Source organism: Gymnogyps californianus, chromosome 3 (genome assembly GCF_018139145.2).
Source record: "Gymnogyps californianus isolate 813 chromosome 3, ASM1813914v2, whole genome shotgun sequence".
NCBI lineage: Eukaryota > Metazoa > Chordata > Aves > Accipitriformes > Cathartidae > Gymnogyps > Gymnogyps californianus.
In genome coordinates, this window is record NC_059473.1 from 72841678 (window position 1) to 72985856 (window position 144179).

Sequence of the window (144179 nt, forward strand, 5' to 3'; positions counted from 1 at the left end):
CATTAAGTGTAAGTTTTTAAAGGCAGTATTTGCTATAGATATGTTACGTAGTAACTATGGGAAACTTCCTTCTCAAGATAAGCAGATACTGTTCAAATGCATGATATAGATATATTAGCAGAAAATTCTAATGTTTGGCTGATAGATTACTGTTCCATTTAAAAAAAAGGCAAAGAATGTAACATAATTCTATAGGTACTTCTCCAAGTGTGGTATCTACCAGAATCAAAGCCAAAGCTAACATAAAAACCAATAGTCCTGAAACAATCAATTTTATTGTGTGGCTGAACTATTTTAAACAATAATAATAGTTTCACTTTTGATACAGCAAATACTTTGATTTTCTGTCAGACCCTGTTGTGTAAAAAAGACAGGCTGTGGAGAATGAACATTAGAATGAAGGTCAAGCAAATGCTCTGTTAAACTGGGCTCACTCAGAAGCACTTGGGCGACTTTAGACACTTAAGCCCTTTGCTCAGCTACTATTCTGAATACACCAATTTACTGAGCCAGATTTTTTTCTGTAGGTATATATAAAGGTGTTTGTAGATTTTGTTTCCATCATGGATGGGCTTAACAGTAAGACAACCCCTGTTAGGTGCTCGGTTTGTTACTACCTACCTTCAACTGCAGTGCAGACAATTTGAACAGTAAAGGGCAAATGAGCAGGTTTGTAATAAAAATCTGTAGGTTTCTTGTCAAGCCTACAATAGCAGATCCCAGAGGAAATGTGATATCTGCTGGTAGTGGTGAAGTTTGCTTTTATCCAGCTCTTCTGAAAGCACAGATTGATGGAAGTACAGTTCTTTCCTGCTTTGACATATCTCTTCGCATTCCAGATGAGTGGTCTAACCATTGAGCTGTAAAATGGTATCTTTCTGTCTCTCTGTGTCCCAATCAATTATTTATGCAAAGTGGAGCAAGGAAGGAAACTCACCCCAGGATGCCCTGCAGCCCAAGGGCAGGGCATGCAGGGGTCCTGGTGCCATTATAATTTTCTTGGTATCCACTCCTCTGCTGACTGGAGGGGCCCTGTGCTTCCCCTCTGTTGTGCCGGCAGGGTAGTTTGTGGGGCCACGCTGTAGGCAGGACTGGGGTCCCGATCTGGGTTAAAATGATCCTTTTTCTCTTTGGAGGTGGAATTACAACTTTGATGCAATAAAGCCAAGCGGCATGAGATCTCTACAAGACCTGCTAATAAAGCTCCCACTGAAATCAACATCAGAATCGATCACAGTATTTCAAAGGAGACGAGCTGTAACCAAGGTGAGCGCCTTGGAGAAAGCACCCATGTAGAGATAGCTTATTCCCTGAAATTTATTTCATTTTCAGAACCAGGATGAGCTAAAAAAATGCAAATACCTTTTATATGGGCGTAACTGCATTCATCAGTGCTTCTAGAGAGGCAAAGGTGCCCGGGGCAGTCCTTTTTATACAATACTTGCAAGTTTGCATCTTTGGTGAGCATGAGCAATGAATGTATAACGCCCATCGCATTTGTGAAGACAGTAGCGAAGACTTCTCTTTCCTCTCCCACTTCCACAGGAGCGAGGAAGTTGTGTACATTTTAGTAATTTTGTTGGTATTCCAGCTATTGATACTCCAGTCTCCTGAACCTGAAAAAAAGTGGAACTTTTCTGGAAGATACAAACGACACCGGGGAAGGGCCTGTGAGGGGTGTGCTGTAAGGTGAATCACCGGGCCGAGGTGACCCGTCCGGGCCTGCGTCCCGCCGCCACCTCAGGCTTGTTCCCAGGTGGGGACCCCACAGAAACGAGTAGCCAGCTTCCCCAGGAGCAGGCGACACGCCCCGACACGAAGATTAAAGTTGAGAAATGCTAAATGCAACGTAAAAATAACATCTCTCGTAGTGAAAAATCTTTGGTTAGGTCGCGCCAGACGCCACGGGCATTTTTGAGCGGCTTTTGTGGAGAGGGCAGGGCGGGAGGAGCCGTTACTCCCAGCCAAGCGGGAGACGCGGGTTGAACGCCTCCCGTCTGCCTGCGGAGGCCGAGCAGCGGCCTCACCGGCCGGTGAGCACGCGGCTGGCAAACGGGGCGCCCGGCACGGGGCCGGGGAGACGGCGCCGAGCCCCCCCGGCGGGCGAGGCCTCTCCGCCCCGCCCCCCCCGGACCTGCCCGGGCCGCCCCACAGCGCCCCCTGGCGGCGCAGGCTGGGGGAGCGCGGCGGCCGCGATCGGGGGTTTGGGGCTCGGCCGTTGCTGCCTGCCGCCGCTTGGAGTTGTGGCAGGCAGCACGAGCCGCGCGCTGCTGGCCGCCGGGCGACGGCGCACCGCCTCCGAAGCCGCCTGTCAGCGCCCCCGCGCATGCGCGCAGGGCACATTCCTCTCGCTTCCCTGCGTGGCTGCCCCGGTGGAGCCGAGCCGGGCCGGGCCCGCTCCGCCGCCGCTGCTGCTGCTGCTGCTGCCGCCGCCGCCGCCTTGTCCTGTGGGGCGGGAGGTGGCGCGCGCAGGGAGCGGGCCGCGGAGGGCGGCTGAGGCGGGGCGCGGGCTGAGGTGGGGGGCGCGGGCCCTGCCCTGCCCGGGGGGCCGAGGCGTGCGAGGGAAGGGGGCGGCAGCGGCAGCGGCAGCGGCAGCAGCATGTCGGCGGTGGGCGGCGGTTCCTGCGGGCCGGGCGCCGCGGCTTGCGGCGGGGGCGCGGCCGGCTCGGCCTCGGCGGCGGGCGGCGGGGTGTCCATGTTCCGCTGGCTGGAGGTGCTGGAGAAGGAGTTCGACAAGGCCTTCGTGGACGTGGACCTGCTGCTGGGCGAGATCGACCCCGACCAGGCCGACATCACCTACGAGGGGCGGCAGAAGATGACCAGCCTCAGCTCCTGCTTCGCCCAGCTCTGCCACAAGGCGCAGACCGTGTCCCAGATCAACCACAAGCTGGAGGTGAGGGGGGGGCGCTGAGGAGGCTCCCGGGGGCCGCTGGTCGGAGGTGGGGGCGGTGGGCTTCTGCCGTCCGGGTCATGCTGGTCTGGTGGCGCATCCGCGGCCGCGCCCCGTGGGGAGGTGTCGGGATGGCTGGCGAGGACCGTGCCCCCTGCCCATGGTGGCAGCGAGAGCCCCTCCTGTGCCCTGCGGCTGCTGGGCGCCGTGCTGGAAGCAGCTGGGGAGAGTTAACCTGGCCCCGCGTTTTGGGAGGCTATGTCCAGCCCCGCGGGATTCGGGCCTGGCTGTGCCGATCCTCTGGTTTTGGTTATTATAGCGTGGGCATGAAGTGGTGCGTGCCAAAAAAAGTTCTCTTTGATGTTGAAAGCAGCAGTCTTGAGCAACGGATGCTGCTGACTGGTCTTCTATTTGCATTAAGTCCCTAGTGAATTTGGAAAGCCTTTAAAAATGGGATAAAGACATATGATCAAGATGCTTAAAGCTTATAGTCAGTAGTCAAAATGAGGGCATTATTCCTACTTACGAGTAAATGAAACAGAAAAGTGGATTGGGGATGGACTTTGACAGGTCCTCTTGTCCCTTCATACTCCAAGGCAGATCAAATAGCTCTCTGCCAAACTTAGTGTCAGAAAATTAATGGCAGATTGCACATTCTGTGAGAATAGTAACTGTCCTTACTGTTGGAAAGTTTTCTTCATGCCTAATCCAGATTTTCAGTCAGAGTGGGAAGAAAGAAGCATCAGCTGGAGCCAAGCTGGCTGGTGCTGATGCTGCTCAAGAGGTAGGGCTGCAGGTCCTGTAACTTGTGCAACAACTGGAGCGCTCTGGAAGGAGATGCTGGGGGGACTTTGCGGTCATTTTGTAACTGTCCAACCTGAGTCGTCTTTGGTTTAGTAGGTGATGTCATTTGTCTTATCCTTAACAGATGTGGATGTTAACTGCGCTCTTGTCTTTCTGTTACGTATTAGAAGACTGTTGATGTGTCTTCCCTCAGTTAGCTTTTCCCTGGGCTAAAACCCTGCAATTTCTTCAGTATCTTTTGTAGGCCATGCTTTTTAGTGTTGTATTGCTTGTTCTACTAACTTTTAAATATACAGGAATAAGGGGAAAAAATTCTTCAAAACCATGAAGATATGTGCTTTGTAAGAGTTTTAATAGACAAGTAAACCACAAAATTCAGTTCTTTCAGTCCTCTGTGTTATACTTATTATAATAAAGGAATTTAAGAGTCTTCAAACAGTAACCTGCTCTTCTGGAGGTGTGCCTTGCAGTAGGAAGTAAAGTAAGTAAATTGGGTTTGGTTTTAATCAGGTTTCTTCCTGGTATGAAGACATTGTTATGCAAAATAATCCATAGAGTTTAACTGAGGAACAGGATATTTCAAAGCAGAACGAAGACCTCATTAAACTAGGAGCTTTTTTCATTGCAGTCTTTATTTCACCAGAATACTTACTGTAATGATGTTTATGGTATTCTTCGTGTTTATATTGCTATGCTGTCATATACATTTTAGTATTGGGTATGTATATATACTGTCAACCTATACAGTAGGCTTAATTGTATAGGCGTAGTAAAAGAAGATTTATGAGTTTATAGTAGACAATCAGTATTTATTGCATGTTACACAGGGATGGTGGGTGTTGTATACAGACTTGTAAAACAGATGAGTTTTCAGGTTATTTTAAGAGAATGAGTTGATTCTTGGTAAATATTTCTTTGAAAAGTTGTTTCAAGCTTAAATATTTTGAAAGGAAATGATAAAACTCAGATCCTGAGAGGTATTTTGGTATCTAATTAAAATCATCAGGGGCACCAAAATAACTGAAGATCTGTGCCTCAATGTCAAATGAGTTGAAGATCAAAGGAGCACAGTTAGTAGTTGTAGTAGTATAATCATTGTGTGTGTCTAAGTGCATGAAGTAATTGTTTGATAAAAACAATACTGAGAATCCCGAGTGAGTGCTTTAGAAGTGAATAAAAAGTCTTTTGTGAAATATTTTTATTACTGATATTAATATTAGGCCTCATACCTATAAAGGAGTTTTTATCTTTCAAATAGACCTTTAGAAGGTGGTAGTATTGTCTTGAAGGTTGTTAATTTTAGGACCTCATGATTATTAGAGTCATAAACTTGAAATGAAAACTGCCGTTTAAAATCTCCAAAAGATGGGGCTGCTCTGTTGAGAATGAGTGTCTTGTCTTTTTACGTGCACTGATGTTTAGTCAAAAGCCTCAGTGTCCAAAATGAAGGATACAGGTGCATATTTGAAAGAAGTCACTAACATTATCACTGGAGTTCACAATGTGATCAGTGGATTTACTTTTTTTTTATAATGCAAGTTACTGTATTTCATACAACTTTTAAAATTGCAGTCATTTCTTAATAGCTCACAATTGTAACTTTATAGTGCTTGTACATTTTAATACAAAGCTTTATCGCATTCATAAAAGTGTCATTAGTCGTAGTTTACTTAGGTACAAACACTTACTCAAGCCAATAAGTTAAATCCATCTTCAGAAATACGTCTTTATTTGGATTAAAATAATGCTTTGACTGAATGTGTCAGTGACTGTTAAAAGCTAAGGCTTTACTCCTGCAGCTGCGTTTGCCTGCTGTTGTCTTACTGAATGAGTGATATTATTTCCTAAAGAAAAATCAGATTAATAATAAAAGATGACGAATATCATTCTGTTGTTTGTGGGTTCCATTTCCTTGACCAGAATTGTCGGGTCTTATTATAATATAACAGACAAGAATAAAGAAATGCAGTTCAGACTGTGATTTATCAACTTTATCAGCTTAATATGCATTCTCTGATTGATACAATTACTTTTAAGAGGCACAGCTTAGTTGGTTTGGTGGATGGAAGCTCCTGCTGTAGGACTTTGGTGCAAAAAATGTTTTGGCATTATTGGTGTATACCTACTGCTATAGAGATGAGTCTAGGTAAAATATTGTATGAGGGATGTTTCTGCATAGTGAAAGTATTATTCCAGGAAGATGGTAGTTTCCAAAGAGGGAGTTATATGTTGCCAGTTCAGGGGTAAGTTGTTTTTAGAAGGAACCTGAAGGTATGCAGATGCACAGTGGATGTATGCAGATAAATTTACTTGTGCTTTAGGGTGGTGAAAGGTTATACGCATACTGCTGTGGTAATAACATTTGCAGTCCTAAATTAAACAAAAGGGGAGGAGGATTTGTTTTCGTATTTTTCCTGCTGGTCACAGTAGGACAGAGTTGAATTAAGTAGCTTATCAAAGAGGAAAAAAAATTGTTAGGTGATGGAAGCCACCGTCTTTTCTGAGATCAGCTTCACTTTGGTATGAACAAATGAAGAAATATATGTTCACGGAGGACAGTAAGGGCCTCAGGCTGTTAGAACAGAAGGAGACGACAGCCATTTTAAAGGAGTTTTTTGTGATGCTGTGTTTCTTGGAAGACATTATAAATCAGCAGATGAAGGCTGGCAGTCAGTGTGTGAGATTTCAGTAGATTTTTAATTGAGAGGAAGTTCATAGGATTTATTTTTCCTGTTTGACTGTCACTTGAGGTGAAAAAATTACATTATGCTGACTGTGACATTGTCTAAATGTCCATTTGAAAAAATAAAAGTTCTGTATAGTGCAGTTTTGTAGAAGTAAAAGAAGTAGGTCAATGTGCCAGTGAAAACTGAGCTTGACTTTAACTCTGGCACTTTGACTGCCAATCTGATTCTGTAATTTTAAATGAACAAGCTAGAAAGGAATGTCTGGTAGAGCACACCCTGTGTCTTGGCAGTTGTGTTAAGCCAATGTACATGCTAAAGTTAAGGAAAACATTTAAGTATACGTCTAAGAAGTTAATCACCTATGTAGTTTTATGTCCTTGATGAACTTGGAATCAGTTAGCAGGTTTAGAGGAACATGTTCCTATAAGCTGAATTCTTCTGTAAGTAACTTGTTACTGTATCAGCTACGGCATATTTAGTATTATGTAGGTAATCTGAAGATCCCTATTAAAAAAAAAACCCACCCTGAAAACCAAAAAACCTAAACGTAGGTGGCATTATGTGCATGGTGAGTTTTCATATAGTGTGCGAGTGTAATGGACCACACTGCGAGTGTAATGGACCACACTGCAGAATTGTAGTCCTGCTTTGTTGTTTAGCAGTACTTTTTAAACCAAGGTAGGACCATACACCTTCTTATGAGAGTCTGTCTGGATTTTTTTCCCCTCTGTCTTTTGCCTTGTAGTGAGAAATGCACCTGTTGAAGACCAAGGTATTTCTTTGCCCCATGACAGATGTGTCTATAAAACTGGGAGCATAGTTGCAGTAACTTCATAAGAAAAGTAAATTGTTTAATTTTTTCAAATGTCATAAAAATTTCCAGTATTTACTGAGATGTTATTTTATTAATTACACTTTCAACGCTGAATACTTTCTCTCTTCTGGAATAGAAGTCTGTTGGTACTAGATAGAATGTGGTCTTTTGGAAAATAAATTGAATGAGATTTGATCCAGCTAATTTTATATCCTAAAAGGTGAGCAGTTTTCAAATATTCGGGAAGTGGAAGTACAGTTTGCATAAATTTTCCAATTGGCTTATATACTAAATTGTCATTAGTTTGATACATATAACTTCCCTCACAATAATTATGCCCTTTTTAAAGGGATCACCTATACGTAATTGATATTTTCCTGTTTCAGAAGCTCTGGAATTCAATACAAGTTTAACTAGCTTACTTTAGTTTCAGTCAGCATGTAGTAAAGTGTTTTCCTTTTCTCTCTCTCATTTTTTGGGAGTTGCCAAAGAGTAAGTGATAGGGAACCAGTATTTTAGTTTATATTTCTTAGTTTTGTTTACTGAATTATGTTGCATAGCTAGTATGACTTTCAAAATAATGGCAATAATAAAACTACCAATACGACTTCTAAAACCAGATTTATGTCATCTTAATAAACAAATAGAAGCATCTTTGAGGCAGACAGAAATTTGGCACTGGCAGCAAAGTGTACAAGCAGTGATTTAAAAAAAAAATTTGTGCTTCTGTAAGTAGGTGCAAACAGAATGACTCAGTCAAATACAAAGTAAAACAGTGGCAAGAAACAGTGTGTAAAGCAAAGTGAAAACAATAATAGGTGGCTGCAATAACAGGTATTTTAATGACAGAGATTAAAAAGATCAGTGACAGGCGTATAAATGTTGGTTGATATATCCATTTATGTAAATGGAACCAAATTTTTAAGATGCTTTACATGGATTATTATTACATTATCTTTTAATTGTTGGGAGGAAAAGTGTGCAAATAATTATATGTCCAGAATGGTCTTCAGCAGAGAAGATAAAAAAGTATGAATGTTATTTTGCATCCTTTTAATTTGCTGACCAGTGTTCTGAATGTTTTATCAGGACTAGAATGGAATCTGAGAAATGGAGCAATTCATTTGTAGATGTCTCATGTACTTTGTATTCTGTATGGGACATATTAAAGGTGGACTAAATTAATTTATGATTCATTCATGTGTTCAGTTTCATACTCTGCATTTTTACCAAGACTGCCTACATAGGTGTACTACTGTAGTGTTTATTTAGGGAGTCAGTAGTCATAAATTTTGTCATTCATGTTCTTATTAGCCACATGATGAAGACCATTTTGTTAAATTTAAAGCTTTAACTAAAAACTTAAGTCACACATGTCCTTTTTGAGGTCACAATAATAATGAAATAAAGGCTTTTAATTTCATTTAAGAATTTGTAAGTACAGTCTTCTAAAATAATTTCTTGAAACAGGCTAGTCATTTTCATCATTGACACGTTGTAAGCATTCTTTGGTTGTGTTGAAATTGTGTTTTTTTAATAAAAAAAATTATGGTTCCCAAGTGTATCATTTATTCAGAAACTCACATTTTGTACAGTGCTGTCACATTGTTTAGTTTTGCAAGGAGCACAGTGAGATTAGTAGGGCTCTGATCTGTTTCATGGTTTCTCATTCAAACCAGTCCATTAAACTTAATAGGGTTGTGTGAGAAATTGCAGCAAATGCTGCTTAATAGGCAAGAATAAGTAGTCAAGACTAAGGAAGGGTAGAGTGTTCTTGTCTTTTGGAGAGCTGTAGTCAAAGTGGTAAAGTGACACTGGTGAGATAATGGAGACAATCCTTTCTTCCAGCAATTAGAGAAACATAATACTTAAGAGTTTCGGATACTTCACATCTAGGGGCTGATGCCAAAGTTAGGGGTCCCCATGAAAACTTATTAGTATGTGGGCTGTGTGGTTCATACCTGTGCATGGCAGGCTCTTTTGTTGTTGAACCAACACCACTTGTGTGTCTGGTGTCTGTGAGTATGTTTAGGCCTCAGGCTGTAGGAGCTACAGCTGTCACGTCCTGAAAAACTGTTTTCTATCCTGCAGTTGTGTAACGTTATGGGAACATTTAGGAATAATGATTTCATTGTTTATAAAGCATAATTAGGGTGTTTTTTAACCTGCTTTTGCCTTTAAGCAACATTTCTGTCTTTAGAAAAATGCCTCCAAAATGTAATTTTAAGCAAATATGCTAGTGTCGTATCTTGATATTTATATTGCTTTTTGGTGCATATACGGGGCAGAAGCCACAGAGTAATTGCAGCATTGTAGTGTCCTGTGTTGTGTTTCATGATCCTAGATCCTTCAGCCTTTAAATCAGAAGGTTAATAGTCCCGATCAGGAGTGAATATTTAAATACAGGAACACATATGTCAGTAAACTGTCTGGAGTCTAGCATAAATTACGTGAGGACATGCTGCTGAATAAGTAAAAACACCTCATATACTTTTATTTGTCTATGAATTTTGGTTTAATCCCATGGCAAGATTCATAGGGCCCTCTCTTGTAAGATTAGCTATTAAAAATATATATACCAGAGGTGTTTTATGGGTAACAGAATCAACGGAGCTTGGAAATCTCAATTCCTACTGATTTGTGGGGAATGATTTGTCATAATGCAAACATCGAGCACTTTCTCGAGTCACTAAGACCTTCCGATTCAGGCACCCGCGGTTCTCTCCCATCATCTGTGAGTTTCCACGCCACAGCATCCTTTGCCTTTTCATCTACCAACGGTTTTGGTTAGTTGGCTGGACAAGAGGCAGCAGCGCAGTCGCTAGCTCAGAACTGCACCTATGGTGCCAAGCCACTGCGCTGTTTGCTCTTGTCTCTGGGTGGATTAAACAAACTAGCTAAGGTCTGACTCTTCCCACTTTTCTCTCCGGGAGGGCACTAATCTGTCACTCTTTCCTCCTGAGCGACTGTTTTGTGCAAAACTTGTCTGTTGTAGGAACTTTAATCATACATGAATTTACCCCTCTAATGGATTTGTTTGAATCTTGAAAATGGATTCAATTCAAATCAGCAGGGAGGGAAGACGAAATAGGGAGAAATGTACACATACAGATAAAGTGATGGCACTAGACTGCCTTGTTTAGGAAACTAAGATAGAAATGATGAAATGTTACCAGTTTTTGTGGTTTTTTTTTTATTGCTAGTCTGCTTGTGTTTGATGTTTCTTGAAGTCCTAGCTGCTGGCATCTAGATATGATATGGGGGAAAAAAATCATCTTTCATTTAAAAAAGACAGTTTTCAGACCTTTATGAGTTTAGAAGGCTTGGTATGAGAATGCATTAGGTGTACCCTAAAGGCCTGAAATGAAAGGAAAATGAAAAAAGTCTTTAAAGAATATTTGCTACTTTAAAGGCATTTGATGTGTGCTTGGCTTATGACTTTTAGTCACTGGAGGCTGGTAATAGGATGGATATTTTTGTACGTATCTAGCTTTCCTTTGCTGAAAAAGCTATGTGTTTTCTAATATGTCCATTATGCTTAGTCTTTTTTTGAGCTAGAAATTGATATACTGAAAAGTGCATCATTACAAGCCTCAAAAAGCATTCATTACGCTTTGATGTTGAGGGAATTCAGGTCTTCCTCTCATTTTCATTTGGTGTGGTGAATAATGCCACTGCCTTGTCCTAGGATTATTCAGGCCTGTGACCTAGCTTTCCAATTCAGCTCGGCTCTATTTTGAGTCCTCATGTCTGGGCAACAGATAAGTCTTAGATAATTTTTCAGATCTATTAGCTTAAATAAAACTCTTGTCTGTACTGCAGAAATTATTGGAATGATAGCTCAGAAAATGAAAAAGCTTTTCCCAAAGCTGAACACATTATTTTATCTGATGATGCCATCTCTCTGTTTGCACCTACCCCCCTGCAATTGGTTTCCCTTTCAGTAGTGAGAGGTAGATTGTTTCCTGTCAACATGGTATGTTAGTCACCATGATGCCACTTTCTGAAGTTTTCTCAATCTCTGTGTGCTCCCTCTGATGCTTTAGATCTCAGAGGTTGCGATACTGCCATCTTCTAATGCCTCATTCAAGAAGCAGTGATGGTTATGAGAAATGGTAACTTGTGGTTTTAGCATGCCATCTGTCTACTTCCTGTTGTGCATTCTATACCCAAATACTCTGTATTTGTACTTCTCTTTTGTGTTATGTTTATTCATTTTTTCCTTCCTGTATTTACATTGTAAGTTGTTCAGGGCAAGGTCCACGTTTTATTCTTTACTATGTACAAACTTAGTGTAGGATCTTTGAGTATGGCTCTGAGATCTTATAGAAATAATTGATTTTTGGTTAGTTATTCTAATGCTCACTTTTCTATGAAAAATGTACAGGTGGATGAATGAATTTTTTTTCTGAGAGTTCAGACCTTCATATAAAAAAAATATATGACATGAGATAAAATAATTGGAAGAGACCTTAGTGATATTATTTTGTTCTAAGGCTCCTAATGAAAAACACTAGTTAAGACTTTAAGAACTCCATGACTGTAAATGCAATCAGTTGCAGCATTTAAGCTGACATTTATTATATTGCCAGCTGAAAATACATATTTAGCATAAAATCATTTATAACAAACACAGCTTTTTAATAACTCATAACTGCTTGAACAGGAAGTAAGAACTGTTGATGAAAAATAGAAGGACATCATGTCTGGACTGTTTTGCCTAGAGATTTTTTTTTTGTTAATTTTTGCAATAGTATTTTTGAATGCTCTGCAGAATAACTATTTGTCTGTTGCTTAATGCCATGATTTATTTCTTTTATCTCCTATGAAAAAAAAAAGAGTAATTTATAAATTCTTGAGTTATTTCAATTGAAATTTGGTTTTGATTTTCATAGGTGTAAGATCTCTGTGAAATACAAAATACCTGATAAATGGCAAAATATGCCCAAAAATTGAGTAAATATTTAGTTAGCCTTTCGAAACTGTTCTTCTGGTATCATCTGTGTGTTAGATTGTTTGGAAGATAAATATTGAGTTTTACTATTTGATTACTTTGACCAAGATCTGCAATTTACTTGAATTGTAGACTTTTATTTAGAGTTTAGAGGTAGCTTGATTATAGACCAGTGTGGTGATAATCAGAAGCAGTAGCTCTTTCTGAAATAGCATGTGTTTACTGGTACTTTGTGGAAAAAAAACAAACCAAAACCAACAGACTTAGGGAATTACCTTTTGACCCCCCACCCGAGACAGATCAGATCAGTCTTAAAGGTTGGTTTGTTTTTTTATTCAGAACAGCGAGGAGAAAAAAGGTAAGAAACCAAGGAGTATGTCTTGTATAGTTGACAGTGTATGGATTGTAACTGGGGCAGTAAATACAAAGAAATTAACGGTAATGTGTCAAATAATTATTGATAAATTAGAGAACAAACTTGAATGAGGTACTTTAGAAAAAGGAGTGATTCTGTTCAGTAGTGCTGTTCTTTTTTTTTCCTTAGTCTTTTCCATGCTGACTCATTTACATAACTTCTCAGAGTTCTCAGTTAGCAGCCAGTGTTGAACTGAAGCATTTTTCAGAACACTTCAGGAAAAGTTAGTGATCATTGTCCATGACAAGAGAGGTGGGAAAAGTGGAGCATTGAAACAAGAGATCTGACTTCCTTTAATAAAGAAGAAACTTGGTTATTTTCTGGTTGACTTCAGTAAGCTTTGGCTTCCATTGCAAGGCCCAGACCAGGCACTTCCCATTGCCATTGGCACCAAATTCCAGTTACGGATCTTGGTCTGAGAAAAGCATCCAAGACTTCAGCGAGTCAGGGACAAATGAGCATATCTCAAAAAAGCGTTGACCTTGCCAACGCATGTCAGAATAAAAGGAAAAAAGAGCAGTGCAAGTTCTGTCTCTCTCATGTCCTGTCTGCTTGATTCATCTAGGGCTAGATGTAGGTTTTGATGATTAAATCATACTTCCATGAGCCACAGTCTGGTCCTGCTACTAACCGTGTGTTGCCTGGGACATAGACTCACAAGTGAGTTAGCAGAGAAGGTAAAGTGTAACCTTGCAGTGTGATGCTTGCTGATGTGTAATAATTGCTAATCTGCACAGTTGTATACTGCCCTAAATACAGAAGAGTTCCTCTTTTGGCTGAATCAGCAAGTTACTGTTAAAGGATGTTATGAAAGTAAACATACTACGTTCTCTTCAACCTCTGCCCCTTACTGTTCCCCAATGAAAGTTTCTGTTCTCTATTTGTTGTTTGGTGGCTCTTCCTAAGCTCTCCTAACCATGAAGCTCAATGGTCTCCTGTGGTTGTGTGTTCATTACTTCTGCCCCAACTGGCTTCTCCACAAATTCTAGAACAGTTGCAGGTGACCTTCAAAATACATGACATCTCTCGTTCAACAATCTTTTTTGGAAAGTACATCCAAAAAGCTACCAATTAAAGGATTGGTACAATTGCTTGTGCAACATTAATTTATCCTCGTTGTGCTTATGCAAATTGAAACATTACAATTATATGATCTGGCACCATCTTTTTCTGTAGAACCCCTGCCTTATGCAGTGAACGGTGCTCTTGGAAGGAATGGCCTTACCGATAGTTCTTGTTTGTGCTCATCATTTCCTCTGCTGTCTCTGCCCCCTCTCTGTTTTTTACTGAGTAGCTTCCAAAATTGAATGTAGAGCTGTTGAATTTCCAGTGGTCTTTCCATATGATTCCTTTATAACAAAGTGAGGGAATGTGGATAAAAACCAGTGCTAGTAGGAGTAATATAAAGGAGAATTAAGTGAGCTGGCCAAGCTGAGAATGACAGAACTTCTGTGAAATAATGTAAAGATTTGTCAGCCTTCATAGAAGTAGATCACAAGATTTGAAACCAGCTTACTGTGTTTGCTTTTTGGTGTGATTCTTGTATCTGCATCTGTTCCTCGGGATAGATTTAGGACTTTTCATAATGTGTAAACAGATTACTTCCATGATGTGCGCTCATACCATTTCTCATTTTGCTCTTTTTATTAAAACGGCAGGATATGAATTTAAATCCTAGGTCATATGCAGAGTACTATTTTTTTTATTTAATTATGAGTTTGACAGTCTCTTTGTGACCCCCTTGGAGCATCATTCATGTTGCAAAACTGGTAGCGATCATTCTTGCTGCTTTGTAATTTGCACAGGGAAATGTCACCCCCCCCCGAACTCTGTTCTGTTCCTTATATGCCATTCTGTACTAGATGAGGCTGGACAGTATTAAACTGGTGTAATTTATCTGTTCTACCACTTTCTGCTTCTCCAGGCATTTTGAATTAGCATGGATGAGTGTTTGTGTGTGTATACAAAAAAGCAATAAAAGTCAGTATGTTAGCTGTTAGTACGTGTTTGAAAGGAGGAAGATATTAGTGGTCTTTTTTTAAAGTAGAAGTAATATCATGATACATTATGTAATAATAATAATAACAAATAATAATAAAGTAGAAGTAATATTGTTATACATTATGTGAAATTGTGACTGGGTCAAACTGTGCCTTCATTATTAAGGTCTTAGTTATCTGCTCTGTACTATATCATCACTTCTTACACTGGGGATATTTTCATTTGCTACTTTAGTTCAGATGTGTGTCTACTTATGTTTGAGGGTACATAATCCATAGCAGAGAGACTTTAGCAGTGGCTAGTCATTGGGGAGAACACTGCGGTTTTGTAACCAACCCATTTCTCTAAAATTATATGGCTTTGTAGTATTTTAAATATCATCTTACTGTAGAAGGCAGTAGTCTACTGCTTTAGAGTTCTGTGAGGGTTTACAAATTATTCAAGTTTTTTGTCATTCTGGCAGTTGGAAGGTGGAAATGCATGCAGCCCCATTCCTCGACAAAAAGTAAATGCTAACCTGATCTGTTGAGGCTCCATCTAAGCGGACAGGGAGAGGTGATTCTGCTCTGTTCTGGGGAGTCTGGTCTGAAATCAGCAGAGCTCATGGGCAGGGCATCTCCCACCCTCCAGTCCCGGAGATGTGGGGCGAGGGGGCATAGCCAAGGGGCAGAGAGGGAGATCATTCTTGGCAGCACCAAGCTGGAGATTGGCTTGACCTGTCTCATCAAATTGCGCTCTAATTTAGGTGCTCTGAATCGCCTCTGGAAGAGCCTACTTATATCTGAATTATGCTGGAAGCTTAAGGAGGCTGTCCATCTAAATTATGTACCTAAAGTTAGACCCAGTAAGTACTCCCTACAGATAGTCAAATCCTTCCTGCCTTTTTTTTTTTTTAACTCATACAGGCATTTTAAAGCAGTGGTTTACTTAGTTGAATGAGGTGAGCGTTGGCTTGCAACTTGATATTCATTGTGAATTTGAACGTTAGTATAATGTTGTTAAGATATCTAAAATACCCTGCTTTAATGAGAGGGATTTTTTTTTAAGAATTAGTGGCTTTTCCATTTTGCTCTTTAATTCCAAATTTTTGGAAGCAAAAATATACTCTGGGAATTTACCTAAAAATCCCCTGAGATCATCTTCTGTGTTTTTTTGGGCAAATAGTAGCTTTAAAGCTTATATAAATGTAGTTTATCTTATAAAATGCTACTTGAACTTAAGGATAACAAGTAACTTGGTAAACATGTTAGAACTTGTTCTTTTATTCCAGGTATAAACACTACGTGTAAACTGTATTTAAAATGTTTCAAAACCACTTTTTTAAGAGTTAATAACTATTCATGGTTTTCTACAAATGCATTTTCGGGGCATGTTAATTATGGCTTCTGGTTTGCCCACCTCATTTACTATTTTAGTTAAGCTGTTGATAATAGACCAATTGTAAATTGGGTTATTTGATTTCAGCATTGCGTTAATAATTGTCATTTTACTTGGGTCAATATTTATTTTTCAATAAGATTTAATGATTTTAAAGTTTTAAATTGTGTTTACATTGCTACGGTTGGAAATCCTACATAGGTTTAATGCCATTGCCCTGTTTTGGAGTGGACATCAGCATCACATGCCATTGTCTGCATGAGGAAAAACTCAGCTATTGGGTTTTTTTGGCAGTATGATTATTTGATGCTGGGTCTGTGGATGAATGAATTTTGTGGCAATTGGGGAGAAAAGTCTGCAAATGATCCAGTGCTTAAGTTGGGCTACAGAGGAACTTGTGGCAGCATGTACTCCTATCTGTATTACACCGTGTGTAGCATACATGTACAACAAATGATGTATCTATGTACCACAGTTCTGATGACCCCATTTAATCATTGCTCTAATTACTATGATGGATTATATTTTCACAGGCACAGTTAGTTGATTTGAAGTCTGAACTGACAGAAACGCAGGCAGAGAAAGCGGTATTGGAAAAGGAAGTGCATGATCAGCTTTTGCAACTCCATGCTGTCCAACTTCAGCTACATGCCAAAACTGGTCAGAGTGTTGATTCTGGGGCTATTAAGGCAAAACTGGTGAGTATGGTGGCTTGAATGGAGGATTATATTATACTTTTCCCTTTCCTGGCTGAAGTTCTTCCTTGGAAGGTGCGAATAAGCTGATTACAAATTTTCACAGTAAAAATGTTAGAGTTAACTTTTTCCTTTTTAAGTAACATTTACGGTTGGTTCTTAGCAACCATTAAAAATAACATAAATAATATCAGAATAATGAGTAAGAATTTAAGAAGTTGTTTTTACATAAACCATTTTTTAGGGGTTTCTTAAAGTAAAATAAGAAAATATTTTGGTGGTTTATAAAGCTTTTCTGGAGACAGAACTTGCAAAAGATAGTAGCTTCCAATATACAAATACAACCAAATCTTCACATATCTTAAAAAAGCCTAAAGTGAGGTAAGTCTATTGTTTTTATTGTAGTTACACTCTGATAAGAGTAAGAATGGGATTGTTTTGCCATACAGAGAGAGGGTAGATGGCATCACAATCCTCTCTCTATTGTCATTCTTTCTCTTTAAGAATGCTGCAGATGCATCTATGGTGCTATCCATTGCTACATGCAGCAGACTGTTGTAAAAGAACTCAATAATCCACTGATGATTTTGTATGATATGTTTTTTAGAAACTTAGACCTTCACAAAGCCCACCAGAAGTTAACAATAATTAATCTGTGCAATTAGTTGGCATTGACTGATAAGCAGAGTGTAGTCTGCCTCTTTACTAGCCACAGCACAGATTCAGGCTCTAATACTGAGACTTTGTAAATTAGAGAAGTAAAGTAATGTTGTATAGATTATGGTTTCTAACTGTTGGCATAAATCAAAGTCTAGCTCTCTGGCTGTTTTTAAAATTGCTTCACAGGTTGGTTGCGAGTACCTAGTCTCAACATATGTGGAACATTAGATTAGTCTTCTCTGCTATTTTGTCCTGTTAATTAATGTATAATAAAACACAGTAATAGACTATAAGGCTTAAAGACTATCTAGGCTAATCACTGAACAGCAAGAGTAACCCAAATTCTTCCTGTTTCAGATCCAAAAGCTGTAATTGAATTAGAGCTATGTTCCTAGGTCTATGTACTTGCATATTCAGTCTAAGAGTAACATTTTCTGGATTGTCTGCACATAATTTATTCTGTATTGAATTATAGCTTAAGCATGATGAAGTTTCTTTAGAGCTGTTAATAATTTTTATGGCTCTGTAAATAAGCATTAGTTAAATATCACCAGCATTTTATAAGTGTTAGGCTGCAGGTTTACACATAGCAAATTTTTTAAGCCAACACATCACTGTGAGTGATTTCGGTCCCTAAGTTTTATTAGTGAGGCTTAACTTCTGAGTGACATAGAGAGCAATACCTTTAACCTTTTTGTTTCTCCTTACCTTGTTATAAACAATTTCTAAAGTTATATTAAATCTCCATGCTATTGACAGCAGTCTTTTTCCCACGGGTGAGAATAAATACATTTTACTTGCATTGTTTCAGATTTTATCTGTGTTGAAATTGAGTTTTATTAACAGCCTAGACTGGTATTCTCTCCTTAATTCCATTTAGTTCCTCCTTTTTTATAAACATCAGGGCTAATCTTTTGAGTTTGCTTTACTTTGCCTTTAAGGATTTCATAGTTTTAATGGAGGGAAGTTCAGCTTTAAACTGTTCTAGATACAGAAAGTTATAAAGGTCTGGGAAGCTTGAACAAGCAAAACTGAGGCTGCTTAAATGACAATAAAATGGGAAGTCTGAGTTTTAGGTAAATAAAAACTGTCGTGCTGACCTTCTGGCAGTCAGCCTCCGAGGGCAAAGAAGGACTGTATCAACAGAATATGCGATGGGGAAATAAAGTTCTGTACTAGTTAACTTCCTGCTTTCTTTGTTAATGACAACCACTCTTTTGTATGTAGACTCTTAGCATAAATGTATACTCTACAAACTGTAAAAATGTACATAGTGGTGAACTAAGACATTTTTACATGTTTCAGATTGCTAAGCAATTGATAACATCGTGTAGTTTAGGCCAAATACCTTTTTAGGAGTGGTGTGTCTGCTTAGTCCAAGCACAATAACTCTTTCTTTGTAAGAGTATGAAGTTGCCTAGTTGAATTTTTTTTCTTGAGTTTTGCAGTTGATATATCTTTTTTTGCTACTTCCCCCTGTCCTTTATGTCCTTCTTTTAATACATATTTTGTTACTCTTTCTGAAAGGAAAAAATCTATTATCTGTATAACAGATGTTATATTACAGAATGTATTTTCTATGATACTTTCAAAACTGCTTTCATGCATTTCACATTATCTTGCTATTCTTTATAAAGATTCTTGGTATTTTAGGAGAAAGTATTATTTTGAATACTACAATAAGTTTAAAATTTTTAATAAGATTTTTAATAACTTTCACTGCAAAATACCAAAATTGCTGCTAAGTACAATTATAGCAATGTGCTTGTTCTTTATGCCTTCTAATAAACAATCTGCTGGTAAATTTCTTTTGGAGTAAGTCATTTATGTTGTTGCATTTTCTTGAAGTTCCTATTGCCTGTTTCTCTAATTATGAAACTCTTTTCTTCTGTCTTAAGTCTGTCCTTTCTGTGGATGAAATGGTAAGTATGCCGATTGCCTTTTTTTGGTATGTTTAAGCAGTGCTTTTGTTTTGTGCAACAACTTATATATATGTTGGCCTCAGAAACTGGCGAAACAGATTTGGCTTGTTCCTTCTTCATGTCAGTTGGCAAGATGCTGTGTAAAGAATTTTCTTTGCATTTTAGTTTTTCTTTTCTAGTTTTGGTTCCCTCTTTCCTAAGTCTGTATGTGTTTTATTTATTATTTTTACAGCTAGTTTGGGGTGATATCTGGCAACTTGACACTCTGAAAGATTGTTCTGGCAGTATCTCAAAAAATGTTAAGGTGTTATACAATTTCTAAAGCATAAACACTGTACACATCTATCAATGTAGTATGAAGTATTATATGTGTTGTGTTGAAAAAAAAAAATTCTGTCAACTTTTCCTTGTTTTCCCTTTTCTCAGTTCTTTTTATGGGCATGATTTAATATGATTTACTAGCTTGTGTAACAGCCCGAAGCATATAAACAGAAAAATACATAGATAAGAAGAAAAAGTGAAGCAAAGTTAACTTTTATCTTTTGGTTTTTCACGGTGATAGACTTGAAAGGTTTTTAAACAGCTTTTCCTCTTTTATTGTATTATATACCTCATTATCATTAGTATTTGCTGTTTGAAAAGCCACAGGATAGCTGGTAACTGTAAGCTTTGATCTTCAACATTGCAGTTGCATTTTTGGTTTAGGTGGTTTTTTTTTATATTACCAACAGAAAATACACTTTTTTCTGTTTTGCAGAACCCATGCAATACTATGAACACTAGAAAGCATGAAACTATTCTGTAACTTTCTCAATTTTTTTAAACATTTTTGAGACTTTTGTCACCTCTCTCGACAGTTGTTCAAAACAAGACATGTTCTTTCAGTACATTTTCAGAGATTCTGCATTGCAAACCTTTTGATTTTTTTAATTCGTGTGGTGATCAATTGGAGACAGTCCAGAGAAGAATAGCTTCTGGGTGTAATTTTCCACCTCAGTCACAGAACAATAGTGATAGTAATGGAGAAAATAGGAAGAAAACAATTCTGTGGGATTAACATTGTTCCTTGTATTTTAGGTATAACATTTAGAATGCATGACTAAAAGTGATTCCACTTAGAAATGTAACATTTGACTTTCTGTTTAAATTTAATTTAAATGACAAATTCAGAGAAAATCAATGGCAAATTTCAGTCTTGAGAGTTTTTAAGCTGGCTAATTTGTATAAATACAGTAAAGTGTGCTAGATGAAATTTGCTAGTGTAATCAAATATCTTGGATCACTTCAGCAATTCACTTTTCTGGGGGAGGCTGGAACTCTTCTCCCAGGTTATATTTCAGGTACATCAGGGAACTCATGCATCTCTAAAGCTTTTTTCTGAATAGAAAACAGGACTGGTACATTCTAACAAATTATTGGCAAAGATATTATGAATTTGTAGTTTATGACTTTTTATTCAGTAAGTAAAGCATAAAAATATCCAATGAGGAAGAAAATGGAGGTTTGGGTGTGAGTAATGTACCTTCATATGTTGGTCTTAAATTCTAGTCTTTGTCTTTTTATATTTGTCAAATAAAAGATCTTCTAAAAGTGAGTATGTACACAAACAGGGGGCCTATACTATTTAGAGCACCTTGATGCAATATTGGCAATACGTACATAGCTAACATAAGTGTTACAGGAACACTGTACCTGTATACAGACTCTCCAGCTACTGTAAAATGTCTGTTATGCCTGAACTGTGACCGTTCTTACAGCTAAAGTGTGTGGCAGAGGCAACGCAGCGTGTTGCCACTCTTGAATTCTTGTAATTGCCCTTTGGCTACTGGCAGTAGATGTGAATTAAAATAGCCCAAGACCATCGTAGTAACAGAGAGAATTGGTACAATTTTAGAAACTCCTGTTCCTGAAATGTAGATCAATTAAAATTCTTGGCTTAGGAGTGATCCTGCGGTTCAGAAAGATATTTGTTGAAGAGTCATCTCACAAGACAACCCCTAACCCAAAGGCCAGCGACCAGAAGTGGCTTTATGTGACACACTTTCTAACGTGCATATGGAGTCAAACCTGGGTTTGAAACTGGGTCAATATGGGAGTTACAGGAAGTGGAATGCCAGCGATGTCAAGCAATCTTTGTGCTGCTCCTCTTGGGCAGTATGCTAGGCAATTCTTGGCCAACACATACATTTGTGTAATGTACTCTATTCATCTAACCTGATACAAGTATTTAACAGATGAGGGAGATAGTAGAGTCCATCAAATTCAGAGTTGACTTTCTGGCAAATAGCTATAAATGCTTGCAAATACCTATTGTGAAAATACCTCTCTTTGGAAGGACCAACCTTGCTTAATTTCTCAAATGTGGTAATATCGACCATATTCATGGTTTTATATTCAGGCTTGGAAAAGTGAATAAGCATATTCACAATTTGATAACAGATTTGTCTTGCCAGTTCTGTAAAATTTTATTTCTGTCCTATCGCTTCTTTAGTAGCATTTCCTGGTTCTATTTGTTTAACAATGTAATAGGTACAAGTACAAAGAACAGGTTTTTTAGGTACTCTAAATGTCTTCAAAAATGCATTATGGTGAACCTAGTTTTTATAGCTATTTCAGTTGACAGCCATTTTTAAAAGGAAACAGTAGTAGATCCTGTGTCTCTACTATTTTCCTGGTTTGCAGTGGGGTTTTTTCCCCACTTTGTAAAAGGGATATAAAACATACAAGTAATCAAACATGCTCTTCTTAAAGTAGATTTTGTAGAATACCAATCTGAGCATACTAATTCCTTTCAATCCAGTCCTCTGGGTATTAGAAAAGGTAATGACTATGCATTTTCTGTACATTTGGGATGGAGCGCTGTGGGAGTAATTTACATTTCCATAATTCCTTTTGGGGGGGGGAGGGGGGGTGGGGCCAGGGAAGAGGGAAGATAGCTTACTTAAAGTGTGGTTTTAGTGTGGGGTTTTTTTTGTTGTGGGTTTTTTTTTTAACAGAGCTATTCTGCAAAAATTTCTCTTTTAAGTTTGTCAGAGTTGACATTTTCATGTGTAGAAACTCTGGCTTTATTTTTGTGGTCTTCAGACTCTAATTTGGAAGTGTCCCTGGCTGGACATTTCTTGGTTGTTTGCATGAAAATAATTGTCGTTTTAAGGACATATGGACTTACAGAACATTTCCTTGACATCATATTAAAAATCATATTAAAATAGTTAATATTGTCAAATTGAAATATTTAGTGGTTTTGTAGTTACTTTTTTGTTTTTAAAATAGTCTTCTCTCTCTTTGTATGAATCTCCCGTTTGAGCACAGGAAAAAGTAAGGATGTTATGCAGACTACGTAAGTTTTGCCACCTGTGCGTGACAGGGAGAAGCACTGTTGCTAATTTTCATCCATGGACCTTGAACCAGTATATGCATTTTGTGCTAAGGAGTTGTAAGCTGGATAAAAATCATGTCAGGAGCACAAAGTTGAATGCAAGGCCTCCTCTCCCCAGAGGGGAGTATGCAAACCACTAGCTGCAGTGCCAGAGTCCCTGCTTTCATTTTTTTCCTGCATGCATGTCTTCTATGCAGGAGAGTAACCTCAGATTGTGTGTGCAGAAACAGTAAGTGCTCTTTCATTATTAACTTTGATAAAAGCTTTTCAACTTTTTTTTTTCCTCTTTTTTTTTTGTAAAGGAGAGAGAACTTGAAGCTAACAAGAAAGAAAAAGTGAAAGAAGCTCAGCTGGAAGCTGAGGTGAAGTTGCTGAGGAAGGAAAATGAAGCACTTCGTAGACACATAGCTGTGCTTCAGGCTGAGGTTTATGGAGCAAGATTGGCAGCCAAGTATTTAGATAAGGAACTAGCTGGAAGGTATGTGAAGACAATCCATGTCCCTTAGCATGAGATGGTTTTTTTTGTTGTTTTCTTCCTTTGCATCCCCAGAGGCAGGTCCAAAGTTAAGACTAAGTAGGAAAAGTCTCACATTTGCAGTTAGTTGAACAAAAGGAAGAAACAAAAATTCCCACAGTTCTTGCACTTGCACTAGTTGCAGCGTGACTGTGTGCTGTAGCCAGATGAAGTGTATGAGTTGTACAATGCATTGATTTTTCAGTTGTAATATAGCATGTTGTTTTACTTTCTTTGTCATTATGTAGGGTCCAGCAGATTCAGTTACTGGGCCGAGATATGAAAGGACCTGCTCATGACAAGCTCTGGAATCAGCTTGAAGCAGAAATACACCTTCACCGTCACAAAACCGTTATTAGAGCTTGTCGAGGTCGGAATGATCTGAAACGACCAATGCAAGCACCACCAGGACATGTAAGTTGAAAAGATGAGCCATTCCTTCATAATTTCCAGTATTTTTGGAAAATAGATATGAGTTTTTCTTCATTTTTGTGATTATTTTCACTTCAATACTGTGTTTTTTCAAATGTCACTTCTAAATATATAATTGCTTTGTATGCTGAAGGACAGTTCCATGCTGAATAGCATGTCCCCATAAATGACCATGAAAGATGATACAGTTCCTTTGGCTTACCTAGGAGCACTCAGTCCTTTTGAAAACTGAGCCTCTGCTATGTATGTTTCTAGATATGAATTTAACAGCATAATTTTGTTACCTAGGTTTCGAAACGTGCAGCTAAGTTATTTACAAAAAACAAGAATAACAACATTTTTAGGATTAGATTGAACTGAAATAAATTTTTCAAAAATTTTTTTAAAGGCCAGATAAATTGACACTCTGTAAAATAATTCCCCCCCCCCCCCGCCTCACCCCTCCAAAAGGTACTTTTAGAAATAAAGCCTTTAAAAGACATTTCACTGTGGGTAGCCTTCGTAGAACTTGCCCAACTTGGGACGAGCTGTTAATCACTCCAGTGTTCAGTGCCTAAACCCAAACATTTTCAGGAAAGTGCTTTACTTTGATCTGTTCTAAATACCTTAGTTGGTCTTACTGCTTATGTTGCTAATTGCATATAAAATATTGGTGGACGAATATGTATATGTGTGATTTTAAGGGTATGCATAATGGCAACAGCGGGTTAACAAAAGCAAAATAAATACCTTGATTTATTTAGTCTCTCCTTTGGTTTTGAGTTGTATGGCTTTTGGTATGGTTTGTTTTTGTTACAATAAAAATAAACAACCTCTTCTTTCGGACTGTATTACATCATCTTCTATCATTTGATTAGTTTTAAATTGCAGTTTACATCATATAACTTTTCAGCAGTAATCAGCATTCCTTCATGTAGTCCCTTTATGTTTTTAGTATGTAGCTGATTTCCTTCTTTTGAAGTTAAGTTCTGTGTTGTGCATCACTCAGCACTTTCAGTGCTAATAATTCAAATAATTATTCTCATCAGGAGTGCATAGTGAGGAATCTTTTCTGATTTCATACCCTGTCTGTAAAGGGGCACTCTAAGTTTGTCCTGCCTGGAGCTAGTCTAAAACTCTGTTGCTGATATACTGCCTGTATACAATTAAAAAAACCAAAATGCAGAAATGCATCACTTTTTGGTTCACACATTTATATTTGTGCTATGTTTGGTTTTTATCAAACTAGGATCCTGATGCCTTAAAGAAGAGTCAAGGTGTTGGTCCAATCAGAAAAGTTTTGCTGGTTAAAGAAGACCATGAAGGACTAGGAATTTCAATCACAGTAAATACTTGCATTTATTTTCCATGACACAGAAGACGCAATTTATATTTGTATTTGTACTTCTGTAAAATATGTGGATCAGTGAATGTATTGTTAGAACATACAAAAAAAAGCATATGCAAATCCATAGCTATGGTCATAGGACTTGAAGACTCATTTTGATAGATTAGGAAATAGATAACTGCTACTTTATGTAAAACTTATGATTTCAACTTATGTTTAGGGTATAGGCACTTTAGCAGATTAGCCAGTGGTGAATTTTAGGTGTGGGAAGTCTGTAGAAGAGCAGAAAAACATCTGAGAACTAACTTCCAAAACTTAGCTGTTGTGATTGTAACTTTTTTTAAAGTATCGGTATTGGCATCTCACACCTAACAAAAACTGTATTAACTTTTTACAACACATTTTGAAAATTCTGACTGTTATACTTGTATTCTAAATATGAATATTGTGTCTTGCAAGTCAATATGATGCCTGATATGCTTTTTTAATGAGGTTTTGATGTTGTCTCATCAGCTTGTATATGCTTTTATACTTTTATTATTATTCAGAATTGTCTCCTTTGACTCTCTGAGTATATATTTGAAATTTGTCCATTCTTTTGTGGGGAGAAGAATTAAGGGAAGCATCTCATGTTCTTCTTAAGCATTCTTTTTGTCTGAAGCATGCTTTCTAATTTTCTGTAATAGAAGTTGAAATAAGCACTTCCAAGAGCAACTACCAGAATGTTCATTTTATGCTAATGGATGTCTCAGTTAATTAAAATCTACTTTTTTCTTTTTTTTTTTTTTTTTTTTTAATAGGGTGGGAAGGAGCATGGTGTTCCAATACTGATCTCTGAAATCCATCCTGGACAACCTGCTGATCGATGTGGAGGACTGCATGTTGGTGATGCTATTCTGGCAGTAAATGGAGTTAATCTAAGAGATGCCAAACATAAAGAAGCTGTAACTATTCTTTCCCAACAGGTCAGTTGGGACCTGTCATCCATAGGCGTATTTAGGTGTTTCCTGTGTTCTGCCTATTGAATTACCTTGGATTTTAATGTTTTCTGTTAAGCACAGTGTTACGCTAAGATACAGTGATTCCTGAAGCTGTATCACCTTACACTTAATCCTGCTATGTCTTGCAATTTAAGGAGAAAAATGCTGGGTCAGTACTGTTTCAGTTAAACCCATGTATTGGCTAATGATTCTTCAGTAAGGCTGATGGAAATCAGCTTGTTACATTGCCCCACAGAAATAATTATTTAGTGACATACGTTTTATTCTTTACGACTGGCTGGTTCCAGCCAAACAATGTTTCTCATATGCTCTGTGGTCTAGAATCTTCTTCCTGCCTTGCTTCCCATTTTCAGACAGTTAACAGGTGCACTTAATTTATCAGAAAACTTACTCATTAGAAGTCACTGTTTGAAATGTATTGGCACGTAACTAAGAAATTCAGGTAACTTTGGTAAATCCTAGCTATAGAGCTGTACTTCTCTAGTCAGTAAAAACTTAATTCAGATACATATCCAAAATATTCAACACAACTGTAAATGTGTTCACAACAGTGAAATGTATTTATTTTGGTAACCTAGCTCATCTCAGTAATCCTGTTACGTAGCTGTGCAGTAGTAAGTAAATTGGTAATTTTCGTTGCATTTTAGAGAGGTGAGATTGAATTTGAAGTAGTGTATGTTGCTCCAGAAGTTGATTCAGATGATGAAAATGTAGAATATGAGGACGAGAGTGGACACCGTTATCGTTTATATCTTGATGAATTGGAAGAAGGTGCAAATTCAAGTTCTAATAGGAAAGATGCAAATGTGGATGTCAAACCCTCACAAGGTAAACCTAAAACATGTTACATGCAGTTTAATTCTGAAGTCTCAATTTGCAAACCAGTTTCTGGAAAACACTGTTTTTATATTCATTGCAAAATTAATCTACTGTTAATTCAATTAACCTACTAGTAGGCTGTCAGCTCTTTTGGTTAGTCCCTCACTTATTGGCCTGGTTTACTTAGATACAACTGAATTAACTGAATTAATTTGTGGGGTTTTTTTTGTGATCGCCTTTTCCCAAAGGTTGAGATTCAAATTTATTCTTATCTTTTCCTGACTCTGGTCTAGGAGGAGTTAATTCCCCTTAACACTTTATGTTGTTGGCTTCTTCAAATACATTTTTTAGATCAGAGAGGTATAGAAACAGTTCCTGTTTTCCTATCATACTGTGTTCTGCTAAAAACGTGTTAGCTCTTATTTTAGTTGTCATTTCAGCACACTTTCCGGTTTCTGAAATAAGGCTCACTGATCTGTCCTTCCTAAGATTGCTTCTCTTCCTTAAGTCGGATTTCTTTTTAACTTGCAGTGTTTGATAAGAAGCCAAGTATTGATGGACATGAAAATGGAGACCTGGGGAATTCAGTTGAAGCTCCGTTAGAAGACACTGCACCCAAATTAGCCCGTTCTGCTGAGTCCTTATCCTAAAAACAAACAAAAAATTCAACTGGACAGATCCCGTCTTTGGGAATAATTGATAATCAATATTGACTGCTCCAAGTTGCATATACTAGTGTAGGTTGTAAAAGGATGATTAAATGTCAAAGGGAACTGTATTACTGTTGCCTGGAAAAAAGGCAGTTACCTCAGGGCTTCATTGTGAGCAATTCTAAATGTGGAAAACTGTCTTTTGCGTGACACACAGTAGTTATCTAACACAAGGCATGTGAAATGAATTTTCTTTTAATAATAAGCACCAAAGCATGGGATTTCTAAAAAGGATAACCTCAATACATTGAACTTTTAATCTCACTGATGTGCCCAAGGAAGCAGAATAAGATGTTGCCAGCTTCATTTTGACCCTTTGATGTTTTAAAGGGACAACTGATGTTCAGTTTGGTGTGAAACAAGCTTTAACTCTAGAAGGATGAGGGGGAGAATTGTACAATTGCATCCATGAGTTTTGTACTTAAGATTTTTGAACTGCAACTTTTAAAAGAAAGCATTTTTTTCCTCAGAATAGTAGAAACCAGAGCTTTTATTTGAGCAAAGACCATCAAAACCCAAATGGGACAGTGGAGTACTTGCTAATCGTGATCCTTCAGCCCATGGTCATTTTATGAGTGAGATTTTTGGCGTTGTTGTTTTAATGAATTCACTGCCAATTGTTCCATTTGAAACTTGCTCCAGAAGTATTTAAACAGAGTATTATGGGGTTTTAAAAGCAAAATTAGTTTAAAAAATACTTACAATTATGTGGGCCCTTTGTTTTTTTTTTTCCCTGAGCATAATCAATTTAGCATTCATTCTTGAATGGATATGGTTACTGCTAATGCGAAGTGGTTTGAGTTGGTCATCATTAGCTTGACCTTATGAAATGCTGAGTGCTTTTGATGAGTACTGAACATGTTCATTTCACATTAAAATAATCTTTAAAGAAGTGAAAGTTGAGTGCACAGTACTTTACAGGAGGTGCTCAGAATCATATGGTGTCTGGCCCTATCTGTGTTATGTTATGACAGTTGTATTAACCTATAATTGTCTTACTGTTGAAACAAACTGTTACTCCTTTTGTAAAAGCAGTGTATCTTAAAATAGCTTTTAATTGGTGTACGTCTAAAGGCCCACAGCATGGCTGCAAATGGGAATGTTGAGGATGGTTTCTTGGCCAGTTTCTCATACTCCATTTGTAGGTCTTTTGGTGAAGTGCAGCACTCTTCACATGCAAGCTCTACATTGTAATCGCGTTTATTATTTCAGCATGCAATGCCGGCTTTCCTGTTCACTGCTCTGCAGGCTGGTGAACTGTAATGTGAAAAGATAAGGTTTTGTACGTTGAGAGAAGAACTAATGTGAAAAGACATCTTTGCAGGTGTTACTGTGTAGGATGTACATACATAAGAAAAAACCTCAAAGGCCTTCAGAGTAACATCAGCTAATCTTATGTTCTAAATTGTGATGTAGAACACGATTACTTGTCTCTCGTAGGAGCACTATATATATGTTTATAGAAAAAGCCTAAAAATGTATATACTTTATTCAAAGATTTTGCTATTTATAAATCCCTTAACTTCGCTATTTACATGATCGTTTTGTGTGTGTGTGCGTGCACGCATGAGTTCCACTTACTCAGTGGAATAACATCATTTGGTTCATTTTTTGTAATAGTCTTTGTCATACAGCATACTGTTGAAAGTTTTTAAAATAGTCAAAGCTGTACAGTTTTCACCAAACAGAAACTAAAAACTAAGAAAATAAAGCTGTGTGAAGAAGAAACAGGTCCCCAGGCACGTTCCTTTTTCTGAAACTTCAGAAAATTGGGGACACATTGGCTGTGTGTTAACAGATGAATCCACTGCCATAACTTTGCATCCAAATTTTGTGTTTTTCCTGCAGTTACTCAAGCAGAGTGCACTCTGAAACTCTCTGTGGCCTGGAACACTCAGTGTCCTCTCTGTCAGAAAGGATAGTTCAAAGCCAAGTAGTGATCTTCTTGTCTTTGAAGATCACCGCTGTATGAAATCTTGCTGCAATTGTAAGAAATGAGACTCATCCAGCTAGTCTAGTAACTTTTAAAAAAGGCATTAAATTTGCCTGTACAGTTTCCCTTTATTTGAGGGAAAGGTGAAATTTTTAATTTATTCGTTCTTCCTTACTTCTTGGCATACCTTATTTTCCACTTAATGCTTTTGATCAGTTTTAGGCTGAAGTGGGAGAATGTTTCCAGAGTTATTTTCCTAACATTCCTTGTCCACCAGTTTCTCATGATGCTGTGCTTGCTCTTTTCTTCATCTTCTGGAAGTTGCTGGACCCTTTCTCTGCTCTTACCTTGTCTATTTTTAACCTATATGTGAGATCAACAGAAGGAACAATTGCTGAGGAAAATGACTAGGAGTAGACAAATCAGGTAGCAGTAAATTATCACCAGATTTCCTTCTCTGCAGTTTTTATAATCTTTGTTTAGAAAGCCCTGAATGGGAGGACTTTGCTCAGACACTACAGTCTGTCTCCATGTACTCCATACTTCCTACGAGCTGATTTAACATACTGGTTTATTGTAGTCATACTGAGATGCTTAGAGATTAATACTTAAACTGAGAAAATTTTTGCAAGTCGGGATTTCCAGATTCAATAGACAAATGTGTATTCTCCCCTTTGTCAGTAACTGGAAGACTCAGTCCTGCTGATTCCCAGAGGTTCAATGAATTAGACTTGGAAGAATTTCTGAGGAAAGTCAGTATTCAGACTTCATTTTTATTTTTTAAAGTGTAAAACGGTTTACTTGTGTGTGTATATATATTTTTACTTAAAAAAATAAAATAATATTCTAAAGAGAATTTTGCGATTTTTTTTGAGTAGATAATTCCTTGCCTATTAAAAAAATCTTCAGTGAGACAATTGTATTTTAAGCTAAAGGTGGACAGTGTGTGTTGGTGTCTGGGACCAATGTTAATTAAAAGCATGTAAGTTAAGGAAAGTGCTTTATGGCACTTAACTCTGATCGAAGGCTGTATGTAGTATTTCCTTTGTAGAAATGTATTCTTGGCAGTGAAGAAGGTTTGTATCTGTCTCAATATATGTTAATCCACAGTTGTATCAAACAAAATTCAGGTATTTATTGTAGCTGTCCAAACATTATTACATCATAGATTACTCTCATTTCTGTAGCAGATAGAACATTTTGCAACAAATGTATACATCTAGTTAAGCTGAATATAATATATTTTTATTAGCCTGTAAATAAATATACTCTTCTGCATTGCAGTGATTTCTGCACCTAATTCAGATTGGTATTTAATTTTCTTCTGGTTTTATATATAAAATACAGACACCTAACCCTGTGTGTGATCTTTTTCTGTTAAGCCTGTAGTCCACACCCAGCCAAAGAGCTAATATGAGGAAAACCCAAACTACATAACATGAAGTTTGACACTAATCCAGTCTTGGCCAGCAATGGTTAATAGCAAATTACATTTTTAAAAAGATAAGAGTTATAGGACATGTCTCAAATTTCATTGAGATGCTTTTTCTGCTGAATGCTTTTCAATGAAAGAAAAAAAGGAAATATTTGCAGTGTCTGGCTGTATAATAATACCATAAATATTCTGAAGCCGTTGGCTAAGAAGAGCTATAAAGATCCCAACCTGTCAGAGGATTAAGTCATTTGGATAAAATTGTGGAAACTGCCTTTTTTCTGTCTTTTGTTTGTTTGTTTTCCATGCATTAGAAATAATAAGTATATTCTGAGTTTTCCACTGAAGTTATAAACCACTTATCTTTAAGTTATAGTTTTTATTCCTGATATTAAAGTCTTTTTGTTCAGATTAAGTGTCTGTTTTGTGTTCTAAATTATATTTTTTAAAAAATAATCTCTCACTTACTATACTTGAGTGGTTGTCTTACCCTAAAGCATCAAATTCAGCTGGATGAAGAGAGAGCTCAAATGAAAGGTAATGGTATGGTAACTGTGGTAGTAGTATAATTATGGTAGTACTTAAGGATTTATTGAGAATGTGTAAGTAGAGAGTAGAAGACTCTGAGGGTAGGAACTGTCTCAATAGATAAGGCTGAGTCATGTTGGATGAAAAGAGGTATAATACAATTGGTGAGGGCTAGAACTGCAAGTACTTTTTAGCTCTCTAAAATTTTTAGAAGGGTTTGGATATGGGTGGCTTCAGCAGACAGAAGAGGGAAAGGAGAGAAAACTTACGCTTATTTCAGCTGTCATAAAACAAGGAGAGGATTAGAGGCAGCTATGAATGAAGATGAAAACGGATGGAAAGAGGAGAAAAAAATAATTGTCAGCTGGGGTCAAGGAAGGTCGTTAAAAATTTGTGTCCCAGTGTTCGAGTGAAGGACCTCAGAGGCTGCTCCCAGTGACTGCGGTCACGGAACAGTCCTCTGTTTTTTTTTCCAGAGATCCACACATGACAGAAAAGAGAAACGCGTCCTGACTCGGGATATGTGTAAGGAGTCCATTTTTGCTGGTTAAAACCTCAGCTCAACGACCTGAAAAGAAAATTACCTAAAATATTTCAAGCTTGCCTTTTGTCCAGGGTGTGTCTTTTCCAATGTGATGTGATTTCTAATTCCTTAGAAGTTTCAGAGTTGGAGGGGAACCCAGGAGCTGAGAAGTGGCAAACAAGTTGACTTTGAAAGAAAAATACTCAACTTCCTTGGGTTTTCTTTTCTCAACAAGGCAGTTGTTGCTTCTTATGCTTCACAGTAGCCTTGCCTTACCTGTGTTTGCCTGGTGTACCCCTGCCACAGACGTACTTTGGTATCTGCTCCTGACACCCACACCTGTACTGCGCGGGACACAAACACAGCTTCTAAGCCGTATGGCTGAATAAGGCCTAAGCAATATTTTTCAAGAGTTTTCCCTTTTTAGGGGAAAATTGAAGTCCCTTGGGTAAATTCTCCACACGCTTTACAAGTGTTTAATTCAATCAGCTGTCAAAATTATTTGGCATCTCTTTGTCAGCCTTCTGCTTAGTGTGCCGAGACTTGTTTCTCCCAGCTGTACTGAGGGGAAGCATCGGAGCTGCCAGTGTTTTGAAGGCTCTGCAGGAGGATGCTCTTCCAGTCCCCCGTGAGAGGTATGTTAGAAGTGCATTGATCCCTAAAAAAGAATCCAGGAAAACTGGTTGAATTGTGCTGTTTTTTCTTTGTAACTTTCTACTGGAGATAACGATCACGTTTCCCTCATTAAGTTTTTGGCACTCTGTATTTCTTCAAATGTCCTTTTCGAAATGCAAAAGCGCTGCTCCTCTGAACTGCAGCCTGAGCCGTCTCCCCAGCTTCCCCTCCATCAGTTGTGGGGCTGTCGGCTCTCTGCTGCCTGGTTTTCAATGGTTGGGTCTCAAATAGGAGGTTAGGAAAACGTGAAAACACGCAAAGTGAAAGTACAGGCATTCACAGACATGTTTTGATTGCCCATAGTGCTGGAAGTCAGGGGTGCTTGGGAGACATCTGGTAACTTTTCTGTTAAATTGGAAGTCTTCAAATTATTAGTAAATGTATCTGTAATTCTCTGTAACTCCTGTTGGTTAAATCTTAATTTTCCTATTAACTAAATATTTGCACAAATATTACTTCTGTAAAATGGAATAAACCAGGTTGGCATGAAAATAGTTTTTCTACTGATATTTTATTGGCTGTTGTCCAAGTGTTTATGTTTGTTACCAATTTCTTTAGGGGAATGGAAGCATTAACAGTCACGCTGCTGAACTGGAGTAGTTATGTATTCAGTCCACTGGGCTTACACTGCTGGAAACATCCTTGTCCTGAACGCTTTTCCTTCTGACAAGACATGGGGTGTCCCGGTTCACTCCCTGTTGGAACAACCTGTAGCGAGTTTGCCACTGTTGACCCTTCCTCGGCTAAAGGTAGGGGAAGAAGGCTGCTGTGGGTTGCCCATGCTGATCCTTTTATAGGATCAGAGCCTTTGGGTTATGTCCACAAAGGCACCAATTCCTCTTGGTTTAATTTATGTTTTACATGGTTATTTATGGTTCTGTGGGGAGGGATTCCCAATGGGTGCTACAACTTAAACCCTGCAATGGGTACACACCTCAGCTGCTGAGCGTTGGCAGCTTTGGGCTTTGAACTGAGGAATGGACTTTTTATATATGATAAATGGGGATTTTTGTATAGCTGTCAAGTGAGTGTTACTGCACAGTTTCCTATTTATTTGATCTTCCTTTTTGTCCAGTGTGACAGTTCAGGTGTTCTGCTAATTTACGACAGACATGGGGTGTCATAAGACGATTCAGGGAGCTAGCAGAAATTTTTCAGCTCTGTTGTGCTCCTGAAGTGGTTATTTAAAATCCAGGTCACACATTACTAACTTTGAAACTGATTTAATTTTAAAATTAAAGACACAGCACTTCTGTGTATTAAGACCGCTACGTGTTAGTAAGTTAATGTGGTTGTCTTGAGTGATCTGGTTAAATAGGTAAGTGTACTTTGGGATGTCTCAGTTTTATGCTATTTTCAACACCAAAACTTGTCTATTTTTTAGTAATTGCATTTTGTGATGAGAATCCTAGTCTTTAGTGCTAAGTATTTGCATTTGTATTTAGTGCCAAAAGGGGGCAGCAGCTTCCTTCACATCTTCAGCCTTAGCGCGACTTGGAGAAACGGAACCTATTGTTTTGTGAGTGGGCTGTTGGAGTTTTTTTTTAATTTAAAAAATAGAAAAACTTTATTGGTGAGAACTGTTTCTGGTAACATGTACTCTTAATATAACAAACATCCAGTCTAGTTCACATCCTGTAGCAAGTACTTTGCAGGTGACACATCTTGCGGTAAAAATTGTCCTCTGTCTCAGTGTAGCACATGTACAAGCACACATAAACACACACAGAGGCACTTATAATTTCACATAGCTCTGGATTCATGACGCGTTAAATACTTAAATATCCCCATCAATTACTTTGAAAATGAGTGCTCTGCTCTCTTACAAGCTCACACCCAAGCAGTGGAATTTTTTATCTCTGTTTGTGGGTGGGTTAAGTCTTTGCAAAAGAAGGGACCAAATGCACCAATAAAACATGAAATGAGATATCGGGTAGGTTTGTAAATGCTCCTGCCTGCACTTTGCCAGTGCCCTTCAATCATGATACGCAACCAGCCTTGTCACATTCCTGGGATCTGTGCTGGAGCAGTGGCTGCCCATGGTTATGTCAAACTGTGGCGAGGAGAAGTGAAAAAAAAGGAGGGGATGATTACATTTTGCTATTGTGTAGTTTCAGACAGAAGCTTCTCGGTTGGAGGGAAGAGGGAGGTCAGTTCACATTGACCCACCATCATCTTGTCTCTGCTGCTGTTCGTTTCCAGTGACCACCAAATGATAGTGCAGTCTCCAGACCTTATTTGTTGTCGTTAGCTAGGTGATCAGTGAAATTGTCAGTGAAATGTTCTGTGGCATAAAATATTTATGTCCTTGATGCTGGTCCTTGTACAATGATGCAGTTGTACTATAAATGGGGGAGGATGAAGTGTGACTTCATGTGTCAAAAAGTTACCTGTATAAATGAAATACCCTGACGGGGTATCTTTTATGAGTGCCATCTGCCAGGCATTTGTGAGATAGTAGAAAAGTTATTGCAGCATTGTTACCAGAAGTGTGGCTCGCTTTGTGTTGTGGGGTGTCAAAAAAGACTTGTGCTGCCTTTTATGATGAAGTGCTGAAAGCGCTTGGGTATCTGTGGAAGAGAAGTTGCATGAGCTGTCCACAACCTTTCCACGTCCATGTATGACTATGGCATTTCCATATAACAGGCATGCTTTATCCAGGTCACCTTACTCAAATTTTGTAAAACTGTCTGTCAGAACAGATGGTGTCACTTAAGGATAAAAAGCTTAGCCATAGATGTGAAGAAAAGCTGCCTCTTCAAGTGAGGTCTGCTAGCTCGTCTTAGTCTTTATCACCCCGTCTTCTCTCCCTGCACGACAGAGGACTTTTCGCAGGTTTGTGATTGGTGTTTTTAGAGGCCTCTACATTTTTAGGTGGCCTTGATTTGTTGCTACAGCTCTGGACAAGTGTCTGTCTCAGTTTGCCCGCCTGTGAAATGGCCCGCCTGGGCCACAGAAATTAATATGTGTAAAATGCATTTGTAAAGGCTGAAGTTTCTTGTACACGCTCAAGGCATTAAATCATTCAGACCAGAGGCTGGGTGGTGGCTAACATGACTTACCATCTTTCTGCGGTCTTTTCTCCCCTTCTTTTATGGCAAGCATCGCCATCTTCTGTGCTATCTGCCACTTTTCATGGAGGAGGACTTCTGATAAGCTCCCTGTCGTGGGTCAGGCTTCAGCCATTGCTGTATCTTTCTGTATTGTTTGTATTAAATTGTTCTTGGTGTTTCTTTTAAGCCTAGAATTTTGGCATTACTTTTTTGCCTACCTTCTAGTAGGCAACGTGCATGTGTTTTTGAAGTCTATTATTGTCTGTTGTCGTCTGATCTGGCTGAAAGAACGTCACAGGTTTTGAATAATTTGTTATGTTGTAAGTTTTCTTGCTCCTTTTAGTAGCTCAGACTCATAGGAGGAAATGCTGGGTATTCAGGGATACTATGCCTCTTCAGGTGAGCAGATAATGCAGATCATTGAGGGAGCTTTTCCACTAAGGTCTTAAAAATTTTGCGTCTGGTCAAAATTATGGGTTCCTGAGGTCAGTTCAGGGTGGTTAATCAGAACTCAAAAGCCTTAGTAACAGTACTGTGTCATATATGTTGGCTTATATTTTTTGCTATGCTGAAAAATGATGTTGTGCTTTAACTTGTCTCCTTCCTTGATTTCTCTTTTTAATACCTGTGGCTGTATAAAAATAAATGGGATGATAATCTCTTGGATGTCGCATGGCAGCTCAGTAGCTGTGTTGCGAGTGTCTGAATAAATAATGAATTAACTCAGCCCAGGACAAGAGGTTACTGAATAACCTCTGCATACTGTAGATGGCAAATGTTCTTCAGGACTTACAGACGCATAATGTGAGGCCAAGCCTAAACAAATACGGTGAAACCTGAATGAAAAAGTCTCCAAATTCTTATGTCCAGACTATACAATGAGATAGCACAGAAAGTCAGATGCTAGGCGTCCTCCTTATCATGGATAACTTGAGTTTTCCCCAACTAAGGATGTCTTCCTTCTTGTCTTTATCTAGTTTAGAAATACTTTATCTGACCCCTTGTCGCGTGTCCTTTAGGGATGGTAGGACTGTACTGGGAGGCTTCAAAAAAAGAAGCCCTCAGGAGAGGTTTCTATTTTAAGTTTGAAAGTGATTGTGCAGAAATGGCACCTTCCCTTTAAATAAGCATGTTCCATGAAACTTATTCCATCTTCAATAATTCATAGGTATTGCCGGTGCTTCTTCATAACATTGTTAGTCTTGTTAACCCCACACAGCTATGGCAGGGTAATTTTCAGTATAGGTATCAACAACACTGATGAGTTTAAAATGAAAAGATAAATTCTGCTTTCATTTAGCCCATGCTGTACTATCTCAGTGGAGGCTGGAGGTCAGTACAAGCTTACATCATAGCTGACATTGGAAAGAAAAGGGCAGTATAGAATTTTTATTATGGAAAATAGTAAGGAAAAAAGGAATGCAACAAGATAACCTTCTCATTCCTTAGGTCTGGAGTGATTACAGGCTAGGAGAGCCCTTAAAACACCCACACACTGAGCAAACATAACCTGGTTGTGGAGAGAGGGTGAACAGAAGAATACTGATGGATTTCTATGAGGTTACTTTTCAGTGGGTGCCTGACCCCACAGGACTGCTGTGAGACCACTGACTCCTTTCTTAGGTGTCACACAACTCTGTTCATTTTTTTGCTTTTTGTTAGTTGCCCTCCTGAACTGAATAAGAACACCCTAGAGAAAAATTACCAGCATGCCTTCCCTTTGGCAAAAGCCAGGACACAGACAAATAATTGCACTTCATTTAGTTTTTATTAACTACCGCAGTCGTGAATTTATATGCACATTTTTGAAGGTGTTGCTGAAATGCAACACTACTGTTTTAAGGTCAAAGGATGTTAGTGTAACTTAGTGTAAACAGTGTAATTTCTTATGGCAATAGATCTTCCTTGCTGTGGTTTTTAGATCCCTCAGAAATAGTGAGTGAGTCCTCGTGTCAGATGATTGCCACCTGTATTATACAGCTACAAAACTGGAGCTTACTGGGGATGTCACAACAGAGCTGGCTTGGGGGTTTCCCTTAACACTTCTCCCATTCAACAGTGGGTGTAGGTCAGAGGCACTGACCAGTTACTGGTACTGGTCCCCTGGTTTGCTCTGTGTTGCAGATGCAGGTTAGATCACCTGAGCCCTGAAAGGCCTCTGGTGCCTTCTGCAATTTCTGCATGGCCACAAGACCATTTTCCTCCAGTGCAATGGAGATGAGTCCTGGAGCAGCTCAGCTTCTGGTAATGTGTCCCGAGAGTCTGGCAATGATGGAGCAGTGCTGGGGAGGGTGCAGCAATCCTTGCCATGTGTCTGCATGGGATAGGAGTCTCCAGCACCATGGAAAAACAAATCGTACATGTTTTAATGATAGCGATCCACCAAACAGGTAAGCACAGTTAGGTGTCTGTTCCTGTAATGGGACCTGCAGCCTGACATTTCGATCCTGTGTAGGGAATAATTCGTGCCTCAGACAGGGCTCCACTAAAATCTGCCCACGGAGTGGAGAACTGCCAAATGGCAGTCGGTGGGAAAAATCTGAAGAAAGTCTGTATTAAAAACACAGTCTTCCCAGAGTTTAGCCACGCCAATAATGCAGACAAGCCATGGGATTCATAACCTGCTTCTAACAGTTGGAATCCAACCTCATGGATTTTTTAAAAATAATGAGGCAGGGATCCCTCATTTAAAAGCACACAGGTGCTAGAGACACTGCCGTGACCGCTGCCATGTTAGCTCAGTGGTTACAATACTCATCAGACACAGGGGGTGCAGGCTGGCCTCGGTGCTTTTCCTGCCTTCCCCTATCTATGCAGAGACTGTTGTAGCCAGTGGGCTACCGAGCTGGTTGAACCCATCCTGTGGATGGTGTCTGGAGAGCGATGTGAGGCCAAGTGCTTGATCCAGAGAAAGACAGTAAAAGAGAGCGGGTGATGCTATGTGAGTGAGTAGTTGAGCTGGGCAAATCCTAGTTCCAGTCTGCAAGTCAAGGACTAATTTTAATCTATTGCCTGTTGGATGTAAAGAGTCTGGTAGGTATAAGGTAGGGTTTAATATCTGATGTTAAAACTCTAGCAACTAAAAGAAATAGGGAAAAAGCTTTTGCATTGAGCATTGGAAAAGTACTTGACAGAAGAAATAAGAATTCGCAGTCTGTTTCCCAGTCTAAGGAAGTGAGAGCAAAGAACATTTGTATTTTTGCTGTGGTGTTTTGGGAACTTTTGTTGTAGTTGTTTTTTGTGGGGTTTTTTTGGTTTTTGTTTTTTAAATATAAGGCACCAGCTTGAACCGTGTGCTAAGCTGTCATTTTTGGTTTTCAGTTGTAGGTAGCATACATCGTCTTTTACACTTTCTTACCTCAAGAGCCGCCTTCTTCAATTCCCTTGGTCAGAGACATGCGCAGTTACAGTGCGTGACCCTGTTCCTGGCAAAGTCAGAGGCTTGCCGTCAGCTGCAGCTGGGACAGGCCGGCCCTTAGTGCTATGATCAGTTAATATTTAACCTTCTTGTGAACTCTGGCTTGGTTTTAGCGTTCCAGCCTACTGGGAGCGCCTGCTCAGGAAAGAAGTTTGGTACAGAAATGCTACTGAAAGTCTCCATCAACCAGAGGGTCAGACTCTGCTCTCACACAATTTCTAGAGACGCTGGAGAGACCCAGAGCTAATGCAGCCCTTCCAAGGGCTCAAAATGGTGCTTACTCTATACCTTCACAGTGGAAGGAAGATTTTTAAATGTGTGATGTTTGATAAGACTGCCTGTGTTATACCTGCGACTGGTTTTGATGGTGAGAACAGGCTGATGTAGACAAGCTGGAGTTTGGTGTACCAGTATGTGAGAAGCCATTCAGAGGATGAGCGTGAGGATGAGCCACTACCACTAGGAAGATTCAGGCAGTCCCCTTTTCTTCCTACACTGAGATTTAGTATCTCCACCACCATCGGGATAGAGAAACTACACAGGTAGGAAGTTCCCTTGCATATCTGCTGCTAGGGTCACTAAAAACTTCCTGTTTCCCAGGCTGAGGTGGAGAAGCCCAAGGCTTTTTACGTTAACTGCCCTCAGCAGTCACCCAGACGTGAACCATGAAGCACCACAGCAGTGACCGGGAGCTGTGAGCGACTACGGAGCTGCTGTGCCGCCTCTGTCCCCGTCAGCACCAAGCCACTGTGACACAGGGAGGATGGAGATGTTTGGGGATTTATTTTAAGCCATCTTTTTGCAGTTTTGCAGGGTTTTTTTGAGGGGGGTGGGGATGAAGGCAAGGTGCAAACTGAGACCCAACTTTTCATTAGGCTAAACCAGCTGTGTTAAGATGGATTTGAACGGCAGCAGAAATGGGCACATGCTACCAAGAACGCTTTAACACTTGTAGCATGCTGCAGATAAGCAAAGCATGTGGCGAAGGCATGCAAAAAGATTATTATAATACAAGCAGTGTCATCTGCTGCCTGGTCCCGTTGCACTGCTGCATTATCTAGGTGCCTCATTAGGTGGGGAGTAGCCCTGATTACTGCACACTGCTTGTTTGTAAAGTGACAAGTCAGGCTAATTACCTGCGTGGGTGGAGTATTGGTTTCAGGCTCATCAGGAGGGCATCCTCATCCTTTCCTCAATTATATGCATCCAGCAGCGGGATGGGGTGCAGAGGTTTGTTCGTGGGTGCTTCTTCTCTAAAGCTTATGGACAGAAAAGCCGGGCTAAATGGGGCACTGAGAGAATCTTTTTTTAGCCTGTCACACTGGGACTGTGAATTGCAGCAGCGCAACTGGCACTTTTGCAGGGCGTAAGGAACGCTTCTTTCTCACCCTGCGGGATATGTGACGAGAGTGGGCGTGCAGCGACGATCAAGTCACCTAGTTAAGTAGCAGGCCTGTGTGACTGATTTACAAATACCAGTGTTCTTTATTTACATAGACATGTAAACAACAGAAGGTAAACAACACCGCCCAGCTCAGTCTAACAAACAGGCTGCTGCTGTTTCACTTCAGGACCTGAGGTGTTTTAGACATTTCACAGAAACTGTATTGACAGCAAACACAGGAAGGCTATGAGGTTACCTTGACTCTTTCTTCTTTGGACGGGAATCACATGCACGGTGCGGCAGCGTGAGGGAGCGGTACCACTGAGGCCACAAAACAAGCGTACGCAAAGAACCCACTAAGAGCTTGCCTTAAGGTCGGATACGGCTGGAGTTAGCAATATTTGTGAGTAGTATCACTGCAACTAGTCTGTACTCTGGCAGCACTTTCCACCCAAGGATCTGAAAGCACTTTGCGAACAGACCACAAGTCTTTGTTGCATCCTCTGCAAATTATCCCCAGTTTACGCGCAAGGAAACGAAGGGCCTTCAGATAGCAACTTTCCCAGAGCTCAGGTTTTACTGGTCTTGTTTCCCAACCTTGTGCTTTAAATATAGCACCATTCTTCCTTCCCAGAAGTGTATTGCTTCTTGACATTTTAGGACAAGCTTTCGAATTCAAAGTAACGCTGCAAGCACTGCAGGTAGAAGGGCAGCGGACGGTCCCAGTCGCTACCAGAAGCTATTTTGCTTCAATGATGCCTCTGCTGAAAGAGGAGCCAGCTACTGTGTGATACATTGCACCCATCCCCACGCTTTTTCAAGTTTGTCCAAAAACAGAATTAAGGGTAACATTAGCTGCAAAAGAAAAACTATTTGAAAACAACTGTGCTGATCTGCTGTCTTGCAAATTTAACTGCAACAGTAAGCCATACACACTCTGTGTTTTACTTAGTCAAAATATTTCCAATAGAAATGTTACACTAAATTTGTAAGACAGAAAAATACCTAGTGGAGCTATGAAGAGTTCAGGAAGTTTGCTGCTTTGTGCCAAGGAACAAATTTCCTTATAGTTTAGCAGCAAAAGCATCAGCTAGGGCTTGAAGGGGATTTCTCAGCTGTAAATTCACATTTCTGTTCCACACACACTTGCTGAAAAAAACCAGATTGAGAGGTGTTGGGTTTGTTTTTTGGTTTTTGTTGGTTTTTTTTTTTTGTTCCTACTGCAGAGTGATCACCATGGCTTGAACCCAAAACTGGTTTCAGCCTTTCTACCTGTTTCTAATATGAATAGCAAGTTAGGCTCAGCTCATATGTTAGATCAAATTCAAGCATATAAGAATTGCTGCTAAAAAAGCAGCCGGGAAGGTGGGTTTGAGCACAGTATTTAAATGCTCAGCTGCCTTCTCTTGTGCACGTTATGCTTCAAGTAGTTTTACTTCTTCTGCCCTCCCAGTAAGAACTACAGTGATGCCCTATCTTCAGTTATCATAGGAAAGGAGATGAACCACCACAACAGTAAGATACACCATTCACAGCTGCCAGTACAACAGCAGGTAAAATAAAGACAGAGAAGGAGGCCTGTTTTTTCTTAAATAGGCTTTTCCGCAATCCTTTCAATCCCGCAGGTGAAAAGGGAACTTAAGAAATTCTCCTTAAATAAAAGCTATGTACAAATTGCACACATTGCAAATGGAGCACTGAGATCAGTTACAGAAAATAAGATGTACAGTCTTCACCGATAACATCTCTCTTGCTATAAACAGTGATAAACAGCATATGCTTTCTTCAGATGTCAGAACCCAGCAAGACTGCAATATTATGTACACAGGGCTTGTTTGCCTTCTGCCTCCCACAGCAGAGTCCCTCCAAACTCTGTTTTCGCTTCAGAAAGCTGTGCAGCGACGTTCCTGTGCACCGCATCTCTCCTGCTCGGCAGATCACAAGAGAGCTGTCATTGCTGTCTGGCTTATTGGTTTTAGGCAGTCTCTGGGCGTGGAGTAACCCTCGCTCCCGAGGGCGTTGGGCTGAGGTTTCTGGTAGTCTGTGCTGTAGCTCACAGAAGTCAGAACACCATTAACTTTGGGTTTGTCGTAGTTTATGACACTCTGGGGTGTCTGATAGTCTCCATTCCTGGTATCGGTCTTACATGAACTAGAGAAGCTGCCGGCAGAAAGGGAGTGTTTCTGAGACGAGACGACAGGTATGTTGTAGCCGTTTTCAGAGGGGAAATTATTTTCTCTTGCTGTGTGCCGCTCTATGATGGGGGTGGCATATTCAGGCTCTTGGCTGGTCAAGGGCAGAGCGTATTCATGCCGGTTAGCTCTGTGCGGACAGTGATAGTGATTTTCGAACTCTGAACTCCCCCTTCTTCCCTCATCTTTGGTGTCCATGGGTCGAAAAGTAGATCCTTTCCGTGTTACTGTCCCAGTCCCGATCATGAGAGGCTGCTGATAATCTAAAAGGAAGCATGAACTGCTCAATAAGGCATAGATTGGTTATTTTATGTATATAATACTTATGCATAGATAGGTGTTTTATGTTGAAGAATGACTCGGTTATTGTATCAAATGCGTGGTTATCAGGGATGTGAGGAAACCTTTCCCCAACGCTGGTCCTGTAACCTCCTTCAGCGAGCAAGCGTTGCAGAATGTGGCAGAAGTTCTTCCACGGGGGAACTCCAATCTGCCACCCCTTTTCCGCCTCCATCCCTCCCTTTCCCCACCTACCCACCCAAATAAATTAACATCATATCTGGAGTATACTCAAAAGTCCTAAAAAAAGAGAGAAGCAACAAAATATTAACAACAAACTGGACAAAGGACATTGCATGAAGATCCACAAACGAGAAGTTCTCCAAAACAAGTGTTCCACTTTTGGAATAATTAAAATGCCCGGAGGATTCTTAACAAGCCTGACCAAGTGCTGGCTTTATTTAAAAGGCATCTTGCAGTAGCTGACTGACAAGAAGGATGAAGTTAGGCAGAACAGCAGCCAAGAGAGTCAAGGGAAGTGTGAAACGCGCTAAGCCAGCTCAGCACTGCTGCAGGCGCGCGAGGAGGGACGCGCTGTGGGAGGAGAAGTGGGACTGGTGCTGCTGGAGGAACTGGGTGGTCACCCTGGTCAAGGGGGACAGCAGGGAGAGAGCTGGGGATGGGCAAACAGCCCGAGCAGGAGCGAGATGGAGGAAATGCAGCCTCAAGAAGCGCGTGTTTGCACCTCTAGTCGAGGCAGATGCTAGGCTGCCGTGTAAGGAGGAGATCTGGACTAAAAGGGTTGTCAAAAAATCCAGTAAAACTATTATGAGAAAATTCAGCGTTCTAACTTTCTCGCTTTGGTGCTAGTGACAATCTCTTACGGATACATACGGTGGCCTGAACAGCTCTAGTAAATGACACTGCTAAAGTATCATGTTTTGACACAGGCGTGAAGAAGTTAGCTCAGTTTCTGTTCTGGCATCGTGGTTCATCTGACATGAGCGTTGAATTCGATCCCATATGTGCTGTGAATCTTTTTGGCAGTTCCTGGCTACATGCCAAACTTCAGCATGTAGGGTGAAGGTGTGATGATATTTCACTAAGTGGTGCAGCTCTCCCCGGTGTTGCTGCCGCCGCCATCCCCAGCAATCTCCCTCGCTCAGGATGAAGCATCTCGACTTGCTCCTGGCTGCCTCTGGGAACCGGCAGGCAGCCAGGGATTCGAAGGGAGGGAATTTCATGTAGCATGTTAACCTATACGCAAGTTGCATGCTCTCTGCAATTAAATTATTAAATGGCACATTTCTGGGCTGCGTTCACATTTTTATTTCATGTTTCTTATTTTTTAAGGAGACTCTATGTGAAATGCTAAGGCTGGGGAGCTGCCTGGCCAGGCTGAGAGTTAAGACTTCGCACACACATGGCAGGAGGGGAGGATGAAGAGAGCAGAGGCTCCCCAGACACGGCTGGTGGAGCCAGATAACCATGAGTTGGGAGCAACCTTTATTCACTCCCTTTCCTTCATGAAATAAAACTGCTTTATAGTTCTCTGCATATTTATATTGAAAGTTTCTGTAAAGGATTGAAACGGTCTTTGAAAGATATCCAGGGTAGCACCATATGGAATTACAGTAACCATCCATTTGTTTTTTAAATGTACTTCTCTGCCAAATGCATTGGAGAAATTCTAAGGAATTTCTAAGGTCTGGGGGCTGGAAACAGCAAATTAATCTTTCTGGAAGATTGCTGATCACTGATCCCATGAAATGGGTGGTTTCACTAGCCTTTCCAGACAGACTAAACTAGGCAGGGATAAGATGTGCTAAGAGGATGAATTAAAACCCCATCCCTTTGGGATGCAAATAGTACTGATGCAGGGATTTGCTCTATCCAAGCAGCGACCTGGAGCGAGGGTACCACAGGAGAGAAGCACTGTGGTGTTTTTTTTTTCTTCTCTCTCATCTACCTGCTTCCACTTCAGGGGGCCTCGTCTCCAAAAGAGTTCAGGCACCAGGAAAGCTGCACAGGGATCTCAGCACAACTTCCAGCTGGGCATGAAATCCCACCACAAACCAACTAAGTAATTTTTCTATTTGCTCAGCAGCAAGGGGCATTATATTTTGTTCCATTTCCAGAGACATTTGTGTTTAAATCGAAACACAAAAATCGGTCAGCAAAGGCAAACTATCCTATCCTAGGTACATTCTTTCACTGCATCCATGCCTGAGTGCCTTCCACAGTTACCTTCAGCTGTAACTATTTCAGAGTCAGGAAATCTTTCCCAAAAACTTCAAGAAAAAATTTCCAAAATAGTGGTATTTTTCCCCCTAATATATTTAGCTGCTTCACTATACATCTGGGATAAACACAGATAAATCTGTTCCTGGGCCTCAGGAGATGGATCATGAGAGATGGATCTTGTAACATTGCCGGCCCGTCCCTCTCCCTGTTACCTGCTCTGCACGCAGAGCAAAATGAATGCATCGCAGGGGGAGCAATTGTTACCTGCCATGTCACTAGTGACTAGATCTAGTTTTTGTGGTGTCTCCTTCTCATTATTATAGCTGATGGTAAATTCAGTTGACTGATGTCTGGTGAAGGGCTGCTTGATTTGTTTCCAACAACCTATGAAAAAGAAATAAGAATAGAAGGCTTATCAGCAAGTTAAATGCTTACAATCAGAAGACTTATCAGAAAGTTTCATTTTTGGTGCACTTATTGCTGTTAATATATTAAAGTAGTTAAAAAGCAAGACTAAACCGGGTTTTTTGTAAAAAAAGCCCCCTAAATTTGGAGGGTGAGAGGAGAAAAAGTGAATCATCAACTGAGATTTCCAAGTGAAAACAAAACTTTATAGAGGATTTTCTTGACAGAAGGGCTCAAACTGGTGCCTGCACTGATGCCTTAACAAAGTATATCAGTAAAATACCAGCTTTAAATCAGTTAAATGTTTTGCCATTGCTTATGTGGCAAAAATAATGCTTAAAATTTCTTTTTTTTTGGTAGACTAGTACGGCTTCCATTTTCCTGCTATCTGAGCACCTGCACTCATCAATTAATTTGTTCTCACAACATCCTTGTGAGACAGAAAAGAAAAAAATCCACAGTGTCAGGCACTTGCCTGGAGCCTGCGACAGGAGGTCTGCAGAGAGTTGGGTTTGGCTCCCAGCTTTCTAAGTCCCAAGCCTGGTTCACAAGGGTTTAGGAGCTTGATTTATGAAGCACACAAGCAACAAATGAACTGACTGGGTAGGAGGCTATCTCCAGTTTCTTGGGATTTGTCCTCATTAGCAAGTGAGAAAGGACTGTGATGTGACCTTGAAAAGGTCATATAATTAGCATAATTAGCAAATATGCTGTTAAGTACAAATTAATTTTCTAATGAGGGCGAGCTGCAGTGGGTAACAGCATTCCTTTCACTGACGTCAGCACCTGCTGAGGGATGAAATTTCGGAGCTGAGCTATTGCAAGGCACTTGTCAAGAGACATGTGAGTTGCTTAGTGGTTTCTTTTTCTATGGAAAGCCGAGATTCAGAAGGATATTCCTCTATAGATTTGTCTGGCCAGGAAAAACAGCTAAACCCCAACTTCCAAGCTGATGGGAGAACCCACTCCAGAAAGCATTACTGAGCAAGACAAAAATATACTTCACTGGAGTTTTGCAGGCATCTCCTAAAGCAGAGTCCTCAAGCCAATCCTCTATTCAGATTTTACACATGAAATACAATTCAGTATTGTTAGGCTTTATAAATACAGTCCCGACCAGGGAGAGCAGTGAGATGGAAATATTAAAGCCATAAAAAATTATTAGCCCTTGCTCTCTTGGAGAAAGGCAATCCCCTCTGCTGTGGGGAAAAGAAAAGGAAAGCAGCAATTTTCTGCAAAATAGGTATTTTGGAGGAGGGAAGGAAAGGGAGGGCACCTGGGAGCACTCTTACATGCTAATTTATGCACTCTGTATAATAGATCTTTTGCTAATTGCCTTTCTGTCATAGCAACCAAATTATATTGTTTCTCAGGGCACTGTGCTAGGATGACACAAGTGGGACTATCGTTTGCCGTTTCCCTTGTATGAAAAGGTGAATTTGAATGAGGAAACATGGATGCTATTTCATAAGCATTTCATGCTTAGTTGCGTAAACCCCTTCCCGTTGGCCCAATGGACAGGACAGGACAAAGTGCATGATTCTCCACTAACCTGATTTCTGAGCACTGGATAATCCATAAGAAAGTCCTTTGGCTTCTCGCCTGCGAGGAGAGGAAAGCATTTATAAACATCTGCACTCACAGCATTTCAGCTTCATGCCTTAGCTCCAGCAGAGAGAACCTTTGTGTTTAGCGGCTGAGGACAACGCTTCACTTTGAGTTCCTGGAGGCTGGTGTTTACTAGAACGTAAGGCATGCAAACCAGCGTTTTGACATTTTGTTTTTCCCCATCTATATGCAAGTTGTGAGTGCCGGTGTTCAAATTTTTTATGTCTGGCACTCATCAATTTGATGTGTCCATGTCTGTATGTGTCACTCCAGGTCATGTTCTGGGTCTGCTCTTCTGAATTCTTTGGCTAGTTTATAGATTTACTGGGAATCCAGGGCAGAGCTGGGTACCACTAGTGATGAAGCAACATCACCAGAGCATTGCTTATACTTCCAAATCCCCATCTGCTAACAGAAGCATTTCTCAGCTCTACATGCAAGTGTGGGTTCATATGAATGGACATCTAGCAGGAATCACAGTTAGCAGTGCTTCTTCCAGTCCTCTGACTTGTGAAATGAAGTGGCTTAGTTTTAGCTGCTTACCAGTGTATGTGTGCAACTCCTTACAGCTGGGCTCTGCTTTCAGCCTGCTAGGTTAAGTGCCCTAACTTAAGGGACTGGGAAGCAGAAACACAACAGGAGGGAAATAAAAGAAAATGATCCAGATAGAGAGCTCAAATCCTCCCTTCACTGAATTTTTACTTGGCTTTGGTGTGGAAACTACTCTGTCTTTGATTGCTTTACACCTTAGTATTTGTGGGTATATGTAGGCTGAAGAGAACAGCCAGTTACATTGGACTGTAAATTGGGGTGTGCAGTTCTGACCTGCTTTACCTTCATTTTTGTCAGACTAGGGGAGATGTACAATAAGAAATACGATTTACAGAGACACGACATGAGTCCTACTTAAAAGGAAGACTGCTGAACAGGATCAATTTCCAGCTCCCTGGTAAAGAAGCTCTGGAAAGAGGGCTCGTAGTTGGGCATGCTAGCTAGGTAGCCACAAATGCCTCCTATGACAAAAGCCAGTATCTTACTTGCGTAGAGCTGCACAGATACAAATTCCAGAGAACAGGAACAGACACAGCACGATGAGGACAGGGACAATTATAGCTGTAAGCTTCAAGCCTGCATGAGAAAAAAAAAAGGATAAAAGTTTAAAAGGCAAATTACTCCTAAGCTGGTAATTTTTACTACAGAGAATACAGCAAAAGGCAGATAATCTTGCAGGAATGCTCCTTGCAAGAGAGCATGAAAATGTAAAACTATAAAACTGCAAGACCACTCCTCAGCCATACTTGGTTGCCATGTACCTATGTGGAACAGTGTTGAGACGAAAGAGTTAAATATACTTTCTCAAGGCTGACACTTGACTTAACATCTATATGCATCCTTACAAAGAGCAGTTCTTTCGTATTACACACTAGGTAACTTTTAAAAAATCACTTACATACACTCTGTTTTCAGTTGCTTATAAAACTGACAAATGAGGCTGCAATTTTACATGCCGAGTATCTGGCTCATGCTGAACTGGTTGAAACATTTCAGTCAAAATAGTTCAAAGGTTTCCAGGAGTGGAGCTAGGGAAAAACCTGTTTAGCCCCTGTTAAATTCTAACACAACATGGTTTAGAGCAGGGATTTGAAAATTAGCAGTGGGGTGGCTCTTGTGTCAGGAGCGTGCCATTCGCTGTTCCTACAGACACTTACCAGGCTGTGAGAATAAGGTAGTACACGTGTCCACGGGGTATTTACAATTTAGCAGATGAAATCTCAGTAGATTTCATTTTCAGTGAACATGGATACAATTTACCTATACTGCTACACAGATGAACTGAGGTTGCTCTTAGCAAGAGCAATGCAGTTTCAGAAGAGCTTTTTTTCTTACAGTGATTGCTTCTTACAACCAGTTTTTTTTACAGAGACATTCCTACAACTATCAGCTACTGAACGGGTAGCAGTGTTTGGTGTAGTGGGTCTGGCAATTCCTGCCTGGCTATGGGTCCACCAAACAGTCAGTATAAGCAACAAATTTTGTTTGTTTGCTTTTTAAGATCTAAGAAGCTAGCTCCACAACATTAAAGGATGAAGACTGCAAATTCAGGGGGAAGTATGCCAATTAAGGTTATCTGAGCCCCCATGAACACAGGCATTATGGAAAAGTGTTTAATTATGCAGCCGTGCACTACTGTATGCTGCTGACAGATGGGGACCTGCTCTGGGAGGAGTCATGGTTGCATAGAGAGAAGGTAACATTTTTGTGAGACCACTGCCTTGCGTATTACAAAAATTATAAAATATAGGAAGAGGGTGAGGAAGAGCTCCTCCAAAAAATGCTGATGAGTGCTCAGTATAGTCCCTTGAGCCACCTACCAAGCATGGCAAATAAACCAATATGACAGGGAAACCAAAGCCTGATGTTTCGCACACCAAGGAAAATCAAGGCTTTCAATCCCTTTCTGTGCCTTAAGACAAAAAGAACCAATGCTCCTCCCTCTTCTCTCTGTCATTAACTTTTGATAAAGTCTGAAGGGAAAATAAAAGTTTTGGGTTGTGAGAAAGTTTAAAGTTCACTCAGGCTGGGCTGAAGACATGATGCATCCTAGAGAAAATGTAGCGCTAGGCAGTGTTACCCAAGTTAGTTTCTTCCAATGGGATGGGCTCCGTAACAGTCCTGTCTTCTTTTCCAAGGGAGGTTTCCGTGCTCTGACTTGGTTTCTGCCACATTGAATGCGTAAATGAACTATTAGCTGCAAAAGAGAAGGGGGCATCAGTGGCGCTGCGGTAGCACAGGGGGCTTTGGAGGCACTGTGCCTGGGGAGTGCTGCTTACCCCATACCTTGCATTATTCGACAACCCATCAGCTCGACCTTCAATGCTATTCTTTGGTTCCAAGTTTGAGGGATAATTCGCACATAACGGGCCACTATCGGGGGGATGAAGTTGTTGCGTACTATGTCACCAGAGTTGGAGTTGCCTTGGAATACCTGCAACGAAATGTAAGCACGTTGTTTGCTCCATTTTAAAAGTCTCTTTCTTCAAAGCGCTCCTGACATCCAACTTCAAACATTTTCATTATCCTAAAACTAAAATATTGATAATCTGGGATGCAGCCACAAGATTTTTGGAATTGAGACCTCTGGAAAGAAAGAATCATTTTAGTTCTGACAGATGATCACATTCTTCTGTTAGCTCGGAGAAAAAAGATTATCACTCTGTTTGAATTCTGTGTAATTTCTAGTTAATGTATGCTGGTATAATGCTATCATTTTTTATTTAATAGCACTGCAGCACCCTTACTTGGGCAACAGGTGATAAAAATGTAAAAAGAAAAAACTGAAGTGAAATATTTCTAGACATTTTGCTAAAATGGTCAGTGTTCTGTATCAAGCTTGAAGAGTGACTATTAACTACGCAGATGTGTCTCCTTTTCCCTGCACTTATACAGTATTTCCCAGAATCAGCTCAGCCCATGTGCAGAACAGTAGTCCTTGCAAAATTAGTTCTTGGAGGTGCTTCAGCATGATCTAGGAAAACTTAAAAGCCTGATGAGATAGGAAAGTGATCTCAGCATATCTTAGATACAATGCCAGGCCACATGGGGTTCTGATGGGACAGGTTTCGTCATGCACCTTAGCTGAAACTAAGATCATATATAATACTTTCATAAGATTATTTGTATGTAACAAGTCATGGTGGAAAACTGCAAACATGCAGATTTTAAATAGCTAGCCTTCACAGTTCAGCCACTACTAGGTTGATTTGTCACTTTTTGGACCAACACTGCCTCAGTTTAATATTTAAAAAATATTAAACCAGTTAATGTTGTGTAGTGAAATTCCTTGCCGTACAAGCTAAGAAAATCAGAGCTAGTAGGAAATCTCTCTACAGCTCTACCAAGTTTTTAAAAACTGCCATCAGGACTGAGGACCAGGTAGAGCCTTATCCTGAGGCAAGCTGAGCTCCCTCAGAAATGGTGACTGAAGGTCTGACTTTGAATGCTGTGGGGACAGGGAGGGGGGCTTTTGTTTTTTTTTTTTTTGTTTGAATGGAAACACAAGGTTTTCAGGGGAAAATGTTATCAGACAAACCTGTGCAGCGCATCCTTTGTCTGCAGGAACTAGTTGCACTGCTTTTATCTGTTCATTGTTAAAGTTACTCAGAGTCTGTGAAAGCTGTTGTGTGGACAGGTATTTTGGTGTAAGAACATTTATTTTACGTTCAGTTACATCAATTCCTAACAGACGTAGGCTGTGCCCACTGGTGTCAGAAGAGTCCTGCCAGCGAGGGGCGGGGAGCGGTGCAGTCCCTGGTGACTGTAGCACAGCCCGAGCAGAAGCTCGGTCCGCAGGCGCAGCTCCACCAGCAGCGCTGCGCTTTTACCCGAGTCGGTTGTTTCGCTTGTTGGGGGGGTGGGTTGACCATCCCAGTGCGTCTGGTAGAGCACCATGGGATAAAGCCCTGGAGGGAAGAGGGGCCCAAGAAAGCTGGTGAATATCCAAGGATCACCTCCTCCAAGTTCAGGATCGATGCATCCCAAGAAAGAGAAAGTCAGGCAAAAACACCAGGAAGCCTGCATGGATGAACAAGAAGCTCCTGGGACAAACTCAAACACAAAAAGGAAGCCTGCAGAGGGTGGAAGCAAGGACAGGTAGCCTGGGAGGAATACTGAAAAATTGTCTGAGCAGCCAGGGATCAGGTTAGGAAAGCTAAATAGAAATAGAAAGCTGATAGAATTAAATCTGGCCAGGGAAGTCAAGGGCAACAAGAAAAGCTTCTATAGGTATGTCGGTGATAAAAGGAAGACTAGGAAAAACATGGGCCCTCTCCGGAAGGAAATGGGAGACCTGGTTACTCAGGATATGGAGAAGGCTGAGGTACTCAACGACTTTTTTGCCTCAGTCTTCACTGGCAAGTGCTCCAGCCACACTGCCTAAGTCGCAGAAGGCAAAGGCAGGGACTGGGAGAATGAAGAATCACCCACTGTAGGAGAAGATCAGGTTTGAGACCACCTAAGGAACCTGAAGGTGCACGAGTCCATGAGACCTGATGAGATACATCCGTGGGCCCTGAGGGAAATGGCAGATGAAGTAGCTAAGCCATTATCCGTCATATTTGAGAAGTTGTGGCAGTCCAGTGAAGTTCCCACTGACTGGAAAAGGGGAAACATAACCCCCATTTTAAAAAGGGAAAAAAGGATGACCCTGGGAACTACAGGCCAGTCAGTCTCACCTCTGTGCCTGGCAAGATCATGGAGCGGATCCTTCTGGAAACTATGCTAAGGCACATGGAAAATAAGGAGGTGATTGGTGACAGCCCACATGCCTTCGCTAAGGGCAAATTGTGCCTCACAAATTTGGTGGCCTTCTAAGATGGGGTTCCAGTGTTGGTGCATAAGGGAAGAGCAACGGACGTCATCTGCCTGGACTTGTGCAAAGCATTTGACACTGTCCCACACGACATCCTTGTCTCTAAATTGGAGAGACATGGATTTGACGGATGGAGCACTCAGTGGATAAGGAACTGGCTGGATGGTCGCACTCAAAGAGTTGCGGTCAACGGCTCAATGTCCAAGTGGAGACCAGTGGCGCGTGGCATTCCTCAGGGGTCGGTATTGGGACTGCCACTGTTTAACATCTTTGTCGGCGACATGGACAGCGGGACTGAGTGCACCCTCAGCAAGTTTGCCGATGACACCAAGCTGCGTGGTGTGGTCGACACGCTGGAGGGAAGGGATGCCATCCAGAATGACCTTGACAGGCTGGAGAGGTGGGCCTGTGCGAACCTCATGAAGTTCAACAAGGCCAAGTGCAAGGTCCTGCACACAGGTCGGGGCAATCCCAAGCACAAATACAGGCTGGGTGATGAGTGGATTGAGAGCAGCCCTGAGGAGAAGGACTTGGGAGTGTTGGTTGACAAGAAGCTCAACATGACCCGGCAATGTGCGCTTGCAGCCCAGAAAGCCAACTGTGTCCTGGGCTTCATCAGAAGAAGTGTGACCAGCAGGTCGAGGGAGGTGATTCTCCCCCTCTACTCCGCTCTCATGAGACCCCACCTGGAGTACTGCATTCAGCTCTGGGGCCCCCAACATAAGAAGGACATGGACCTGTTGGAGCGAGTCCAGAGGAGGGCCACAAAGATGATCGGAGGGCCACAAAGATGATCAGAGGGCTGGAGCACCTTTCCTATGAAGACAGGCTGAGAGAGTTGGGGTTGTTCAGCCTGGAGAAGAGAAGGCTTTGGGGAGACCTTACAGCAGCCTTCCAGTACCTAAAGGGGGCCTACAAGAAAGCTGGAGAGGGACTTTTTACAAGGGCATGTAGTGATAGGACAAGGGGTAATAGCTTTAAACTGAAAGAGGGTAGATTTAGATTAGATATAAGGAAGAAGTTCTTTACTGTGAAGGTGCTGAGGCACTGGAACAGGTTGCCCAGAGAAGCTGTGGATGCCCCATCGCTGGAAGTGTTCAAGGCCAGGTTGGACGGGGCTTTGAGCAACCTGGTCTAGTGGAAGGTGTCCCTGCCCATGGCAGAGGGTTTGGAACTAGATGATCTTTAAGGTCCCTTCCAGCCCAAACTATTCTATGATTCTATGATTCTATGATCTGAAGCTGAATCTCAGCTTTGCTGGTGCTGTACCTACCAGCACTTTTGCACAGGTACAGCGTTCCTAGCATGGGCAAGTGCTGAGCTAAGCTGAAGACTTGCCCAAACAGCCTGTTGTACAGCTTTAATTACACCGTGTTTTTTTTTTAAAAGAAGGATATACACATACACATGCCTCCCTGTGTGTGTCTCACAACTTCAGCAAGCCCTGGGTAACTTCCTTGTTTCAACAAGCTCACTATCTACTCCATGGCTGTAAATTACACTGGTGAAGACAACCCAAGTCTAGGCAAGTCTGAAACTCCTAATCTTTCTTGACAGTGAAAGCCTGCCCTTCAATGTCAAGGCAGCATACACATTATTGCTCTGTGTTTTCCTACCCCTCCCACTTTCCCTTACCTTTTCTTCATTGCTCAGAATCCCTTTGTAAGTTCTCCATTTTGAGTTGTTATTTTTGTAGTTCATTGTAAATGTCTTTACATAAAAGTTGAAATTCATCATCGTGGATCCAGAACCAGTGGTCTTAATCCCTTTTAACAAAATACAAAACACATTTTCATTTGTTAGGTGTCTGTTTTAAAGGAACATTTGCAAATGCAAACACAGAAGCCGAAACAAGTCGGAGAACTTTGCCTTCAAAGTCTTAATTTATTTTTCAGACTATGTTGGGATTGAGTTTAAAAGCTGGGTAAAGAATGGAAATCAGTGAAAATTGTGGAAATGATGAATTTGGAGCAAGGGAATTTTTAACAGAGCCCAAATTAATGACTCCAAAACCAATAATTGCTTTTTGATATTATGGTCCATATCAGCAGTCTTTACATCTTTAGCAGCAATTGTAATTTACATTTTTACAACTAAACCAGGAGTTGGAAACAGGAGTTTCTTTCACCTGGCCCATTGTTTCAAAGGCTATGACTTTAATGTTTCTTATTGATTCCAGAACTGCATCATTAATAGACCCTAAGCAATCATTTATATCCATCCAGACTCTACTGGTCCCTGTGTAAGTATTTAGTTCTGAGCCTAACAGCATGTTTACAGATTAAGCATGCATGACAGTTGAGTTCAATCCTATATCTCTATAGGAAGACCAGTCTTGTAAATAGCCATGATTTTTTAAATAGGAAAATAATATTCCTCAATGCAGAACATTTCATTACATTTAATGAAAGAAACGTTGCATTAGTGCATTATTAGCTTTTCAGCTGCCTTGTTTCTTCTCCAGCTGAAACCCCAGCTTCTAATAACCAGACAGTGACATACCTGTTATTCTCTTCTTCTCTCCCAGGTCTATCTCCAACCATTCACGATTGCTGCTGTGGTTAGAGGCCCAAGCCAATCCTGGGACTTGCAGCCAAGCCTTGTTGGGAGACCACTGGAATAGTTGCCCAAATTCATTGGTCTCCTCCCAGTAGGAAGACGCAGTAACCTGGCTCTTGGAGAGGAATCCCTCTTCCAGACTGAGAGATTTGTTGCAGCCTAGGAGTCCCCACACAGACAGGCAGAAGGAGTTATTTTGTGTTTTCATAGCATATTTTTACATTAGGCTAGCAACATATGAAGACTACCCACAACAGCAAAGTCAGATGTTGCCTAATCTAGTGCTAGCCTGATGCTATTCATTAGCTGCAGTGTTTGCCAGTCAATTTGTAGTGGATGATCCAGTTCCAGAATGCTGCGGTCCCTCTCCTTTACCAATTTAACTCCTACATACATGACACCTTCTGACTACATCTGCTATTTTTGCCATTTTGTTTTTTAATCTCTGCAGTTTTGTCTCATTCCTGTGAAGACTTCTTATATTTTTAAATTTTCTTTCTGAAACATAGTATTTATGTTTCGAGATTGGCATTAACTAATTTTGCTGTACAAAACATTTCTCAGATGAAGGCACTGTACTGAAAGGAACACTTTACTGTAAATATTTCACGATTCTCACCTGCAATTAGGGCTAGGAAAGTTACTCATTAGAGAAGCTTCTTGATACTGCTGCCAAGAGGTGATATCATGAAGGTAATAGCTGCAGGTAAGTATTACAAACTCCACCAAAGAACCCGCAAAATTTCTGCACATCAAGGTTCTTCAGAGAAAACAGGCCAGTTGAATAAGGTTTCAATGAAGTTAAAAATAATTCCCTGGCAGTTTCAAAGGCCTATACATGCTCTACAGTTTTCAGTGGAATAGTAAATGATTTTATCTCAGATGACTGAAATATAATTCAAATGAACGAGCGCGAACTTTTCCCCCCTCTTTGCTATGTTTTATGCAAATGAACAGCTTGACAGATTAAAGGCGCTTTTGCATCTTGGAAAGTCATAAACAAAAACTCATTCTGTATCAGTGCAATGTAAATATATTTTCATTCCTCCTATGTTTTCATTCTCTTCTTGTATAATGAAGATGGAATTTATAAATGTCTGAAGAAAAACTGCTTTCATTTTCTGCTGCCTAAAGTACATAAAAATGGGATTATCTGATTCCCATTTTTCATATGCTGGCACCAGAAATGTAACAGCAGAATACTATTTCTGTTTCTCATCTATGCGTGTATGACCTATTCCTATTCTGTATTTTTTTCTAGCTCACTTCACATGCCTTCAATTTTTTTATTCACTTGCCAATTTTAAAAAATTGCTGTCCTAAAATATCCTTCCTAGACATAGCCTGACATTCTCCTGATTACTTTTCAAAACTTTTACAGAAAATACTTAAATAAAAAGGTAAAATTTGACTAGCTAAAAATAAAGGCATTATTCTTACCATTTGAAGTAAATATAAACCGCTTATCTGACAGCGAACCACTGTAAGAGAAAAAAGGTAATTCAGCCTTTCAGGAGGCGGTCACGGGAATGCCAAGGTACAGTTTCAGAATCACTGTTTATCTAGCAAGATATCTCTGTCCAGATACCCGCTTACTTTGCTGGCTGGTTACCGACCCCAGTAAGAGCACTCTTGTGCATCTCTCACCATAACTGAATTCAGACCAGTTTTTTAATGGTTTTGAGCATTTGTTATGCTTTAAAGTGACCCCCTGTCCCATCAGCCTGTTACTCTTGCCGCGTGCTTCTGCTTTTCTCCTCTGCGCAGGCCCTGTACTGCTGTGGGAAAGCTTTCCCCTTCTGCTCCTCAGACCAGCAACATAAGAGCATTCAAAAGAGCCAGGATTGGGAAAGCTAACAGGGCCTGGAGCTACCGGCAGTGCACTGCCCCAGCACTGGGCCCAGGTCTCTTCTCACCTCCAGTGGCTTAAATTAGAGCAACTTCACTGAAACCAATGACTTTCTGTTAGTCTAAGTCCACATCTAGTTTGAAGAAAATCCAGCCTTAAGCACCGTGAAAGAGTTATGCTTGACGGTGACTAAACCACGCCAGCTCTGGACGTTCCTACTTGGGCTACGGGTGTATCATAGCCAGACTGAATGAAAACTACTCCTTGTTTTAATCTGGGTGGGAACCAGTTCTGTTATAACCATGACCAACAGCTCCCATCAGGAATGGTTCTTTTTGCTCCATTAACAGGACCACAACTATGGCTCCCCTTTTCTTCCTCCTTCTGACATGGACTGCTTTGCTTCAGGAGAAAAGCCATTTCTTGGGCCACTCCACACAACCCTGCACAATGCAGGACAAGATAAAATCACCACTGTAAGGGAAAGCTGAGCTTTCCTTGGCCTCCCATGGAGCCACTTTGTGATTCCCAATGAGATGCCCCTGAGGTTTCATTCCAGAAGTGATGAGTCTGACTGGCTGCTTAATAAAAATAAAAGCCCGGGTTTTAACATGAAATTAGTTTGGATTTCTTGAAAATCTGACCCCTTCAATGTCGCTTCGATTAGCTGCACGCATCACTTGCCCCTTTTGAAAAGCCTTAGCCAGCGTGACTGAGCAGCAAAGCAACTTCTGCACTTGAGCAGCAAAGCAACTTCTGCACTTAAGCATCAAGACAGTTCCCTTTCAGGCTGCCCTTTGTTGTTGGCCAGGAAAATTTCCCCCGAGGTACCGTCTATGGGCTAACAGCGGTGCGCATGGCTGTACATTTTGAGAGCACTGCAAACGGGGAATAGGAAAGTGGTCCCATGTCAAGGTCAATAAAAACACTGCTTCTTTTTGTCACTGAAGGAAAACTAATGACTACAGGCAAACTAAGCCCTTCAGAGATGACGGAGAGCACTGGGAGGGAGCTGATTTATCTGGGCATGTAGGTGGTAGAGTAGCTAGAAGGAGAAACTCAAGCCCGCCCTCCCTCCCACATCTTCCCCCCAGGCAATCCTCAGGGGTGATCAGATGTGCTCTGCTCGCTTCAAACCAGTTTGACATTACAGCCAAAACAATTTTTGCTTTCTTAGTGAACACAAAGCAATCCATTTCAAGAGAAAAGAAGAAAATAAAAACCCATGGTGATCAGTAAAACCTACTCAAAACAGAAATCACAGCGCTCCTTGAATACTTATTTATGAGATAACGCTTTGTAATAAAAAAGTCACCCAGATCTCTTTCAATTAGAGGGCTGCAATTTTAGCAAAGAAAGGGAGGAGGTTAGCATTTCTAAGGTCTATAAAGCTATGAAATCAAGCTGAAATATTTCTGCTATAATTCTGCAAGTCACTGAAGAGGACAAACTAATTCAGTAAGTGGTAATTCATCAGTTTCCTAATGTGACAGGTGGCATTTGTCACACAAATTTCACTTTGTCCTTTAAGGGATGGTATCGCTCCGTGCTGTTCATTTTCCTGACGACCTTCAGGATCCTGCCTAGCCAACAGTACCAGTGGTGGAACTGCATGGGAGACCTGTGCCAGTAGCTCTGCAAAAAAAGGATGCTGCTTCCCATAATAATTTCTGATAGCATCAAATACTTTTTTTTTTTTCCAGAGTTGGTCTCAAGCAAGCTTTTTATAAGCAGTGCAGGTTAACCCTGAATCCCATCTTTCACAATTCACGAGCATGCGGTCTCTTGCATTTTCAAAGACAAATGATTTCATGTGCGCAGACGTACAGTCACAGGCCAGGTCACATTACAAAGTTAAACCCCCACATATTTGTACTGGGGTATCAGAACTGCCCGATAAATCCAGCCACTTGATCTTCATTATAGCATTTGTGGGTGCAGGTCCACGCATGGATCATGAGAACTGAAAACCTCACAGATGCTGGAGCGTAACAAGCACACTGAAAAATGGAGTCAGGGAGGCCAAGGTCAGCTCTTGCGGGCTGGTGACCAAGCGAGCCGTAACTCCACCGTCACATTACAACGCAGATATTTAACAGCTCGATGCACTCCAGCAGCAGCTTTTGATGAGGTCAGTTTCGGCTCAAGTCACTAAATAATTTAAATCTTTAATACTGAAATCCACCATAAATGAGATTTTAAAAACTTGAGTAAGCTTTTATTTAAGGGCATCTAAAAAGCTCTTAAAGCACTGCTGTCCAAGCACCAACTTTTTCTCGCTGGCACTGGCTGCTCCGCAGGAATTTCTTGCAGCATGTAGGTACCCAGAGGACAGGGAAGCCATCCAGCTTTGGAAATACCTCTTATAAAAGCCTTTTTAAAGCATGAAATGCATTGGTTCGTTTTCTTAGTGAATAGGCCCACTGTTTCCTGTAAATAGGAACACTTTTTCATGTTTTGAAATAAAAGGATTTCCCTGCATCCTCCAATTTCCCTCTCCTGGGAAAATGGGCTCACACCAGCAGTTATCTGCTCCTGGGATCATCCCAGCTGCCAAGAGCAGCAGAAGCATCCCGGGAAGCGCTGTGCTCACACTCCCATTTTTCTCAAAATCACGCCATCCAGTTTGCAGGCATCCGACCCAGTATGAGCCCATTTACCTATGGCTCCCTGTATAATCTGTAGAAAGCGACGGTTGTCTCCTCGGGGCAATTCAGTCCCTTCGAGATGTGAATCATGCTAGAGGAGTGCCTTCGTCTGCCCCGGTATGCAGGAGAGCTAAGGAAGCTGCACTCCTCGTCAGGCTGCTCTCTCAGGGGCCTCACATTAAATGGGCTAAATCCGAGCTCTGGAGGCTGGCTTCAGCCTGGAAGCGCACGTTTCAGCTCTCCTTCAAGTAAATGGGAGTTTTCCCACTTGATATAATAGAGGCAGGTTTGCATCTCTGTGGGTACTTCTATTACTCACATGAAACGTATAGGATATTTTGTGAATAGCAACATTAAAAGGATGCTTGGCTGTTAAGGTGATGGGTTAATTATGCAAACAGTGTTTTCCCCCAGCACATGTACATTTGCTGTCTTATATGCTTCATTCATTGCCCACTAGCTCTTGTACTGTGAAAAAAGTACAAATGGGAATCCCAGCTGCCGTTCATTATAACATTTTATGCGCTACTGTCTGAGTTACTCCTCCTGGGATTCTCAAGGATCATGAACATACGAACATATGTAAACGATTCTGTAACATCTTGAGATAAGGCACAAAATATTTAATTTAAGGTTTCACTAAGCTGGCATGTGTGATGGAAAGAATTTGTATTATTTGTTTTATGGAGTTGGTGCCTAAGCTTGGTGCCTGAGCTGAGCGCTCAGTCCTGCTTTGCTTGAGACAAGTTTATATTAATTTTCTTTGGCAATTAACTTTCAAGAAAAACCAAAAATATTTAGGCTTTACAGATCTTCGGCTAGCAGTCTACATGCTACCCGGCTTTGTATACTCCAGTGCCATTATATATAAAGCATTTCAATCTGTGCTGAAGTTTAAGCACAGCAACAGACCAAATGAATGCTTTTTTTTTTCTCCATAAATGAAACCATGACTGTAAAATTGTCAGGAGGGTGTGGCAAAATCATGGGGAAAACAGGAAAAAAGTATAAAAACAACATATTCCCTTAGCTCTCGTAGGCTATGGGAATGAGGAGATTTCCCTTTCTACAAAAAAAAAAGCCTCATGTAAAATCCAGGCAACGTTTGAAAATTAAAAAATACAAACCAACAGGAATGACAGAGGCAGTTGCCAGCAGGGCTTACTGTGCTGGAGAGAGATTAGAGGATTTATTTCTACTTCAACAACAGTACAATTAAAAGTCAGAAGATAAGTGGTAAATATAACACCCTTGCTATAAATATTCTAAAAGAGAAAAACACTGAACATGTCAAAAGCACAATGTTTAAGAAGTTGTTCATTAAATCCCCTGTGGCTCAACGGCACTTTTTATTTATTCATTCTTACTAGCTTTTTTTTAAACTTTAACATGAATTTATCATGATTTATTAGCACATCGATTAAACGTGTTTGTTGCAGAACATCATACTTTCATGTATCTGCTAACAAGTAATTTGCAAATGTGTTTTGGAAGGAATAGAAGAAAAAAAAAGAAAATACTGCCCTACCTGTTACAGAGCCACTGAAAACTTGGAACATTTTCCTATATCCAGTGCCAACACCATTTTAATAAAGCCGTAGAAACAAATCCCAAAAGCCCCTAGACCCACACCTGACATCTTTTCCTCCCCGAAAAAGCGTCCCCACCTGCTTCTGCTGATCTGGGCAGTGCACTGTGCCCCGGGGGTTGCTCCCGGAGCCAGCCCCGCCAGCGGTACTCACTCTTGCGAGGGGACGCCGTTGGCGACGACACCTTCATAGCGGCTGATGCCCTTCTGCTGGGTGACGCTGATCTGACCGCCCAGCTCGTCCGCGATAATGCCTGCATGTATCGCCGACTTGCACAGCAGCGAGGTCTGAAAGGCAGAAGCCGTCAGAAGCCAAAGCTCAGAAGATCAATCTGACAAACTGCTAATGCTTTCACTTCCAAGCCACTAGCATACAGGTGTTACAGCTCATAAAATCTGGCAAAGGCTCAAGAGGAATAAGAGGCAGGGGAGGGAGAAAGAACGATAATCTTTGAAAAAAATACGTTTCCAAAAGTCGCCTTTTTTTTTCAAATGAAAAAGCAAATGATCTGCTTCTGAGAAGCTGCTGTAAGATTTTAACCTAATAAGTATTGTGTCACTCCTCAGGAAAACAAGGTCAAAGGCAAGGTAACTCTTCTTTCCAAAGAGAAAACGATGATTACTTGATGGACTTGCCTGAAGGCAGACCTATCTATTACGCGCCTTAGGATTTGAGTCATGGCATACATTAGGAGATTTGGCTATGTGTTGCCTAGCTGCTGCTGGGTTTTAAGTATAACTCATTTGCCAGTATCTCAGGTGGGGTAATGCTGAAAAATACAGGCAGGACAACTTGTGTGCCAACTAGGTGGCAATAACGTACCACTGGGCTAGGGCAGGGCAGAGAAGGGCCAGTGGAAATGTGCAAAGGAGACATTCCCAGGGGCTGCTGGCAGAGATTGGTCTCGTTCACACAGGCCCAGCTTGGGCTACGCTACTAGCTACTTGGCAAGCTGGGGTGCCCGGCTGTCCCCTCCAGGGAGGGCTGGGAGGGGTGGGGGACACAAAGGCAGCAGGTCTCCAGGGGAGCCCCACAGGTTCTTCCCATCAGAAAAGCCGAATCCCCCTTAACGGTGGAGGGAAAATTTCTTTCAAAAACTCCTCAGTGCAGATAAGATCTGCATGAGGTCATGCCATGTGCTGCTTTTCTTTCCTAATCACCCGAACGAAGGGCAGGAATAACTCCAGCTACTGAGAATGTACCCTGGCATTTCTTTGTTTCTTCAGCTCTGCCACTTTCCAGGCTGGAGCGGCGTGCTCGAATAACTGGATGAACAGGTTAAACGTGAACACTGACTTTTTGGAAACTCAGCAACTGCTGTATTTGTGATAGGGTGGGATTTTACTTCAGTGGTATGATTAAACGTACTGCACTGTGAGAGACGTAAAGATTTCACAGGCATGATGAGAGGAGAGTCCAGGGTGAGGGGCACAGAGAGGGCAGAGCACTGTGTGATATGAACTGTGGATAAATGCAACCACTCAGGCAACTTCTTTGCTTTAAAGAACGAGCAGTTAAAACAACCCAAGAGGTTGGTAGTTATCAGTGGAATGTGATTAGGCAGTGTATAATATTTATTTCATCTCAGAGCAGATTGCTGGGATACTGCAGGCATAATCTTAAAGAAAACCTGCATGTTACTGAAATGTATTTTTTTTCCTACAACAGATAACTATAGAAAAGAAATGCACGTGGAATCCAAACAAGTAAGAGCTGAAGTTGTAGGAATATTTAGCACATTGATGAGCACTGCCTCAAGAGGGACAAACCCTATGCAGGGTTTTTCCAGAAAGCCAGAAACCACAAGTCAGTAGGTGTATTTGACAATCAGTGGACTTTATTCTCACACAATTGATTGGCCTGTTTGAAAAGTGTCTCTGTGTGCTTATATACTGATAACATACTCATATACTGATAATAAAAGTTATATCTAACACAGCTGGGAAGAATTACTGACAAAAGTCAAGGAGCAAAAGTTGAAACCGACTTGTGCTACGCTTCTCTCTTCTGTCTTTACAAATTTCCCCTCATTACCCTGTGTACTTACATCTCTGTATCCTTCTCCAATATTCCCAGAAATGTCACCTGCTATGTCTCTGCAGCCGGCAGGACAGTATCTGCTGTAGTGAGAGAAGAGAGGCTTGTTTAAAATATGAACTGTAGTAACGATACACAGAAACAAACTCGTACAAAAGAAATGCTCTCAAACCAGTAAATATTTTAGCAGTAAGTTCTGGCTGATGGTCTTGTTAGTGAGTCTAGGAGGTAAATAAATGGGCCTTTGAGTTCATGAGTGGACCGCACACAGCAGCACACAAAGAACCAGAAAAGCAGTTTTGCAAGGGCATTTCTGTTTAATTCTCTTGTTCTAGAAACACTACCACACGAGTTTTAAGCACAGCCCAGATAAGAAGCCTACATGCACATCCAGACAGCAGCCAGAAGAGCACAATTTATTACCATTTCAAATCCTATCACAAAGTTCAAGGAACCAAGAAATTATAGCTTGTCCTCAGATAATCTTGTATCAGCTAGGTCGTGATCTGTTCTCAAGAGAAGCACTGGAATTTGAGGCTGCTTTGAATTTCAAAGTGGAAACTCTTTTTACATATACCATGTATATGTATGCCCTGAAGAGAATTGCTGAGAGCTTTGTAACTCCATTCCCTCATTTTTCTGGGCCGCAGACTTCGATTCTGCACTACTGCTTCTCACAACCAGGCCTTGGACTATTACAGCACTGGAGCTCAAAAAAGCTCACTTCTGCAGAAAACCAAGACTGTACCTGCCTTATATGACATTTTCTATCAGTTGGACCAGATGACAGATACAGCAAAGCAAGCCAGAGCGCAGAGAGCTGCAAACCCTCTTTACCTGTATTCAGCCTTTGTGTAGTGGTTTGCTCGTTCCAAACATGTGATTAGATCTGTGAAAAGTTTACAAATGTCAATCCCCATTGCAGGATGTAGAAATACAGACAAATATTTGGCTGACCATGAAACTACATTTAAAGACCTCTCTATATAATACTTTAAAAATTTTATTACATAGAAAGCAACAGCTATGGTTTTCCCTCATTCTTTTCATCTCCCTCTTCTACTCTTCTTATGTTTTACACCTTCAACAAAGTTGCACAGACCCCCAGAATATTAAATGTAGGAATCAAATCTTAATCTCTCCTATCCCTTCATCCTATCGCTGTGTGGTAGATGCTGGAACCCAGAATACAGCGGAGCTTCAAGGCAAAGGTACTAATTTTTCTTTCACTGGGCCTGTATTGCAAATTGTCTAGGTAAGATTTCAGCAGCTATTATATCTGATTAATGTTACAACTGCTTCTTACACACATGCTATTAAAAATATCATGGTTCACGATATATCTGGAAATATTTAGGACCAAACATTTGGGCTAAAGTCTATGTGTGTAGAGAAGATAATGAAATAGGGGGGACTATGCCACTAATCCTTTAGTACTTTTGGATTTCACTTTACCTGGATGATCACTACTGGCATAGGACAACAGAAAGCCTCGTCCTGACACATGGGATCCACTCTCAAAGTGAATAGTCGCTTCATTGCTCTCCAGAATGATTTCTTTGGGGAAGGGCATCACATTACCACAGTATGGCCCTGCAGACAGAACAAAGAAGATTTCAAAAGTTTAGATGACATAATTAGGCTGGAATATTCTTATGATTAGCAAAGAGTTTCATAACACACTCATTCTCCTTCAGTACCAATCCAAATGTTGACAAAAGGGTTTTGGCTTTAGTCCTTTATGGGTATGAGCTCCAAAGTTACCCTGACAAGGAGTGGCCAGGATCCAATTGTCTCTCCGTGGTAGCAACTCCAGCATCCACGTCTCTCATCACATAAGCCTCAAGAGAATGATTAATGCCCTTCGGCCTTTGAAGTACAGCATGCTTACAACCAGCAGTAACTCATTAGAGAAAAGAACAGAACATTCAAAGGCAATCCAAGGGATCTACACAGGGTCCCCTAGATAAACTCTCCAGACGCGTACAGCTCATGCTGCTGTAGCACAGCAGCCATTCTGAAAAGATTAAGATCACAAATGGGGTACCTGGTTTTCAAGGACCTGTGTGCCACAAGCCAAATTGTACTACAAGGCAGTACCACTTTACTCAGAAAATTTCTTAATTTATTTTCCTTTTAAAAACATCATCAGACCATCGAAGCATACAGTTCAAGTCTCTAGAGTTTTAAACAAAAGAGAGGGAGAGAAAGGGGAAGTTGAAGGGAGTGGGACAGGGAGACAAGAGCCTTGCGCTTACATTGAATTAGATAAGGATTTTATAGCTACCAACTGCAGTATCTTGGAGCAGTCTTTGGGACACTCCTTTCTTGTGACAGCAGGCATGCCCGGGACTCTTAATAATTACATTTGCTTCTGCAGAAGTCAGCTCCCGAGGAGAGCTTTCTTTTGAGATTGCCACAGTCTTTGCTCCTGCCTTCTGTCACCACACCTGGGTGCAAACACTTGTCCCTGGCTGCCCTCAGGCGCAGATGACACAGAAAATCCAAAGCAGTTTGAGTACACTTTTTTGAATTTATGAGGATGCTTACAATATAAACTGCTCAGAAGAGGTTTTTGTAAAATGGCAAACAGTTTTTTTTCCCAAGAGAAAAAACAAACAAGACCCTTTACAAGTCCTCAGCCCATCTGTTTTGTTGAGGTGAATGACAGCTTTTGTGTCCTAAAGCAAGTCCTTGGGATGAAAAATGATCATTTTGATTTTTCCTAGACAACCTCATTTTATTGGTGGTGGCTACTTTAGGGCAACTTGGAACTGACTTCTGAGATACAAGAAATTACAGTCACAGCACGACACAAATTTGATGAGCAGTACCGTTCCTAATGGGCTCCTATGAGCTTGTCATTTTGCTTGATACTCTTAGGGGGGTCTTTCCCAAATTCTTCATTGGCCTTATAACAATTATAAGATCAGCCTATAGAGTAGCCCAATCAGAGCCAACAACAGCCAGTTGTCAGCAGAATGGGACAAACCAAAGGAGGAACTCTGTCTTTTGGCTTATAAAAATCATACGGTGAAGCCAGGCAGGCAAAGAAACAAGCGACGAGTGTGACATTTCCCTGGAGTACTCATGTGTTGAAAATGACTCACGACTTAGTCAGAGAAAACAATGTCTATAAAAAGGGTTAAACAAATTGCTTAGGAAATGAACTTATCAAAAAGACAGCATCTGACACTGTGTCATACCAGACAACTGCACGAGTGATTTATTTGAGAAGGTCTTTTGTGTCAGATTGCAGTGGGAGAAGTAAAGTGCTAACTTAGATTTTTTTTTTCAAGAGAGAGAAAGAAGACGACAGGGAGGCATTGCATTTCTTCAAAATAAAACACCTGAGAAAGCTTTAGTCCTTTTCTTCTCTCAAGGACTGTCTCTACATATTTTCTCACAAGTGCTCTTTGGCTTTCTCCCTCGCAGCGATTGGCAGTGACCTATCTACTCTGTAGGTATAATTTAGATGGCTGATTCACTCAACCACACACTGGCTCGATTAGGGCTATGTGTCTCCCCCAGTAGCAAGTCTACATACGTTCCAGATAATTATACAAACAAATCACACATGTCATAAGCAAAAACAATAAAATAAAATAAAAAAAGTCTAGACACACAGAGTTGCATAATCCAAACGAAAGCCAAAAATTCAGAAACAATCAGCTTAAGAAATCAGCATGCAATGCCTAAAGACAAGTTTCTACTGTTAGGTAATAAATCCAAGAAGAGTTACCAGGCTATGGTTATCTTCTGCCAAGAGCAGTTCTAGCGTACCAAGAGACTCCCATGGGTAGCTCAAATCTAAGGGGGCCTAGGATTAATTCCTTAAAGGCTATAGAAGCAAGAAAGAGTATACACTCAAGGAAGGAATATTTTCCAAAAGTTTATCAGTTTTCTGCATAGATTTGGGGGGAAAAAAAGGGGGGGGGGCATTTATTAATACTACAAAACATTAACTTGTTCTTTTGTTGCAAAATGAGGAAGCCTTGCAAAATATTTCAACACATTTCTTCTCAATAATTCAGGCAATACCATATCAGCACTATACTGCCGGGTCTTCAGACTTGCCTGAGATCTAGCAGAGTTTATTTCTGTGCTATCAAATCCAGAAATGAGCACTGAGAGGTAGGGTTTAGAAAAAAGTATAAGCGTTATCTCACCCCTCTATTGCTGTTCTTAGAGAAACCGATCAGAGAAACCAGTTTGGCTTAGAGGTTCTTTACTACCTGAAAGAACTAGAGACATGTGCAGTCTATTTTTAGGAAAAGGTGTTATTCCACTCTTTTCAGTGCTTATTGTGTTTAAAATGACCAGTGTAAGCACGTTTCTGATTTGATTTACCAAATAATACTGTTTTAGGTTTAGCAGCACCTCTCTCCATTTTGCCAAGTTTTTGCAGAGTGGCCTTTTTAACCTCAAATTCTCATTTCCCCCCTAATCAATTTATTTTACTTTGACAGTCTTCCAAGAAATTCCCCAGGGGGACAACTAGTAATGCTTAGAAAATAAAACTGATTCAGAGTCAAGACAATTCTTTGGGTTCAGTTTTGACTGATGAGAGAATTTTATGCTTTCATCTGTTTTCTAATTTTCTTTAGAAAAGTAACGTCTTTGTTTTCAACCACATGTACTCTTTCCTATGCAATTCCATACAGCAGTCCTCCATTTGCTTTAATGTTGTAAAGCCAGAGAAAAGATAGGCTCCCTGCATTTCAGCTTCTGATGTGCCTGAATTAGATTCACTTTCTACATACACAGTTATGCCTAGTAGATTTGCACTCCACTGACTTACCTACTCCCTTGAATACATATACTGTGAGATTTTAATGAGAAGATTAAAACCAACCAGCATTGGTAGACATTAGACTTAATCTGAAAACTATATTTACTGGTCAGCATTTTCCACTTGCAACTGAGGTCACAAAAATATTACTTTATCATCTACTTTTAAAACTCGTACATGCTCCCCATCTTCTCTGTCCGTTCCACCAAGGATTTATTGATTTCCCCAGGCTGTCTATATGAATACTGTACAACCATAGTGGAAAGGAGGGATGATGGAGAAAGCCTTGGTTTGTGTCTGGTATGAAAATGAGAAACTTTTTTATAGGGCCCTGTTAAATTTACTGCAGCATTTGGACTTGACTCTGGATAAATATTTAATTCCTAAACCTGGGACTAAGCCAAAAGTTTTTTGAGATCCCTTTTGAGAACTGCCAGATCACATTATCAGTTTTTCATCTTCTAATGTTAGTTGTGAGGTGGGTTGTTTTGCATATTTGGCTTGAAAAACGAGTCATGAATGCTGATCTCTCTCCCTGTTTCCTGTTAAAGAGACTCGGCTGGAGCTCTGCTGGGGTAAGTAGGCAGGATTATTTGGTTTGTTTACTAAGAACAAAGAAAAGAGTTTGATTTAATAAACAGATGTGTTACATGTCATGAAACTGAGTAGGTGTTCTTCATATTTCAGTATTACTACATCTAGATGCCAGGGCCTTTTCTTCTTTCCATGTCTCATGAACGAGTTGACCCAACTGTGGTTCTGTCTGTTTGCTCCAGATTCTTTAATATATATATATATTTTTTAAATTCTGCAGGAGAGCTATTAGGGGCCTAGGGATTTCAAATGTACCTAATTTAATATTCTCTATAATTAAACTAACATTTAATGCCTTTCGTCCAAAACTTCTCATCTGTTGGTATAGTTTAGGTGGCTTAAATGAAATATTTTTATTTTGGAGTCACTGTCTCCAAGCAGTATTAACATCCTGCAAGATACACGGTAAATTGTCTCGTGGATATCCTTTGGCTGGCTCCTCTGGAGACTGAAGAGACTATTTCACGTGTTGTTTATTTTTTAAATGTTAGCAAGTCTACTGCTTTTGTCTTTTTCATAATAGTGTTGTTTTGCAAATCTGATGATCTTTACAGCATTGTCTGGTTTTATGAGGTCTAGTTTACTTCTACTGTCAACCAGGCTCTGGCATATTTCCTGAGACTGCTTTGTTGAATTATGTTCCTTTATTTTTTCTACTTCCTTTAAGAAGCACTGTGCCTAGAGGACTCTCTTCTCTCACACCAGCTGGCAATGCCTACATGCCGTTTGTTTCTGTAGTTCTTAATACAGTCTGCCTCTTCTGTAAGGCTTTTGCTTCCTTTTAAAAGCAATTATTTCCCTCTTTAGCTGTTGCATGTCTGGTTCACTATGTTCGTTCTGCTTTCAAATTCCTCAACTTCATTTGAAATCTGCAGTCTGACATTCGCAGAGGTCTTTAAGAAACTTGGTTTAGATATCAACTCATGATGTCCTCTGTTCAACAGGGAATCTTCCTTTTTTCTGTCTTTACTTGCAGAGTAAGCCATGGCTGGTGAGCAATGTGTAGCAACAATCCCATGGATCTGCCTCTCCCGGATTATCATTTCCTAACACATTTGTTTGGGGAAAAAAATGTTTTAAATTGTGATCCTTATATTCAGTAGCCTTTTCTCAACTAAAGCAATTTGGCAGTACCTCAGTAGCTGGGGAAAGACAGAGGATGTGATGAACATGGATTATGCTTGCTTCACTTCAGAGCTAAAAACTCAACCAGAGTGCAAGTCTTTCACAAACAGCTCACAAAACCAGCAAGGATCTGTTGTATGAAAACATCTGCATTCTTGAAATTCGTGTCCATAGCACATTCACACAGATGCTTCACTTTCATAAGCAGTAACTCTTCCTCTCCCTTACCGAGAGGAGAGGTCTTCTTTGCTCCAACCCTGCCACACACATGCACAGGGATAACCAGCGTCACCCTGCAAGGATGTGCCAGGAGACAAAAAGTGCTGTTCTATGTCCTTCTTTGCAGGACATGGGGAAGGTGGTGTTTAATACTTGGTAGATACGACTTGACAGAGTAGTCAGGATGAGACAGCCCAGTTATTCAACATTTAACTCTGTGCAACACAGTCTGACCTCAGGCTGAGTGGTAAGCATTTCTCGTTATAGGAAAAACAAATATAACTTTCAGTTAGCATTTCCAAAGGGTTGCCAAAGACTGTGATAAAGGAAATAAAAAGGCATGCAAGTAGAGTCAGGCTGGAGAAGTAATTACAGTTTTAAAAAGGAGGGTCTGGGCCACCTGCACAGGCTGTAGGTCTGCCTGCTTGACCTCAGGTGAGATCCCCCACTTCTAACATGGCTGTGGTTTTAGCCAAACCCAAAGACAGAAGCACAGCAACAGTTAGGAATCGTTAGTAAAGAACTGTAGCTGTTTAACAAAAAACACAGAAAAATACACAATAGACTTTATGCAGCTAAGAGGAAAAAAAGAATTAATTTGATAAAACAAACGCAGACATTCTTTGAGGCATAAATCTTTCCAAAGCTGAAACCTTGGGATACTGCAACCACTCAGGCGAAACCCAACTGTTAGAACAGTTTTGACTGTTAAGAAACTGCTTGACTTGATCTTCAGCAAGAACTTGTCTGGGCATTTCCCTGGATTTCCTGAAATACCAGAAACAATACTGTAATAACAAGTTTCCTTTGAGGGGCGAAAAAGAAACCTGGACACACCCTTTATTCAAGCAAGACATTTATTACAATATATAATAAGGAAAGACTGGTTCGATGAATCCCCTCAAGTCATAATGACAGGTAGGAGGCATCCTAAGGCACCCAGTTCTCCTGCACACCCGCACACACACACACGTGTGCACACACTTTCTCAGCAGCCATCAGACACTCACACATCAGTAAATGCTCAATTTGTCTAACAACCTTTAGTGACTGGGTGCGGGGAGGAGAAAGCATTTTCAGTAATTTCTCTATCTATTTCATGCTAGTTACTGGCTGTAAATTATGCAAGAACAAGTTAACTGCACTAACTCTCCAAATTATTACTAGTCACTCAGCAGATCTGACATCCACCCCAGAGGAACACATCAACCTCCTACTGACTGCAAGTGAATGGAGAAGTAAGTAGGCACTTATCTCTTCTTTAATCTATCTCTCCAGTCAAGACTGATGATCATCTCACAAATTAAGGGAAAAAATACTAAGCTATTAGTTGGGGAAAGAGAGGGAAAAAAGCAAGAAAAAAGGGTCAAAAGAGGTACAGAAATCTGATAAAGACATGAAAAGAAGCTGACTAAAAGCAGTTCCTGTTGAACTTTTAAAACATTTATGTTACACCTTCCTAAGTAGTGCAAGTTTTGTTCTTGAGAACTACAGGGCCCACATGGTTAATCTTGTTTTCACATATCCCTTTAACTAATTAAAAAATCAGAAGCTCTTATTCAGAGCTCAGTATTTTTAATATGCTCAGGTAATGCAATTAACTCGAGAAGAAAAACATTTCAGTAAAGGTTGCACCTTGTCTATACTGTGAGATCATGCTTCATATTAATTTTTATTCTAGATTCCTTTTGTGTGACAAAACTCCCCTATATTTTCATCCAGTGCAAAGCTATGCCTTTGAAACAGAATATGATCATCTATTTGTTTCTCCTAGAGACAACACATGCAAAGCTGTGCTAATATTTAAAGGTTTGTCCAACAAAGGTGACTCGGTTTCACCAAAACTGGTGTTAGAGTACCTTTGCTGGTGATGATTAATATTTTCACATCTAAGTCTGGATACAAAGCTAACAGTTTGAAAGAAAAGGCTTGCTACAGGTTCTTTCCTCCAGTGAACACTGAAGAAAATAGTCTGCAGAGTAATAACCCAGAGATACAGTGTTCAGCCACTTTATGTCTCCAGATTTAGAGCTTCATTAAGATTATTTAATGACCATCTTTTGATTGCAATATTGGAGAAATATAAAAGCAATGGCTGCCTTCACAGGTCCATCAAAGTTGAGAAGTATCAAACGTGAGCAGAACTGTAGTGTCATGTTGTGTCCCAGTTGAGCAGGGAAGCTTCAGTAGATCAGCATATGCAACAATGCTACATGCTTTTCTAGGAAGGAATTATATTCATAGTACTCTTCTATCAATCTACAAAATTTGAGGAATGCCCTGAACTTAAATAAAACTTGCATGTAAGTGGTCTAATCTGTAGTCACTGACTTACAAAAGTGAAGAAATCAATGTTATGGCTAACATAAATTAATCAATCCATTCATTTGTATATAACAGCTTCCCCTTACTGCATGGAACATAAATACCCCAAACACGAATTGAGTTACTCCTTGCTGTATTGCATGAATCCCAGCAGAAGGTTATAACAGTGAATGAATTACAGTTAAATGTAAAGACAACACATGGGAGAAATCTGAAAGGAAAACAATACTTTGTCATCTGAAGACTTGTTTACACTAATTTTATATTTACACGCATAATCTCGTGTTTTGCCTCTGACCAATTTTCTAAGCTTCAGATACACTCCTCAACAGATGTTTGTATGCATACCGACATTCACTCTGTTGTCTTCCGTAGAGTTGAAGAGATCAGCATGGTATTTAAAACATATTTCCCTTTGGACCTTATTGTCTTATAATTGCAAACCTCTTAAATAAAGAGCAAAGGCTGCTCAGCTAATTTGAAACATGAGTAGTATTCACACCGCCAGCTTTCATACTTAGCTTTTTAGGTTTTCCTTTACAAACCCAGGTCAAATACAGAAAACATGCAAAGATTAGTTTTTAATTGCTCTGATGTTTTCAATGCCTGCAAAATCTTTTCAACTCTCCATCTTCCTATAAAGAGGGGAGGGTTGCGAAGAGGAGATCTGGGCTCAGAAACAGCTACCTAAAAGGACACTTAACAGACTGAATGAACTTAGCAGTGCCTACTCTCAGAGCTTCTTTTGCTTACCTAAATGCATATTAAAACCCAGAGCTATAGCAAAACCTTTGAAACAACTGACTTAGAGAAGCTCTGATCTCATCTATGAATGCCTGTGTCTTTTAAAACACAAGCGATGTCGTGAATTTATGCATATAGCCCTATTTCCACACTGTTGTTCTGCACAGATTTACCTGAATGTAGAGCAGAGACTCTGTAGTATGCTAGTGGGAAAGTCTACAGCGAGCTGCAGACCACAAAAACCATTACAGATGGTATGTCTGCCTAAGCTATAAAACTTGTTTAATCAGATATGAGCAAAATCTGCTAATTGTGCAGTTCGTTACTGAGAATGCAAATTATAGTCCACATGCATCAGACATTACCAATCAGGTCTGAAAATGGGTGTGGGAATACTTTAAAGAAATTCATTATATGGATTTGATTGCATAATACACAGGTATTCTGTGTTTACAGGACACTGAACTATGTGAAGATGTCTTCAGGCTGATGTGTAAGGAGCCAGAATTTCAATCAACATCCAAGCTTCATTTTTCACTTCAGAAAACAATATATTGATTTATCCTTGTTTCCCAGAAAGGCCTTTGATTAGAAATGTCAAGATAGCATCAATAAAAATTATTCAAAGATATGATAATGCAATACTAAACACCTATCTCTTACTGCCAAGTACAGGCAGACTGCTTCAGGTGAACACAACTCATTATTTACAGTTCTGAAATGAAGTAAACAACTTTAAAAAATCCCAGCACACACGAACAGAGATGTTCCTTATGCCTCAAATCAAGCTCTATGCAAGGTTTAGATATCAACATGTCACTGCCCACTCTTAGTGAAGGCTGTTTCAAAACGTAATACCTCCCCCATGAGAACAATAATTACCTTTACCTTCGTTTGCGAGCAAGGCTTTAATACCTCACTTGATCTTATATTACCAGATGAGTGATAGGCCTATCATGCTCATGAATGAAAAGCAATCACCCCTCCTTACTACTAAGACATCTTATGAGTCCTCTTCTTAGGAGAACCACATACTTTACTGAGCCAAGCAATGAGCGGGTGAGCAGAGGCTCTGTGTAGCTCATCTCTTCATCGTCTTTTCCCATTGAACCCATTCTGCTTGTTAAGTCCAGTACAGCACATTCAGCCTCATCTGACTGAAGGGCTACAGCCCACTCCCAGCAGGCAAAATTTTATGAACTGTCGATGCATGAGTTTATTCCTGCATTGTGGAACTCCTTGCAGCCCTGAATTTAAATTGGACTTCTGAAAAAGGGCACGCTGACTTGAAAATCAGCTTGACTCTTCTAGAAAGAGTAGATCAAAAGTTTCAGCGACAACTGGTTGGGAAAACCAATTTGAGGAAGGCCTCAGGTTCTCCCTGGGGAGGATCTTGTTGTCGTTATGATTGTTTTAAGTCCACAGCTATGGCAGATTACTCACTTATCTTCCTGTGCAAATCTCTTACAGGAGTGCAGACTGGCTGCACGCGTTTAATATCTGCAAGTATTAAAGCCTGTACATTAGCAAAAGTTATCAGTGACTAACAGCTAGCAATAATAAAGTTTATCTCCTCTCTAAGCCCTGAACTGCCTAGGAAAGAGAGACATGCAGGATCGTTGACTCCAATTTCTCATCTTGTCTCTGTCTAGTTCATGAGCTAGCTCTTCCCCTACCCGAGAAGGGTACGGGGCTGATATAGATCCACGTACTCGCTGTACCAAAGCTGTGATAATACAGCTCCGCAGGTCTGAGGCAGAGCCCTCGGGGTGGATGTGCCACAAGCCCCCATGGCCCCGGCGGCCCCTCTGCGGCGCAGCACAGCAGCACCCCCAGCCTTGGCAGAACAACACACGGTGTGAGGGGCAATGGCCTCACGTGCCAACAACGACACACTTGAATATGAAAAGGAGGAAAGGACAAAGGCTGACATTTCTTGCATTTTGCTGAGCTGGCTTTTACTCACACTTTTACCAGCTCATGCATCGACCATTGCCTTATCTTTTACATACCATGCAATGTTGAAGAGCTCTGGATGGTAAGGTAGCTGGATTCGCATTTCTGGGATTCGATATCCAGGTCTCCAATTTTTAAGATCAGGCGTTTTCCTGGAGGCACTTGGATTTTCTTTTCACAAAGAGTGTAGTTTGGGTATGTCCCAGGATAGTTCTTGGATGCCAGGGTCCCGCTGTCTTGATACATCACCATGTGCCCACATCCTTCCCCTGCAGTAGGAGAAACAAGGAAGAGAAACAAAACGTATTCCTCAATAAAAAATGTGTAAGAAAATACTGGCCACATAATCATGTCTCACGTGCGCTTCCACCTTTTAAAAAAGTATTTTGTAATACTCCACCTCGGTTATGCTGTTGTTGGAACATAGGTAACTAAAATACAGTCATATTTCTCTTGTAAAGCAACAGAAAGGAGGGTTGGAAACACTCATGAACTAAGATGTATTTGACAGCCCTATACAAACAGAGTCTCTCTGGCTTTCTGTTTTACAGCCAAACCTTACTGAAACCCTGAAGATGCAATTCCATATGTAGTAGGTAGGATCCTTCCTTAAATAGTTTTCTCCCAATTATCATTCCACATTTTATTTCCATAGAAAGAGCCGCCAAAGAGAGGGTAACTGAATCACACATGAAAGCACAGGCATGATTTAACTACGTACTATCATGGACCTGACTCATCTTACTTTCCTGTTGGTTTTCTTGCGCCACCTGCACAATACAAAAAACACAGGGGACAAGGGGCTTCAAAAATGGGATAGGCATCGTTAATGGTTATGGTAGCCTGCGTGGAGATGTAAGTGCTGCTGCCTCCTTGCTCAAGGGGTGACAGTAGGCACCCACTACATGTGTTTTCATGGCACTGTGTAGGAGCCAGCTCGGCTTTGGAGCCTTTCCTTGGTGGAGAGGCATCCGAGGAGCAGCTGCAGCAGAACGTGTGACAACAGGAAAAGGCGCATGGAAATACATAGGGGGATGTGGGGACTGACATGGAAAACAGGAAGCATCCACGGAGGGGAAGGAAGCAGGTATCAGATAAGAGACCTTGACTACTAAAGGAAGCAATTTTTACTGAACTATTTAAAAGTGTACTAGTAACTTAAAATTTATATATTAAAGCTTAAGCCATTTCATTCTGCTGAATCTTCCAAATAATGGAAACTATCGCAACAGTGGAACTAGTGCCATATGTACGTGCATATAACAGGCTGTCCTCATTTTTAGGTCAGTTAGGGCATAGGCACTCTTTACATAGGAGTCTTGTATACTGTTACCCTTTATCACTGCAAAACCAAAGCTAGTCCTAGAAGTGTTAATAAAATAAAGAATCCTAGAGAGCTGGGAATTCACAATGTTCACTTAAATACCCATAATTTTAATTTTGGGGATATTTTGGTTAAACTGTTTTGGTCTGTGCATTTTAATTACTACCTGAATTTCCTTCCACAATCACTAGGAGAAACAAACCTAAGGTTTGATAAGATTATTTAAAAATTAACAACTAGAAATGAAGTGTTGATAAAGAAACATGCCGTACCGAGGGTTGGGGGAAAAGTGGCATGCTGTGCAAAGATAAGCTCCAAGCTATCAAACTTTGACTTGCTTCTCTATAATTACACTGCCATTTCATCCAACTCACTCAACCGCTTTTTCACAAGCAACAGCATTCATTTTGAAGCTTTATCGTTATTACTAGCTTTGTTGCCTGCTATTTAATTTTGTTGCAGGTTCATGCTTGGAATAGAGGTGAATAGGAGACATAGATCCAAAATCATATCACTATAAAACATATTAAATATGTTTTTTCAGATCTCCTTGTTCACTTGCTTTAAAAAACGTCCATTGTTCAAGTTTTTTATCCAAGCACTATTGATTTCAGAATGCATAGGAAAATACTCAAGATGAAAGGCAAACTGGCCTCTTGAGCAAATCATCTTTTAATGGAAACTTTCTGCAGCAGGAATAAAAATATAAGGAGCAATACAGTACATGAGCTATCAACTTTCTGAACCCAGAGAGGGGTCCACAGAGGTCCAGACAGTGTAAAACCAGATCACTTCCAGTAGGACACAGGACAACCTTGTTGCCTGTGTAAGCTGACTGCTCTGTGGCAAAAAAAGAACTGCTCATGGCACTTTAAACTGCATGTTTCTAACTGTAAGCATTTGCTTTAGCTGGGCTGATGAAAATAAAGTAACTACAATCTGGAGCTTGGTTTGCAACTTACCCTTATTGGGAAAGAAAAGGGAAAACAAAGGGAAAAGTTACACAACCACCACAAAATGTCATGGGGATGAACTCCTTAAGATGAAAAGTCTAGTGTTCACATAGTCTTCATCTCACTGGGCTACGTTCTGGCCTGTGTCACCTCAGTATGATCCCAAGGATCCTTTGTGGTACAAAACTCTCCTCAAAAAACTGAAAAGAAATCGCTATCGTGATAAGACCCTGACAACTGTCCAGGTCACAGAGCATTATATTTCTGCAGAAAGCATACAGGCAAAACTGTGCACCAGAGACCTCAGCCTGCCATCCTCCTGTGTCAAGGTTATACGAGGTCTTGTTCCTTGGGAAACTCCTTTTTTTAAAATCTGCCTTTGAGTCAGCGTTGAAATGTATTAACACCAGAACATCTTTTGAGCTAAGAAAGCATAAATGCTATTTTCTGACTTTTCACTGGTGGAGCATGGTCATTCAAACACTCCAGCTGATGAGAGGCAAGCGCAGCATCATCCTGCACCTGTAACGTCCCTTGCTGTCTCTGTTCTGCCTGCCTGCCTCAAAGGAAAAGGTCATGAAAAAAGCTTGTTCACCACAAGAACCGAAGCAATGTCCAAAAAGTCAGACTGAGTCCTGGTAACTATTGCTTCTTACAGAGAAGCCTGACTGCAGCTCTAAATTTTGAGCTTCTTAGCAAGATTACCAGAGCAAAGAAAAATCTTACACTGAAATTTGCTGGAAAATGCACCCTAAGGAAGGAGTCTGAAGGTATAGAGGGAAGGTAGAATAAAACTCAGGATCTGACAATTCATTCAAAGAGAGATATGACTAAATGTAGTAAAAAACTTATAAATATAACCCCACTATATACCAAGGGCTCAGAAACGGAGGCAAATTGTAAGGAATTCAAAACGTATCCCTGTTCACATTTTCAAATGAAAAACGTGGACAATACTACCATTAGTTTTGTTTTAATCATTATTTTCTACAGGAAATTTTGATTTTCAGTAGAAACGTATTGGCCAAACTTCAAATACATTTAGTTTAAAACACAACTGCTTGTTCTTATGAAAACTATGGTTTAAACACCTGATGTCGCACTTTTTTCTATAGGCACAGCTCTTCTGGCTGGAAATATGTGTATTCCACCAGTCAGTTCGATGCAAGATTTCTTGCTAACACTAAATTTTCACTTAGTGTTACTTTTGAGAACTGCTTTCTATCTCCCCATTTGGCAAGAAGCTGGCAGCCTTGCCTCAGACATCCAGGTTTCATCACTTCTCACTGGACAGGAGCAAAGCAAAATATTTGAGTACAAGGTATTCAGCAGCCAGAAAGTCTAAACACGCTTAGATTTAATAAAATCTCTCCTCAGCACCAGGGGCTACTAAAAGCACATCAAACATGCTTTGTAAACCAAGTTCCCACTGGCATTTGAATCAAGATCAAGATCTTGGTCTCTGAATCGCCTGTTGGCCTATGCGTAGGTTGTATCAAAGATCACACAGCGCTGGAATTAAGGCTGTTTACCACAGATAAAAATACTCTCCTATGGCAGATGATGGAAATAACTCCCCAAGAAGTGAGAACCGTGACCGGCACGTTCTTTCACAGCAGCGGCACACTGCTTGCACCTTGCCCTCTCTCACACGGTGCTTGTCGAGAGCAGTGCATGCATGTAAAACCAAACCTGGAACCCCGCCAGAAGACACCAGTGCATGTCCCTGCGGAGAGGGTGAGAGGAGGTACCAGGCGGCTGGCAGGTAGTACCATTTCCCATCCTCAGACACATGCATGATGGATGTGCGTGGGACAAGGTGAAGGAGTATCTCCAAGTAGCTGCGTCTGGGCTGGGTCTGACCACGGCTGCTGGCTCACGGGCAGGAGGGCCCCTTCCAGGATCTAATGTGCCCAGGAAGGACATAGGTGATGAAATCAATGCCCACGAACAAGCTCTGGCCCCACACCCTGAGCTGCCCTGGACAGAGTCTCCTGACAGATACTGTGGCTTTAGCAAAACAGTGGTGGTCCCAGAAGCAGAAGAGTTAGAGATCTCTGAAAATGATGCTGGTTCCTTCAGGCACCCTCCTGCCACCCAAAATCACCTGTCTAGGGTGACTCTCTCCTCCCATCTCTTCCCAAGCCCAGCGCACAAGCCGGGCCCTGGCCTCTCACCCCTCTGCTCCCCGGGCTTTTCCACCCCTTGCTCACACGCACAAGTGGATGTGCGCAGAGCCAAGCACTCAGCACATCGCCCTCTGAGTTAAGGAAGAGGCTACAGTTTTTCAAATAAATGCTATAAAAAGTTTCCATGTGCTGCACCTTTCACGGAACATGTTTATACCGCCAACTACAAAATGGTTACACAGCATGATATCAAAGTGCGTTTTCAAAAGCATTGCTACAATATCCTGGCAGCAAACAGCTGCCTTTTTCATGCTTCTGATTCACCCTCTCTAAGCAATTAATAACGGGCTTGGACTCACTTCAGTGCTAAATACGTGTTATACCTAGGCGTACTCATGCACACAGCCAGCGGCTCCCTGCCCTCTTCCACCCTGCTGCACGAGCCCTGTCAGGCACCAGCATTTCTCTCTCGGCCTCTCTGGCTACAGGCTCCCGCTACTTGCTGCCCCTTGGCTGCCGATCTCTTCCCACTGGGACAAAGACACCCAAAGCAACCTTATTTCCCTCTCTGCCTCATCTCTCCCGGTTTGACTTTTGCATGCCCGCCTTCATGGTGGTGCTCGGGACAAGGTGTGCTCCCCCTACCCTGAGTGGAGGCCAGGGCGCAGAGCCGGCGGGGGGCTGCCAGCCTGTCCTTCTTCTTTCCCACTCCTCCTTCCCTTGAGAGGAGAGAGCAGAAAACTGAGTTTGTACACCTAAATTTTGGATTCAGCCAAAAATCAGCGTTTTCTGAAGAGCCACAGCTGCAAATGGACACAGCCAAAGCAAAGAAAACGCCACTGAGTCGAGGGTACAGCTTTGCAAGCTTTGACGAGAAACCCCACGTGGAGAAATGAGATTCATCTCATCCTCCACATTGCTTTCCCTGAAGTAATAACTTCAGCTTATTAAAAGATACAATAATAACTGAGTCAAGAAGGAGTTCTGTGCCCGTGTTCAAAATAGGATTCAAGTTATGCATAAGATCAGGTAAGTATCTAAAAAAAAAATAAACTCTTTCCAGTCAAACCTGTGCCCTCGCTGCTCACGTGGGATAGGAGAAAAGACCAGGGAAAAAGCAAGTTTTTTTGCCAGATGCCATCTAAATCCACTGTTGTGGTCTGACAACACTTCAGGTTTTCATACAGCTACTCTGACCTCCATCACTAACAGAATCGTGCACGCTGCAAACACAAACGGGTTTGTACCTTCACTGCTTTCTGAGGTGATGGAGTAAAATCCTGAGTTAAGCGCTTCTTCTCTAACCTCTCCGCTGTCAAACCCGGGTCAAGAGCATCAGCTCTTTACTGTGCCATAATAATGGAAGAGAGAGACCGCCACGTGGCTGAGACCTAAACCTGTCACTTCTCCAGAGAACAGTGAAAGATGTCAGACCTCTATGCTTTTCCTGGCAGTTGGCTCAAGCAGGTAACAAAAAAAAAGGGCAACATTGCAGGCCTGAGGCATCGCTGGGCAGGCGAGTACCTCCAGTCCTCCTCCCCGCCTCCCCAGTGGCACTGGGGCCCAGAGCCGCAGGAGTTATGGGGGGCAGGGGTGGGGGGGTGACGACGTATTTGGGGATTTCACAAACCACCAATTTCAGGGCAGATGCCATTTACACCAGCTGAGCAGCTGGCTGAGTCCTGCGTCTAAAGAAGTCTATAAATCCATAGCAGTTTTTTTCAGAAGTCCAGCTTTACATTCTTCACAATATTTTGTGGATACGGCAAAAACTATTTTCAAATAATGAAAGAAACCACTGAAAATTAAGGCAAGTATATAAACATCTGAAAAAACAGTGACTGCAATCTTCCATGGTCTTTAAATTAGTATTAATATCTTTTCAGGGGAAGAAGCCCCCCACTTCACAGTATGCTCTACTGCAAAAGGAAAAATAAATAGCGTGTAAAATTTGTCTTTGAATTGCATTTTAATTTGTTTGATTCCATTAGGTTCCCAGGAAACATTTTAACCCCTGTGCTGGGGCAGTTCCTCAGGACACCCATTTTGCCGCCCAAGCTAACCAAGCAGTGGCTGGGAGGAGGGCCGAGAGCAGGAAGGGAAGGCAGAGCAGCAGAAGAAACAAAGGAACATTGTGGAGTGCTGATTTCGTTGCCCAAATTATTTACTTACCAACTTCAAAGGGATGCAAAAGGAGAAGGAGGTCAAACAAACCACAGCATGTTTTTCCCTCCTCTTCACAGACATTATTTACTGTAATGTCCCTCTTAAAGCAGGAATGAGAAAGCAGCAAATGATCTCCAATTGGTTCCGCAGTGGTTCCATAAATCACAAATTCCCACCACGCGCCCAGCTGCGATCACCCCCCTGAGCCGTTCGGGCTGCGGCTGGGGACTGGCTTTCCTCAGAGTGTCCCCTGCAGCCAGCCTCAGGAGGTGCCCTGCCTCAAACATATAAGAAGTTATTTTGGTAACCAGTTGGATCTCCATCATCAAGTATAGAAAAAAAATCCCTGACAACCATTCTAAGTGTCTTATCTAGCAAAGTATCTTACATCCGTGCTATCATTTTCAAAGTTAAAGAGTTTTTTAGCAATTGCAGGCACAGCCATATGCCACTAGCCGGGGAAATCTTTCCAGCTGTGCTGATCTACACGTCAGTGATGTTGCTGGATTGCCACAAACAAGCTGGGCAGCCTTTACTACCCCAGAAACCTCTCACCTTTGCAGAAGTTTGCAAAGACAAAAACCTAGCGAGATCTGAGATTTTATTTATTTCGCTGCTAAAATGTCAAAAGAAAGCAGAAATATCCTTATAAGCAACTTCTTCCATCAACAGGAAGCCATGTTCCACTGAAGAGGGAACTTTACACTCAGCATTCGGGTTTGCAACCTTAGCAAGTAGTAGAGTAAGTCTTACTTAAACTAACACAAATGTGAACCAGAAACTCACACACTGAAACTCTTCCAGTTTCACTGTATCCATAAAGACTTGATTAATTTTGCTGCTTAATCAAATAACTTCCTGGAGAGCAACCATCTCATCTGCGTATGCATCTTAGGGACTTGTGTCAGGATGAAACCTAACACTACCTGGCTACATTTATGCATGAGACCTCAGTGACAAGACAATTCAGATTACCGTAGAAATCACAGTGCCAAAAGGAGAGAACGGTAGCTACAGCCTGGTAGTCCCTTTCCTATGAATTATTTATGAGGACACAGGATTAAGAAGTTGCTGCGTTCTGTAAAGAACAACATCCTGCAACATGTAAAGGACAAGGTTTATACAAACGTGTAAATAGCATCACACAGTTTTCTTGCTTTGCTTCTATTAAATACGCAAATAGTAGCAAACTAGGTTTGCCTTTGCTTTTCAGGATCACTATCTGGTTCCATCACAATCTGTGAAAGACAGACAGTACTGGAGTATGCGTTAAAAATAAGTATGTTTTAGTCGCTGCTTCCAGGACTTAGGCAGTATACCCAAATGTAGTCCTCCAGAGAAGTGAGTTTTAGCACTGGAATTTGCTTTTCAGCACTCTAAATACAGCACTCGAGCTTGTGGGTGTGAGAAAACTTCTATGCCTTTTCAACTGCTGCAACAAAAGAGATTTGTACTTTTTGATTTATTTATTTATTTCCTGCATAGCTGCATTTAATATTTGTCAATGCTTTTCTTTTACGGAGGTGGCATATTGTTGTTATTGACCACCTCAACATTTTATTGGTCTGTGTGTTTTTGGAAACAGATATGAGAATGGAGCTACACATGTATGGAAATTTCAGAGGAATCTGAAGTGTAGGGTCCCCTTTTTACAAAAAGGAAGCTGATTTTTTGTTTTCTAACAAATACCTGCCTATTTTAAGATACACATCCGCATTATGCACCTCAAGTGCAGAGAAGGCACTGAGCAGTTCATTCCCAAGCACTTGTTGTAACTGCATGCTCAGAAGGAACCTTGAAGAACTGTAAATAAATGGGAAGATGGTCGTGCTCCTCCACCAGCCACCCACGTAGAGTAACTCAGGACCCTGGTGAAGCTTCAGTGCTACAAAGGCTATGGGGAACAAATATCCTACAGGCAGAGGTTTCTTCCCTGTCCCTCTGCCCACAGCATCCCAGCAATGTGGCAGGGACATGGGGCCCACGCGGGAGATGGAGCCCCCTCCCACCCTGTGCTGGGCTTCCCTGAGTTGGGGGGACATTGTGCCATCAGGGCATCTCCTCTGATTCTGCTGATTCGGGGCAAACATGCAGTTGGGTTTTTATTAAAGGCTTTTCAGGCGAAGTAGGAAATGCTAATCTTAACTGAGAGATATATCGTATATATATGCAAATCGTTTGCTCTACTTTCTCCATCTGTTTTTTTCCCAGGTTTTTCTCTTCGCTATGCTTTACTGGAGATTAACTTACAGTATATTGCACCGAATTTGGACTGCGTGGGAAACATATGCTGCAAGCTCAGGGCCAGACTCGAATATTGGGTTGCACAGGAATAGGAATATTCACAGCAGTGCTAAGGACTGACAAACCCACAGGGACAGGAAATTCAGAGACACCAGGGTAAGGGGAGGCTGAAGCAGAGCTGTTACAGTTACAGTAGCAGGTGGGAAGGCAAGATTTCAAAACAGCTTTAATTTGGGTAAGAGGAAATGGCTGAACTAATTCCCTTGCTAGTGTGATACAAGTCAAGCAAGACTGACAGTTATCATTGATGAAGGGTGATCTTTATTCTTGAAATCAAACCTGTTCCGGCTTACTTGAAAAATCACACATTCACCTTTTTTGCCTGTATGCCTGGGTGGAATATGTGATTTGTTAGCAAGAAAGGACAACAGAAAGCACACCACTTTTCTCAAAGCAAATTATGCAAACCCCCCATTATCCCCAAGGTATAAATTAACACATATCTCAAGAGAAAATTAATTGGTTTGTGATGGAAACAATAATTGCCATCGATTAACAAGACGCAATTTACTGTTTTGCATTTTGACTCAGTCAACCCAAGTTCTAGGAAACTAGCTAGTTCCTCCATGGTTATTGCAATCTAACAACAAGTGGTTCCTTACAACCCCAGCAGAAATGGAAGCAAATATTAACTGAACTAAGATGAAGATATGGCCAAAGAGCTACATCAGGCTTCTGGCCTGGAGCACTGAAAGCAAGAAATGCCTTTTTTCAGTATTCTCACGTGACCAGCCTGCCTGATACTCGTCATCAAGGTATTAACCAGAACAGTATGCTCAGAGGCTCTGTAAACCAGGAAATTTTGTGATTTCTCTGGTTCATTGCGGTTACACATATTTGCTGTGAAAGATATTTGAAATTAAAAAAATAGAAAGGAAAACAGTTACACCATTACTTAAGTACTATAGTGTTGGTTGTGGTGCTGTATATGATCTACAGCGTCATTTCTGTGTCTTCTGTGACATGTTAATATGAGACTGTATAAAAGGTATTTGCAAACGAATGTGAAAAACAGCGCAAAAGAAAATGTTTTATGCCACTCTGTGTACACCACTTATACTGAAACTCTATAATTTCATTTTGTTTGACTGGATTTTTTGATTAGCAGTAGTATCAAACAATCATGTTCTCAAGTTTTGAAACAGGGTACAGCAGAAAGGTCTGAACAGTTTTTCACTCATCTCAAGAGTGAATACCCCAGTATAACTGCTCAGATTATTTTGATACAGTATTATTTTGCTTTTCGCCTAGAGAACACAGGGACTGAATTTCATCTAAAAAACCAGCAGATTCATTTTCAAAACAAAAGCATTAGCACTTGTTGAAAATCAGTATGTTCTCCGATACCTGTTTTAAGGACCACGAGTTTAACTATGCCTCTTCTGTCTGTGACAAAATACTAACAGATCAGCAAGTGCTGACTCCTTCTTGGGTTTGAAAATGTTAACACTTATGACCACCCAAGTACTCATCGCACGTGGCACAAGACTTTGTATTACAGCTTATCTATTGAAATTCTGTTTTAAAGCCTTCAGCTCTGTGGCTCCCAGGCATTTCAACTTCAATTCCCCTGTACCTTGCTAACACAAGAAACACGGGATGATACAAACCCCTGGCCTTGGGAGCAAGCAGAGACAACAGGGAGGGCTACAGCTCCAGTGTTAGCCATGGACCTTGCTGCCAAAGACTCCCAGCGGAAAGGGACCCGCACGATGCCTGAATTTATTTTACAGGTTAAAACATATTTTTTCATACCTGGAGGACAAAATGGACTTTTTTTGTTATGAGCTCATTTTACAAATGAAGCGCAGCTGACTATTAAGTCAAAGCAACCCACCAACACAGAACTGGTGTGGCACCAGAGCAAAATACAAGTAGTTTCGGGCAGAAGCTGCACGTCTCCCTTCCACGCAGTTACCGCAGCTGCAACAACAAGGCTCAGGCACATAACAAAGCCATTCTGTTCAGATGGGTGAAGAAATCCACCTATGTTTCCAGTGTTTTGAGGTCTCTTCTACTACATCATGAAGAAAAGTTTTGTTTGATTTCTGACAGGACACACGGGCCTTTGTATAGCATGAGGGATCGCATCCAGAATTCCCCATGTGTTTTTGTAATTTCAAATAAAACAAATAAACACAATTTTTATTCTGAAGACATGAACATCTGGAAGATGACATCAACATGACTTCAACTTTCATGTCAAAGCGTTAGACTGAAATCCAATATTGTTGAACAATTTGTGGTGGAAGTGCCAGAAACGAACATCACAGATTAAAACTGTGATGGAAACAAGGTTTCTGCAGCAGCTGAGAGAAGAAACAATGTTTTAGAGCTTTACTAAATGCCTGATGAACATTATTGTAATTACAGTAGCAGCTTGAGCCTAAATGTGTGATACTAAATGTCAAAATGAAGATCCTGGTCTTGTAAGAGGCCTTAGGTCTGGCTTTCCCCATTTATTTTCCTGTCCGTCTTCATGGTGCTTGAAAATGCCTTTACTGAAGCTCATTGGAGATGGGGAAAGAGAGCACGGCCTGGGCGCGCTCATCCTTCCCTCTGCCTACCTGGAGGAGCAGCGTGGAGCTGCTGCACAGGCAGCTGCTGCCACCAGACAGCAACCCCGTCCCATCAGGGGAACAGAAATAACGAGCAAGGTCGCACTGGGACTGGAAATCCTGCTCAGGGAGGATGAGAAAGTCTCACCAGCACCAAACTAAGCCTTCACGTCTTGGAAGGAAACTCCTGAGAGGCAAGTCCTGGCTCCGTCAAAAGAAGAGACTGGGAGAGAGGGAATGAAAGACCAAAATGTTTCCTCCTCATAACACTCTCAGCTCCCAGGCTTAATTATACAGGATCAACAATCCTAACCATAACTACTGGCAGCCTATGTGCAAGCATCCAGCCAACCTCAAAATTGTGGCTTTAGCACTCACACAATTTTCACAGACAAAAATCAGTTTAATTAGATAGTTCGTAATTTATTCTGAAAGCAAAAAATGAAGATATCTGTGTACTCTTAAAACTAGTCACACCACTATCCTTTTTTATTTAAACATCACTATTAGACTGTCCCAGTTTGAAGTTTCCTACTCCCAGTTGTAATGCTAATTAAACCTTTTGGGGAAGTCGTGTGCTCATTCTTATGCACTGCTATTAACATTTTTTATTGCAGATAGTTGGGATCCAACACCATTCCACTGAATCCAGTCAGAAGGATTTTATTTTGATCTTGATGTCTGGCTTGTTTTATTCTTAGCAGATGGTACGAGCCCATGTGTTGATGAGTACATGCCACAGGAGAGCATCTGATACGATACAGCCGGCCCCAAACTACAGTGGTGTCTCTGCTGAGGACTTCAGTGCCTGCCACCACTCAGGACCACACTTCTTGGCCTGGTGTGTTACCTCAGATGGGCTTTCAAAACTATACTACTTCTGGTACCTGAAATGGCTTTGAGGCTTCTCTGTACAGTAGTGTAAGCATCCTCAAAGTCGGTGCTTTTCGAACTATTTTTCACTGTGCTACACATGTAGCTCCAGTGGACTAAAGGTGGCACAGTTTCGATAAATATAAATGAATGCATTTTTGCATATTCAAATCAACAAGTAATCTGCATGAAATATGATTCTACAGCTATGCACGTTACGTGCATGTGCAGGTAACAAGTTTCCCAAGGCATCTTTTTCTCCCTCCTTCGTCAGTGAGACCCCCAGTGGCCTCCCTGTCTCTGATTTTGTTTGAAATACATCCCCTGATAACCTAAAGAGAAGTACATATAAAGGGCTTAGAGCTATTTATAGCAAAATCTGTGCGACTGAAAATATTGCAGTTTTCATGTGGTGGGTACATGCATTGCTTACGAACTGCAACCGGAAAACTGTTGCCTCTTTAGTGATTCCAGTCAGCATTCACAAGGCAAGATAGAGGGAACCAAGGAAGGAAGCAGACATAAGGACAAAACGCAAACAAACTGAAAATTTACCAATCACTTATATTCAGAAACTGGAGGAGGGTGGGTACAAGAAAGATTCGTCTCTGTCTGCATTTCAGACTGCTGGAAATGGGCAGGCAAAGTGGATTAGCATGATCACACCAATATTCTTTTGTACGGGTTTTGTACAAGCCCCTGAGAACAGGCATAACCTCTCATAATTACTGCATATGCTGTTGTCACATTAAGTAACAGCCTTGCCTCAAAATGTTACAAAGTCTATTGCCCATCAATTCTTCCAACTGAGCATTGGGCGCAATTGTCAACAGACCCAGGAATACTGCAAGCAAAGTTCACGTTCGGATGCTGATCTGCAAATCCCACATGAACTGGTTTCATTGCTGCGCTCTATTTGAAGTGAAAATAAATGAGTTACAGCAAGAGCAGTGGCTTAAATCTTGTTCTTAATAGAGTAAAATCCCCATTCCTCTTATGCCTTCCTACAAACAACCAACCCTCAAGTCAGTTTTAAGTCCTACTGGCCAGAAATGTAATAGAAGACGACTGAAAACTCTGAGAAGAAAGACTCAGATTCAACTCTGATTTCTGCTGCCCATAATTACATGGTTCAAGGTCTTGCTCAATGAGACCAGAAGAAAAACCAGAGAATGGTGAAAGGCAAAGATAATGTGTTCAGGTTTGCCTCCCTTCTGCCTTGGGTTTGAACCGCCGGAAAGAGATTTTGAGAAGAGATACCAGGTCAGGCACAGCTGTGTGAGGTCGGCACGCGGGGAACGAGGTATATTTTGTAGTTGTCAGCAAAGAACTGGCAAGTGAAACCACAAGAGAAGTTAAGATCAACGTACAGCAGAATAAAAAGGGAAAAGAAGAATCTTTTATTATAAATCCCAAAGCTATTTATTACTCATGGGCAGTCATAGATGTGGTATTTGTCCCCAGGTGAGACCTACTAAGCTTGTAAATATGTTTTAATTAAAATCAGTTCCCTAAACGCTCAGCCTTCGCTGTCATCGTTCTATGAACAACAAAATTCCATGTTTCATAGATGTCCTTGGACAACACACACATTTAGCATATTTTCAAGAGCAGAAAAAGAGCTGACACCGGGGCTCTGCAGTCACACTTGGCTATGAGCCATGCTATGAAGTAACCAAGCCAGAGTGAAAAAAGGGGCCTTTCCTTAATTTAAAACTTAAGTAAGAGAACAGAAGCTACAACAGCAGCTTCATCCCTGTTCTGTAGCATCCTTCAGGAAAAACTGAAGAGGAAGGTGAGCTGGTCATGAAAAAAGCAGGTTGTGGAGCCAGCTCATGAGAAGCCAGAAAAATGTACTACTTTATTTTTAAAAATTAGTATTTTTAAATCAATATATTTAAACCAGCGCATCTTTCTTTGAACCAGCCGGTGGGAGACCAGTGGCGACAAGATACAGAATTAGCTGAAACTCGAGCCTGATTCACCCTGGCACTTCTCGTGCTCCATTACAACTTTTAAATCAAGTCAAGAAGCTTGTGTAACAGGAAGTTGGTATCCACTTATCTCCTTTCTCCACTGGTGTGACTTTAGAACACTTAGTCCCTAATTTATAGGCTAATATCAATAAACAAACAAACAGAATAACAGCCCCCTGAGGAGAAAGGAAAGATGGGGGTCAAAATCTCTTCTGCTTTCTAGACGCTGGACAGACTATCTTGTAAATTTGAGTTTGGTCTAAAGAGAACCAGGCAAAATATTACTTGTGTGTCCATCCTGTTGGTTTGATAGTAGAAACATTTTTAAGATGAATACAACACAAGTGCTTTTACCAATTAATTTGGGAATACAGACAAGGAGTAGGATTCATACTTACTGCTTAGTGTCACTGTATGCACTAAAACCCCCAGAAATCCCAGCAAATTTACTATTTCTAACTGACTCTCCAAATGGCTTTCTCCTTGATGTCATCATGTGTGAGACAAACATTGGTGAAAGAGGAAACAAACCAAAAAAACCACCAAAACACTGATGAAAAGAGGAGATTGAGGGAATATTTTTTCTTTGCTACATATGTGTCTCCTGGAGCCTATAAAGTTGGAGTCTCGAAACAGGGAAACGTATTGAGGACAGGATAGCAAAGCTGGCATGAAGCTGGCAAGTGGAAAGGCGACACAACTCAAACCAAATTCTCCCTTTTGTGGAGATCCGTATCAGAAATCTCCATTAATAGGAACTCATGGGAAAACCAGGTATAAATCAGCCAAAGTACTTTGTACCACTGTCTGGATGCAATGCTAATGCACAGCACTGGGTTCTGGAATTTGCTGCCAAGTTGGAACATTAATACAGGGACTATTAATTTATCTGAATGCGTTGTGAAGCTCATTATGATGCTTAATTTCCAGTGTTAACTATTTTACCAGTAGCTGTCAGTGAACTCTTCTAAGATGGATGCATCAGGCCATGCAATGCCACAGCCAAAGGGTGCAACTCCTCGGTAGAAGTCAGCTGTACTTGTAATTTACACAGGAATCTTAACCGTGAGCTGCATAAAAACACAGGGTAAAGAGAATAGTACCCGGGCCCTAATTTTAGCAAGCTGCAGTATCACAAAAGGGCTTGCAAGATCCCCTTGAGGTTCCTGCGAAACTTTGTCCCGGCACGAATGAGGGCATTTCCCTTTCTCAGTGAGGCAGTAGGAGAGCAGACCTGCCTGTACCCAGCTGTGGGACAGGGGCTGCCGGCCCCGGCCGGAGCAGAGGAGGTGCTGCCGGTGGCCGAGCGCCGGCCGCCGCGCCCGGGGCTCCCGCCGGGGCTGACGAGGCGCGGCCGGAGCCGGGCGCCCAGGTGGCAGCGGGAACCGCCGGAGCTGCTCCCTGCCTCCCGCCTGCAACTTGCCGGAGACTTTTTCTCCACTTATTTGGCGTTAAAAAAAAAAAAAAAAAAGTCCTAATTAACGAAAGACCAAGAAAGCCGTAGTATACATTTACCGTAAGGCCGGTTACCACTTTAATCTCGCAGCTACTCAGACACGGGGATAAACCCGGCGAGGATTAACCAGGTCAACTATATACAGCCCTGAGAGCAGCTCAGGCTACGCTCCCGCAGAGCAACAAGCCGAGGACGGCGAGGACTGCCCCCCCCCCCCCCAGCACCCCACCGCTCGCCCCCAGCGCAAGGTGGACCCCCCCCCCCGGGGGGCCGTGCACGCCGGACCCCCTCCCCGCCCGCCCCCCGGACTCACCCAGCTTCTCCGCCCGCAGCCAGAGCGGGGCCGAGGCTCCGAGCAGCAGCGAGAGCAGCAGCGAGGGGGCGGCCCGCGCCCCCGCAGCGGGGCCCATGGCTCCGGCTCTCGGCGGGGCGGGCAAGGCACAACTTCCCCACTTCCCTCCTGCTCCTTTCTCTTCCTCTCCTCTTCCTCCTCCTCCTCCTCGCCGGGGCGGCTCCGGGGTCAGCCCGCGCTCCGGCGGAGGGGAGCCGCCGCCCCCCAGCATCCTTACCCCCCCCGCAGGTGTTTCTGCGGAGGCGGAGAAGGGGCCGTGCGGGGCTGGCTCTGGCCCCGCGCCCCGCCGGTGGCCGGGCTGCAGCGCTGCCGCCTCCCGCCTCCCTAGCCCGGGGCTGGGGGTGGAGAGAGGAAACGGGAGAAAGGGAAGCGCCACTATTCCCATTGGGCTGCAGCGCGGGGTATCTCCTCCTCCTGCCGTGGACCGAGGGGCCGGCTCGGCCCCGCCGCCCCCTCCCCTCTCCCCTCCCCTCCCCGGGTGCCGCTTCTGCCACCCACCGCTGCTCTGGGGGTGCTGCACCGGCGCCGGGGGGGGGGGGCTCCCCCAAACCCGCGCAGCCCCGAGCATCGCCTGCGAGCCCCCGAAGTTGCCAGGCCATATAGATGCACATACATATACACACACACACACACGTACGTATTTTTAAGCAAACAGGATTATTTTGCCGTTTGCAGGTTAATTCCCAGGCGGCGCTCCCGCTGCCACAGGGAGAAGGGGCTCGGTGGGGTGCGCGGGGACGCCGCGGGGTGCCTGCGCGGGGGGGGGACACACGAGTGGGGCCGGCGGGCACGCAGCCGGACGGGGCAAATGGGAGCTTCCGGCCCCCGCAGCAGACCTGGGGTCGTGCCGGGGCTTCCCGCTCCTGTAACCTGCTCCTGGGGTGGTATGTCCACGCAGGGGCGCAAAATGCTCGTTTAACGTGTGCGAGCTTTTGTGCGTTAAAGTTCTGGGCTGAATTAATCACGGATTTTTTCAAGGATGCTGTGGGCAGCTCTCTGTCCGGGTGAGAAGGCCTCAGCTGCCCGGCTCTGGAGAAGACCTGTGGCACAGGGAGGGAGGCAGGTGCATGGTAAGGAAACGGCTGCGGTGCCAGCAGCCGCAGGAGACTCGCACGTTAAACAGGCCCCAGCGGCTGGCCTTTTAAAAGTATGCCGGAGAGTTCAAAGTAGCCTGTCTGACTCTATACAGTCTTTTCGGGGACGGGTTGCTGTGAGGCGGGTAGATTCACACTGCTGGCAGGTCGGAAATACTGGGCTGCTACACTGAACTGAAGTACGTAATTAACCTGCATGTCCTAGAGACAACTGATAATTGTTAGACCTTACAGTATTTTAGAAAAAGTCAAGTTTAGTAAACCTTTATTCTAATTGAGCTCTTGTTTTGTAAGTGTTAATGTCTGGTTTTTAACTTTTCAGACACCATATGTGATCACCCATATTTTTTACTGTGTACCCGGTACATTATATTCTTGGTATATGTATTTAACACAGGTTTTTAGCACTTGAGACTTACCCCTTCTTTGCAAAGGAGAGTTTGAAATCTAGACTAAAACATTAGACGTGGGGTAAGGCAGCACCATGCTGCTCTTCATTACTGCAGCAGTTTAGCAGTCAGACTAATCCTTGCTGGACCTGGTCAGCAAATGCCAGCATCCTTCTGGCTGAAGGAGGTTGTGGTGGGTCACTCGCTTCAAGACTCTGAAGGCTGAGAGACTTTTAAAGAGGAGCACGTCCATGTGAATAGAAGTGACCTGTTCCTGTATTTGTCTCGCAGATTGTCAGGAACAAATCCGTACAAATGAGGGTGATTATGGAGGGGAAGGGGGGAGAAAGTCAAACTCTGCAACAGCCTCAAGACTGGATTTAAAAAGAACACAGAATTGGTGAAAATATTGCGGTCATAGAAAATCGCTTCTCCAATGCCAAATACTGGTTCAAAACCTACAAATGAGACCCAACATAAATGAAAACATGAGGGAGAGAAATAAATGAGACAATATAGACGTTGCAAAACATATATCGCCTTTGAAAGAATTGCAGTTATTGAAAAGCAATATAACAACATGAGAGCATGCACTGTTTTGTATCAGCCTCAGTGGGCAATCAAAACCAGTCAGTCATACGCGGGTTGGTACTGGGAATTGTACTGATTTGCATTCCATCAACTGAGATCTAGAATATATTCTTTAATAACAGGGCCAGGTCTTAGTTGTATTTGTTAAGGGTCATCACAAATATTGGCAGAAAAGTCCTGCAAGCCAATCCCAAGTAACCTTATGGAGGCAGTGCTGCCATAAACTGGCTCTGGTGACCTTGGGCAATTTAATATGCAAAAACCTCTGCCATGGTGCTTGCAGATAATGTTGCTAATGCCAAGCTCTCAGCAGAACTTGGGTGGTTGGTAATTGGTACAGGCAAGTTAGCAGCCTTGGAAGGCCAAAACGTTTTTTGCCTGTCACATACCTTTAGGAGGCTCATGAGGAGGAGGAAGGTGGGTTGGCAGACACTGGGAAAGGAAGCTTTCTCCTTCTCCTGGGCGTTGGAGGCTTGGCAATGCTCTCTGGGACAGATAGCTAGAGAATAATTCCCTTCACAGTGATTTTTATTCCAACGATTTGTAGTCAAATGATAAGTCATGCCCTTGAGACTGGGGCTGTAAAATGTCTGGGAGCGGTATTTGTTTTCCTTTCATGATTAGTGAAGGAGTTTACTGTACAGGAGAGCACTGGTGGAAGGAAGGGCAGGCAGGCTGCCTTTTCAGTCTCCTCACCACCCTGGGCTCAGCAGGAGCTGGTTGCTTGTCCAAGGCCACGTGTTTCCTGTTGCAAACATGTGTGATGCTCAGGTGGAAACTCTGCACCTCTTCCAGAAGGTGTTGGAAGCATAGCTTTCCTGTTGACTTCAGTAGGATAATGAATAATGCAATCAGTGCAGTAGCTTCTGTATTATTTATTTTGCTATTAAATTCACATTACTTTATCATGCCCTCCCCCTGTCAGTTTTCAATATGCTGTAGGCAAGGAACTTGCTGTCAGCTTCCAAGATTAAATAATCGTTAAGATGAATGAAGTAGTCTATAGCTCTCAAAGCTGTTATTCAAGGACTTCTGTAACCCCCGTCACATTGCTACATTGGTTCATGTGTACTTTTCCAAATTTCCCTTTGTAAGGAGGAGAATTAAAACCAGCTTTTAAATAAATACAGTTTTAAAGGCAAGGGCTTTGAGTCAAGGCAAAAGATTAATTCAGAAAGAAGGCATACATCGAGCCTGACTAATAACTTGTGGGGATGTCACACTTGTGGGGATGTCACACAATGGGAGCTTCACAACATGAAAACTCCCTGGCAGACCACTTCTGACAGCTTAATGCAGCTGATTTTAGTCACTAACACTGACTTAATTTAGAAGAGACAAGATTCACCCAAGGACATAGGCTACTTTTTAGCATGAGCATGTGCCCTTCCTTTACAGTTAGTTTTCCAAGCATACGAGTTAGGAGTATTTTGTGTGTTTAATGCAAATGGTTTTAAATGGGTCACCTACAACTAGATAATGTATCTCATCTCATCTACTGTTCATTATATGGATACCTTTACTGTGCAGCCACCTGCAAATGAGAAATTATGTTTTTACTCCATGGATGTCTGGCCTCAGGATGAGGCAAGACAGGACTTCAGGACAAAATCAGCTCAAAACACTTTAGAAGGTGGTTGGTCAGTATGGCGGGGACATACCCAGGTTTCATTTATAGACCTGTAGAGTCTATAGCTTCATGGATTTACCTTCTTATCTATACTTGTTATATACTGTTAAGTACTAGTACATAACACACACTGAAAGAGCTGCTTCTAAGCAGACCTAAAGCATCTAATGAGGCCTTGTGTGCCTGGTGTGATGTTAAGCTGGTAGTTTGTCTGGGGCAACGGGCAGAGGAGGAAGGAAAAACACATTGAAGAGTTTATCTAAGCTTGTCTTGCAAACCTGACACTGTATACATACTTTCTTTCAAAAGCATCTTGTTTTGTACATGTTCTAGGGAAAAAAAAAAAAAAGAAGCCAAAAATCTAATTTATACAAAGAGGTTTAAGTTTCATCTTATTGGAGCAGCCTTGCTTTTGTGCGGCTAACAGGAAAGTTCCCGTTCTTCGTAAGTTGTAAGCACTTTCTTTGCTGACTGTGTACAAGAAGGGGGAGGAATCGGAAAGCACAATGAGGTGGAGAGGACCCGAGGTCACAAATTACAAAGCACAAGAACAATTCTAGACATTGAGAGATATGTTAATCTCGTCCTTTAGCAGAAGGAAAGCTTGCAGATTGAGACGCCTTTTAACAGTCTTTATACATGGGCCAGGTTTTGCATTTTCATTGGTGCAAATCAAATAGTATAATGGATTTACAGGATAAAGCTGAGAAAAAAACGCTCTGGTTGCTGATCTCTGTGTATTCAGGTACTGCGTTCTGCCAGAAGTGTATGTGGTGGTTGTATAAAAAAATCAGAAAATAAAACATATAAAGTAAAAGCCTGAGATGTGTCTAGATTCAGCATTTGTATATGATATGCAAGGAGCCCTCCTTGTTAAAAATGGTTAGGCTACAGCAAAGTCAGTGCTGCTGCAAGGCTGTGGCATGGCTTAGAAAGTCTAGCAAGTTCCTTGAGACACACCTGGATTATTCTATATGTAGAGTATTTAATGGACACGGTATACTGGGCTGTGTTTCTATTGTTGGAAGGCCAAGGCCATGCCCACGGAGCAGCAAAGACATTTCAGCCTGTATAACACCATCTTCTATTAAGGTCTGCATACCGTTAAACCAGCTGGAGATGGACTGACCTCCAGGACTCCTCTGGGCTGCTGGATATTCATCTAACTACTGCTGCAAAAAAGGTCTTCTCCCGTCGTAGCAGACTGCGGGACTGGGCTGTCCTTGTCAGAGCCAGCCTGGGTTCTGGTGAGGCTCACGTTAGCAACCTCCATCCTTGCTTACTGTAAGCATCCCTCTCCAGGTGTGAAAATGCACAGGAGTGAAGGAGTTAGTAAAATAACATTTTCACTTTTCAAGTAGTTCTGAGCAAGTAACTAAGAGGATATCATGACTGAGTGCTTCATTACTTGAAGGGAAACATGAGGCAAAAATCAGACAGAAAAAAACTTCAGACAGAAGAAACAGTTTAACTTGCACTGGCACAGGTCACCGCCCACACCTATACGGGTGAGTTGGAACCATAATACTGGCATTATGCAATTACCCGGGTAGCAAAAATCCCCAGCGGGGAGAGACCATAAATATTCTTAGACTTTAAAAACATGGAAGAAGAAATTGCGGGCAATAAATTCAGGTAATAATCTCTGAGAGAGAAAACCAAACTGCAGCAGGCTTCAAGACTTTTGCCTTTTATTTTCAGCAGCAGAGAACGACAGGTCTTGTCTGGGTGGGAGTGGTGGCCGGGCCCTTACCAGCACTGGCAGGTGATGTCTATGGGATAATTGGATGGTAAGAGGATACGCAGCCTCATTCACTACAACAGCAGCAGTTGGGTGTAACTCTAATGCGAGCCATATAGGGGATGAATGTGCACTTTTCATCACTTTAATTACTGTAACCTATCCAATCATGTCACCTATTATGATGTAATTATGAGATCAAGCTGAAGACTAATCATTTTTCCCACTGCCACATATTTTGCAGTTTCTCACAGCTGCTTGGTAGTCTTAGGTCATAATTTTTCTTACTTTCAAGCAAAATGAAATAAAGTTGCTAATCATTCGGATTTTGAAGACAATCAACCAGACATGCCATGCTGCTGTCTTAAATTCTGTCAAGAAATATGGGGCAGAATGTTCCTTTTCGTTTAAACATATTGTTTTAGGGTTGCCTTGAAAAATATTATGATCTAGAGATTCATGACACTCTATGTCAAAACAGAGCCTACTATTTTATAACTTACTACTTGGCAGCATCCTTGATCAATTTGTCAGTGACAAAGCTCTCATTGTTTTTTATAGGTGTTTTAAAGAGTTTTCCTGTTTCTGTAAGGTAGCCCTCATACATTTAAAAAATAACAACTTTTTCCCCTTAATACATAGGTAGTATGTAATTTTTGACTGTAGCATGTTGGGTTTTTTTGAGAGGGAGTTCACAGCTGAATTTGCATAGTCCGCATTTTTTTTCCATGAGAAACAAGTAGTCTTAATCATTTACTCATGTTTATGAGGCTGCATCCAAGTAGGAGCTAAGAAATTACTTGTGCAAAATATGAAGCAATCCCATGGTCACTTCCAGGAATAACCAATTATGTTTGAATCACATGCCTTTTTAATAAAGACAGCAGTAGGTCTAGTTACATTATTTCAAAAAAAGTGTGGAGTAATGGAAGGTGAATGCAAGTAAGCAGAGTTTACCCATTTCTAATATAGTGAGTGTGGCACTTATTCTCATGTATACTAGAGAGGGCAGTTTACATACTGTTTTATTGATCACTATACCCTGGCTATACAAATAAGAGCTTAGAGAGCTGAAAGCAAATACAAGTGTGAGCTAAGTGACTGCCTGATTTAACAGAAATCATCCAGTTTACACCAGATCTAGCCCTTCTTCCTAATTTCAAGTGTTCATGCCTTGTTGCAGTTTTCTTGCAGGGTGCGATATGAACTCAGGCAGAAAGCCTCAGGGGTTGAAAAGTAAGCCCAGAGATGGCCGCCTTTCCCTTCAGTTGATTTCTTTGAAGAGAGAGGGATGGGAATCATGCTTATTAATTTAGTAATTAGTGATGTGTGGGATTGTGCTCCCTCCCCCCTCCCCGTGCCCACTTCGGGCCCTGTGGAAGTCTGCACTCCTTGGGCGCTTCTCAGAAGTAAGCCAGTTATGCATAGTGGAAGCATGGCTCATAAATCCACAGTAATCATTATGTATGGAGAAAAAGCTTCTTGTGCAACTTTTCCACATAGCATTGGGGCATTACACCAATGAATTACAAGGTCAAATTCTTGTAATTCATAACTGTCACAGCTGTGGATTACAACTGTATATATAGTTTAAGGGTTCACTGTCAATTGCTTTTAAGGCCAGGCTATTTATTAAATGTAAAAAACTGATCAAATGTCATCTGTCTTTGTAAAGATCTTTGTGACTTTTTAAAAATAATTTCAAAAAAAATCAGCTTCAGTTTGAATATTTTCTCATATTTTAATTACAGTATTCAATGTATTATTGTGCCTGTTTATGAAATAAAAAAATTTAGAGCCTACCTTAGGTTCCCTGTCAAAGATAACTGGATAACAGAAAGTAAACGTAGCAGGTTGGTGAACACTCAAATCAGTTTTAAACATTCATTCCTCATAACATAATAAATGATCAATAATTGAGAATTTTTATCACTTAAAGTTAGGTTTATGTGGACAGTATCATTTCTCAAATATTCCTTCCCAAAGTAAGAACTTTTGGCATCCTTCTGTCTACTTCTTTTCATTAAAGATACTGTATTCTTAGTTATGCTAGACTGGTGGTTGTTCTTGGCCCCGGGGTTCAAAAATGGTCCTAAAGACCTTTTTTGAAATGTGATATATGTAGTCGAGACCTAGTTAGGTCTGCCTCCTAGACTTAAATTCAGCCTGTATTTGAATTGTTTGCTCTATCTCCAGTATGGCATTGGTCCACCAAAATCGGATGTGATTTGCCCTCCTTCCCTTGAGCATGATGGTGTTTTTGGTGCAGGGTGGTGGGGTTGGGCTGACTGCCTGTGTGGATTCAGCCCAGGAATTCACCTCCCGTGGGCTGCTCGCCTGCGCGGGTGGCAGACGTTAGGGCCAGGGCCAGGCTTCCACCGGGTGAGCAGCTCTGCTGCCTAATCTTCAGTTCTAGCTCTTGCTGCCTGGGCTTGTTGAGTTCCCACTCCAAAGGCTTTGCAGTAGATGTGTTTTCTTACCTGTTTTGTACACGTTTGCCCACAGCAGCTTAAAAGGTTTGAGTGAACCCTTCATGGCTTCATCTGAAGACATTCCTCCAGTGGATGAACAGCACTGAGCATCTAGGAACAAGAAAACCTTCAGCTGGCATGACCAACCCTGGCAGAGAATACCTGTGTGTGGCCAAAGTCCCTGCAACAATCCCCACTACCCAGCCACAGTTCCTCATGTGCCCAGAGAAACAGGCAGCTTCACAGAGGAGATGCCGTGGGGCAGCTCGGCTTAGTACGTAACAAAAGGATGCAGGATGCACACCCAGAATCCCAAATGGTGAGCACGGTGCTGGCGCAGTCAGCCACAGCTAAGGCTGTGCTGGTGGCTGCTGAAACCAGGGCAAAACTAATCCTGATAATAATTACCTGATATAGTCCTGCAGTGGAAACATATACTTCTTGTCTATAGAGAGGACCCGAGTCCCTGTAGCTTCTGACTTTCTCACGCAGCACCCTGCTCATCCGGGAATTAGGAGGACTCAGCATCTTTTCAGGTGTTACCATAATCTTTTAGGCTTAGACTCCTGCTGTCCACATTTGAATGTTGTACCATTTATGTATTTTTAGGTATTTGACTTACTGTTTCAAAAAAGATGAGCATGCTATACTGATCAGTCATCAGAATTCATGTTAGCCCTGTTGAACTGTTTTCCAACTGACTTTGTAGCTTCTACTTGGAAAAGAGAGAGATCAAATGGATTTTGATTCATTCTCATGGCATTATCTGATCCCTCTCCCACACTCCTGCCAATATGCCCTCATTACTAGGGGTCTAGAGAGGCAAAACCTATCCTGTAAACGAGCAGGAGCAGGAAGCCCGGCTGCTCTTCAGCCTCCTCTCAGTTACAAACCAGTGTTGGAGCACATGTAGGTCATCTGCTGGTTGCAGAGCCTGGCTTTGGTGGACCATGAACCTTCACTTACTTCCTCGCATCTTAAAACCGGTATTTTTTCTTGATGTTCCTTGTTCTATGTTAGTGTCCTGGGGATTTTTTTGTTGTTTTTTTGATCTGTGGAATTACATTAATGTGATAAAATAGCAAACACTGAAGCAGAAGAAACAAAACCAGCATGACAGAGATACCACAGTCAGAAAATAGTGATAACATTTGCAAACAGCCATTCTACCAAGTGAAGGTTAACTTGTTGCTACACAAAAGAAATATTTATAGCTATTTTGTTTTACTGGTCTCATAGAAATACACATATAGACAATTTCTCATATGTATTATCTTTATCTGAAAAACATGTGCGAAAAAGCAGTAAACTATTTTGATCAGCATACAGACATTGAAGTGTATGTGCCTGGGCACTCTTTCTGGACCTGGAAACTCTACCAAAGGAGGCATTACTACTTAATAGTCCTGTTTGGGCAGGGTCTCTGCCTTCAGCTTAGTTCTTGGGCCTAGTCTAAAGCACCTTGAAGTTACTGGGGGAGCCTGTGTTGACAGCAGCGCCAAGTGCTCCTTTGGGAGCACAAAATCCTTTCCAGATTCTGATGCTGTAATGTTTCAAGACATTGCTGTACCCATAGCTCTCCATTCTGCTCAACCTCTGCAGCTTGCAGAGCAACGGAAGAAAGCATGTGCCTGCACCTCAGCTGTTCAACCTTCACTTAAATTGCTGTTAGGATGGGTATCCACCAGTACACTGGACTGTGAACACAAATGCCTGGGGAGGTTGAAGGATATGGTCTCTTCCGCAGTCTCGGCTGCACAGAATAGTCTTTCTCTGGTTTGTAATGTAGTCCATATCCCAAATATTGCTGTAAAAGAAAAAAAATGCAGAAGGATCTTCTCAGAAGTAGTTATTGCGGTTATTGTTTTAAAACAAGTAATTCTGTTATATCTGTTCTGATCTAGAGATTTTCTCTTTCTAGTGCATTCCTTTCTTCTTTGACCTCCACTAAGTCCTTTCAGCATTAGAAAAGGCGTGTGTGTGCTTGTGCATCTAAGTAATACTGGAAAAATAATATACTTTTCATAAGCCAATTTATATCTTTAATCTTGGGAGCATAAACATATGAACCAGTATGATATCCCTTGTTTAATGCTTCTCCTGTCTTAGCCTGCTTTACCTTGAGGTAGTGTGTGTCATTACAGCCTAAGCATGTCATTGTTTTGCAAATCTTTTGGGAGTCCAGATGTGCTCACAATTAAAGGCCAACTCTTATTATTTGTGTTATCGTAACAGAGAGAGGTCACTGCTCTGTTGTGCAAGATCACATTCAAACACATCATGAGCAGCAGACCCTACTCCCCAGGCTTCTCTCTATTAAGGGACAATGATGTATCCTCAGACCTAAATTTAGTTAACAATAGCAGCTGTTAGAGTGAAGGTTCAAACCAGCTGGGTCAAAGGGTCCCTCTTCCTGGTGCTCACCTGATGTTGTGTTGAGCCAATTCAACTTGCTGAGTTAGCAGAACATTTTCTTGACAACAAGGTGAAGGCTTTCTGCTGTGTTGGGGACCTGAGTTAGCTCAGTAGAGGATCAAAAAACCACCAGAGCTGGTGCAAGGGGGAATGACCACACTGCTAGGGCAGGGCAGGGGAAACTGAGGTCTGGGAACATGGGGGGTGGGGAAGGAGAGGGGAAATGTCAGGGCTGCTGTCTTCGACAGAGCGATAAATCCTCTCAGCCTCGGTGTGCATGCTCACTGTTAGTGTTCAGGTGTAGCTCTGTGTAGCCCACCCCCTCCTTGCACTGGCATCTGCCTGACTTCTCGGTGAAGGAAACTTCCCTCAGCTGGAAGGAAATTTCCTCAGCAAAAGAAAAGAAAAAGCTGGTTTAACACCCAAACAACTGCTTTGCTGTGGGTCTGAGGGCACGTCAGTGCCAGCAAGAGGGGCAGTGCACACGGCTGGGGACAGATAATACTTAGGCTGTTTTAAAGCACTGTAATTAATTTAAAATCAATACATCTAAATTCAAGTGACTGCTATTGGAGTCAATGGAGATGTCAGGCTCAGTTTGGTGGCCTAAACAGTCACCTCCCACCTTTTGAGATGCTTGGATGATCCCTCTGGCTCTCAGCTGCCAGTCCAGAAGGGCAGGGGTCTCCATTGCTTTGGGGTGACACCTACCTGCCCGGGCCCTGAGGGCACCCTGGGCTTGGCTATCCCTGCCTGGTCGCCCAGGGCTCCCCCACCTGCCCTTGGTCCAGGATCCCACATCAGCCCCATGGGACCATCAGCCTCTGCCCCAGCAATGCCACAGCAGGGCTGGTCTCCAGCTGCCACAGCCCTGCCCTGCCTGCCTGCAGGCCCTGCCCAGCCATGAGCCCACATCCCAGCCCGGCCTCAGGCTATCCCTGTCCCCAGGGAGGTGCCCGATGGTGCCCCCGGCTGCCTGCTCCTGGCTGGGGTGGGACAGGCCCTGCCTGCCGGGCCCCCAGCTATGGTGCCCAGACACCGCCAGCCCTGGGTGAACTTCTGGGATACCCTAAAACAGCATGGGTGTCACCAGCGACCTGTGTTTAGGCAACAGGACCAACCCCCAGGTTCCCCAGAGCCGGGGAGCAGGTGCATGGTCGCGGGGCTCAGCACCGGCTGCCTCTCAGCAGGGTTGATCCAAATGTGGGGGGTGTGGAGGCATGCTCAGGCCTTCCCCTCTGCCCAGCGGGGCAAGGGAAGGCCACGTCTTAAATCATGGCAGCTGTTGGTATTCCAGAGGAGTCTGAAACCCTTAGAGGGTAAAATCTGAAGAGTTGACTGGGCTGCCTGTGGTGTTGGCACACATTAGTGAGTTGAGACAAAATGTTGACTTTCCCACAGCATTTACCTTTTCACCTGTTAATGCAGGTGGAAATAATGTGCTGGCTTACCATCCCCAGTATTTCTCATGCCAGTAGTCCCAGCTAACTGTGGTCTTACCAGGGGATGTTTCCCTGTCCCTCAAACAAGAAGGGATTGGACCTATCTCCAGCTGTTTGCAACAAGCCTGTGTTTATCTGTTGGAGGCTCAAAAACATTTTAGAGAACTTGTTTAAATTTTTTGGGTTTTTTTTTTCCCTACTACGAGCGGCTTTGCTTTTGCTTCTGTGGAGAAAGGGAACTACTTGTTCCTGTGGACCGGTGGCAGTGCCTGTACCCAGGGGTACTGCTCAGCCAAGGAGAGGAGGACAGGAAATTTTGGGGGAGAGAAACTGAAACTCTAGATATTTACCAAAAGGTTAGTGAGCAGTGTGTCCAAACAGCACTCCAGCAACACACTTTCACAGGCAGGTGATTGAAATGGTCAAATCCAGCCCCTGCTAACTCCTGTCTCCATGGTGGGCACTGTTGCACTGTTGCTTCCCCGGCTGTCGGAAGCTCCATGCAGATGGGCTCTCTTCTGGATTGCTGGATGAGCAATTTCTTTTTATGAAACTATTGGGAGATTAAATGTTCAGGTATTTTGGAATACCATGGAAACCAGGAGTTGTTAGAGGTAAAGCCTTTTATGGGAAATGTTTTTGCAGGCTAAGCATCTGACTGTTCTGAAAATCTCTACAAAGATCACGTAATCTACGCTACTGCTTCTGCTCCTTTTGTCTTTTTCTCCTAATCTTGGCTTTATATCTTCTTATACACTGATCTACATGCTCAGAGCAGTAAGTCACTCCCTCTGCAGTATGCAATCTTCTTTCTTTCTGTTCCTCTCTAAAAACCTTTGCACATCTTTTCCATGCAGTCCTCTTCAGACATGCTGCATCAGGCTATTTTACACTTACCCTGTTGCCCTGTCTGCTACTTGTGTATGTTGAAATCCAGTTTTCTTCAAATTTCAGACTGCATATTTAACTAGTAACAATCAGAAGATACCTAATAGATAATACAGTTGAACAAATCACTAGAGAGCTTTGCAAATAACTTGCAAACCTATCCTCTTTAAAGCAATACAAAAAGCAGTGCAAGCTTTGTCTACCTAACAGCAAGGTTTTTATTGTTACTTTGTGCTAGCTCTCTTTCTCCCCTGATGTCATATAGGAAGATTACACCAACACAGTTTAGTAAGCCCTGATATATAGATTTTTTTTTAAGATTTGAATTTTTTAGCAGCATATTTATAGATCCATGTTACCCTTTAGAATTCCTTGTATTTTCTATCCTGGTCTAGCATTCACATCTCTTGTTATTGTTAATCTTCACAGCTCAAATTTGCCTAGTCTGAAATCCATCATTGTACATCATTTAATGAGACATTTCTCCAGTCATCATTACTGCAGATCAATAGAAACAAATCCCTGTCTCCTGACTGGTTTAGCTAAGTATCTCATGCATGACTGTCTTTCCAATTTGATCCAGTTTAACAGTCTGCTTCTCCCCCCTCCCCAACACCACTTCTCTAATCTTCAGAGATAGATATAAATCTTGAGCCAGACTCCAGGGGGTTTCTCTTGTAGGTCTTCCTTCTGTTTGTGCAAAGCACTCCCTGACCGACTGGCTGCTATTGCCAGACAAACAGCTGCCTTAGCAGTTGCACTAACAAATACAAGGGGAGGGAGGCAGGGGCAGCAGAGGGAAGCTTTTTGCCCTTAGGGTCCTTGTTCACTTACTTTACTGAGAAATTCAAAAGCTAATGAGGGCCCATTGCTGGAGGGAAAATGACAATAATCTGTGATCTTTGGAAAAGAGTGAAAATCCACCACCACTAGCGAGTGCTTCACATCAGCATATCTTTTCAAGGCTACCACCACAAGACAAAGGGGTTAGAAACTGATAAGTAAAAACTGAGATTTTCCTTTTCATTGCTCTGCCCTGTAGGCTGGCTGCGGGATTGACAGTCTCTCCTTTCTCACCTCTCCCAACTTTCCCCCCATCAAGATAGGACTCATGAATGTGGCCTAACTTCAAGGAATTTTTAGTGCTATGTAACTGGACACAAACAGTCTAGATTAGACACAGGCATCTGGGGGACTTTGGGTGTCCCCCTCCTTGCCTCCTCAGCCATCCCCTTTTCTGTTTTCGCGGTCCTTCCAATTGCTGTGTGCTGTGGTTTTGTGAAACTATGTACAGATGTGTTTAAATGGCGGCGCATGGTCAAGCGTTTCATTTGATGAGATTTTAGGTGCCCGACTTGCACGTGGGAGCAGATTAAAATTAAATTGCTGGAGTGGGTATTACCTTGAGCTGCTTGCCCTACCTTTTTGATGGAGGTTGCTGCCACTGGGGCAGGGATGATGGCATGGCTCCTGGACTGGGTCAGCTGGGAGCTGCCCTGAAATTTGAGAGCTTTCTCTCTGGAGTATTAAAATAACCTGAAGCTGGCATCAGTTTATGTTAATGTGTTGGGCTGTAACCTTTGGCAGCCCAGGAGATGCTTCCCAACTGATATCTCTGGCTACAGGGGTAACACCTTTTGTCTGTGCACTGGGGTGTATGGTAGAGGAGGCTGCCAACCCTCCTTGAGCCGACAATTTCAGTCTTCTGCTGTAAGTGCGTGCAGCAAGGCCCTAAAGCTTTGTGTCTTAGATCATTAGTCTGCTTATATTATACCATTCATGTATACATATGCACAATCACGTGCATGTTCACATACAGGAAAGACTTGTCTTTACGGATCATGATAATTTCAGATATAAAGAAGATGTTAATTACTTGCTTTACTGGCAGTAATAATGTGCATTTTTCTCCTCAAGATATGATAGCCCATATTCATTACTATCAGGGCTGATCATTCATCTGTATATATTTCTATTGGTCTCAAAGGAGTTTGAAAGATGAATCCATAGTTTGTGAGGTGCTTTGATATACACTGCTGTTCAGGCAGGGAATTGTAATAGAGTTTGCTTTTCTCTGTTACTCACTACACTGCTATTTTTCTCCTCATTCACAGTCTTCTCCTTTGCAGATCCTCTCCCTGTGCTGGTCTTTAGGATGAAGGAAATGATGCTCTGTAAGTAGATCTGTGATATAAAGGACAAGGTTTATTAATGCTGTCTCACAGAATTTGGATCCCTAGTTCTGTGCCAGTATGAAGTTTCATGGAAGAGAGCACTTAAAAATAACACTTAATGCTCGATCATTTACAGATGTTACAAACCCTCCTTTCAAAGTTCGGTTTCTAAAGCCCATAAATACTCTCTTTCTGAAGAATTTCTGAAATTCAGGTGAAAAATCCAAAGACTCAGGTGACTGCTAGTATTTGTTCGGCCAATGTGTTAGAAAGAACATAAACAAGAAAGGAGACATTTCAGTGCTTTTTTTTCCTTTGAACGTCCTGGTTTATGGGATGTTACAGTGACACCTGGTGGAAAACAGTGTTGGAATTCTAAGAAAAGTTTCTGCATCATAAAACGAGTTTTTCGTTTGAATATATCTTTAATGTTATTATTTTATTAACTATCCATATTGCAGTAATGGTTAGAGCCCATTTGTGCAAGGTATGCATGTACTACACATATATGAGTGTGCAAATGCTCACTTACAAGAATTATCAGCATCAGTAATAGCAAATCTTTCCAGTTATAAAGAAAGGGTTAGTTACACATATTCAATAGTAACTAAATTTCCTTGCCCTAAGAGCCAAATGCCAAAGTTTTTATATGGCTGCCGTCTTCTTCCTGAAGCTTTCAGGTGCACCGTGATTGCATTCCTCACCAGGTTCTTAACTTGATCCCTCCTTCTCTCCTCCCACTGCTCCTCCCTATACATCCCCAAACAAAACCCAAGACATCCTAACAATCAACTAGTTCCTAAAAAAAAAACCCAAACCAAAACAAAAAAGTGTTGAATAATTAAATGCAATTAAAATAATTTTTTTAAAAGATTGAACTTAGATGTATTTGTTTACCTGGGCTACGTCTAAGCTAGTAATTTAAATCCATGCCAGGCAGCATTCTTAATCCTGAGTGACCACATAGATCAACTGTTAAACTGTTAAGAGTTGTCCATGGCTGGTTTTGGTCCACATCAGCACTAGCCCAAATAATATCCAGGAACAGTTTGGGATATAGTAAAAGCTAGGAGCCATTCCCCATAGGTATTTCAGTTGTGGCTACCTTCTCTTGGAGTATGAGTGATTTTTAAAGTGTGGAAGTGGGTTATCCCATGCCACTTGCTAGGATACGGGTGTGGGCACATTTAATTTACTGGTATAGACCTACTAGCCCTAGAGACCAAATCCTGAGGGTCCTGAATCTCCTAAAGATCTACCCAAAGCACAAAGTGCTCTGCCTCAGGAAGAAGTTGCAGCCTACATCTGCCTGTCACCAGCTTCCTCTTCAGTTTTGCTGCTCATGTGAGCCCTGATGAAGCTTCTTCAGCCAAGATGAGCTGGATTAGCAAAAAGCTACTATTTCAGCAGTCAGACTAAACTGGCTTATTTTGGCTGGAGCTAAGGTGTTCTCTCTTGGGCAGCTTTGCTGGTGGGCTGGAGCTGCAGCAGCGTCCTTCTGGAGTGGACAAATGACAAGCAAATGGGGCAGTAACTCCCCAATCACCTGTGTGGCTGAAAGCCCTTAGCTGAAAGCTAAGCTCACCTTAGACGAGTCTTACTCTCATCTAGGAGTTCCCTTGAGTAGTGGTGAGGAAGCTGAGATAATGCGCAAAGAAGCCCCCAGCTTCTTCCCAGGACAAGTGGAAGAAAAGGAAGGAGACTGCTCCACAAAGCCTTTTCTTCTTCTGACCACCTTCGAGCCATGTGCTTGGCAACATCCATCAGCTCTCTCCAGCCCGGCTTATCCTTTCCTCCTGCCTTGGTGCTTTTAGCTCCTTTCACCTACCGTGCATGGGCACAGCAGCACATGGGGCTCTGCTGCAGCCTGAATCAGAGAAAACAGCATCAGGTTAATGCTAACCAATTCACTTCTGGTGTTGCTGGGTTAGTGTTCACCAGATTCTCAGCCTGGTTTATCGCATGACTGCAGGAATGTTTGCTTGGCAAGTGAGTGGGGCTTGGGAAGGTGTGGTGGAAAAGTGGGTCCCCTCTTTAAGCAGCAATGACAGCATGTGTCAGCTTAAACTTATCATCAAAATGCTATGATGTTATTTATAAAATAGCACATTTTATTTATAATGCATTATACACATGCACAAAAATGACATGGCATTTGTTTATATATACATATATATATGTAAGCTGGATCGATTTCCTACTGCAGTTCACAGAATGGCTCTGCTGGTACCACAGAGCTGCCACAGACTGGGAGCTGAATGTATCTTAAGCTTGAATTCCCACTGACCTCTTTAATGTGAGTCTCCAACCCTATGTAGGCCTCTTCACCTCTCTTTAAATCAGATACACAATTTCTCCATCAGCTTCGATTTTCTTCCATGATATGAGCACAAACTTACTAGTACAATTGTGCCCACTTGTATAGAGACCCTCTAGCAGATTGACTCTGGTTAGTTTGTGTCTACGTTGCATCAGAAGGCAGACAGGGGTCTGTTTTTAGTGGTATTTTAGTGTGAAAATGGAACATTTGAAAACAGTCATTAAAATAGAGAATTAATGAACATTTTTGTACTGACTGATATGAACTGTAGTATTCTAACAAGGTTATTCATCATCAGAAATTTTCTTAGTTGTAGCCATTTGAAAATATTTAGAAATAGCTTAATCATAGTAGAAGTGAAGATTAGGCCAGTTTTCTCTCACTCTTTCCCTGTTTCTGTGTTGCTTGGAGCACCTGATTAAAAACATTGCACTTAGTTTCCTCTTTACGTTAATGATATTTATGTAAGGAGATACGCTGACTTTCATTGGTCAACTCTTTTGTTTCAGTGGTTTAATAAGAAACTATGAAATAAATGTTGTGCAATTTCAAGACAAGTGCTCCAGGAAGCTGAAATGTTGTTGAAGGAACGGACTGTAAACAAGGATTTAAAAAATATTTAATAAACTGAAATGCAGAAATTTCACAGTCGCGTCTGTCATCTAGACTAAAAGGAGTTCATATGGCGAAGTCAAGGAAAGAATCAGACTGACAGATGAAATTGTTTGAGTTATGAGGAACACTTGCCTGTGGGATCTCCTGCTAAACAGACTCGCTGCTTTTTACTGTGTATGGATTTCTGCAGTGTACTGTACTTTTTCAAAAAATTGTCAAAACTTATGTACAAGTAACCTGGTAAGTTTTGAAAAACTGTACTTATCTTTTGAAACATAGAAGGTTGTTAGCACAGTAAGATTTCTCTATTACATATCAGCTTTTTCAAAATTATTTTAAAGAATGTATCATCTGAGTAAAAGCAGAGTTTGAGAACTAATGTTTAACATTTGAATTTGTGGAACCTGGTAAGGAAGAAATCCCATTAACCAGATTGCATGGGTTTTCATTTTATACTTTCTTCATATACTTATGTTCCAACAGCTCGTGAAATTACTATAAATGCTAAAGACCCTGGAGGATGGAGGAGAGAAACCTTTGTTCTTTCAGTTTATTCATTTTACCTGTTAGTTTCTGTCTAGTCTATGCCTTTTCTTATACAAACCTAAGAAAACTGTAAATTCACAAGAAATTGTCTCAGAATCTGTGGCTTGCACAATTATCCTGAACTAGTTTCAGCTTCTTTTGTAAGTCACCCATGCTTTAAATGGTGGATATTTCTTTAAGTATTGAAGTAAGTGGTTGGATCCTTAATCTTATGCTTTCTTAGTGTTCCTTTGAGTAGTCCAGTGGAATTTATTATTTTTCCTTCTACTGATGCACGACAAAGATAAGCAAAACCTCTCAAGTCCAAACAATAATTCTGCATGAGGCTTTCAGGAGTTACGTCCTTGTTTCTATTTGTCTGAAATGTTGATGTTGTTTAGAAGACCATGTACCTTTGCTCTGTAAACAGGACATTTTGTGCCTTGGAGCTAACTAACTGTGGAAACCTGCTGCAGACGACTGTCACCTGCTCCATTTTATATCACACATTTTTCTGACAGTTCCTTTAAAACTATTTCTAACTCTTGCACCAGTGAAAGAGTTAATTGCTTTCCCTGATGGAAACCTATCATGCAATGATAACTTTAACGGGGATCCTTTGATTTAGGCTTAAATTAATTCAGAATAAGAAATAAGTTGCTCTTCCTCTCAGCTTTGAAAGACAGAAAAATCACATTCATGTTCAGTGAACATGTTGTGTAAGGGATTCCGATGAGAAAAATATAATCTTGGAGTCTGAGAGCTGTAAATCTTATTTTTCGCCTCCAGTCTACTTACTGTGTTCACATTTGCTTTGTGACACCTTTGGTTCTCACTGTTGTAACCGTGTGCCCAGTGTGCTGAAAATTTCTTCCTGAGAGTTGTTTTATTAAGGGTGCTCTTACCTGTTTGCAGGACAAAACTTAAGACCTAACATTCAGCTTCTCCAAGGTTGTTAGATACATCCTCAAATCATTGCATGTCACAGGCAGTGACAGGTTTTGCACACTTTGAATGATGTGAAAAAACAGGCACCTTAGCTCAAGAGCACTTTTGGCAGGAGAGGAAGGGCGGTCACCATATGGCTGCGTAAAACCCCTTCAAAAGGCGGCCAGACAAAAGGTATTTAGCTTGAAGGAAGGTCTTTCTGCTCCCAAGAGGTCAAAACCACTTGGCTTTGTCATTTATGCCCAACATGTTTATGAATCATTTGTCATTGACTCAGTGAACCAGAATCAGGAGCTGAGAGCCAAATTCCTACCTGAGATAATTTAATTAACACCAACTGATTCTGCCAATGTCTTTGTTTGATGGTACTCTGAAATTAGTCTCAAGTGAGAAGCTACTGGTGTGTTAACAATAAATTTCTTCAAATGAGGAAACATTAGTCAAAGAAAATTAGTTTTATAAGAAACCAATGCTTTAATATATTTTAATCAAAGAATTTTGGGGAAACATTTTGACTCTTTGTAAAAAAGTGTGTATTTCTCTTATAGGAAGGAGAACTTGGAATTACTAACCTTTGCAATGTTAGTGACATCACTGGAGCGGTGAGTAATGGTTTACTTTGTTAATTACTGACATTTTATGCTACTGCTATTTGATTAAAACGGGTACAATGATCGTATTGTCAAAGACTTCACGTAAATGAGCACCGTTGCCTGTCTGGCATATGTCAGTAAGTTGTGTGCTTAGATTTGGCTCAAATTATTAAAGACACAACTATCTTTTCTGTTTAAAGAAAATATGTAAAGGGTGTGGATCTCTGCTGTGAGTCATGTTCACATTTGCGAAATACAAAGTTCATAATCACTCATTTTTGAGAAAATGAGTCAAAACTAGTGTACCCTCCAAAATGCAAATCATTAAGACTTTTATTCAGCTACAGTTAAGTAGTTCAGTTTGTTTTCTCAGTGATTTGATGAAAATCAAATTTGAGAAAACTTAAAATGACAATTGTTGAAAATTTAGAGTTCTGTAGGACTTTAAATGGTTGTGTCTGTCGTGGGGGGCTCTTTAGCTTAACAGGAGCTTTCCATAGCAACATTCTTGTGAGGACTTTAGCTGATGTTCTCCTAGTTCAGATTGCAAATGCAATTCAAGCTGCTGGTTATACATATTCTTTGAAGAGTGGTGGAGAATTCAGTCGTCAATATTTTCCACAGAGACTAGTGGGAAGCAGCCTCTCAGCACCTGGTGTCTAGCGAGGCTGGGTCATTTATGATGCTGGGACCATAAAAGGCTGTGTTGTCATGACAATACATAGCAAAGTTGACTTGCCTATTTAGGTTACTGTGTATCTTTGCTCAGTGTTATCAAGTCTAGCTTTTTTTTCATGAGGCTTTGCAATTCTCCATATCAGAGTCTCCTGCTTCCAAAGTTGTTCCCTTCCAGCTTCCCTTTAAAAAGAAAAATGTACAAGACCATTAAGAAGTGGATGGGACAGAACAAATAAGAAAGGTCCACCATCAAATCCAAACCACATAATATTTATTATGTCTTTGAAAACTCATGGTTTTAAAGCCGATGCCCAGCCTGTTGGAAAGCAGGGGTCTTGTGTTGAAGGGCTTTCTGCTGTGCTTGGCTGTGCTGCATACTGTGTATCTGTTACTTCTCCACAGAGAACAAGTAGTAAAATAAAGCTGGGAGAGAGGGAGCACTGGCCACACACATCATGGCTGGCTGGGTTACTCGTTCCCAGAGAAGACTGAACATGGACTGTCTTAGCCAGGGTTCCTTCTGCCTCTGGAGCTGTGCCTCAGCCCTTTCCCAAGGCCTATGTAAGGCTGAGCACTCTCCCCAGGTGATAGTCGCAGTCTGCTCAGGTGTCCTGCAGTCCTTTTAGTGCTCTCAGTACACGCGAGGGTGTCAAAGTCTTTACCAGAGCTGAACAGGTAGTTGAACATCTACTGTTTTGCAAAAACCAATCTCTAAGAATGATTTATTTTTTCTTCTGCTCTATGTTTGATTTTACATTGAGAAGGGCACTACACAACATAACTCCCTTACTGTAGTATCTGAGTACCTATAATCTTTGGTATATTTAATATTTTTATTACAGAGTTTAAGTGCTGTAAGTGCCTATTTTATTGCTAATGAACCAGGGCATGAAGGAGCTAAGTGACTTGGTCATGCAGAATGTTTTATTGCAGCTGGAAATTGCACTATTGTCACCACCACCACCACCCTGCTTAGCGCTGGAGTATCTCTTCTCTTCAAAAGTGTACTTTCAAAGTCCTTTTTAAAGCCACCATCTGTCTTTACAGTGCACACAGGGATGTCTGTTTTGGAATGCAACAGTGCAAATCAATTGCCCACTGAAATGTGTGAGTATTGCCTTAGCCTTGGCTCTATAGCACTTGTCTCCAGTCCATCAAGCACCTTGTCCAATGGCAGATGTAGAAAACCTAACAAGAGCAGTGTTTCTATGAAAAGATGTAATGTCCATATTTTCTCTCAGTACGTATATAAATTCTCTTTTGGGAAGATAATAATTCTTGCTATGGGAGTTACCTGTAACATCAAAAGTTTTCGTTGTGTTTGTCAAAATGTGGGGACATTTTACAGTACATTAAGCTCAACTGCTCACCCAGATTTTCAGGCAGTGAGAAAGAACTAGTGCTTTTCAGGATTTTACTCTACTGGGGCCTGTCTCAGTGTTGTATGCCGATGTAAATGAAGCACATGGTCTTTACTAGATTGATTTCTTGCTTTTACTAAACCAGATGGATGAGAATTAGCATTGGTCTGGGACAATGGCCATGACAGTTTTTAAACTGCTCTTATTTCTGGACCTCTTGAACACCTGAAGCTCATTCATCCTTGGCATCATTTTAATGTTGACTTTCTGGTTTTTCAAGTGTGGGTTTTCCTTCTTTCCTTATTTGCCAGTGATAAGGTTTTGTAGCGTACTTTCACTGTAAGAAACTTCTAATTAATTGATATTATCTGTTTGAAATAGTCTGTGATTATATTTATGCTAATCCTGCATTTTATTAATTTGCTTCTTGGCAGAACAAGACATACACCAGAGCATGTGAGGTAAGTTAAATGCTATCAGATCAATACAAAAAAATCGCAATTTCAGTGATTACTATGTCCACATAGTGCTAAGAAATACAGTGTAGATACACAAACTTATTAGTCCAGGTCTAACTGTTTTGTCCTTCCTAAAGCTGAAGAATGAGTTAAGGTCCCGAATCCTTTCTTTCCAGCATGGTGGCTAAGAACATGTTTGCATTAAATACTGTTCGTGTAGCAAAGAATATTGCTTTAAAGAAAGCAGACTAATCACACCAGTATGGAACACTGTACAGATCTATTTAAACTATGTTCTAGGCTCTCAAAGGAGTCTTGTTCTATCCAGTTTTTCATTAATGCCATCAAAGATGATCCAGAGAGAATGCTTATTAAGGCTGGTGTGGTGAGAAGTGGAAACAAGGAGTGGGAGCCAGAAGACAAACCACTCTCTTGACTGGGTAGAGAGTCTGAATGAAGTAAAATGCAATTCAGTAAGGGGCAACGTGTTGCCCTTTAGAAAGAGATCTCAAATGGGGAGTGCCTGGTCTGTGCTGCAGATGGACTGATGTTTACAGTGATAAGTATGAGGCAACAAAGTGCTGCTAAAGAGATGGTGCTTTTCTGGGGCCCTTCTAGCATGAACTTAGAGTGTAGGATGGGATGGGGATGAGATGACTGCAGGATTGTGTTTGGGACTGTTGAGACCTCAATATGAAGGCTGTACCCAGATGGGGGCAACACGCTTCCAGCAGGCGACGGAGGAGTTAGAGGGAATCCTGAGAAGAACACAAACCCATTGGCAAGCTGGAAATTTGATTGAAAGGATTGATTTTTTTAATGCTTTTTAATCTGTGAAATTGTGACCATGACAAAGGTTTACAAATATGCTAAATGGTGGTTTTGGAGTGTAGGAACAGTCCAAGAAGTAACCAACTTACTTTTGTAGAAACACAGAATTAGTCTGGGGGTTTTGTTGTTGTTGTTGTTGGGGTTTGGGTTTTTTTTTTTGCTTGTCTGGCCACAAATATGACAGTATAATTCACTAACTCCACAAGAGCTTTTGTGGGATTATCTTTCCACTGGATTAGCTGGCTGACTTGACTCCCCACATGGTCAGGTGAGCACCAGGTCATTGCATGCAGAGGATCAGGTCACTGCAGTCTGCAGAGGAAAGGAGTGGGAGTAAGAGTGGGACTTTTCCTCTGGCGTTGGCTCAGCTCTGTCATGTGACTACACCTTGGGACTGAAATCTGGTAATATTGCTCCTGTTTGTTAGATATTACCTCTCACCTAGGAACAGGGGAGTGCCACTGAATTCGATGGGAATATTCACAAGAAAGGGCAGCAGAATCTGGCTCATACAGCGGCAGTTCTTGTCGATGGAGAATATATGAGGATTTCTTGTTTTCAGGCAGAGCAGATGGCAAATTTCCCTCAAAATTTCTAAGGCTAGGAGCTTTAGTAATCCTCTTACCTCAAGCAAAAATTGGATTTATGGTTTGGACGAAGATCAGAAGAAGAAAGAAAAACACGACAAAAAACAAATGGTCAGAAATGTCTGTGTTAAATGAAGCAGAAGGCACTATGAATCAGCAAGTAACCTGGGGACACTATCCCCTACAAACGAAACAAATCTTGGTTGTAAACGAAAGCTCCAGTGTACAGTTGATAACTGATGTCTGCTAATACCTGGATCTTTGCCTGCTAACAGTCATGATAATTCATTTGGAAGTGTTTTATCTTTCTGAATATGAAAACATTGGAAAAAACCTTTTAAGTGCTTGCACTTGGCACTGAATGCCACATTCTATGTAATGTATATAGAAATATACTGCTAAGCAAGTTTTTAAATCCATCTCAGCTGCAGCTCTTGTCTGAAATAAATAACATGCCTTACCAGTTTCCGTAGGGTGCCGGAAATGTGTATCCTAGAATCATAGGAAGAGCGATTAAAAAAATTTGCTCACTTAACATAATGAATTGCTTCTGAATGATCTAAAGGTTAATCATCACTTGAAGGGTGACTGCCGTATGGAGCAAACTTCAAGATTTTACAGGCTGAATGAACTTGCAGAATAAAATGAGCCCAAATAAAATGCCTGTCTAGAAAAGCTCAAACCATCACTTCTCAAAAGTTTTGGCTTTCCAGGAGACTCAGTCTTGCATGTAATTTTTAAGCTACTGAGATCCACCTGGAAAATGTTACTACCTCTTCTTAAGTTCTCTACCTATAAAGCAGGGTAACACTATATCTGTGTTCATTACCTAAACTGAAAACTCTTAGGAATTTTCTGTTCTTAGGATGTGAGTGTGGAGAACTCACTGCCCTGGGTTATTTGTTATGTTTGCAGCTTTTAGACACGACTGTACCAGAAGGAGTAATTACTAACAAGGAAGTGTGAATCAGGCATGGCTGCTCTTACAAATGACTAATTTCAACTGTTTTGAAAATTCACTGGAAGTACATTTGTAAGAATGTGCCTCATTCATAGGAAATACATGAAGCAGGAAAGGGTGAAATCCAACATGTGGAACATATCATTAACAAGTTAAAAACCATTACTTCCTAACCCTATGGTTGTCACTGAAGTCTATTTCCAACCTTAATGTAGCCCCGTCTTTGTGCTTTCCACAAAGGGACAGTGTATAAGGAGGAAAACCCTAATTCAGTGCCCAGTGAATTGATGGAAAGGCTCTCGGGAAGCTCTTCGGAGTGAGTTTGTGGTACTGCTATTTTTTAGAATGAATGTAATGATTTCCACAGGGTTTGTATGTATTCAAAATGTCCACAGGATTTCTATGTATTTAAAATGTGTCTGCATGATTCTAGGAGGAAGTTTGCCTTTACACAATACTAACCAGTGAGTTCTATACCCTACACAGACAGTTTCCTGTAAGTTTGGCTGTAGCAGTGCAGAGGATGCATATGGAGTTGAAGCACAGAGTAAGTCTGAATGGAGTCCTGTGTCCGATTCACAGTCTGATAAATTCAGTTTTAAGATTATAGTCTTGTTCTATTATCTGGATTTCTTTGAAAAAATAGGAATGTCTTGAGTGTTTTGATTCATCAGAAAATTACCACTCTTCTTTTATCTTTTAACGAATACAATGAAGTTAACTCTATCTTATAGTAAAACTTTTTTTTCCCTCCCTTTCATGGACATGAGACTTTTTTAATCCAGTCTCAACTGTTTAAGATGATACTTTGTCGAGCACCTGTCCTTGACCTGTCTGCTATCTTGAAATCGTTGCCAAAAGCTCCTGCAACTTATGTGGGAACAGTTGGGCCACTACAGTGCTGTTGAAATAGGCTCCTTGAAAACCTCTTCAGAAGTCTCCCATACCTTCTCTAGGTTTCTATTCAGCAAAATTTTGCTAAGTACCTGTAACTAAAAGTGCATTTACACAAGCGCAGAGTTGTAGTCACATTTGCTTACACTGGGCTTGGCCCAGTTCAGGCTTACTTATCAAACTGTCTTTAAAATGTCATGTAATTTATTCAGCAACATTTTCAATATATTCTTTTGTGTGTTTTTATTGGCTTCACAGCTTTCAGGTGTGTGGGGTAATAGGCTTTTACCCTTAAGACCCAGAGATTGCCATGAAAGGATTTTTCTTACTGTTGTACCGTATTTTCCCCTCAGACTACTTGAACAAGCCTAGAGCACCATTTGCATCTACCATTGGAAGCCACAGTGTCACATTAGGGTGGAAGCCAGCTAACATCTCTGGGGTGAAATATATTATCCAGTGGAAGTTCAATCAGCTCCCTGGAGACTGGAGGTACACAGAGGTAAAGGAGGACACTTCCTTTTACTTTGCAAGGAAATAGGTTCTTCTCTGCTCTTCATTTTATTTTACAAAAATATTGGATAATATGTTAGGCACACGAAAGAGGTTTGCAAAATCATGAGTAGCATGGAGAAGCTGAGAAGTGGACAATTATTCCCTGTTTCCTCCAACACAGGAACTAGGGACCTTGATGGAAACTAGCAGGTAGCAGGTTCAAAACTAGCAAATGAAGGTATTTTGTTGCAGAATGTATAGTTAAAATGTTCAGCTGCTTCCTGTCACATGTGGATGTTAAATTACAGAATTTAAACTCCTAAATATTAAAATTACTAAATGGGGTTTGAAAAGTGACTGGACAAATTAATGGAGGAAAAAATTGAGTTCTACTAAATGCAAACATTGCCATTGTTTCATGTTGAGCCATGCTTATAAAATGCCAAGACTGAGAGTATTCAGGAGAAATATCACTGTAGGCTTTCTTTTTTTTTTTTTTTTTAACCTTTCCCTAGAGAAATTTTTTTTGGTTCTTGTCAATGATGCAATACTTGGCTAGATAGACCTTTGTTCTGACTCAGTACAGTTATTCTCATATTATGTTCTTTTGCGTCAGCTATACACTTGTTATCTTGCCACCATCTCTATTGGACCAATTTACAGAGTATGGCAAGTTGGTGCCACAAATCAAAGGTAAAGATAATTTGCTAAGCAGGAAGTTCTTCTGAATTAATCATTGGTGAAATAATGGGGAACAATGACTTCAGACCATAAATATTTTAGGGTAACTAGGAGCCTTTAGATCTTAAACCTGTAGTATAGGTATCAACAGTTTAAAATACATTGCCCGTAATATGTTATTATTTTAGGTTTTTTACCTTATTCTTCAAATTTACTATTATATTGCATCCATCCTTCCATCCATCCGCTCATTGTTTAGATTTGGTAGCATGTTCTGAAGAAAAGAGAAGAGAAAAAGGATGGAAAATCAAAGTCTGTGCTGAAAATAACTCCCAGAATTTCCGCTTATTTAAACTTAGGATGCTGCACTTTTGTATCCTGAAATATGTATGTTGTTGTATGAGACCTCTTGTCCTGGTAACACCCTACATAGTAGCTGCAGATGGAGGAAGAAAAAAAATGATTGTGTCTGTGTATTAACCTAGGTAGTATCTGAAACTTCATATACAGTCAAAGACCTTCAAGCCTTCACAGAATACGTGTTTCGAGTAGTTTGGATCATTACATCTCAGCTGCAGCTCCATTCTCCATCTAGTCCCAGTTACCGGACACATGCTTTTGGAGGTAATGAATGGCACCATTAATTGCATCTTTCAGAACCATATCAGAGACATTTAGGTTTCCCTGTTGTTTCTTTCACAGAAAACATTGATGCTTAATCTTCAGAATGATGTGTATGTTGTCTGTTGGGTAGCTGCAGAAGACCAAACTAAAATACTACAAGCTCTTTTTGTTTGAACTAGAAGATTTAGGGCTGCTTCCTGCTTTTAGTTTTAAAAACATGCACAGAAAAGTCCATGGTCAAAATTGTGAGGGCACATTGGATACTTTTGTGCATAATTATGCATGTTAACTTTTTGACTGAAATACACACACATTTTCCTGGACACTAAAAAAAGTTAACCGTTGCTGAAATTTTATGCTGTCCCTAATCATTTTTATTAGTATAAATGAATTAACAGGTATGAAACCTAAAAATGTACCTAAAAAAAGAAAAACCATTAATGTCTTAAATGCCATCCCAGAGTCAGTTATTTCTGTCTCTTGCAGCTCCTGCGACAGCTCCCATTATTAAAGATATTCAGAGTTCAAGTCCAAACACTGTTGAAGTTAGCTGGTCTCCACCACTTTTTCCAAATGGATTGATTGTTGGATATAACTTGCTCCTGACCAGTGAGAATCACGAACTGTTGAGAGCCTCAAGAGGGCATAGCTTTCAGTTCTACTCCACCTTCCCAAACAACACTTACAGGTACGAAAAGAAAAGATAACCAACACGGCCAAGTGTGCTGTAGCACTTCTTGGCCACATAGTACAGGGTATGCCTAAATACCACTTCTGCACAATTATGCTGTTTACTTATGTTCTTGCCAAAAGCAAGGGTACCTTCCTTGACATAACGGAGTTATTCCAGATGAGTTGGCTGCTTATATGGAAGTCAGATGGGGAGGAAGAAAAAGCAATTTGATATAGGGCCAGCAGGCTGCATTTTCTTAGCTGCTGTTTTTCATTTTTTTAAGCTTGTGTGGCATATTTTCAGCATATTCAGGGAATGATAGAGCAGTCCTCTGTAGTCCTTTAAGCATCTGGAAAAATTCCTCCGTTTTTATTAAACACAAAGGCCTGCATTCTGCTTGCACTGGTAAATACAGATCTTCCCTTGAAATGAAATTGAGTTGCTCTTCTGAGTCTGAAACCCCATTTTGAATTTTAATTTAGAAGATTCTTTTGTTGTCCCACCTTTGGGGAATTCAGATTCTGGTTGGTTTTATTTTTATTATAAATTTCCCAGAGCATTATATTTAAATGGACGTTTTCGTAAAGTCAAGCACTTCTGTAGCAGCTGCCCTACTTGATAAAATGTTTCTCAGGCAATCTTTCAAAAGCAACCTGCAAACCAAAACCTGTCTTTTTGGTTTACCGTAGGTTCAGTATTGTGGCGGTTAATGAGTTTGGTGCTGGACCCCCTGCCGAAGCCAACATCACAACCCCAGAATCCAAAGGTACAAGAGTAGCAGTGTCCTTATCACTGTCTGTTCCTGGGGACAAAGTCACGTTCGCTGGGCTGCCATGTACCTGGCAGAAGAGAATAATGTTTAGACTGTAAACAGTGCATGACGAGGAGTTGTACACTGAGGAGTCAACCAGATACCAGAGAGAGTCCAGTTCTTTAGCTGTAGATATTATTAGGCTACACAGCATGGTAATAACCTAAGAAGCTGTTAGGCCCAAACAAATTTGGCCTGAGTTGTTTTACAGATGAAAAACACCTGTCGTGGTTTGACCCCAGCCAGCATCTAAGCACCATGCAGCCGCTCACCCCTCCATCCTCCCAGTGGGATGGGGAGGAGGATTGGGAAAAAAGTAGAACTTGTGGGTTGAGATAAGAACAGTTTAATAACTAAAGTAAAATAAAATAGACTACTACTACTACTACTATAATAATAATAATAATAATTGTAAGGAAAAGGAATATAACAAAAAAAAAAGAGAGATAAAACCCAAGAAAAGACAAGTGATGCACAATGCAATTGCTCACTACCTGTTGACCGATGCCTGAGCAGCGATCCGCCCCTCCCTGCCAACACCTCCTGTTTATACACTGAGCATGACATTCTATGGTATGGAATATCGCTTTGGCTAGTTTGAGTCAGCTGCCCCGGCTCTGCTCCCTCCCAGCTTCTTGCACATCTGCTTGCTGGCAGAGCATGGGAAACTGAAAAGTCCTTAACTTAGGATAAGCGCTACTTAGCAACAACTAAAACATCAGAGTGTTATCAACATCAGTCTCACACTAAATCCAAAACCCAGCACTGTACCAGCTACTAAGAAGAAAATTAACTCTATCCCAGCCGAAACCAGGACAACACCTCAGCGGTCTGAGGCAGCGACTGAGAGGACATGCTTCCATTTTCTAGATGAGATTTTAACAGCTGACAAACAAATGTATTTCTTCTAATAATATTAAATACTTAACATGAAACTCTTTTGTCAAAACATCCTCAGTTATCTCATGCCAAATATGTGAAATCGTATCAATTTTTGTTGCTCGTTCATGGCTGTATTTATTTTACTATATTAACTAATTAATAATGGAAGTAATGATACACTATAGGTATCACTCAAAGAATTGCAGGAATATTAATTAATTGCCAGAGAAAGGTACATGTTGAGATAGAACACAAGTGCGAATGAAATCAATGTTACCAAAATGTATCTTTAGAAAAGAAAACAAAAGATGCTCCCCTCCTCCTGAAGAAATCCAGTTGTCAAGCACCTGGAAACTTTTCAACTCTACCAAACACTTTAAGTCTGTCTCTGAATTGCCAGTCTTCTGCTATTGGTTAGAGAAATTGAACTTATAGCTTCTCTAGTGCTTTTTAAAATATGACTTCTTTTTTTTGTAATAGCTCAGACACACTGATATGTCCTTATCTAGAGACTCCACAGAGGTTTGCTCTAGGGTTGGCTGACCCTGAGCCATAAACATTTGTGCCATTTGTGAAGCATCCAGACTGGTACATCTGACTGTGTTAGTTAGGTCAAGCCAATTACCAACCAATTAATTTAAGGTAGAAAACAAACAAACAACCCTACGCCCCAAAAAAACACCTTCTGAGGGTGGGGAACCATCCCACCTCCCCTTACTAGTCACCACGTAAAACTTCAGTTGATTCCCCCCGAACTGCACTGGCACGCGCTTTCTCTCTGTGCTAACATCAACAGAAGCAACCCTTCCTCATGTATTGCGTTCAGAAATGGTGTTGCTGCGTCAGGTACTGAGCTGTGTAGATTTGAGCCCTGAGAAGTGTCAGGGAAAGAATCTGATCTCTGGGCTAGATTGCAAGAAAGGACACTGGAAAAGACACAAGGAAGTGATATTGGCCTTTTGTACTCTGCTAGGGAGACATCATTACCAAAATAACTTGCAGTGTGTGCATCATGTAAGAAATACATGCAGCTTAATCTATGTAGATTATCTGGGAATAAATTAAGACAGCATTCGATCACAGTCCTATGATGCCCGTATGAGGAAATGATATCTGATAGCAGACAGCTGTTTAAGCTAGAGGGGAAAAAAAAAAGGGAAGTGTTGTTTGGAAACTGAAATTAGCCAAATTCAGACTCGAAAATGAAGGTAACTACCTTGTGAATCAATTTAGCGGGGAATGTGCTACATTTTCAGGGATCTGAGATTCAGAAGCAAGACTAGCTATCTTTCCCAGAGCTATGCATAGCCCAGACAGAAGGTATGGATTTGCTGCAGAGGTTTTGATATAAGTTACTTGGGCCTGCATAAGCACAAACTCAGCTTATGTGACCAAAGCTCTCCTTCTTGACTTTAAAATCTGTGACTTTATTAAAAAAAACAGAATTAATTTTATCAACTTCGAAGCAGATCATATTATCCCATTATCACCTTTATCTGTGAAAACTACTTGTTCCTTGAAAAAATCACTGGTCAGCATGATGAAATACATGAAATAAACATACTTGCCTTGCTCTTCCCCAGCTCTGTGGGAATTCTAGTTTGACTGGGCTTTTCACAGAGGCCCAGAGGGGTTAAATATCCCACTTCTGCTGGATCTTGGAGTCACATGGATGCCTTAGTGCCTTAGTTTCCTGAGGGGTCCGTAGGGCCTCATTTGCTCCAGCTTACTTTCCCTCACTAGGGACTCACTACTGTTACAGGAAACGATGGTGTGAAATTCATGTGGTGCGTTCTCACCCTGGGTGAGGAGCCAGAAGGCACTGTAATGGTGAATAACTCTGTCCACTTTCAACACTCAAAGAGTTTAAGTTTTAGTCTGTCATTGCTAGTTCAATAATATATTCGTACATGTACATATGTGTGTGCATGTGTATACGCATGTCTAGTAATGATGCATCTCAGTTAGCAACATTCTTCTTTGTGCTGCAGTCATCTGTCTTAATTCTGAATTTCTCTGTTTGTTAGTTAAAGAAAAAGGAACATGGCTCTTCCTATCCAGAAACCAGTCTTTAAGGAAGAGATACACAGAACATTTCCTTGAAGCTGCCCAGTGCCTGCAAAATGGTATTATACACCACAACATTACAGGTAAAATCACATCGGGCTCTCTCCTTTTCTCTCAAGTACAGCTTAGACCTCTGTGTTCACCAAGGACAGAATGCACCTCACCTAGCCTGAGACAGTATCTAGCCTCCCTTTATAGTCAATGGGGAGAAACAGGAACTTTCAGGACATGATTTGACCTATTTGAAATGACAGGCACTGGAAAGAGATGAATTATTCTCCCCAGTGCAACCTTTTCTTCACTGGATCTAGGCAGCTGCTTCAGAGCTGGACTTTTACATAGTAGGTATCTGAAATGAGGTAAGATGAAGCCAAAGCAGATGTTTCCCTATGATTAATAACTGTATTTTCTCAACATGAATATGAGGAAGTGGTTCAAACTTAAGAATTAAATAATACAAAGATACTGGCTGAAGAGTATGCTAGTGTGTTAGCTAGTCTGGGGCACAGAGCTTTATAATGAGGTATTTAGTAGCCTAAGTCACCAGACAACCATGTTATCTCAAATTACTCGCCACTCTAATGTTTCTTATCTACACTGGTGCTGTATTTGGTCCTTGGAGACAGTGTGGAAACCTGAGCTTATCTACCGAAGTTCACAGAGCCACAAAGACGCCAGAGAACGAATGTTGCCCCTGACTAAATACCCTTTGATAGTACAGGGGTGGCACAGATAATGTCTAGCTTGAATTCTAGAGTGAATGGTGCTTTGTGAGGAGATGCCAATTGCATGTTTGCCCTGGAGAGGGGCAATCAGTGTCAGTTGGTTTGCATGTTACATATCCTCTTTTTGTCTGATTACCTTTCTGAAGGGCAATTGTCTATAATAATGTCACTTACATAGCAAATGGGAAAGTTTCCTTATTATCTGAAAGAAGACTAGAAGTGGTGGAGAAAAACCAGTTAACTTTTCTCAATGATGTTGGGTTGCAGATTGAAAAATACTTCTTTTTAAGGCAAGTAGAAAAAGTAACTGAAAAACTGAAGCTTATTTCTTATATTATCTGTGTGCACCTATCTTTCTATTTTTAGGAATTTCTGTGAATGTTTATCAGCAAGTTGTCTATTTTTCTGAGGGGAATTCCATCTGGGTGAAAGGAGCTGCAAATATGTCTGATGTATCTGACCTAATGCTCTTTTATGCTGGCTGGGGGAATATTACGTCCATCTCAGTAGACTGGCTTTACCAGAGGATATACTTTGTCATGAATGAAAAGGTAGTGCTCTAGGGCTTAATTAATTTCTTATTTCATTTGAACCATTACTGTGATTTATTTTACATGAGAAAATCTGATTTATATATAGATATGCATGCACAAAATATAATTATAGAAATAGATTTTTTACTTTAATAATATTCAGATATTTCAGAGTTTTAAAAAAGAAGAAAGGATTGAATATCAGGTCATATTTAAAGCAAACGGGCTATATGGAACTCAGGCTCCTTGTCTTATTTTTCTCCTTAGGACATAAAGATTTTGGTTTTAACTGCTTTGTTTTTGAGACTGACTTCACACCCACATCATACCAAGTATAACCAACTTTGATTCTGTTACTTGGTTCTCCATCTAGCCTGTTCAGTTCCTATTCTGCCTCAGGAAGGTGGTGAGATAACTAGTTAGTGATTATAGTGCCCTTCATAATTGGCAAAAGATGTTCCAGACGGAAAGTGTTTCATACCAGTGATGACAGCTCAGATTACAACTGTTTCAACTTGAAGTAAAAATGTAGATGGCAACCCTGCCCTTGATTCCCTACTCATAAAACATCAATTACGCTAATAGTCAGACTTTGCAGGTACCTTTGTAGCCCTCTAATGCACAAAGGACTAGAAAATTGCCCTAAATGGTTAGTGGGGGATTTTTTTTTTTTTTTTTTAAATCCTCTTGCCATGTCTGATTTTTTGCTTACTGATCAGGGAACAGGGAGCAGGAAAAGCAGTAGTGATAAAAAGATACAGATGAGCTGTAGACAAACAGACTGATGGCAGGGATTTCTGAATCCATTGCAGGTTAGAGAAGTCCTAAGGTATTGCTCCCAGGATCAGAAAAGTGTTTCCTTCCCTCTTTTCTGTTCCCTGCCAGATCGTTTTCAAAGTACAGTTTGCCTACCCCTCCCAAATTGGGCTTTTCCCTCCAGCTTAGAGCCAGGAAGTTAAGAGGAGGAAGGCTGACAGACAACTCTTTCAGGGTAAGCTGTCATGGATGCATTTGTACTTGTGTACAAGTACACTTGTGTACAAGTGTTATACTCGGGCGACTGACAACTCAGGAGCCCAGAGGACCTAGGATAGTGAGAGAGGTCTTTCAGTCTCTGGTTCCCCTGAAGGAATCTCGAGTCAGCTTGTTTGCTCATTAGCAAACACCCTATGAATGCATCACCAGTTTTTCTTCTCATTCCCCAGATACATGTCTGCCATTTAGAGAACTGCACGGTAGCTGAAGATATCACTCCTCTTTATGTGACATCTCCTAGGAAGGTTATAGCTGATCCCTATAATGGGTAAGTGTCCTCCTTTGAGCACTTGGTGTCAAAGGTGCTATAAAGCTCCTCTCTAATTTTCTTCACTTCATTAGTCATCTAGGTTCCTGTTTCAAACTCTTGCCTTACCAAAAGAAAAGTGCAACTGGCAACAAATAACAAACTACAAAACAATTGGAACAAGAGTGACACCATGCAGTGTTGTTTTCTGCATTTTCTTCCCTAAGGTGTTAGCAGAGGAGATAGATAAAGTATTTCCAATGCAGAAATTTGGTTTTCAGACGTTCAGTGCTTTTATGAATATGAAGCTCTATGCATTTCCAATGTCCATGCTTAACACTTGAGGTATTAGGGAAGAATATTCTCCAATAATCTGCCAGTCAAATCCCCAGAAGGTAAAAAGTGCTGTGCTTAGTTCTCCCAGGATGTGTATTAATGGTGCTAAAAGCATTTTCCTATTGTCTGCATAAAGACAGGCACATCTCTGAGCTGTTAAAATACTTGTGACTCATCTACAGAGTTCTTGCACTGTAGTTATTTGGGTCTATTTTGCTCCATGGCCAGCTATATTTTCTGTCTCCTGGAGGATGGCATATACAGAGCAAACCTTCCACTCTTTCCTGGCACTGCCTCCACAGCTTCACCAGTAGTGAAATCCAGTGCTCTGAGAGACTTCATGATCAACTTCCAATCTAAGAGACTTATTTTCTTCAACAAAACAGAACAGGCCTTTGTGTCAGGTTTTCTTGATGGTTCAGAATTTCACATGCTGCGATCACACGTGCCACTTAATGACATGGAGAGCTTTGTTTATGAGGATAACACGTTTACTGTCACAGATGGCTGGGCAGTTTTCCATGAGGAGGTCTCTCTGGTGGGGAGTTCTAGCTTCAATGAATATGTTGTGGATTGCAATTTGGCGTATCCAGAGTACTTTGGCTTTGGCAACTTGCTTTTCTATGGGGCATCAACTCAGCCTGTTCCTTTACCAACTCCTCCTCGGCTTGTCACGGTGCTATTTGGATTGGACCAAGCTGTGATCAGCTGGAGACCACCTGAACACACTATTGGAACCAGTAAGTTCAGCTGTTTCTTCCTGGAAGTCCACTCCTTTTCTTTCTAGAGGAATAACTTCCTGGTTTCCCTTTTCCTGATGCTGGGCTTTGGTGACTTCAATAGCTGATCCTGCTGGAAGACGTGGAATTACCTCAGTTTGAAAAATTTAACCCAAGATTTGCCAGTAAAATAGCTAAATTGTCTGGTTGAATTAATACAAGTTTATATTGGTAACTCATTTATCATCTGCAAGGGATTTTAAGCAAGGATTCATCTTAAGTATGGTATGGAGTAGCAGTAATGTTGGATGCTGATATCATACAGAAAATGCATGCCAGAGATGTAATGACTTTTGATCAGTGACTGTGCTGTGGTCTCTATCCTCTGTGCATGTGTCTTTGAACAGCAGAAAAGTACCTGGTTGGGGAAAGTTTTGATTCTTCCAACTTCATTCTTCATGGGGGATTGAACCACTACTCTTGGTTGGTCCCAGAGCTGGAGAGTGTAAATTTTTAATTTATCCCTTTCCTAATTCCCCTGGTACTGGCATTTTTTAAATGAGTCTCCAATGTACAGTTTTCTCAAAGAATGCGTATCGTGTTACAGCCATCTACTCTGTAATAACATGATTGTTTGCACCTCACAGGTCTATCTGCTTGGCAGAACTGGACCTACGATGTGAAAATGTCTTCTCAGCATCCATCAGAGGAGGAATGGGTTGTCTCAAACATTGATGACACTAGGTTTACAGTGAAGGAGCTGGCCAGCTTCACAGCATATGAAGTGTCAGTCAGAGCTGTGTCTCCTGCTGGTGAAGGGCCATGGTCGGAGTCATTTAGGGGCACAACTTTAGAAGAAGGTGAGAATTGCTTTGTCACCAAGGAGAAATGAAGAATGAGTTATGCATGCAGCTTTCCACCTGGTGAGGCCCAGGCTTTGGGCAAAGACTGCAAAATGAGGGGCACAAAAAGAATTGTCTTAGAAATATCAAAGAATACAGGATAAGTAAATTTGCTTTTAGTTAAAGTAGTAAGATTCTCAAACTACAATAATGATATTATATATTATGTATTTATTATTACTACTTATATACTTTTTTCTAATCAAATACACTATCAAACACATTATTTGATACACTATCAAATGAACAGGTACAAGAGGTGTTATTCCTTTCCTGTGCTCTGTAAAGCACTTTCTATGATGAAGTTGTTTGAGCAGTGCCTTGGGGGTTAATGACAGTTAATGGGAAATTGCAGGCTCACTAAAAGCTGAAAATCCTTGGTTTGAGCATAGATAATGGGCGAAATGGATGTATGCACAATGTCTGAGATTTGTAGATCTTTGGAATGTTTTCTGAAACCTAGTTCCCCCATAGTAACCTATGTCTGAGGGGAAAATAGCTTTCAACTTAAGGCACTGGACTGGCACTTGAGATTAGGGGTGACTTTTGCCTGACTTTGCTAAGGCCAGGTCCAAACCCACAGTGGTTTTTAAGCATCTAATAGGGTTCCAAATTGCCTTATTGTTCTGGATCTAAACCTGCCCTGAATCTCTGAGTTTCTCAAATTATGATATTTTCATGCCTTTCTTCTTTGTCCATTATTCCTTAGGGCAGGGGCAGTTTTAACTATGCTTCTATAACTTTCCAGGAACAGGAACCCCTGCTATTGAAATACAAATATTATACATCAATTGCTTGTTGGTGTGCACAACTGCAGTTTTCTTTCTTTATCAGCTGAAGAAGAACCGTATGTGTTGGCAGTGGGGGCTGAAGGGCTCTGGAAGCAGCGGTTGGATAGCTATGGGCCAGGAGAACTCCTCTATCCTCATATAAGAAATATTTCAGGTAAATACTAAACAAACTGCATGCTGTTGCTGCAGACTTGTTGGCATTTATTAGCTCTCCATAAATTTCATCAACAGAACTGAAAGATAAGAGCTTTCATTGCAGCAGTCTAGACTTGAATGCAGTGCAGTGAAGCAGCTTCACTGAGCCAAGCCTTTGTGTCCATCCTCTTTCTTCTACTTTATGGATCAAATTAATCCTTAATGAAACTCTACTGACATCACCATAGTTACAGCAGAGCTAAAATCAACTCTCTGAACTAAATAGTTCTGCCTCCAGCATCCCAATATGTCATACACTTATAATCATCAGGGCTATACATGTACTATATAGGTACTACATATGTACATCGTATTCCTATAAGGAAGTATCTATCTTCATGTTAACTGAGCCTAACTGTTCATTTGTATCGATTTTTTAAAAACTGAAGTGTCTGGCTACTTATTATTCTTCAAAAAAATCTGTTTCTTTATTTACATGTTTGTGAAATGCTTAATATCTTCCCTTTTTTCTTCAAGACCTCGACTGGTATAATGACACTCTTTATTGGATTAATTCCATGGGGGAAGTTCAGACCTGGTCATTGAACAAAAGAGAGGGTACCACTGAGAATACTTATGTATCTGATGTCAGAAATGCGAGGATGTTGGCCTTTGATTGGTTGGGTCAATGCTTGTACTGGGCTGGCAAAGCAAATACGGTAGGTATGGTTGCACTTCTTAAAAGCAAAAAAACCCTAAAGTCAACAAGAAAGACTGTAAAACAGTATTTGGGAAGATAATCCTTACTTCTTGCAACTTGAGATGCATTTGGACCTCTGCTATTATAGTGTAGAACAAGGAGGCCTTTCTTCCCTTGTGTGATTTTACAGAGTTATACAAAAGTTCTGGGTAAAATGTTCACTAATATTCACTAATGCAGGATACTGAATTCCAGGTGCAAAACAAGCAAATCAAACATGCTATCAACAGTTTTGTTGGATTCAACATTGTAAAAATAAGTGAAGATAGTGAAAATGGAGGCTGCCAAGTTGATCTCAGCTAAGAAGTAGATGGACCTTATTTTAATCAAATTTGACACGATTTGTTTACACAGAGATTTTCAACATTGGCCTCTGTACTGTGATATTTTGCAGATCACTGCAGATAAAAAAATAATTACAATTGCACTTTGTACACTCTCATATCATGAACACTGACATGTGAATTATTTAAAAGGTATCTGACTTCAAAATTGCAGTGCTAATTTATGCACTGCTGTCAAATTATGCCTTTCATTTCTTGTAAGTGCAAAGTCAGAAGCTGTTTTAAAAACTGGAGCTAGGAGGCCAGATTTCACACTACCTTGCACCCTCATTTACACTTGTGAATAGTGAATATGAAGTAGGTGAGAAACTCTGTCAGACGGAAGGCTACCAAAACTGGGAAAGCCAAGGGGAAGAGATATTTCAGCTTTTTCTTCTATTACTTTCTGGCAAATATTAACTAATAATTTTGCCTTATTCTTCATCTTTATACTTTGAACGCAAAAGGTTTAAGCTTTGAAAGCCTAAGGCTTTCATAAGCTTCTGATAAATGGCTGTGGAAAAGTCACTTATGTATACTCAATTGATCACAGCTGATGATTTAGGTGTGATGCTAAAAGCAACTATTTTCTCCCTAGATCTACAGAAAATCACTGCTGGGAGGCCATATGGATGTTGTGGCTCATGTTGCATTCCTAGTGAAGGATCTAGTAGTGGATTCAGTAAATGGCTATTTGTATTGGGCCACAGTGTATTCAGTGGAGAGCGCAAGACTGAATGGAGAGGAGTATCTTATGTTACAAGAGCAGCTACAGTTTTCTGGTAAACAGGTGACTGATTTTTTTTTTTTTTTTGGGGGGGGGGGATAGTGGTTAGATCTCTTGAATATAGTCAGTGTTCATGGTTGTCAAAATTGACAAGTTATGACCAGAAGAATAGCATGCCTTTCTTGCAATATTGTTATATCATTTTGAGAACAGCGTAAGGATTAAATCATGTAATAACTGTACCAAAACTTTGGCCCGTAATTCCAAGTCAGACCCTTGCAACAAAATGTGACATTAAAGATGTCCTTATGGTTGTAATGCTGCTCCTTCCCATATGTGAAAGGTACTTGCTTTTCCCAAATTACTGAAGTCTAATGGTCAGTTCTGGCTTTCCCATCAACATATGGAGCCCGAGCTCCATAGCATCCTGCCTCCTTTATGATGTTCCCCAGCTCACAGTTCCTGACAGGGCCAGTTTTGGGGCTAGACACTTGCCAGGGACACCAGAGTTGCACTTCAGGCTGCAGAGGTGCTGCTGCAGAGACAGGCTTTGCCTGTGCTGATGAGAGAGGGGGGCCAGCAGCTGGTCCATACTTGCACTCAGCGCAGCTGGCCCCTACCACGGCCCAGCACAGCTTGCTGCTGCTGCTGCCGCCAGTTCCCATCCTGCCTGATCCTGTCTCTTGTGCGGTGGCAGGAACAGAGAGTCCTGTGCTTCGGGGATCTTCGAGGCTCTCCATCCCCAGCTCGCCCCTTCCCTTCCCCATCTTCTCTTTCTCCCTTGCCCAAGTCAGACTCAGGCCTGGCCCCAGCTTGGCCTCTCTTTCTTTGCTCCAGGCTGCTGGGGAGCTCCAGAAGGCTGAGAAGAGGCTGCTGCAGAGCAGAGCACCTCCTCAGGCAGAAGGGAAGGGGGCTTCTTGCAAGAGTGAGTAAAGACAGTGGATGATATAGGGGGGAAAAAAGGGATGGGAAGTTGTTTTAGCTGTATTAGGGTGGATAATGGGTCCCATGCAGGGGCAGGCTGGTAGTGGGGAAATGGAGATGCCATTCCCACCTATAGCTCACCAAAGCCCCTGCAATATGTGGGAGCCCATTAATTCCCCTTCCCTACCTGGAGACTTTTTGATGTGCTCTGAGGTCCTCACAGATAACCTCTGTATCTCTGCTGACCTCTCCCATGCCTTTCTTCTCCATTCACCCCTCTCTGATGTCCTATGAAGTCTCTTAAGGCCTTGGTTCACTGCTGACTCCTCATAGATCATTGTTGCCTTCCCCAAACCCACCCTGCCTCTGCTACCATGCGGGACTTGCTGTGCCAGGGACTTGTCCTCATTCTTGTCTCTAGGTGGGATTCAGTGTTGCCTGTGCAGTGAAGGAACTCTGAGACTGAATATTCACCTCATGAAAAGATCTGCCAGGGTCTGAGCAGCTGCATATATGTCCTTCCTTTCCTTCCTTTCTTTCCTTCCCTCCCTCCCCTCCTTGTGTAGCTGGGAGAAAAGTGATGGATGACCCAATTCCCTGGCAAGAGAACCCCTTACTACCATAACAGGGATTGGAGGACTCTGGGAGTCAGTGTGATTGGGACTGCAGACCCAGTGAACCTTTGAACCTTTTCCAGGCTGTGTCCTGAGCAGGTCAGGCTGAGGGACCATCCCATCTATTGCACTGCTTTTACTCTAAGGAGTCTCTCTCAAAGAAAAGCTGAATGCTCCTCAGCTCAAACGACAGCCTGTGTGGGGTTTTACCCTCTGTCCTGAGCGCTGGAGTGAGGCATAGTTTGACTGCCACAGAAGAGGTCAGCTCAGATATATTATTTGCTGCAACAGCTTTCTTTAAAACATAGCTCTTGCTAAAGAAGCCTTTGTTTTTATTCCATTTGTCGTACAATTTGTGCTCCCATTTTACCTGAAGCCAGGTTCTCTGTTAAGACCCTTTCTAAACTTTAGAGATCTGTGTCTCTTGGTTAGCTTTATATCATTCCCCAGAACTTTTTTATCTCTTTCCCGAATCTAATTCCCTTTCCCAAAGGAAAAGAGACTGGTGTTTCTCTGATTATAAAAAAACCCAGGCCTGGTTTAATCTCTGACAGGCAATTAACATTTGGAAAGGCCAGCTGATCTCACAGGTCTCTGTTACATTCATGAGGGTTTGGGAAGGAGAGGGAACACAGGTTCTGGTGTGGCACCTGCTATACTTGTAAACCTAAATACAGAAGAACTGAAAAACTTTTGTCACATGTAGAGAGAAATGTCTGTGCTGCAAAGGGTCACTGTATCTTCCAGTACTAGCCTCACACTTCTCTGTGGAAGCTGGCTGGTGTGGACTGTCTTTATGGGAAGATATACGCTGTCCACCTCAATGGCACGCTTACACTTATCACATATCTTCTGGGTGATTTGTTGCAAAGGACTGACAATTTGCAGTTTATTCTAAGCGGCGAACGTCACCTTCCTTGCCCTTCTCTTTTGATTCACTACCTGTTTCTCTGAATCGCCTCATGCTAACCTCAAAGTTCTTGTTCTGGTTTTCAAGAACCTTGGCAGCAATAAGACTGCTTGTCTGCTCCTGTCACTTTTTTTTCTGCACCTTTCTCTATGTCAGTGATACCAGCCTTCAACCATCCACTTATTCACACCTCCTACAAACAAACATCTCCTCTCCTGCTTCTCTGCTGCCCCTAATCTATGCACCGACTTCCTGAGCTCAGCCTCCTGCTGTGATGCATACAGGAAAAAAGCCAAGTAAAAATGTCTAGATTGAGAAATGACCAGTTATAGCTGACAGGTGTTTGTTTATTAAAATAAAACCCAAAATAAACTCATCAGAAAAAAAAGGGCAGTACAACATTCTTTAATGGTGGAATTATCGAGCTGGCCATTATTGTCCCATATAAAGATGCAAACATATGTTTGCCCAAGTGCTAATATGTATCTTCCTTGCACAATGGAGTCCTTTATCCTGAAAAGAGTACCTCTTACCTCAATATTAAAACACAGATGTAATAGTTAATTGCTGTTATCCAACAGTTAGAGCATGTTCTCTACATAACTGGTTCTTACTGGTATTTACTAGCTGTTTTTCTAATAAAGAACTGCTGTTCAGCTGGTCAGTACAGGATCTGCAGCAGTATATAGCTGTATCTCCTTTTAGCTTGAAATCTGAGTGATAGGAGTAGAAGAGACTACTATGGAGACGACAGGTTTCCTAAACAACGATGAAGGCAGAGCTTTGAAAGTCTAATTTCTTTGGCAGGAACTAGATCCTTTTATGACAATTATTTTATTTTCCAATCAGTTGTTTAGCTTAGCTGGTGCATATTGGCATAGCTTGATTGATTTTGGCAGAGCTACTCTGATTTATTCCAGCTTAGGATCTGGCACAGAATTTCCAAAGCACTTAGTAAGTCATTTACACTGTACAATATTCCTGGGACAAAAGTAATTTATAGGGGAGCAGCGAAGTGTGTTATATGCAGGAGGGCCAGGACGCTGTGGTCCTGGTGTGGTCTCTTAATATTTCTAGTCAAGAGGTATTTCAAGTAGCTAAATTTATGTTACATCGTATGATGTTGAGTTACATTGCATGATCACAACTACATATCATGTCCAGAGACTAATCCCTCTCATGAAATGGAAAAAGCTTGTCTATTTTTGAAGCATAACAGAAGGGAGGTGCTAAATTACTGCCTAATTCCTGAAGATGAATAGTACAAATATTTTTTTGCCTTTTATTAATGGGGATACAGGGATCAGGAGAAAGAAGATGGGCACATCTATGCGAAAATATAATAGTTGCAGAAAAAAAGTGGGGCAAGGAAAGAAGACCCAAACATTTAAAAAAGCAAGGTAGATTCAGGAAGATGTAATTTGGTGTTGAGCATGGGAGGGAGAATAGGTAAATGGGATAAAATATAACATGGTTGACTAAATATGCACTCAGGCACATACATACTGTGAGATATTTTTAACAGGAAAACCTACAGGAGCAATCATTCAAACCTTGATTTTCTGACATATAATGTCAACAGAAATATGTCAAGAATGTGATTACATAAGGACCAACAGACAACTATGTGATATGGCATTTGCTCTCCTGTCATCATCTTCTGCAGTTTATTAATGAAGAGTTAAAAAAAACAAAGGCTGCTCCACTTACATCCATAATGGAAATTTAAGCTTATAAAAGAATAGCTACAACTAGTGTTTGTATGAGAAGTTTGAGAGCTGCTGGAAAACATGTTCAGAGAGGCCCCTAACAACTTGTAAGCTGTGCTAATGACATGACATAGACTGAACTTGATAACGTTTAGCGGAGTAATTTGTGGAAGTAAATTCTTTGTTATTCACAGAACAGATTATTAGATGTCTGATTTCTGTTATTGTTGCATATGGTATTGAATCTGTTGTTTACTGCAAAAGCAAGAAAGCTCTATTTTGAATATTAGATCCTATTAAAAATAAACAAAAATTCTTGCACCTAGCTTAAATGAAGATGAAATATTGAAGTAATGAACAGGAAGACTATTTCATTCCCCCCCCCGACTCTTTATTTAATAATAAATGATTTACAAAATGTTAATGTTTGAATTTCCTGTTTAACCAAATATGTCAATAAAAATTTTGCATGTATTTTCCATAAATAATGCAACACATTAAATATTGTATGCGTAAATTCAAAGCTAGAAAACAAAGACAAAATATCTGAAATACTTCTTTCAAAAGGTGATTCTGATGTTCAGACTGGATGTCAACCACCTGTTTCAGACAAAGAATGTTAAAATACCAGAGGTGTTCTGGAAATTTTGATAGGTAGTTCCACTAATCACTTGATACACTATTGCCATCATATCTGAAGTACTCAGATACTCCAGGGATGAACACTGTGACAGGTGCTCATAAAATGCTATCTAGAAAATAATCAGCTGCTATAAATAGGTGTCCACCAAGGACCTGATTATTTTCTAGTGCTACCTCTTTTTGTGTTAAACGTTCATGGTAGTAATGTTATTTTTGCCGACAAGAGAGCTACTCATGATGCTGTCTAGACAACAGTTATGCCTAAGGGCTTTTACCTCAGAAGTGAAGGTGTGTTTAAATTGCTGTTTGGACTTTTTTTTTCTTAGGTGGTTGGTTTAACTTTGGATCTCACCTATGATTTTCTTTACTGGCTTGTGCAAGACAGTCTATGCTTAAACCTATACAGGGTTTCTCTTTGCAAAGAAGGGTAAGTAAATGTGTAGCAGAGTTAAGAAAGTCTGTATTTTCTAGTTTTAGTGACACTCTTTAAAAAAAAATTTTGTCCCATGTTGGGCACACTAGTTACTAATTTAACAATAAACAAAAAGAAGAGCTAATGATCACAGCTAGCTGATGGCAAACTACACATTGAGATGGTTGTTATGGTTTTACAGTGAGAGAAACACAGTATGGAAGCTCAACTGAACTGAGGTGCTGCTCATCAATTTTTAGACTTAGCTTTAGGAAATAATCACCATTTATTGTCTATTTTATCTTGGCATTTACAACAACTGACAGTTTTCAAGTGCCTAGAGCTGTAACTTGTTCATCTTGCATGGAGCTTAGGACTTGAACTGACACCACTTTCTCACCTGAGCAATCAGTACTCAGCAGGCTTTCCTCTTGATCATCCTGAGCATGAAATGGTTATTTATTATTCCTGAAAGGCAAAGTTTAAAAAAAAAAAACAAAACAAAACCATGTTTATGGGTCAGCTTGAATATATACTAAGACCTTGAGAAAAATGGTAATTTGTTCTGTAAGTGCCAAGTGCATGATGAGTGGTAGCTCATGAAACTACGTTTTTGCTCCTTTTCATATGGGGAGTGCCATTTTTTTTTTTTCAAGCATCAGATTAAACTTCTTAAACTTAATTGAACAGTACCTGTATTTACATGCGCTCATAATATTGCAGGCTGGTTTTTGTAGAATCAGCTGAATTTTCTGACTGATTTTAGACTTGCCATGATTAATGGTAAACATTCAAAGAATCAAAATATGTTGATTAGTTTTTGCTAGAACATGTGGCTCCATTGTGAACCAATTGGCAGCCATAAATCACTGTCCCTGGCATGCCAGAATAGAGAGATTAGAAGTAATCCATCCTAATGGACCTGATGGCGTGTCAAAGCTTTTCCAAATTTGTTTTGGATAGCATGTGTCTAAGCTGAAAGACATTTCTGAGATGGCAAAATGATGCCTCTTACAACATATTTAATCTCTTACCCAGAAGATAAATTGGGACCAAAAAAGGCCTTTAAGTTTTGACATAGAAGTAACAAGACAGATTAAATGACCAGTGATCCCAGCGGAGGAAAATGTTAACAGAGTTTAATAAGTAATGGAAGGTTATCGAGGAAACTAGCAGGGTCAAATTCATCTGGGGGCCTGCTCTAGTGAAGTAGAATGAATCTCATGCTGTGAAGTAGACTCCGCTGTTTCAGTGGAATTGCTGAGAGAAAGTGGGCTGATTTTTCAAAATACTCAATTTTCTACATCCATGCATCAGAATATTAAGCCATTTTATAATTGTTTTCTAATGAAATTAAGGGAATGAAGGCTTTTTTTTGCAGGTGCTTCTGCAAAATGCCATTCTGAAAAGTGTTTTGCTTTAGAGAACTTAAACTTTTTGAATTGTTTTCCTGCCTCCTACATGAGTATTAAGAATTTGAATGATGAGAAACTTATCAATGTGTCAAACATCGCATAAATCTTGTTCTCTCTACACACGTGTTTTCAGTTTGCTAATTTCATATGTGTTTTCACAGTTGTGGTAATGCCATCATCACAGAATTCGCAGCATGGAGTACTTCAGAAATATCACAGGGCGCACTGGAATACTACAGTGGTCGTCTGTTCTGGATTAATAGTCTTCAGTTCATTACAACTCAGGAAGTCAATCAGAGCCTTAGCATTCCCTTCTCACAACCAGCAGAGTTTGCAGCCTTTACCCTTGTTCACACATCACTTAAACCTTTGCCAGGTACATTATTTTCTTTATCTAAACCCCTCAATAAAGGTATTCACTGTCAGCCTGTAATTCTTCGTTCTTGAAATACTTTAGTCATTTGACAAAAGATAGATAAGAACAACAGAAACTTATTAATAAATATATCAGGCTATACCTGGATAATGTGCAATTATAAAAACTGATAGGTATGGCTAAAAAGAAAACTTGGTGTTGTTATTCATTGTTTTTATCTAAAGACAGCTTACAGGATTTTCCATGGTACTTTAATGTTTTAAGTCAGGTTTGAAAAGTCTACCTATTGCTCATATTCTTTAAATTATTATTATTTCTTCCTCTCTTTATGGACAGGAAATTTTTCTTTTACACCAAAAGTGATTCCAGATTCAGTGCCAGAATCTTCCTTCCGGATTAAAGGAAATTCTTCAAGTTTTCACATCACTTGGAGTCCCTCCACAAATGTGGAATGGGGAACTGTCTTTTACTGCGTGGGATCAAAAGCTCTACCTGTGAGGATATTCATACAATCCCTCCTTATTATTTACATGTGTTACTGCATCTACTTGCTGTTGTATCTATTTTTAAACAGAAATACAGTTTGTTTCTTTTCCAGCATTTACAAATTGGTCAAGCAACCACGCTAAACTGTAAATACAGAGCAAGCTGTCCTGTTTCTCCATCACTGAGGCCAGCACGGGAGGAACACGGGCTTAGCAGTAGCTCTGGCCTAGCTGCTGGGGTGTGAATTGCCAGGCAAGGAGCTCCCAGCGCTCAAAGATGTGTGAGAAAGCCTTTCACAGTAACTCAGAGACAGAAGTGTCCTCTGAGCTGCCAGTGGGACAGCGTTTGCCTGAATGTGAAACCTAGCCTTCATCCACACTTAATTTTAGCACATTTGGCAAGCTTTACTTTAAATTCAAAGGGCAGATTGCTAGCAGATTGCTATGCATTGCTACAGTGCCACAGGAGTTGGTGAAACAAAAATCACTCAAAGGAAGAGAAGCTCTGTCTTGATTTAGTTGACCAGCTTGGTGAGAGGAATTTTGGAAAACTGAAGGCCTTTCTGATAGGGGAAAAAATGTTTTGTTTTATTTTATTCTGTTTTATTTCATTCACAGTCTTTGGAGAGTGAACGGTGCCTCCATCCCCATAACCTGACAGTGCCATCCTACCAGGTTGATTGGCTGGAACCATTTGCACTCTTTGATTTTACCGTCACTCCATACACATACTGGGGCAAGGCACCAACAACATCTGTATCCCTTCGAGCCCCTGAAGGAGGTACTAGAATTTTAAATCCCATTCCTCACCTGTAACGGGTACTGGGACCAGGTCTATGTCAGCAAGTGAAACCCTGGAGAGGAATGAACAGCTTTCAGGGCTAGTCAGCTGTAGGCAGAGTTGCAAGGACATGTTCCTGAGTATCTTTGGAATTCTCTATTGCACACATAAACGCACACAATTGCAGTAATAGAATTTGGAACAGAAAGCACATGACAATATATCCACCACGTGCCCATGACTATAAGCAAGAAAGAGAAATTGAGATCCATTAAAATGACGATCAAAGGCTGCATGTAATATCTCAACCACTTATTAAATTTTTAATAAATGTTATGCACTTTTTACTTTTACTTCAGTGTTTATTTTTGCTCTCATGCAGGTCAAAGTTAAGTCAGCTAAAATATAGTGTTGAGTGACTGGAGTGCTGAGAAAGCTTATGAGCTGCAGTAGATTTTGAAGTGAATAGGAGAAGGGATAGAGTATGCTCTATGTTGTGAAAATTCTTGCAGCTCCATTGTTACCTACAGGACTTCGCTAAATAGATATGTCCCAATCTGAGTGCAGGAGTGCATTTGTCTCTGTTTATACAGCTCTTTTTTTGCTAAGCAAGTTAAAATAAGATACCTACACACTAATGAAAAACAGAAGGGAATTATCATGAAGTTTTAGATATTCTTCTGTAATTTACAGCTCATCAATTGCTATCTGTCTCTGTCAGCATTGGGGTTGCAAAGCTCAGGCTCAAAACTAAAAGAGTTAACTACAAGGTAGAGTTTGTGTCTTAATAGGAGTACTTTGCTCTGTGTTTTTTATCTTTTTTTTATACAGTTCCTTCAGCCCCTACAAATCCTAGAATATATGTGTTACGAAATAACCTACCTGAAAGTGATGAGAAAGTCCTTGTGGAATTCAGGTGGGACAGACCCGAAAGGAACAACGGAGTATTAATGCAGTTCAGGGTTTACTATCAACTATTGAGTCAGAGAGGCACTGCTGACACTTTCACGGAGTGGAACGCGAGTAACGTTAAACCCACCCTGACGCTCTTTTCTCTCAGGGATGTGCTTCCTAGCCTCACAGTAAGGTTTCAGGTATGAAGAACTACTGAGCTTATCTCATGCTAGATGGTAGATGTTATCAGTGCAGCCTGATGTGTTTGCCTAGGAGACGGTATTGGGCTTGGGGCAAGAACTTGTGGTTTCTGCTTGTGGAACTGCTTATTCACTGACTCACCTTTGGATACCTGGCTTAACCTTTCTACGTATTGTATTGTTCGCTAAATAAGGTGGAAAACAATGCTGCAATATTATACAGGTTTGGTGAAGTCCAAAAGAAACTTTTCTAGAGGTCTCCCAAAGTCACTGCTAAAAGCTGCAAGTTACACACAGATTTGACTGAGCTGGTGGAGGGTGACAGGCCATTTAAAACAGAGCCACAGATCAAGAGAAGTTCCACTGCTGGAGGAATGCTAGGACTCACATGGCTTCCATAAAAAGAGACTTCCATATTAAAACTTGTCAAGAAGTCATGTTTTCGTTGCGACAAAATGTTTGGAACATGCAGAATGTATGCTTGAAAGAGAAGTTGAAAGCACAAGAGCACATAATAGACCAGGTACTGATGGGGGAGAACACCATGTTGGTTACAACATCAACCAGCAGTAGGAATTGCTGCAGCCTCGGGAAGGAGACAAGACTGTCTGGTGTCCTTTGAGCTCTATTTGATAGATGCAGCATGAAATGTCACTCTCTGGGCCACTGCTTAAAATTCTCTTCATAGCCATGGTCCAACCCTGAATGTATCCTTTGAACTGACCAGCACAGCCTTAGGTCAAACAGAGCACATGCATATGTTCCTAGCTGAACAGCCAGGGGATCTGGTTCTGCTTTTGTCATTAACAATGACTCTAAAGGCTCTTGAATGCAATCATTTATGCTGCTACTTAACATATGTAATAATCTCCTGTCCTACAGGTGCAAGCCTTCACCTCTGTGGGTCCAGGACCTTTGTCTGATATAGCAGAGAGGAATTCATCAGGTATGGATAACTTAGATGCCATCTCATGGTTTGTGTGTAATAGCTGGTGAAATCGACAGTACAGGAATTTGGTAATCTGATAAATAACCTCTGACACTTTGTGTGACATTTGTTCCACTCTACAGTAGACAGCACAGAGGAAATAGTTGCAGCTTCTGACATGAAATGATTAACACATTTCTTATCATTAGATTAAATTTCAGGAGTTTTAAGCCTTTCCTCACAACTATGCTAAACTAACTATTCTAGGCAACCCCAGGGTAGTATGGAACAGCAGGTTTTGATCTGTAATCTGCATACTGCTAGAGATCATACAATATTTCTAATTGGGCTGTGAGAGGTAACCTGGAGAGTTAGAGATCTACTAGGGATCATAGGCTATTTCTAGTTGGGCTGTTAAAGGTAATTAAGTGAGCAAATCTATTTTTACTAGGCTTAAATTTGTTAGGTAAGCATCCACAATGCCATTGAAAAAAATCTCAAGAGTTTGCATGTGATGACAAGAAGGCATCTCATTATTTTATTTGCTGTGACATATGACCAGATATAATTTATGCAGGGCCATCATTTATTTTTATCTTGTACTTGCTTTTGTTTATGAATGACTACTAGAATGTTTTTTGTAAATTCTGCTGTGCCCTTTTCCTTCCAGATCTTTTCCCTGTCCCAACTCTTATAACTCTTTCTGCCAACAAGTTGTTTCTTACTGACATAGACAATAATCATACCATATGGGAACTTTCAGCAAAGACAAATGTAAAGGACATCTGTTATACTGCTGATGATGACAAAGCGTACTATATCGTAGAAGACTCTCTTTTTCTTCTGAATATACAGACTACTACAAAGTTTCAGGTATTCCTTTGTTCATTCCCTTGCTTGAGAGAATCTAGGAAAGTATGTGGCCATTATTGTCATTATTTTAGGGCTAATTATGTTTTTGAAGAAGTCAAAACCGCATATTTGAAACAGAAAAATATCAGCATGATGAACAAAGCACATATAATGGCAAAATACAGTGGGGAAAACAGAATTGGAAAGACACAATTTTCTTAATGACTGTCAGTTCGTATGAGATGTAATATGAAAGAGATTAGCTGGATAATTTTCCTTTCTAGCAGTACAATGATAATATGTATAATATAATAAAATTTGGACTTCAATTTTTTTGTCACCAATAGCTGTTAGAATAGGCCAGAGTATGCCATTGGTAAAGTTGTCCTATTAAACATGTATGATTTTACTGACATCTGCTTTGTTGGTATTTCAACAGACATTTAAAATTCACACTATTAAATACAAGAAATATATTTTTTGTATCAAATGTATTTTAATTTAATTTGATTTCATTCTAATTTCAAGAATATGGAAGCAACATGGAAGCAACAATTGGTGTTTGTGAAACAACAGTTTTCATTTGTATAAAAATATTGGAATCTTTATTCCATGCCATCTCTTTATATTTTGACTTCTACTTGCCAAGTAGAAATTATTTCGGAAACAAATCTAATTTCATAATGTCCTAGCATCAGGTGGGAAAATTCTGCTCTCAAGCAGTTTTAGTAATGTTTTTATTTTTTTCTTAAGTTTTTCAAAGGTGCATATCTTCGCAATGCCACAGCCATCACAGTTGACTGGATTGCAAGACATCTCTTTGTTGCCCTGAAAACACCATGGAATGAAACTCAAATATTTGTTATCGATCTTGAGCTCAAGACAAAATCTCTAAAACCCTTGAACATACAGTTGGGTAAAAGTAATTCAACTGTATCATCTCTGTTGTCATATCCTTTCTTAAGGTAAGACATATATTACTAATACCTTTTTAAAGCATTTTTTAAACATGATTTTAATGAAATCATCAACTGTTAAGGACTGAAAAGGACTTTTTAAAGTATATGAGTCTTTTGCATTGTGTAAATCTCAGAAATTTCTGGATGTAGTTCTACTTTTATACTGCTAGTTGAGCTTGGACGTATCTAATTTCAAAAAGATATCTGTGTTTGAGTATAGATTTCAAATGATACTTAAATACTGATAGGTTCTTCTATTTAAGTAAGTGATGCAAATGAAAGTCAGCACCAGACAACAATTTTTGACAGTAACCGTTGTATCCAGAATAATCAGTTATTGTGACCTTCCATTCAAAAGTATCCTTTAAACACCTGGAATCACTCTGCAAGGATGCTGCTGTAGTTACCTTGTTTTAAATGTTTGGGAGGTTTGTGACTGTAGTCACTTACAGGACTGCATTAAGGGCAGATGATTGCTCAGATTGAAGTTTTCCTACTGTAAGTAATGCATTTTATTTGATAGCCGCTTGTACTGGATGGAAGAGCTTGATTATGGCAGCCGCATGTTTTATTATGATATTCTGAATAACACTGTACACCACATTTTGGGATACGTATCAGTAGAAGAACAGATGAGGAACTACTGCACCTGTAACGTGGCAGCGGCAGAGCTAGGAAGACCTATGACTATAGATGTGTCTGACTCCAAAAATCCCCAGCTGCTCTTTATCAGAGGAAGAGATGAAATATGGGCCTCAGATGTGGATGGTTGCAACTGCTGGAGAATTACCAAAATACCAAGCTTTCAAGGTCTGAGTGCTCTGTTATATTTCTAGGTAGTTTGTGATTCTTGCTGTCTCTTATATCAAACAATGTCCTTTTCAGCAAAATAGCATTCATGAAGCACTTTCTTTATAAAATTGATTCATCTATAGGCAAGACGGACAAAATGTTTGTGTTCTGTGTTTCCAGTTGTGTACCCTGTTGATACAAACTAGGAGAAAGAGCAGTGTGAGGATATTTACTGATGCAAGTATGTATTCTAGTAAGATGTAAATCAAATGGAGATGCTACAGCCTCAAATGCTACTTGTCAATAGATTTCACTTATAGTATTAACACATTATTTTGCTAGGCTTTCATATTAGATACACCTATTACAGTTTATCTCAATGAAAAGATACAATACCATCTTAAGCTATGTCTGAAAGTGGCATTGCAGACTTCAATATGTGGGGAGGGTACCTCATGCAGGTAGAGTCTTGTATGACAACTTATCTGTATTGCACTTCTTGTAATGATAACACTTAATCTTGGTTGCTCAATTTTCAGCTTGATTCTGGACGAGTGCTGGTAAAGCTGTTCTGTTACCAGAGGAGCTGTCTTAATTGTTCCTGGGAGATGGCAGAGCACTGTGGTTTTCATCATGGAAAAATGATGAAAGTTTCTATAGACAACTCTTGCTCTTGTGTTTTATTTCTAGTGTTTGTTAATTGAATTGCAGTTCTCATAATCATGGATAATAAAAAGCCTTCAAATCTACACTTGTAAACTGAAATAACAAAGTGGCTCAGCTTCATGAGACCTATTGGAAAATATCAGAAATCTCTTTTCCAGGGGAGGTCTTTGAAGATATGGTATGACCAAGATACTCACCCATATTGACTCACTGTGAATACAAGCGCTCATCTGCTCTTGTAAAATTGTCTGCTCAGGGTTTATTCTGAAGCTTAACTATACGATGTTTTCCTATAGGTAAGAAAATTGGCAGCTTGGCTTTCGATAAGAAATTTATATACTGGAGCATTGAAACAAAGGAATACACTGAAATTTGGCTAGCAAATAAAGAAAGCACAAGACACTTTCTTCAGAAGAGAGCAAATCATGAGCTGAAAATATTAGCCTACAGCTCAGCGGCGCAATTGTATCCAGGTAGAGGGGATTTGGGTTGTTTTGTAAATGGAATAAATTTATTTCAGAGCATGTATTTGAGTTGCAGATCATGTTATGTGTATTTATGTAAAGGATGCTTTATG

The 144179-nt window shown here is 41.0% G+C and overlaps 3 protein-coding genes across 3 annotated transcripts in view; 2 read left to right on the top strand and 1 right to left on the bottom strand.

Moving 5' to 3' along the window:
* The first annotated feature begins 2599 nt into the window (after positions 1-2599).
* On the top strand, positions 2600-31175 carry GOPC (golgi associated PDZ and coiled-coil motif containing). The gene is made up of 9 exons (XM_050894203.1): positions 2600-2893; positions 16476-16640; positions 19196-19219; positions 22901-23076; positions 23361-23526; positions 24773-24868; positions 25672-25836; positions 26520-26700; positions 27223-31175. The coding sequence occupies exons 1-9, from the start codon at positions 2600-2602 to the stop codon at positions 27339-27341; spliced, it is 1386 nt and encodes a 461-aa protein (XP_050750160.1). The 3' UTR covers positions 27342-31175.
* Positions 31176-41931: 10756 nt separating this feature from the next.
* Positions 41932-91356, bottom strand: DCBLD1 (discoidin, CUB and LCCL domain containing 1). Its single transcript, XM_050894404.1, has 15 exons — positions 90933-91356; positions 74937-75149; positions 64581-64718; positions 63963-64014; positions 63136-63208; positions 61242-61375; positions 56443-56483; positions 54946-55161; positions 54079-54209; positions 49914-50061; positions 49708-49824; positions 48113-48203; positions 47020-47069; positions 45327-45446; positions 41932-42802 (listed from the first exon to the last, which is right to left on the bottom strand). Exons 1-15 carry the CDS (start codon positions 91354-91356, stop codon positions 42285-42287), a joined length of 2466 nt encoding a protein of 821 aa, XP_050750361.1. The 3' UTR covers positions 41932-42284.
* Positions 91357-108858: 17502 nt separating this feature from the next.
* ROS1 (ROS proto-oncogene 1, receptor tyrosine kinase) overlaps positions 108859-144179 on the top strand; it is a 76476-nt gene continuing 41155 nt past the window's right edge. The window contains exons 1-27 of the mRNA XM_050894482.1: positions 108859-108981; positions 110763-110816; positions 112533-112592; positions 113281-113307; positions 116170-116230; positions 116931-117079; positions 118239-118377; positions 118864-119065; positions 119740-119816; positions 122771-122893; positions 123902-124086; positions 125274-125371; positions 125915-126426; positions 127053-127265; positions 128142-128252; positions 128771-128952; positions 129915-130106; positions 135169-135269; positions 136831-137045; positions 137382-137546; positions 138150-138311; positions 139143-139405; positions 140288-140351; positions 141004-141206; positions 141939-142150; positions 142668-142954; positions 143899-144075. Of these exons, the coding sequence (XP_050750439.1) occupies positions 108859-108981; positions 110763-110816; positions 112533-112592; positions 113281-113307; positions 116170-116230; positions 116931-117079; positions 118239-118377; positions 118864-119065; positions 119740-119816; positions 122771-122893; positions 123902-124086; positions 125274-125371; positions 125915-126426; positions 127053-127265; positions 128142-128252; positions 128771-128952; positions 129915-130106; positions 135169-135269; positions 136831-137045; positions 137382-137546; positions 138150-138311; positions 139143-139405; positions 140288-140351; positions 141004-141206; positions 141939-142150; positions 142668-142954; positions 143899-144075 (4357 nt within the window). The remainder of the gene's footprint in view (positions 108982-110762; positions 110817-112532; positions 112593-113280; positions 113308-116169; positions 116231-116930; positions 117080-118238; positions 118378-118863; positions 119066-119739; positions 119817-122770; positions 122894-123901; positions 124087-125273; positions 125372-125914; positions 126427-127052; positions 127266-128141; positions 128253-128770; positions 128953-129914; positions 130107-135168; positions 135270-136830; positions 137046-137381; positions 137547-138149; positions 138312-139142; positions 139406-140287; positions 140352-141003; positions 141207-141938; positions 142151-142667; positions 142955-143898; positions 144076-144179) is intronic.

Excerpts from the sequence above, each read along its gene's own strand:
- GOPC (XM_050894203.1), top strand. The coding sequence starts at position 2,600 with ATGTCGGCGGTGGGCGGCGGTTCCTGCGGGCCGGGCGCCGCGGCTTGC. Across the intron at positions 19,220-22,900 it reads TCCTTTCTGTGGATGAAATG|GAGAGAGAACTTGAAGCTAA; the intron begins GTAAGTATGCCG and ends TTTTTTGTAAAG. Across the intron at positions 23,077-23,360 it reads GATAAGGAACTAGCTGGAAG|GGTCCAGCAGATTCAGTTAC; the intron begins GTATGTGAAGAC and ends GTCATTATGTAG.
- DCBLD1 (XM_050894404.1), bottom strand. The coding sequence starts at position 91,356 with ATGGGAATAGTGGCGCTTCCCTTTCTCCCGTTTCCTCTCTCCACCCCC. Across the intron at positions 61,376-63,135 it reads TTGGAGAAGGATACAGAGAT|ACCTCGCTGCTGTGCAAGTC; the intron begins GTAAGTACACAG and ends TCTGCCTTTCAG. Across the intron at positions 48,204-49,707 it reads ATTGGAAGAAACTAACTTGG|GCTTGAAGCTTACAGCTATA; the intron begins GTAACACTGCCT and ends TTTCTCATGCAG.